This window comes from Strix uralensis, chromosome 38 (genome assembly GCF_047716275.1).
Source record: "Strix uralensis isolate ZFMK-TIS-50842 chromosome 38, bStrUra1, whole genome shotgun sequence".
Lineage (NCBI taxonomy): Eukaryota > Metazoa > Chordata > Aves > Strigiformes > Strigidae > Strix > Strix uralensis.
This window is the reverse complement of record NC_134009.1, coordinates 939211-1067985: the sequence shown is the minus strand read 5'-3', so window position 1 is coordinate 1067985 and position 128775 is coordinate 939211. Positions and strand designations below refer to the sequence as shown.

General features: G+C 63.0%; 16 protein-coding genes across 42 annotated transcripts in view; 7 read left to right on the top strand and 9 right to left on the bottom strand.

Moving 5' to 3' along the window:
- The window catches only part of SMARCA4 (SWI/SNF related BAF chromatin remodeling complex subunit ATPase 4), a 28804-nt gene extending 23059 nt beyond the window's left edge, over nucleotides 1-5745 (bottom strand). For all 8 annotated transcript variants that reach the window (XM_074854609.1, XM_074854610.1, XM_074854611.1 and 5 more), the window contains exons 1-2: nucleotides 5586-5745; nucleotides 2201-2276 (exon numbers count right to left, since the gene is read on the bottom strand). The gene's annotated coding sequence lies outside the window, so the exon portion shown is untranslated. The remainder of the gene's footprint in view (nucleotides 1-2200; nucleotides 2277-5585) is intronic.
- A 1615-nt stretch (nucleotides 5746-7360) lies between these two features.
- Nucleotides 7361-9113, bottom strand: TIMM29 (translocase of inner mitochondrial membrane 29). The gene is given in 4 exon segments (XM_074854781.1): nucleotides 7361-7696; nucleotides 7698-7943; nucleotides 7946-8205; nucleotides 8998-9113. Coding segments are annotated over 4 exon segments (729 nt in total). The 5' UTR covers nucleotides 9062-9113; the 3' UTR covers nucleotides 7361-7537.
- Nucleotides 9114-9141: 28 nt separating this feature from the next.
- Nucleotides 9142-11848, top strand: YIPF2 (Yip1 domain family member 2). Of its 2 annotated transcripts, XM_074854771.1 has the most exons (9): nucleotides 9142-9229; nucleotides 9316-9360; nucleotides 9594-9724; nucleotides 9848-9928; nucleotides 10040-10127; nucleotides 10216-10332; nucleotides 10995-11155; nucleotides 11281-11463; nucleotides 11560-11848. In XM_074854771.1, the coding sequence occupies exons 2-9, from the start codon at nucleotides 9330-9332 to the stop codon at nucleotides 11701-11703; spliced, it is 936 nt and encodes a 311-aa protein (XP_074710872.1). In that variant the 5' UTR covers nucleotides 9142-9229; nucleotides 9316-9329; the 3' UTR covers nucleotides 11704-11848. The 2 variants fall into 2 exon arrangements, with proteins under 2 accessions (XP_074710872.1, XP_074710871.1); XM_074854770.1 differs by having other exon boundaries at nucleotides 9223-9360.
- A 539-nt stretch (nucleotides 11849-12387) lies between these two features.
- On the bottom strand, nucleotides 12388-20017 carry CARM1 (coactivator associated arginine methyltransferase 1). Of its 2 annotated transcripts, XM_074854699.1 has the most exons (16): nucleotides 19849-20017; nucleotides 16988-17113; nucleotides 16790-16896; nucleotides 16584-16688; nucleotides 15765-15875; nucleotides 15472-15649; nucleotides 15127-15217; nucleotides 14919-15000; nucleotides 14727-14812; nucleotides 14517-14606; nucleotides 14286-14423; nucleotides 13777-13866; nucleotides 13580-13692; nucleotides 13381-13458; nucleotides 12835-12903; nucleotides 12388-12753 (listed from the first exon to the last, which is right to left on the bottom strand). In XM_074854699.1, the coding sequence occupies exons 1-16, from the start codon at nucleotides 19991-19993 to the stop codon at nucleotides 12617-12619; spliced, it is 1746 nt and encodes a 581-aa protein (XP_074710800.1). In that variant the 5' UTR covers nucleotides 19994-20017; the 3' UTR covers nucleotides 12388-12616. The 2 variants fall into 2 exon arrangements, with proteins under 2 accessions (XP_074710800.1, XP_074710801.1); XM_074854700.1 differs by lacking the exon at nucleotides 15765-15875.
- Nucleotides 20018-21178: 1161 nt separating this feature from the next.
- Nucleotides 21179-23374, bottom strand: C38H19orf38 (chromosome 38 C19orf38 homolog). Of its 2 annotated transcripts, XM_074854783.1 has the most exons (8): nucleotides 23037-23374; nucleotides 22625-22924; nucleotides 22416-22496; nucleotides 22230-22316; nucleotides 21995-22022; nucleotides 21826-21869; nucleotides 21675-21712; nucleotides 21179-21580 (listed from the first exon to the last, which is right to left on the bottom strand). In XM_074854783.1, exons 1-8 carry the CDS (start codon nucleotides 23065-23067, stop codon nucleotides 21464-21466), a joined length of 726 nt encoding a protein of 241 aa, XP_074710884.1. In that variant the 5' UTR covers nucleotides 23068-23374; the 3' UTR covers nucleotides 21179-21463. The 2 variants fall into 2 exon arrangements, with proteins under 2 accessions (XP_074710884.1, XP_074710885.1); XM_074854784.1 differs by lacking the exon at nucleotides 21995-22022.
- A 1182-nt stretch (nucleotides 23375-24556) lies between these two features.
- Nucleotides 24557-27080, top strand: TMED1 (transmembrane p24 trafficking protein 1). Its single transcript, XM_074854789.1, has 4 exons — nucleotides 24557-24953; nucleotides 25307-25404; nucleotides 25825-26026; nucleotides 26753-27080. The coding sequence occupies exons 1-4, from the start codon at nucleotides 24795-24797 to the stop codon at nucleotides 26969-26971; spliced, it is 678 nt and encodes a 225-aa protein (XP_074710890.1). The 5' UTR covers nucleotides 24557-24794; the 3' UTR covers nucleotides 26972-27080.
- A 1767-nt stretch (nucleotides 27081-28847) lies between these two features.
- On the bottom strand, nucleotides 28848-60214 carry DNM2 (dynamin 2). Of its 7 annotated transcripts, none has more exons than XM_074854647.1 (22): nucleotides 59903-60214; nucleotides 52705-52778; nucleotides 49983-50132; nucleotides 49473-49676; nucleotides 49000-49098; nucleotides 48597-48757; nucleotides 48342-48484; nucleotides 47816-47951; nucleotides 47533-47600; nucleotides 45007-45145; nucleotides 44277-44363; nucleotides 44025-44095; nucleotides 43020-43049; nucleotides 41915-41966; nucleotides 41063-41074; nucleotides 36276-36389; nucleotides 33149-33258; nucleotides 32720-32831; nucleotides 32193-32357; nucleotides 31215-31447; nucleotides 30839-31093; nucleotides 28848-30580 (listed from the first exon to the last, which is right to left on the bottom strand). In XM_074854647.1, the coding sequence occupies exons 1-22, from the start codon at nucleotides 60061-60063 to the stop codon at nucleotides 30511-30513; spliced, it is 2646 nt and encodes an 881-aa protein (XP_074710748.1). In that variant the 5' UTR covers nucleotides 60064-60214; the 3' UTR covers nucleotides 28848-30510. The 7 variants fall into 7 exon arrangements, with proteins under 7 accessions (XP_074710748.1, XP_074710747.1, XP_074710749.1 ...); XM_074854646.1 differs by lacking the exon at nucleotides 45007-45145 and adding an exon at nucleotides 46437-46575 and having other exon boundaries at nucleotides 59903-60213; XM_074854648.1 differs by lacking the exons at nucleotides 41063-41074; nucleotides 45007-45145 and adding an exon at nucleotides 46437-46575 and having other exon boundaries at nucleotides 59903-60213.
- Nucleotides 60215-60903: 689 nt separating this feature from the next.
- LOC141937229 (uncharacterized) lies at nucleotides 60904-63077 on the bottom strand. The gene is made up of 5 exons (XM_074854785.1): nucleotides 62518-63077; nucleotides 62288-62400; nucleotides 61632-61810; nucleotides 61217-61349; nucleotides 60904-61139 (listed from the first exon to the last, which is right to left on the bottom strand). The coding sequence occupies exons 1-5, from the start codon at nucleotides 62653-62655 to the stop codon at nucleotides 60998-61000; spliced, it is 705 nt and encodes a 234-aa protein (XP_074710886.1). The 5' UTR covers nucleotides 62656-63077; the 3' UTR covers nucleotides 60904-60997.
- An 831-nt stretch (nucleotides 63078-63908) lies between these two features.
- Nucleotides 63909-67716, top strand: QTRT1 (queuine tRNA-ribosyltransferase catalytic subunit 1). The gene is made up of 10 exons (XM_074854734.1): nucleotides 63909-64276; nucleotides 64778-64846; nucleotides 65077-65215; nucleotides 65318-65396; nucleotides 65479-65594; nucleotides 66557-66695; nucleotides 66810-66885; nucleotides 66982-67091; nucleotides 67200-67284; nucleotides 67367-67716. The coding sequence occupies exons 1-10, from the start codon at nucleotides 63953-63955 to the stop codon at nucleotides 67511-67513; spliced, it is 1284 nt and encodes a 427-aa protein (XP_074710835.1). The 5' UTR covers nucleotides 63909-63952; the 3' UTR covers nucleotides 67514-67716.
- A 5726-nt stretch (nucleotides 67717-73442) lies between these two features.
- LOC141937132 (uncharacterized) lies at nucleotides 73443-75998 on the top strand. Its single transcript, XM_074854567.1, has 3 exons — nucleotides 73443-74470; nucleotides 74902-75246; nucleotides 75458-75998. Exons 1-3 carry the CDS (start codon nucleotides 73443-73445, stop codon nucleotides 75996-75998), a joined length of 1914 nt encoding a protein of 637 aa, XP_074710668.1.
- Nucleotides 75999-76111: 113 nt separating this feature from the next.
- Nucleotides 76112-92706, bottom strand: ILF3 (interleukin enhancer binding factor 3). 5 transcript variants are annotated; one of them, XM_074854641.1, is made up of 22 exons: nucleotides 92574-92674; nucleotides 91091-91256; nucleotides 90047-90166; nucleotides 88683-88778; nucleotides 88373-88599; nucleotides 87872-88052; nucleotides 87461-87608; nucleotides 86026-86117; nucleotides 85544-85639; nucleotides 85139-85250; nucleotides 84565-84662; nucleotides 84066-84177; nucleotides 83829-83957; nucleotides 83333-83532; nucleotides 82825-82995; nucleotides 82413-82550; nucleotides 81945-82121; nucleotides 81403-81556; nucleotides 81198-81251; nucleotides 77517-77873; nucleotides 76977-77108; nucleotides 76112-76807 (listed from the first exon to the last, which is right to left on the bottom strand). In XM_074854641.1, exons 4-22 carry the CDS (start codon nucleotides 88683-88685, stop codon nucleotides 76674-76676), a joined length of 2715 nt encoding a protein of 904 aa, XP_074710742.1. In that variant the 5' UTR covers nucleotides 88686-88778; nucleotides 90047-90166; nucleotides 91091-91256; nucleotides 92574-92674; the 3' UTR covers nucleotides 76112-76673. The 5 variants fall into 5 exon arrangements, with proteins under 5 accessions (XP_074710742.1, XP_074710743.1, XP_074710744.1 ...); XM_074854642.1 differs by lacking the exon at nucleotides 90047-90166; XM_074854643.1 differs by lacking the exons at nucleotides 90047-90166; nucleotides 91091-91256 and having other exon boundaries at nucleotides 83847-83957; nucleotides 92574-92706.
- Nucleotides 92707-95215: 2509 nt separating this feature from the next.
- Nucleotides 95216-113440, bottom strand: SLC44A2 (solute carrier family 44 member 2 (CTL2 blood group)). 4 transcript variants are annotated; one of them, XM_074854677.1, is made up of 22 exons: nucleotides 113318-113440; nucleotides 109812-109860; nucleotides 109654-109727; nucleotides 109374-109458; nucleotides 108997-109081; nucleotides 108742-108864; nucleotides 108598-108658; nucleotides 108258-108381; nucleotides 107636-107719; nucleotides 107166-107278; nucleotides 106825-106956; nucleotides 106261-106360; nucleotides 105535-105627; nucleotides 105193-105277; nucleotides 104608-104870; nucleotides 104441-104535; nucleotides 103838-103941; nucleotides 103389-103462; nucleotides 103108-103178; nucleotides 102078-102166; nucleotides 101611-101695; nucleotides 95216-98780 (listed from the first exon to the last, which is right to left on the bottom strand). In XM_074854677.1, the coding sequence occupies exons 1-22, from the start codon at nucleotides 113361-113363 to the stop codon at nucleotides 98674-98676; spliced, it is 2142 nt and encodes a 713-aa protein (XP_074710778.1). In that variant the 5' UTR covers nucleotides 113364-113440; the 3' UTR covers nucleotides 95216-98673. The 4 variants fall into 4 exon arrangements, with proteins under 4 accessions (XP_074710778.1, XP_074710779.1, XP_074710776.1 ...); XM_074854678.1 differs by lacking the exon at nucleotides 113318-113440 and adding an exon at nucleotides 111795-112261; XM_074854675.1 differs by lacking the exon at nucleotides 95216-98780 and adding an exon at nucleotides 100794-101144.
- Nucleotides 113441-114772: 1332 nt separating this feature from the next.
- Nucleotides 114773-118550, top strand: AP1M2 (adaptor related protein complex 1 subunit mu 2). Of its 3 annotated transcripts, none has more exons than XM_074854737.1 (12): nucleotides 114773-114855; nucleotides 115075-115231; nucleotides 115324-115391; nucleotides 115492-115622; nucleotides 115707-115854; nucleotides 116622-116748; nucleotides 116848-116990; nucleotides 117070-117141; nucleotides 117220-117378; nucleotides 117485-117610; nucleotides 118267-118342; nucleotides 118454-118550. In XM_074854737.1, exons 1-12 carry the CDS (start codon nucleotides 114814-114816, stop codon nucleotides 118474-118476), a joined length of 1272 nt encoding a protein of 423 aa, XP_074710838.1. In that variant the 5' UTR covers nucleotides 114773-114813; the 3' UTR covers nucleotides 118477-118550. The 3 variants fall into 3 exon arrangements, with proteins under 3 accessions (XP_074710838.1, XP_074710837.1, XP_074710839.1); XM_074854736.1 differs by having other exon boundaries at nucleotides 115707-115859; nucleotides 116627-116748; XM_074854738.1 differs by lacking the exon at nucleotides 114773-114855 and adding an exon at nucleotides 114946-114963 and having other exon boundaries at nucleotides 115707-115859; nucleotides 116627-116748.
- A 268-nt stretch (nucleotides 118551-118818) lies between these two features.
- Nucleotides 118819-123840, top strand: KRI1 (KRI1 homolog). 2 transcript variants are annotated; one of them, XM_074854666.1, is made up of 19 exons: nucleotides 118819-119003; nucleotides 119138-119205; nucleotides 119313-119418; nucleotides 119508-119625; nucleotides 119733-119790; nucleotides 119891-119940; nucleotides 120038-120131; nucleotides 120234-120308; nucleotides 120417-120535; nucleotides 120615-120729; nucleotides 121023-121118; nucleotides 121235-121405; nucleotides 121493-121568; nucleotides 121646-121728; nucleotides 121862-121988; nucleotides 122488-122618; nucleotides 122716-122780; nucleotides 122870-122965; nucleotides 123072-123840. In XM_074854666.1, exons 1-19 carry the CDS (start codon nucleotides 118922-118924, stop codon nucleotides 123565-123567), a joined length of 2226 nt encoding a protein of 741 aa, XP_074710767.1. In that variant the 5' UTR covers nucleotides 118819-118921; the 3' UTR covers nucleotides 123568-123840. The 2 variants fall into 2 exon arrangements, with proteins under 2 accessions (XP_074710767.1, XP_074710768.1); XM_074854667.1 differs by having other exon boundaries at nucleotides 118910-118965.
- Nucleotides 123796-126921, bottom strand: ATG4D (autophagy related 4D cysteine peptidase). Its single transcript, XM_074854713.1, is given in 12 exon segments — nucleotides 123796-124007; nucleotides 124009-124122; nucleotides 124227-124346; nucleotides 124448-124524; nucleotides 124617-124695; nucleotides 124796-124926; nucleotides 125026-125090; nucleotides 125183-125441; nucleotides 125850-126041; nucleotides 126153-126326; nucleotides 126431-126514; nucleotides 126695-126921. Coding segments are annotated over 12 exon segments (1479 nt in total). The 5' UTR covers nucleotides 126816-126921; the 3' UTR covers nucleotides 123796-123944.
- Nucleotides 126922-128733: 1812 nt separating this feature from the next.
- The window catches only part of S1PR5 (sphingosine-1-phosphate receptor 5), a 6171-nt gene continuing 6129 nt past the window's right edge, over nucleotides 128734-128775 (top strand). Inside the window, exon 1 of the mRNA XM_074854566.1 lies at nucleotides 128734-128775. This exon is cut by the window's right edge and continues 28 nt beyond it. The gene's annotated coding sequence lies outside the window, so the exon portion shown is untranslated.

Genomic DNA, 128775 nt, shown 5'->3' with positions numbered 1-128775 from the left:
CCGGGCACAGGGATAAATGGGGAGAGGAGCCGCCTTCGGGCGATGCCCTCGGTGATTTAAAGGTCAGCCCGGGGCGGTGGGGCACGGGACGGGATCATCTCGCCACGAGGGTTTGCAAATCGCAGGAAGGGAATTATTCTGACTTCAAAATACGGTGAAAAGTAGAAGCGTGGGGCGGTTGGGTGGGTTTTTTCAGACCACAGAGGGTCAGAACGAACACAACACCCGGTTAACGGAGACCAGCGACTGTCCCGGCTCCTCTGCGCGGAGCCCACCGGGACGGGAACCTGCCGCATCCCCCCGCGTTCACTTAAAACCGCGACCGCGGGGCAGAAAACCCCCGTCGGCCGCCCGAGCCAGACGAAAAGATTCGCTCGCCGGCGACAGGAGTTAAACTCGACGTCAAACAAGGACGCGGCGTTGCCACGGCCAAAGCTGGCGGCTTTCGGGGCGGCGAGGCCGGGGAGAAAGGGGCGGGGGGGCCGCCGGCGCCGCGGGGAGAAACTGGGGAGGCCTGAGCTCGTCGTGTCCGTCAGCACGCGACGGGAGGGCAAAACGCTCCTTTTCTGAGGCCCGGCGGCGTTACCGCTGCTCCAGAACCCGCCTTCAGCATCTCCTCCTTTGTTACATCTTCCCTGGAAACACCACGGCACGAATTGGGGACATTCCTCAAGAATTAAGCGGATTTTAAGAGGTGACTGGAGATACTTCCCAGAACATCAGCAATTAACGTGCTCCTCTGCGCTGGGGACGAAGCCTCACGAGTGCGGGGTGGCCGATCCCTCGCTGAGCTGCTCTCCCGAAGCCTCTCCCGGGGCCGCCGTGGTGTTTTATCCCAATTTGTTCTGGCAATTTGTGGTCGCGGGTGTTTATTTTTCATCTTCCTCCCGCGCTGTTGGCGAAGGGGAGGGAGCCAAGCGCTTCCCACGGACAGAAGGGAACGCTCACGCCTCAGGCCACGGGGGCTCCTGGATTCACGCTCATCCGAGCCGGGGGAACGCAGGCGCTCGTTTTCACCCACAAAGGTGCAAAGTCGCCTTTCCAGAGCAGAACACGCCTCAAAACTTCCCTTTCTCCTCGTCCTGAGGCTCCGCAGCAGCGCCAAACCCACCGATTTATCTTCAGGATCCAGGAAAAGGGCAGGCGGCCTCCAAAGTTCCCGCTTGTTTCCTGCTGGAAAATCCAGACTTGAGCGAAGCAGCGGCAATTCCCAGGACACGGAGCAGCCCTCGGGGAGGGAAACTTCCCAAATCATCGACGCGGGGCGTCCCACACTCAGGGGGAGGCAGGAACCAGCAGCGGAGGCCGAGGGAAGCACCTTCACCTCCCCAAAGGTCTTGTGGGCGCTGGCGAAAAGCCGACGGCTCCGGGGAGCCTTTTTCTCGGGCGGTCCCGCGGCGGCTCTCAAAGGACGCAGGCGCGTCTCTTGTCTTCCAAAAAAACCCGTTACAGCTCTTCAGGCTTTAAATTTCCCGATTTAAACGACAAGAATACTCGATACTCACGTCACTCACCGGATCGTTTGGCCGCCGCCTCGTTTAGTCGCAGAAGGGGGAGGGCGACGGGCCCCTGGCGCCGCGGTCGCGCGCGGGTTTGGGCGTTCGCCGGCGCCGGAGGGAAGAGAAACGCGAGGGCCCGGCGGCCGTTTTCAGGCGCTTTGGGCAGTTTTGAGCGCGTCGGCCCGCCGTGGAAACGCAGCTTTGAGAGCCCGCAGCAGAAGTTGGGGGTTCGTCCCCGGGTTAAGCCCTTCCAGCCCTCGGGAATCTCTCTCTTCCACGCCCCCGCCCCAACCCTGAGTTAAAAAAAGGCTGCAGGAGCCCTTTCCCCGCTCCGCCCGCCACAGCTAACGAGGCAGCGAGGACTAACGAAGCGTTTTTGAGAGGAATGGAGGGATGCTGCCCACCGACTGACTCGGCCCTGCTGGAGGAGCCGCACTCCTGGCGTTGGTTTTTCCAGGAGAAAAGCAAAACAAAGAGCGTACTTCAAGGAACGTTACGGAAGCATGAAGTACTTTTTCATTCAAAAGCCTAAATCTGCTCTTCTCCAGCGCTGCCGGAGACCCAGACCAGCACCAGCACCGCCTCTCCGCTGCGGCAATTTTATTCTTATTTCTAAGAAAAGCCCCAAAACGTCCCCCACGGGGATGTCTCCGACCAGCGCTGGGTGCTCCTGAGGAGAAACCCAAAATGCAGGCACCTACCTACGGGCATGGAGGTCTCCGACACCTGGGAGCGCGGCGAGGGGCCGTCTCGGAGCGACGAGCTTTTACCGCAAGGCTGCGGGGAGGGAAAAACGATAATTAGTCGGCACCCGTCGTTATGGTTGCTGCACGGCGCGAGGAGAAGGGCGCTCCCCCCCCCCCCGCCCCGTTTCACCCGGTAACGAGGCGGGCGGCTCGTCAGCCTCTTGGAGGTGGAAAGTTAAAGATGAAGCAACCAATTCGATAGGTTTTTTTGGAAATTTCCTTACTTACGGGTAACTTAAAGCCTGGAGGAAGGTGCGGGAGGGGGGAACACCGCACCGCCGCCGGGATTACAAACCCGCCGAGGGAGAAGCCGTCCGTCCGTCCGTCCTGCGAGCGGCAGCTGCCGGCACGCGCCAGCGAGCCCACCGGCACGTAGAGGCCACCGCGCCACGCGGCGGCACCCGCCCCCTCCCCGCGGTGAGCCCTGCGCCTCCCCGGGGGGGGGATTTTTGGGATGGAACGGGGTGAGGACACGGTGACGTTGGCGACGGCCGCGCCACAGTCAATTAAAGAATGAAAATTAATCACCTGGGCGTTCGCTACGGCAACAGAGATTTCACGTGCCTCTGCGCAAAAATACATCTCACTCCTTTCCGTGACTGTAATTTAATTTTTTTTTTTTTTAAAAAAAAAAAACCCAGATCATAAGCTCGGAATTGTTATTAAATCCTTGATTGCAGGAGGAAAAAAGCCTTCCTTAATTAATTCGAGTCATTTGTCAGCAGTGGCTTGTTTTGTCTATTCACGAGGCTTTTCAGCGTGTTTTCATAACGCGGAGAGCCAGCAGAGATGGCTGGCTGAAAAATAAGTCGCTTCCCTGAAAATCTGGTTTATTTTGTTCACAAGCCCAGCGCTGGCCGGTTAAAATCCCCCCCCAGAGCTCGGGGTAGGCTCAGCCCCGAGTTTCCTTGTCTCCGGAGAAAAGGTTACAGGATATTTTTTTTTTTTTTTTTTTTTTGCTTTTCTAAAGTTTTAGTGTCGAAACAAGCCCAGAAGCTCGACCTGTGCAGGGGGTAAACCAAACCCACCGCTTGGTTCTTCGTTATCTCGGTGCAGCTCATGAATTTTAAGCAGCAGCTGCACAAATCCCTTAATTACACACCCCACACCCCCCCCCTCGCCTCCTTCAGACTCTGATCTTCGAAGGAGGAAAATAGAAATTATTCTAACAGGGGAAATTAGCAGCAAAGTCCCCGGGCTCCAACCCCAACAGCGGGTGGGTTGGCAGAGAAGGAGAAAAAAGGAAAAAAAAAAAAAAGGAAAAAAAAGCAGGGAAAAACCCTCCTAACCTGTATAAAACCTCTGTCACCCCCACACCTCGCCGGAGAAAGCTAAAAATCACGCTCCGCTGGCGCAAGAAAACGCTGCATTTCACCTCAAAATATCTGAATGCCGTGCAAGAATAACTGAGGATTATTTTTGCCCAAAATCAGGAGCTTACTTATAAAAATAATCGCCAGGGGCTCGGTATCTCTCAGCAGCCCAGCGCTGCAGGGATCTCCCCGCAGGATGATGCTCGTGCCCGGCTGGAACGCAGCGGGGACCCGCAGTGTTGGAAAAAGGGACGGCTTGGTGGCTGCACCCCCAAAATCCACCCCCCCCCCCCCGCGCTGGCTGGGACCCCCAAGGGCAGCCCCGAGGGACCCCCCGAGTGCGCCTCAAAACAAAAGACCGTGGCGCTGAGGGCTGCGCCGCAACAAAGGGGAGGCAGATTCGCCCCCCGAAATGGGAGATGATGGTTGAGGTTCCCCCCCCCCCCCAAATCCGACCAAGGGGGGACCCAGCGCGCACGAACGGGCTTTGTGCGGCCGCCGGGGATTTCTGCGGGGATTTTCACTAATGAGTGTTGTGTTAAAAAAAACAACTACAACACCCCCCACTCTGCGACATCGACCCCCCAGGATGGGGCCTTGGCTGCGCCCCGGCCAGGTCCCCCCCGCCCCGAGCCCCCCACGCCAGGGGCAGCCTTTGTGCTGGGAAGGGGACGGATTCTGGGGGGACGGAGGCTGGGGCAGCTCTGGGTACTGCGACTCCCCACCCCACGGCACCCCCAAAAAATTGGAAAAAAAAAAAATTAATTTTAGGGGTGGAGAGATGAGAAGGGAGGATGAGATGGGAGAGGTGGGATGGGGGGGGCTGAACCTGTCGCCTCAGAAATGAGGTGAGGCCCCCGCAGCCTGAGGAAGGGGAGGCTGAGACCCAGAGAGCACCCCAAAATCAGCTGGGGGGTGGTGGTGGGGGTGACAGTGACAGCAGGTGGGGAGGGTCCTGGCTCACGGGAGGAGGGGGGCGGTTTGTCCTCCAGAAGGACAAACAAAGCCCTGATGGAGGATGAGGAGGATGGGGCTGGGGGGAGATACCCCCGCGGAGGGGGGGGGACAGGGATGGGACTGCCCCACAGAGAGGGGGAGGGTGTAAAAGAGGGGGTGACACAGACCCCGCACGCGGGGGGCACCCAACACCCGGCAGGGTGGGGGGAAACGGCTGGATTTGGGGGGAGGGTGCCCCCCCCCTTTTTTAAAGGGGGGCACGGAGGGAGGCTGGGGAGCGGCACTGCGGTGCCCCTGACCCCCTGCAGCAAAGGTGGGGCGGGGGGAAATGGGGGACAGAGCCCAGCCTTGTCACCCCCGCAATGGGGAGATGGGGGGGTGTGGAGGAAGGAGGCTGGAAAGGGGGTGTCGATGGGGGGGGGGCACTGAGGGATTGCTGCAGGGGGAGACTGAGGGGGTGAAAATGAGGAGGATGCTGGGGGGGCTGAGAAGGAGGAATATTGGGGGGGCTGAAAAAGGGGGCTTGAAAGGGGATGGGTGCTGCGGGGGCTGAAAGGGGCAGTGGATACTGGGGAGGCTGAAAAGCGGGGGAAGATGCTGGGGGAGATGTTGAGGGGTTGAAAAATGGGGGATGCTGGGGGGGTGAAAAGAGGGAGCGAAAGAGGAGGAAGATGGTGGGGGGGGGGGGAGGTGGCTGGGGGGGAGGGAATGCTGCGGCGGGCAAAAACGGGGCGGGGGGGAACCCCCTGAGGGTGAGGGCACCGCCGGGGGGACAAGGTCGGGCTGATGATGATGATGATGATGGCCGATGGGGAAGGGGGGGGGAGGAAAAGGCGCGGAGCTTCCCCCCCTCCCCCCTCTCAGCCCCTAACAATGGGCAGCGCGGCCGGCGGCAGCAGCGCTCCGCCGAGCTCCCGTGACCCTCCCGGGCCGCCGTACCCCCCTCCCCGGCCCCCCCCCCGCCGCCGCCGCCGCCGCCTCCTCCTCTTCCTCCTCCTCCTCCTCTCCCCTCCCAGCCCCATTCAGCCGGGCTCCGGCCCGCCGCCCTAACAGGCCCCACCGGCCCTTACCGCGCTGGCGGCCGGAGGAACCACTCGCAGGGTCCATCCCCACCGGGCGGCCCCGTCTCGCCGGGCGCGGGGGGGAACAAAGGAGCCGCCGCCGCCGCCGCCGCCTGAGGGGAGCGACGGAGACACGCGCGCGCGCCCGAGCAGAGGCCGCCAGTGCGCGTGCGCGACACCTCGCGCTCCCCCCCCACCAATCACCGCCCCTCCGCGCGCGCGCGCGCGCGCCACCTGGCCGACCAATAGCGCGGCGCCTCCCGCCAGCGCGGCCAATGAGGGGAAGGGAAGGGGAGCGCGCGCTCCCCCCGCCCTTTCTCCTCGTCGCAGCCAATGCGACCGTGGCGAGCCCGCCCCCTCCCCGCCCATTGGCGGAGGAGGAAGCGGAGGGTGGGGACAGCGGGAGCGCGCTTCGGCCAATAGGAAGAGGTGGGGCGCAGCCGGTGGCGGGGAGGCAGCCAATGGGAGGCGCCCTCGGCTTCTCCCTCCCCCGTCCCTTCCGCCCCTCCGCTTGTCTATCACCCGCGCTTGTAGCCAATCAGCGCGGCGCGACGGGCCTGGCGCAGGCTCTGTCCCCGCCGCAGCCAATGGGGGAGCGGGAAAGGGAGTGGGGGCGGGAACAACGCGGCGAGGGGCGGGGCGGGGCGAAGCGGCGTGCGCGCGCCAGCGGCGCGTCCTCCCGTCCCCTGGCGCATGCGCAGTGCGCGCGCCACTGCGGCGAAGGGGCGGGGCGGGGGGTGCGGGCCGGGGGGGCCCTTCACAGCCCCGGGGGTGCGGAAAGAACGGGGTGATTTCATTCAGTTTTGGGTTCCCGCTCCCTCAAACCCCCGTTTTACAGCTCAGGCCGGCGGGGGGGCACCGTGCAGCCCCCCCCACCCCCCCCCCTTCACCGTTTGGGGGCCCGGCGGGGCCGCTGAGGCGGGAAGGGGCCGCGCTGCGGTTAAACCCCCTCGTGAGGAGACCAAAAATTGCGCCAAATTTGCAAAAAACGGAGGGAAAACTAAAACCAGGGTTTGCGGAGCGCCCAGCGCAACACCCCTCGGGGAAATCGGGGCCAAAAAAAGGGCTTTTGGGGGGCAAAACCGTCACTTTTCTGAAGAATTCCAACCCGTGAGGGGAAGCGGGAGCAAAAATCATCAATGTGGGGGGCAAAAAAGAGGAATAATTAATCCCGAGTTGGCACCAACCCCCGCGCCGGCTGTAATTAGCATCTCCCGGCGGTGTTATTAATTATGTCGCAGGCGCGTGTCCCCCCCAGCGTCCCTTAATTGCCGAAGGAAATTACGGTGTAACGAGGCGGCCCCGCTCGTCCATCGCCGCCGTCTCCACGGCAACGTCAGACCCCGCTAAAATCCCCGGCGCTCGCCAAATCCCCGCGAATCCCCCCAAAACGTGCCAGTTGTTGGGGGGGGAGGTTGAGTGGTTTTAGCCCAATTTCTACGGAAATTCAATATTTGCCATGTGGCGGAACCGTTTGTGCTGGTTTTGGGGTCGGGGGGGGGCGCAGCTTGGGGGGGGGGGGGGGGGGGCTGGAAATATGTCAGTGATAGAGGAGGGAGCCCCTCCCATTAAAAAATATAAGTAAATTTAAAACATAAGATATAAAATTAGATAAATTATATTAATTAAACATCGTGGTGGTGAGCTGCCGCCTCGCCGCAGCGATAAATAATTCAAGGCGGGGGGGGGGGGGGTGGGGTGGACGCGTCGGTGTCTTAACGAGCGGCTGATCGATAACGAAATTATCGATCCTAACGAACGGTCGATAATTAAGGAGGCGCGTGGAAAATTAAGAGATGTCTTCATGCTTAAAATTAATAACAAGGCGCTTTAACGAGCGGCTGGGAGGTCACCGGGGCGCGGTGCGGTCGTGCGGTCACCCCCCCCCCCCCAGCCGCCGGTGTGTTGTTTGGGGTGAATCCATGAGAATTTGGCTGCGTTAATGAGTTAATCAATGAGAATTAAGGTGTTCGATGGTTGAGCGGGGTCAGGGGTCCCCGGCGCGTCCCGGGGCCGCCGCCCTCGCTCTCGGCGCGCCGGATCTCCTCCTCGGTGAGGACGACGGGGCGGAATTTCTCCAGGAATTGGCTCTCGTTGCGCTCGGAGCGGAGCTGGTGGGGGGTCCAGGCGGCGCAGCCGGGCCGGCAGCCCCCCGAAATCCTCCTCGTTGATGTCACAATCCCGCAGCCGGGCCCCCAACACCCACCAACGTCCCCAAAACCCCACGTCCAAGAGGCGAGCGGGGAAGTCGCGCCAGCGCGGCTGTAAGTGGCGGCACCGCGCGGGGTAGAGCGCGGCCTCGGCGCCGTGGGGGGCTTCGTAGACCACGGCCAGCACGAGGAGGTGGCGGTAGCGCAGCCCGGGTCGGCGTCGCGGCGGCGCAGCAGGCGCTGGACGTGCCGGTCGGCGGCGGGGCTGCGGGTGCCGGGGGACAGGAGCAGCAGCGCCCCGGCCGCCTCCACCGCGGCCGCCTCGAAGGATTCGGCGCTGGGGACGGCGGCGACGCAGGCGGCCGCTCCCGCCACCCCCGCCAGGGCCGCGGCCGCCGCGCCGGGACGGTGACGGGCCCCCTGCGCCGTGTCCCGCACCGCGGCCGCGTAGTCCTGCAGCAGCGCCCGCCACCAGCGCCCTGGCGGGGCCGTCAGCGGGGGCGGGCGGACGCGAACCCCCCCCCTTTGCTCGGGGCTGCCCCCCAAATCCCTCCACAACTGAACCCAGGGGGCTCAGCTGCCCCCCGAGTCCCCCCCCCAGCAGTGCCAGCTGCCCCCCAGTGAACCCAGGGGGGCGTTGGGTCACCCCCCAATTCCCCCCCCCCAGACCCAAGGGTGTCCTCACCTGCCCCCCAAGTCCCCCCACACCAGAACTCAGGGACCAGCTGCCCCCCTAAACCCCCCCCAGTGAGCCCAGGGGTGTCCCAGCTGCCCCCCAACCCCCCCCCAGTGAGCCCAGGGGTGTCCCAGCTGCCCCCCAACCCCCCCCAGTGAGCCCAGGGGTGTCCCAGCTGCCCCCCAAGTCCCCCCCCCCAGAACTAGGGGTCCTGGCTGCTCCCCCCAACCCCCCCCCCAGTGAACCCAGGGACGTTTGTTTCACCCCCCAAGTCCCTCCCCAGACCCAGGGGTTTCCCACCTGCCCCCCAAGTCCCCCCCCAATAGACCCAGCGATCCCAGCTGCCCCCCCAACCCCCCTCATCAGACCAGGGGTGGGAGCTGCCCCCCCAAGACCCCCCCTCATTGAGCTGCCCCCCTCCCCGAACCCCCCCCAGACCCCGAGAGGGGCGGGGTGCCCCCTCCAGCCCCCCCCATTGGTCTGGGCCGCCCCCCCCGGGTCCACCCCCAGTCCCGCCCCCCCCCCCCCCCCCCCCCCCCCCCCCCCCCCCCAAATTTCCCCCGGGGGTCCCCGTGGGCCCGGGCCCCCCCCTCACCGATGCGACTCTCCACGAGGCGCCCCCAGAGGCCGCGGCCCCCCCCGGCCGCCGCCGCCGCCATGACCGGAAGCGGCTCCCGCCGGGGACGGACCCGGCGACGGACCCGGCGGAACCATCGGGGGGGGGGCGCGGGGCGGGGGGGGGCACTAGAGAGGGACGGACCGGGCGGAACCATCGCTGCCGCGGAAGGGGGGGCAGGAGGGAAGAACCACGTCGGCGGGCCCGGGCGGTGAGCGGGGCCGGGGGGGGCGGCAGCACCGGGCCGGGGGGGGCGGGGGGTGTCCGTGCAACCGCGGCGCGTTTCTGTCCCGGCAGCGAGAGGCTCCGCCATGGCCGCCCCCGAGGAGCCCCGGTTCCAGGGTGAGTCTCGCGGGGGGGTCGCTCCGTGACCCCCCGCCATCCCCGGGTGCCCCCCTTGCCCCCCGATCCCCGGTGCGGGGACCCCGCGGGGGGGGGACGGGACACCCCGGCGGGGACACGGGCCCGGGCACCCCCCACCCCTGCGCTGGGCTCGGGGCAGGTTTCACCTTCCCCGGGGTTAGGGAGGATGGGGGGGGGTCGGTTCCTAGACCCCCCCTGACCCCCCCCCCCAGAATTCGAGGCGGCGGTGGAGCTGCTGTCGGACACCGCGACCCCCCCCCGCGGCGAGGAGCGGCCGAGCCAGGTCACGGTGACCGTGAGCCCCGAGGAGGGCGAACCGGGGGACGACACCGACACGACGGAGGTGAGGAGGGGAACGGGTGGGAGGGGGGGGGATCCCCCAAACCCGGAGCCCCACTGCGATGGCGGGGGACGGACGGACACACGGACACGACACACACGGGCTGTGTCCCCGCTCCCCCCGTAGCTGCTGGGGGGGCAGCGGGAGCCACGCGGCTTCTGGACGTTCGAGTACTACCGGGCCTTCTTCGACGTGGACACACACCAGGTAACGGCGGCAACCGGCACCCACCGGCACCCACCGGCACCCACCGGCACCCACCGGCACCCACCGGCACCCACCGGCGCGACTGACGCTCTGTCCCCCCCCCCCTGGCAGGTCCTGGAGAGGATCAAGGGTTCGGTGACGCCGCTACCGGGGAAAAACTTTGTGCGTCACCGTCTGCGCAACAACCCCGACCTCTACGGTGAGACCAGCGGCGGGGCCGGTCCCGGGGCTGCCGGGGGGGCTCCTGGCTGATGCGTGTGTCCCCCCCGCACCCCCCCCTTTCCCAGGGCCGTTCTGGGTCTGTGCCACGCTGGTGCTGGCGCTGGCCGGCAGCGGGAACCTCGCGCACCTCGCCGAGAAGCGGGTGGCCCCCGGCTACCGCTACAGCCCCCAGTTCCACAAGGGTGAGGGGCTGGAGGGCGTGGGGGGGGGGGGGGGGGGGGCTGCACCCCAGAATGGGGACTGGGGTGCACTGGGACTGGCCTCGGGGCTCAGGGAGGGGGGGGGGGCTGCACCTCAAAACGGGGACTGTGCCACCCTGGGACCAGCTTGGGGAGGGGGGGGCTGCACCCCAAAATGGGGACTGGGCTGTGCTAGGAGCTGCCCCACAGCTCGGGGGGGGGGGGGCTGCACCCCAATATGGTGCCTGGTCCAGACTGGGAGCTGCCCTGCGGCTCGGGGTGGAGGGTGGACCCCAAAATAGCACCTGTGCCCCAAAACGGTGCCTGCACCATGGCTTGGGGAGGGGGGGCACGGGGGGGGACGACTGCACCCCAAAATGGTGCCAGCCCCACAGCTCAGGGAGGGGGGGGGGGCTGCACCCCAGAGTGGTGCCTGCCCCATGCTGGGAGCTGCCATGTGGCTGGGGGGGGCTGCACCCCAAAATGGTGCCTTGTCTGCACTAGGAGCTGCCCCATGGCTCAGGGAGGAGGGGGGCTGCGCCCCAGAATGGTGCCTGCACCCCAAAACGGTGCCTGCCCCATGCTGGGAGCTACCCCACGGCTCCAGGAGGGGAGTCGGGACCCCCAGCCGTGCCCTGACCCCCCCCTTCCCTCCTCCCCCCCAGTCACCGTCGCGGCCACGCTGGTGTACGGCTACGCGGGGCTGGTGCCGCTGGCGCTCTGGGGGTTCCTGCGGTGGCGGCAGAGCCGCGGCGCCGGCGCCTACAGCTTCCTCGAGACCGTCTGCGTCTACGGCTACTCCCTCTCCGCCTACATCCCCACCGCGGTGAGGCCGGGGGGGCCCTGATTTTGGGGTGGGGGGCCCCGATTTTGGGGTGGGGGGCCTCCCCACCCACAAAAATGGCCACGGAGAGGGGGGGTGACAGGCCACTGTTCCCCCCCCAACCCCAGGTCCTGTGGCTGATCCCGGCGGGCTGGCTACAGTGGCTACTGCTGGCCGCGGCGGCCGCGCTCTCGGCCGCGGTGCTGGCCCTCACCTTCTGGCCGCTGCTCCGCGCCGACAGCCGGGCCACCGCGCTGGCCGTGGTGGCCACCGTCATCTCCCTGCACGCCCTCCTCGCCGTCGGCTGCAAGGTACCCGCTGCCACAAGGTGGGAGGGGCCCTGGGGGGGCTCCACGTCCCCCCCATAACCCCCCACTGTGGGTTTTTTTCTCTCCCCCCCCCCCCAGCTCTACTTTTTCCAGCGGCCGCCGAGCGCCGGCCCGGCCCCTTCGGCGCTTCACACCACGGTGGGGGCCGAGGGGCTGCGCAGCCGCGCGCCGCAGCCCCCCGGCACCAACGTCTCCCTGCCAGGCACCCACCCTGCGCGGTGAGGGGTGGGGGTGAGGGTGGGGGGGGTCCCCCAAGCCCGAGGAGCCCCCACCCTGCAGCACCGAGCCCCTGGGAAGGTGGTGGCACCGCAGCCGCCCGCTCGTCTCTAATAAACGTGGGGATGTCCCCAGCCTACACCCCCCCCCACCCCGCTGCTGTCTCCTGCTTGGGGGGAGCCCCGAAATCAAACCGGGGGGGGCACCGGGGAGGGGTCTGTGCCGGTGGAAGCCAGCGGGGCACCGTCCTTGGAAACCCTCCCGTTTATTCAGTACTACAGCCGAAAAAACAGCAGATCCACTAGTCCTATGCCACAGCCCGGCAGGGGGCCACACCCCCACCCCCCCCCCCCCCCCAAAATCCCCCGACCCCCCCCCGGCACAGGGGGGGCCCCGCCGCCCCCCTCGAGGGGAAAACAGGAGAGAGGAGTTCAGGCGCCAAGCGCGGGGCCACGAACCGCCCCCACCCGCGCCAGGGAGCCTCCCGGAACGGGGGCACAGCCCTGCCTGCTCCGGCGGGCAGGAACGGGGTCAAAAGAGGAGCTTTTGGTACATTCAGCCTTGCCCCCCCACCGTGGGGTTGCCCCCCCCGCCCCCCCCCCCTCGCAGGGACCGAGCGCCCTGGCTGCTATGGAAGACCCGAGCGGCTGGGGGAGGAGGGGGGGCAGCTCTGGCCTTTCGTTTAAAAAAAAAAAAAAAAAAAAAACCAAACAAACGCAAAAGAAAAAAAAAACAAAACAAGAAAACAACAAAAAAACCCTCATCCGGGTCCGGCGTCGACGCGCGGAGCGCGGGCTGGGCGGCTTCGGCGGGCGTAGGAGGGTCAAAAGCCCTCGCGGCAGCCCCCGGCCCGGGGGGGTGGGCGGGGGGGGGCTCTGGTTTTGGTTTTCCTGGCGCTGGCAGTCCCGGGGGGGCCCCCTTAGCTCCCGTAGTGCATCGTGTTGGTGGTGATGGACATGGGGGAGGCCATGGAGATGGCGGGGCCCCCCATGGTGAACTGGCTGTTGAGGGGGTAGTGGGTGCTGGAGCCGCCGCCGCTCTGGGCGCTGGAGGAGCCTGGGGGGGTGGGGGGAGAAAGGGGGGGTCAGGGGAGGCGCTGGGGGGGGGGGTGGGGGGTTGGGGAGGGCGGGGGGTTACCTTGGACGATGCCCGTGCTCATGATGGAGCCCATCCTGGAGTGAGTGTGGTTGACGATGCCCGTGTTGGCTGCAGAGGGGGGAGGTAGCGTGAGGTTGGGGGGCTGCAAACCCCCCCCCCCCCAGAACCTGGACAATCCCTGCTCAGAACCCAGACAAACCCCCCAGAACCTGGACAAACTCCCCCCCCACCAAGAACCTGGACAAACCCCCCCACCTGCCCCCAAAGAATCCAGAAACCCCCCCCAAAACCCGGACAAAGTCCCCCTCCCAAGAACCCAGACAAACCACACCCCCCCCCCTCAAAGAACCCAGAAACCCCCCCCAGAACCTGGACAAACTTCCCCCCCCACACACCTGGGCAAATGGGGGACCCCAAGAACCCGGACAAACCCCTCAGAACCTGGAAAAACACCCCCAACCCCCCAGAACCTGGACAAACACCCACGCCCCCCCCAAGAACCCAGACAACCCCCTCCCAGAACCTGGACAAACTGCAGGACCCCAAGAACCCAGACAACCCCCCCCAGAGCCCCCCCACACTCACCTAAAGGAATCAGGTTATTGTGGCCGACGTTGGAGCCGCCGGCGATCACGCTGCTGAGGTCGTACGCCGCGGGCATGCCTGCACCGGGAAAGGAGCAGGGGGTCAGGTGTCCCCCCCCACCCCAAAAATAGGGTTTAACCCCCTCTCTGTCATCCCGTAGCCCCCTCCCGGGCCCCCCCCCAGCCGCGCTGGTACCCACCGGCCACGGCCATCCCCGTGCTCATGTTGTAGCTGCTGCCCGTGTTCCACATGTTCTCCGAGGGGGAGGTGTAGTGGGAGCCGGGGGGGGGCGAGGGGGTCGTCCCCGTGTACCTGGGGGGGTGTGGGGGGGTGCGAGTGAGGCCTGGGGGGGCTCTTGGGGCCCCCCCCGGCCCCGCTGCCCCCCCCTGCCGCTACCTGAAGAAGGGGTTTTTCAGGTCGAGGAGGTTGCTGGACTTGGAGCCGGTCTGGTCCACCTGAGCCACGATGCTGATGTCGTAGCTCTGTCTGGGGGGGGGGGCGGGGGGGGGACAGGCTGTGAGACCCCAAAATTGCACCTGGGTGGGGGACACGGAGCGACACGACCCCCCCTGGCCCAGCCCCAGGGAGCAGCAGGAACGGTGGCAGCATCTGGGTCGCAACCGTCCCCACTGCAAGCTAAAAATAGGCCACCAAAACTGGGACAGGGGCCCCCCCCAGACCCAAACTGGGACAGGGGGGCCCCCCCCTCTCTGAGCTGCGCCCCCCCCACAAGCTATTCTGGGTGTCGAGGCGCTGAGGGAGCACGGCAAAACCAGATCGTGTAACCCACACCAGGACGGCAGCAGCTCCAGCAAGGGCCTGGGGGGGTGGTGTGGGGGTCCAGCGGGGGTGTGGGGGTCCAGCTGGGGAGTGGGGGCCCCCCCATGCCCCCCCCCGGTTCCCACCTCTTGTTGGCGATGAGGAGACACGTCCCTGAGAGCGTGTCGCCGGCTTTGGCGAAAAGCGGCGACTGGAACAGGCACCGGACCTGGTACCAGTGGGTCAGCGGCTCGGTGGGGGCCGTCGAGAGCCACACCGTCATTCTGGGGGGGGCCACAAATACAGAGGAGGAGGGGGGGCGGGTTAGACACAGCCTCGGCCCCCCCCAGGGCTCCCCCTGCGGCCCCCTCACCTACATGGAGCCGATGAAGGCGACGTCGAACCAGAAGGCCAAGCCATGGACCAGCCCCGAGTGCAGCATATGGAACTTGAAGGGGATTTCTATCCTGGAAGGCGACGCTGAGCTATCAGCGAGGTGGGGGGGGGGCTTGGGGGGCCCCCCCCAGCACCCCGGGGCACCGCAAGGCTTTGTGGGGGCTCAGCAGGAGCCTCCCGGTGCCACCCACCTGTGCAAGTCGCCTTCCTTGGCTTCTAAAAAGTTGACGGTGTATTTCACTGATTTGGCCATTAAAATCCTGATATCGAAGGTGTCCTGGAGGGGAAGGGGCGGGGGGGTCAGCGGCTGGGACCCCCCCGAATCACCCACAGCTCCCCCAAGAGTTCCCTGTCCCCACCCTGGCGACTTGGGGGCCACTCACCACCACGGGCTGCCTGAAATATTCATCCACGGCCGCCCCTCGGAGCGCGGAGAGGTCGACGCCGTGGAAGGACGGCTGGTACCTGCGGGAGGAGGAGGGGGGACACACACACACACGTGAGGGGGGGGGCAGCTCCAGCCACCCCCCCGCCATCCCAGGGCAGGGAAAGGGGTTGGGAACGTGTCCCCCCCCCCGGCGCTGAACTCACCAGAAATTGGCCTTGGTGAACTGCTCCATGTAGAGCTGCTCGTCTGTGAACGGGGCCAAGTGGACGTCGCCGATCGTGGGGAACATGTTCCCTGAGGGGGGGGGTTGGGGTGGAATATTTGGGTTGGGGGGGGCCGGTGAAGCGCCCACCCCCCCTCTCCATGCTCAGGGGGGTCCAGCAGAACGGGGAAGAGCCCCCCCAGGGCGCTGGGAACCCCTCATCCCTGCCCTGAAAGCGCCCGCTCCCCCCTCCCCAGGCTTGGAGGGGAGGGAAAGAGCCACCCCAGGGAGGGACAGACCCCCCCGGGGTGCTGGGGACCCCCCCCGCCCCCCCCTCGGCGCTCACCGCTGGGTTTCAGGTACTTTTTGGCGTGGAGGTAGCTCTCGAGCATGCGCTCGTTGAAGAGCATGTAGCCCATAGGCTCGGAGATGATGATGTCCACCTGCTCGGGCAGCGAGACCTCCTCCACCTTCCCCGGGATGACCACGATCCGCTCCGTCAGGTTGTTGCTTTTCACCAGCACCTTCCCCGCCAAAAAAAAAAATAAAATAAGGGGGGGGGACACACACATGTTCAGGGGCTCCCCAGGATGGGGTACGTGGCGCTGGGGACAGGGACGGTGCTGGCCAAGGGCGCACCTCGGCGTGCTGGGCCATGGTGCTGGCTTCCACCGCGTAGATCTTGCGCGCCCCGGCCTGCGCCGCGAAGAAGGAGAGGATGCCGGAGCCGCAGCCCACGTCCAGCACGATCTGGGAGCGATTCGGTGAGGGGACGGCAAAGCACCGGCACCGGGGGCTCCCCCCAGCCGGCGCCCGGCCTCCCCCACCTCCCGTCTGCGGCACGGAGCGATCCCGAGACTTGGATTCCCAAGAGGCAAAAAAACCAAAGCGGCGGCCCCGGCGCGGCCCCACCACGAAGCGGCCGCGGTGAAGGAAGCGACTCGGCGAGTCGTTCCCCCGCCGCGAAGCTCCGGCGAGGCCCCGCGGGCGCAGGGCCGGCGGCGTTATCCCACCGCGGCGCCACGCCGAAGCGCGACGGGACTCGGCCGCCTCCCGGCACCGCGGGGAAGAACGGGATTAGGGACGGCGCGGCCGAGCCAGCGAGCGGCACCCGGGCGCCCAAATCCTCTTTGATCCTATATATAACCCCCCCGATGAGGGGGGTCAGCGGGAAGCCGGCTGTGTCCCGGTGCCGGCGGCACACGGCTCCTGGCCACCGTCCCTCCTCCCACTGGCCGTATTTTTGGAGGGGTATTAAAAATAAACCCGCTAGGAATGAGGCGGGAAAGCACCGAACTGATTAAAACTGAGGAAAAAAAAGAGAGGAAAAACGTAACCAAGGCGCCTCTTCTAGCTCCGGTGAATAATTACGCTCCCAGAGCCGCAGCTGGACACCAAAATGAGGCGGATTTCACCAAAACGGGGGGGGTTAAGGGGCGGGGAGGGCGCCCCGCTGACCTTGTCCTTGAAGTCGCTGTGGTTCTGCAGGATGGCTCGCTGGTAGGTGCCCGTCCGGACGTAGTCCTGCATCATGTTCTGCTGCTGGGACAGGTACCCGTAGAACTGGGGGGGACACCGAGGGACAGGGATGTCACCGGGGACGTCACCGTGGTTAAAGCCTCCGGCAGCGGCCGCGCCCGGGGTGGGGGGGGGCAGCCCCTCACCTGGAAGTACTGCACCGCCGAGGACTCCTCCGTCCGCTCGCTGAAGACCGAGCGCTCCGTGTTGTGACCCCGGCAGTTCTTCAGGATGTTGTAAAAGGAACAGAAATCTGGGGAAAAAACAACCAAGGGGGACTTGAGGCGGGGTGGGGGGGGGACATAAAAGGGTCCCGGCAAAGCCAAAGCGGGGAGGGGACGCACCGGTGGGGGTGGCGAACTGGACGAGGACGCTGTTGCAGCCCAGCGTGATGATGAAGGACTGTTTGCCCACGCGGCTGCACTCGGTCTCGCGGGACACGGAGCACTTGAACACGCAGACGTCTTCATCTGGGGGGGGGGGAAGAGAGAACCGGGGGGGGTGAGACGGGGCAAAGCCCCCCCTGCGGGTCCTGCCACGCCGGCGGGGCGCAGCCCAAACCCCTCCCTCGCACGACACGGTGCTTTGGCACCGCCGGCGGGGGGGACACAAACCCCCTGCGTGTGGCCAAGGGGCTTTTTTGAGCCGCCAGCTCGGTGCTGTCGGAACGGGGAGGGTCACCGGCCCCACGGGGGCCCCCCCCCGGCTCCCGGTGAAGCCGGGCGATGCCGTGAGGAGCCGGACGGAGCCGGGAGCGGCACCAGCCACCCCCAGCTCCCCGTGACGGGCGCTGCCAGCACCCGCGTCGGCCTCCTCCCGCCGCCGGCGTCGCGGCGGTGCCTCGTTAGCCGCTTTGAAGCCGGGGAGCGGCGAGGGGGTAATTAGCACCTCCAGCCGGCGCTGCCTTTCTCACGCGGCGCCCCGCCGGAAAAACCAAACGAACCGCTGCGGCAAAACCTGTTTTTCCCCCAGAATCTCGCTGCCGGTCCCTCTCGCCCTGCCAGCACCGGGCAGCCCAGCAAGTCGCCGCGCAGCCGCTCAGGGCGTTAAGTCGCCCAATTAATTTGGGGTGAGGAGAGGGAAATGAGCTGGGGGGGGGGGAGCTTCCAGCTCGCCCCACAGCTTCCAGCCCCAAGGACGACCCCGGCAGAGCCGCAGCGGCACCTGCACCGGGCCCGGCGCTGCCCGTGGCGCCGCTCGGCGAAGCCATGAAATGCAAATTCCCGCCGGGCGCGTTAATCAGGCTGTCGGCCGGGCCTCCGCGCTCTTTGTGGCCGAGCAAAAAGGGCCGGCAGATGTGCCGGCGGCCGCCCCGGCGCTGAAAGGGCAGCGGCCCCGGCCACACAAAGGCTTTTCTGGCAAACGCCTGGGAAAAAAAAAAAAAAAAAAAAGGGGGGGGATGACGCCGGGGCGACGAGCCGGAGGCGGCAGCACGGCGAGGGACGGAGAAGCGGCAGCACCGGGGAAAACCGAAATAACCTTCGGGCTCCGCGCGAGGCTTCGCTCCCAGCGGCGGCCGCTCGCCCCCGGCCGAGCCGCGGCGACGAAACCCAGGCACAGCGGGCCAGCGCGAGCTGCGGGCTCGTGGCCCAACCAGCCCCACGGGCCTCAGTTTCCCCGTCCCACCCCGCAGCCGAGGCCTCTGCGGGACGGGGCCGCCGCGCTTTAATTAGTTGCGGCAATCAATTAATTTCAGCGGAGCGGGTCGGGGTGTTTTTACCCCTCACGACATCACACAAAAACCGGCCGGGCACGGAGGACCGGGAGCTCCGGCAGCACCGCGCCGGCACCGGCACCTTCCCGAGCTTCACCGAGCACAAAGCGCGAGGAGCTGCTGGATTTGGGAAAGGGGGATAAGGAAAAAAAAAAAACAACAAAAAAACAACAAAAAAAAAAAAAGGGAAAACTGCGGTTCTTGCGCGGAGACAAAGAAAACTCAGCCCCGACACCGCGCCCGCCGGCCGGGAAACGAACCCCCCGGTACTTCGTTACCGGCCGCTGGAGCGAACCCCCCCGGGACAGAAGGGCCGCGGCGGTGCTGGAAAGTCACCAAATTCAGGCTATTTCGGGCAAATTGGGGCGGGGGGGGCCTGGGAATCAACTTTGGGCAGCCTCTGGCTAACGGCTGGTGGGACGGGGGAGCCCCCGCCTCGGCCGAGCCCCCCCGGCTGCCGCTGCCCTTGCCATGGCGAGGGGGGGGACACACGACGGCGCTGGCACCCCCCGAACCACTCGGCCCCCCAAGTGCCCCCCGAGCCCCCACCCTCAGCACCCCAACAGCAGCCTCCTGCACCCACGGGCTCCACTGACCCCCCCAGCACCCCCTGCCCCCCATTTCCCCCCAGCATCCCCTCATCCACTCCAGAGGGCACCCAGCCAGGCCCCCCCCCATCTAAGCCGTACAGTCACAGCCCCCCCAAACACTCCCAGCCCCCCCCCTCCATTCTGGCCCTACAGACCCTGAACCCCCAAACTCACCCAGCACCCCCCAGCCCCCCATACCCCCCCCATCTCAACCCTACAGGCCCAGCCCCCCCAAACCCACCTGAGCCCCCCATGTCCCCACTCCCCCCAGCACCCTACAGCCCCCCAGCTCCTCCCAAGCCCCCCACTCCCCACACTCACCTCCACCCCCCAATCCTTTCTGCCCCCCCAGCCCCTCCACACCCACCCCCCCATAACCCTACACACCCCCCAGCACCCCGCAGCCCCCCCATCCCAGCCCCCCAATCCTTTCTGTCCCCCCAATTTTTTCTGCAGCCCCCCAATCCTTTCTGCCCCCCCCACCCCCCATGTCCCTGCACACCCCCCAGCCCCCCATCCCAGCCCCCCCACTCCCAGCCCCCCCCACAGCCCCCCCAATCCTTTCTGCAGCCCCCCAATCCTTCCTGCCCCCCCCACACCCACCCCCCATGTCCCTACACACCCCCCAGCCCCCCAGCTCCCCCCATCCCAGCCCCCCCCACTCCCAGCGCCCCCCACAGCCCCCCCAATCCTTTCTGCAGCCCCCCCACTCCTTTCTGTCCCCCCCACACCCACCCCCCATCCTCACACCCCCTCCCCGTCCCTATATACCCCCCCCACCCCCCAGATCACTCCCCCATCCCCAGCCTTGCCCTCAGTGCCGCCCCCCCCCATCCCCACACCCCCCACACCGCCGGGGCCCCGGGCCGGGCCCCCCCGGCCGTGCCCCCCCCGCACTCACGGCCGTAGAGCGCCAGGCCGGCGCTGTCGGGGCCGGTGCGGACCTCGAGGCGCAGCGGCTGCTGCTCCTGGTGCCGCTGGATCTCGCCGTTGGCGTCCCCGATGGTGAGGAGCCGCACGCCGGGGAACACCGACACCGCGGCCATCTTGGAGCCGCCGCCGCCCCCCCGCCCCCGCCCCGCGCCCGCCCGGGCACGCCCCGCCCCGCCCGGCCACGCCCCCCGCCGGGACACGCCCACCGGGGCAGCGCACAGCGCCCCCTGGCGGCCGGCGGCCGCGGCAACCGGGAACGGGGATCCGGATTAGGGAACGGGAGCGGGGATCCGGATTAGAGAACGGGGATCCGGATCAGGGAACGGGAGAGGGGATCCGGATCAGGGAACGGGAGCAGGGATCCGGATTAGAGAACGGGGATCCGGATCAGGGAACGGGAGAGGGGATCCGGATCAGGGAACGGGAGCGGGGATCCGGATTAGAGAACGGGGATCCGGATCAGGGAACGGGAGAGGGGATCCGGATTAGAGAATGGGGATCCGGATTAGGGAATGGGAGCGGGGATCCGGATTAGGGAACGGGATAGGGAAACAGGAACATGGATACAGATTGGGGAGCAGGAGCAGAAAACAAGAGTGGGGATCCGGATCGGGGATTCGAATTGGGGAATGGGAGTGGGGATTCAGATTGGGGATTCGGATTAGGGAATGGGACTGGAATCGGGAAATGGGATCAGTATAGAGAACGGGGATTCGGATTGGGAAATGGGATCAGGATCAGGAATTTGGATTGGGAACTGGAATTGGGATCAGGGAACGGGGATTGGGGAAGAGGAATCAGAATCAAGGATTTGGATTGAGGAATGGGAATTGGGATCAGGGACTGGGATCAGGACCAGGACTGAGATCAGGGAATGAGATCAGGGATTCAGATTAGGGATCGGGATTGGGACCAGGAATTGGGAGAATCAGATCAGGGACCAGGATCAGGGATCAGGAAATGGGGATCGGGATGGGGGATTTGGATTGGGGATTGTTAATGGGAAAAAGGATCGGGATTGGGGAACAGGATTAGGGAACAGGATGGATCGGGATCAGGGAATGGGGCTGGGATCTGGGATCAGGGACTGGGACCAGGACCGGGATCAGGGATTGGGATCGGGGAATGGGGTCGGGATTGGGACCGGAATGGGGGATCAGGATTGGGAACTGGGATCAGCGACCAGGGACCAGTTACTGCCACTGGTACCAGGGACTGGCACTGGGGACTCCCACCAGCACCGGCAGCACCGGCACCAGGCACCACCGGGCCACACACAGGTGGACACGGCACCCACGTCCCGCACCGGCACCCGGCAACAAACACCTTTATTGTAACCGGAGCTGGCGGAGCCGCCCCGGCACAGCCCCCGCGATTGGGTGCGCCTGGGTGGCGAAGGTGTGAGGAGAAGGAGGAGTAGGAGGAGGAGTGGGGCGTCCTTTGCCGGCTCCGGCGCTGAACCGCCCCTCTCCCATACCGGGAAGCCCCCAGCACGTCCCCCGCACCCCGACTTCATGCAGCCCCTCCTCGTGCTCCCCGGCTCCCGGTGCCGCGGGATGCGCCGGCGGAGGCATGGCCGGGGCTCACGCCAAGGACCTGAAGGTGCTGAAGTGGGGTGCGGGGGGGGAAGACGCCCAGGGGTGTCTCTGCGGGGACGCCGGGGATGTGCCGGTGCCGCCAGCGGCTCCCGGCTGCGCGTTCTGGGGGGGTGAGAGAGTGGGGGTGAGCCGGGGCGTGCCGTGCCCGTGCCCAGCCCGTGCCGCTGCGGCAGCCCCCAAAACCGACCCCACTCACCAGGCCGTCAGCGTAGGCGCAGTTGTCATAGGAAAGCTCTGCAGAAAGAAGAAGAAAAAAAAGGGGGATGGGGACGTTTTTGGGGTGCTGGGAGCTGGGGGAAGCGGCGGCGCCGGCAGCACCGCCCTAGCACGGGGGGTGTGGGCCGTACCGGTGGTGGGGTACCGCGATTCCGTCCAGCAAGACGCCTGCTGCCTGCAAAAAAAAAGGTGGTGGCAGCGTGCGGGCGGGGAGGAGGCAGCGGGGAGCCCGACGCCGCGGCTCGGCCGGGGGTGCCGGGGCGGTTTGGCCGCGGAGGTGCCGGCGCCAGCCGCGCTCACCTCTTTGCCTGCCGTCTCCTGGCCTCGACTGGCGAGAGAAAACAGAGACGGGTGGGAGCGCAGCCGGGCTCAGCCGCGCCGCGGGGACCTTAAACCCGGTTCTCTCCCAAACCACGACCCCACCCCGGCACCGACCCGCTGGGGAGCTCCGAGGCGCCAATCGCCGTCGGCACAGCCGGTGCTCCCCGGTTACGGGCCCCCGCCGCGCCGGTGAGAGCACCCGCACCCCTCGCACCTCGCCAGGCCGCCACCGCCGCCGCCGCCAGCAGCAGCAGCACCAGGCCGGCCACACTGATGGCAACCGGGAGGAGCCAGGAGCGATCTGGAAGGGAAAAGAGGATGGGGGGGGTCACCACAGGGAAACCCCTGGCATGGCCGTGGAGTGTCACCACCACCCCCGGTGCTGGCGCCGCGCCAGTACCTTGCCGCAGCGTGGTGGAGGTGGGCAGGGGACGGCCGGTCGGGGCGGCGGTGGGGGGTTGGCAGCCGGCGTCACCCGAGGCTGGGGAGAAACACACCAGGTTTGGGTCAGCGGCGTTCCCAGCGCCACTGTGCCGCGGTGAGGCCCTGCACGGCTGCGGGGAGCAGGGGGGGGCCCCCACCCACCGCCCCCCCGGCGTCCCGCCGCACCGTTCACCACGATCTCCGTGCTGAATTCTGACATCTGCCAGGCGCTGCCGTTATAGCTCCGGTACCGGCACCGGTAGCACCGGGAGGCCGGGGCGGCCCCATCCAGGGTGAAATCAACCTTGTGCTGGTCTGGCTCAGCGGAGACGCTCAGCGTGGGGACGCCGGCGCTCGCCGCGAAGAGCTCGAAGGTGCTGCCGGCGTAGCTCCGTGGGGCGATGCAGCTGATTTTTGGGGAATCCCCGTCCGGTTGGAAAAGGAGCCCGAGGGGCGGTGGGGAGAGCTTCGGCGCTGCCACGGCTCCTGCGGGAGAGGGACGGGGAGCGGGGAGACGGATCCTGCCATCGAGCGACCGGTGCGGCGGCTGATTCCGGCTCGGCCAACCCAAACTCAGGCGGAGGTGAGGAAAACGTACCCGCCACGAGGAGGAGAAACTCCAGCCTCATCCTCCTCCTCCTCCTCCTTGGGGATGCAGATCAGGGATGGCCCCACTGCGGAGACCCCACAGCGCAGGAGCTCTGGGCTGAAAAGAAGAAGAAGGAGGATTTTACTCAAGATGAAGTTTCATCACCCAGGAAGGAAATGACAGGGTGTCCCTGAGTAGAGATCTGGGTTATTTTTTTTCCCCTGTTGCACAAAAAAGGCTTTATCCACCCAATAACCAGAGCAACACCAGTTTGGCTCTGCACAAAACCAGCTCCTCTGACACAGGACATGATTTCCTGGGGCTCACTCCTCAATTATCACAGCACAGAAAAGGTGTAAACGGGGTGTAATGAGGCGTAGTCACTCTGGACTGACAGCCAGCCAGGAACCCTCCCCCAGCCCCTTGACGGGGTCCAACAGCTTCAAACAGCTCCTCTGGTTTTTCTCCGGCACATCCAGCTCCCGACGGTGCTGCCGGCCTCGGCGGGAATCACTTCACCCGCTAATGAAAGGCAGCTGCCGGTGAGGGGGAAGAGCCGCGCGTGCGCAGCGCTTCAGCGCAGGAAGAGGCAGCGAGCTCATGATGGCGGGGAGACGCACCTCGACGGGGCTGGCGATGCGGGAGCAGAACCAGGGGCCGCTCCCGGAGTCGCCGATCTCGAGGGGTTGGGGCTGAGAGGTCGGCCTGGGGCTGGGCAGTGGCGGCGGGAGGGCGGATGCGGCCCTGCACCCCTGTTCCCCGGGAAGGTGAGGCCAAGCCCCAGGGCTGAGCCAGCACCCAGGCTGGGGAGCAGCCCCGCACCCCAACATTGCTCACAGAGCAGACCCCAGTCTGCCCTCCGGCCCCTCAAACTGCCCCAGGACATCCCAAATCTGCCCCTAACCTCCTAAATCTGCCCCAGGCCACCCTCAAATCTCCCCCAGGAGCCCTCAAACCTGTGCTTAACCACCTAAATCTGCCCCAGGAGCCCTCAAACCTTCCTCAGGGCGTTCCAGATCTGCACCTAACCACCCAAATTTGCCCCAGGGCCCCTCAAATCTGCACCAGCCCCCAACAAAAACTGCCCCAGGATCCCCCAGAACTGCCCCTAACCACCTAAATCTGCCCCAGGGTCCCCCCAATCTGCCCCTAATCACTGAGAACTGCTCCAGGATTCCCCAAAACTGCCCCTAAGCACCTAAATCTGCCCCAGGGCCCCCCCAATCTGCCCCTAATTACTTAAAACTGCCCCAGGATCCCCCAAAACTGCCCCTAACCACCTAAATCTGCCCCAGGGCCCCCCCAATCTGCCCCTAATCACTCAGAACTGCCCCAGAACACCCCAAAACCGCACCTAACCACCCAAAGATGTCCCAAGGGCCCCCCAGATCTGCCCTGGGCCCCCCCAAATCTGCCTCAGGACCCCTAATATGCCCCAGGCCCCACCGCGGTGCATTGTGGGAGTCGTGCTCCCCTCAGGCTGAGGCGAGACGCTCAGGGGGGCGGGCACTGGTCCAGGTCGGCCAATGAGAAGTTAGAACGCGAGGCGCCGGGAGGGAGCAGCCAATTAACGGAGAGGATTCTGGAGGGAGGCGGGGCAACGCGGCGGCCGCGAGGACCCCGGGCAACGGGGCGGCGGAGGCGCTGCCTTGAAGCTCCGCCTCGCCGCTCCCGCCTCAGGCGTCCGCCGCAGCCACCCCCGCCGCGGGGCCCTGTCGCCGCGCGGCGGAGGGGCGGAGCCTGTCTTAAAGGCGCCGCGCGGCGGAGATGGCGGCGCCGTGGCTGTGGCTGCTGGCGCTCTGGGCCGGGCCCGCTGCCGCCCCGCCGCCGCCCGACGCCGAGGTGACGTTCGTGCTGCCCGCCGGCCGCCGGGAGTGCTTCTACCAGGGCGCGCCCGGGAACGCCTCCCTGGAGGCCGAGTACCAGGTACCGGCGGGGGCGGGGCCTGGGATGAGCCGGTACCGGAGGGGCGGGGCCGGTACCGGACCGGTAACGGGAGGGCTGGGCCCGTAACAGCGGGGTTGGGGCGGGCCGGTAACGGGGATGCTGGTACCGGGGAGGGGATACCGTGAGGAGGAGGAGGAGGGACCGGCACCGGGAGGGAGACGGGGGGTACCGGGAGAAGGAGGGAGGCGGCGGGGAGCCGGTACCGGGCCCAGACCCAGGTGTTGGGGGACGTGGGGCGCGGGGATGAGCAGAGCCCCGGTGCCGCAGCGGGCGGGAGTGGGGGCGTCCCCGGTGCCGGTGGTCCCCGGTGCCGCCATCCCCGGTTCCGGCAGGTGATCGGCGGGGCCGGGCTGGACGTCGACTTCTCCCTGGAGAGTCCCTCGGGGCTGCTGCTGGTCAGCGAGTACCGGCGCTCCGACGGGGCGCACACGTGAGTCCTGCCCGTCCCTGTCCATCCCTGCCCGCGTCCCCCTGCCCACACCCCCCTGCCTGTCCCTGCCCACATCCCCGCGTCCCCCTGTCCGTCCCCCTGCCCATCCCTGCCCGCATCCCCCTGTCCATCCCTGCCTGTCCCTGCCCACATCCCTGCGTCCCCCTGCCCGCGTCCCCCTGCCCGCATCCCCCTGTCCATCCGTGCCCGTCCCTGCCCGCGTCCCCGCGTCCCCCTGCCCGCATTCCCCTGCCCACATCCCCCTGCCTGTCCCTGCCCACGTCCCCGCGTCCCCCTGCCCGCATCCCCCCGTCCATCCCTGCCCGTGTCCCCCTGCCTGCATCCCCCTACATGCATCCCCCTGCCCGCGTCCCCCTGCCTGTCCCTGCCCGTCCCGCTGACCCCTCTCTCCCCCCGCAGCGTGGAGCCCACCGAGGCCGGCGACTACAAGCTTTGCTTCGACAACTCCTTCAGCACCATCTCGGAGAAGCTGGTGTTCTTCGAGCTCATCTTCGACAGCGCCCAGGAGGACGAGGAGGAGGAGGAGGAGGAGGAAGGCGACGCCTGGGTGGAGGCAGCGGAGCCCGAGGACACGCTGGATGTCAAGATCGAGGACATCAAGGTGGGGATGAGGTTTGACAGGGTGGGGTGGGGGGGTCAGACCCGCCCCGTGAGGGAGGAGGAGCCGGACACGAGCCGGGACCACGCGCTGGAGCCCGGGAAACCAACCGGACCCCGGGCGGCAGCACCGGCAGCGCGGTGAGGGGGCGGATCCTGCCCCCCTGCTCCGGGGAGACCCCAGCGTCCTGCGTCTGGACTTGGCCGTGCTTACGGTTGGACTCGGAGATCTTAAAAAGGTCTTTTTCAGCTCAAATTATTCCCCAATTCTGCGTCCAGCTCGGGGGCCCTCGGCACAGGGGAGACAGGGCCGTGCTGGGGGGGCCCAACTCTGCCCCGGGGGCTGGAGCAGCCTCCTGGGAGGACGGGCTGAGAGCTGGGGGTGCTCAGCCTAGTGAGGAGGCGGCTCCGGGGAGTCCCGGTTGCACCTTCCCACCCTCCTGAGAGGGGCGGGGAAGAGACTTTTTCACTGGGCCTGGAGCCGCGGGACAAGGGGGATGGGTTTGAGCTAAAAACAGGGAGATTTAGACAAGATCTGAGGAGGAAATTCTCTGCGCTGAGGGCGGGAGCCCCTGGCACAGGCTGCCCAGAGCAGCGGGTGATGCCCCGGCCCCGGGGGGCTCTGAGCACCCTGGGCGGGGGGTGGGCTGGGTGAGCTTCGGGGTCCCCCCACCCCAACCCCTCCTGGGAGGTCGACGCATCCGACCGGCACCTCCCTTCCCGCCCCCAGGAATCCATCGAGACCATGAGGAGCCGCCTGGAACGGAGCATCCAGATGCAGACGCTGCTTCGAGCCTTCGAGGCCCGCGACCGTAACCTGCAGGAGAGCAACCTGGGCCGGGTGAACTTCTGGTCGGCCGTGAACTTGGGCGTGCTGGTGGTGGTGGCTTTCCTCCAGGTCTACATGCTGAAGAGCCTCTTCGAGGACAAGAGGACGGTGCGGACGTAGACGGGGCGGGGGGACACGGGACGCTGCTCCCTGCCGGGACAGGGAACGTGCTCCCCTCCGGCTGCTGCTTCTCCCTCCCGGCGGGGATTAAACCTGCCCCAGACTTGTACCCCGGTGTCTTGGAGCCGATGAGAACCCCGGGGGAGGGAGGTTTGGGGATAAAACCCCCGTATTTAATCACCGAAAGGCCTCGGCTACGCGTCCCCAAGCGTTTTAGGATGGAATCTGGGCCCTGCGGGAGCCGCGGGGACGAGTCCCCGGGACCCCGAGGTGGTTTCTGGGCTCAGCCGTAGCCGGGGGCTGGACAAACCCTTGGGAATCGCCTCCGCCGGGTGGGAAACGGCCCCGGGACAGACTTTGCTCGGGGAGAGGGTTCCCCCTTCCCACAGCGTTTGTCACCGGCACCGTCCGGGCGCCCGGGAAGGAGCCGCCGAGTCCCTCCGGCTTTGGGGGAAACCGGGACCCAGAGCCAGGATCCCCCCCCCACCCCCGGTTGGTCCTTCCTCCGCGGGAGGGGTTTGACCCGGGCCAGGAGCGGCGTAAGGAGCCTTAAAAATGCCCAGAAAAGGGATTTCAAGCAGCAAATATCGCTCCTGTTGGCTGTAAATGAGGGGCCGGAGGTGGGCTGGGGGAAAGGGGAAGAAACGCTCCAAAAATGGGGGTGAAACACTCAAAAAATGGGGGTTGAACATTCCAAAATGGGGGTGAAATGTTCCAAAAATGGGGGTTGAATGCTCCAAAATGGGGGTGAAACACTCAAAAAATGGGGGTTGAACGCTCCAAAATGGGGGTTAAACTCTCCAAAATGGGGGTGAAATGCTCCAAAAATGGGGGTTAAACGCTCCAACTGGGGGTGAAACACTCCAAGAATGGGGGTGAAACGCTTGAAAATGGGGGTGAAATACTCCAAAAATGAGGGTTGAACGCTCCAAAATGGGGGTGAAACGCTCCAAAATGGGAGAGCCAGCTCCCAGCCAGCCTCCGGGGGCTCCCTCGTTAGCGAGCCGCCTCATTAGGGGGTGGTTACACCCCATCGCCCCGGCGCTCGCCGAGGGGCAGAACCGCCCCCCCCCCCACGGCCCAGCCCCGGCGCAGGGTCCGGCCTCGGCTCTACGGTTTGATGCGAATAATAAAAGATTTGGGGTTTCAAACAGCCGTCGGTGAAATCTTGGCTAAAATGGAGCTGGGACAGAGACGTGCCCAGTGGGGAGGGGGGGGCTGGGGGAAACCCCCTGTTCCCCCCCGGTTTTATTTAAGCTCAGGAGGGGCTGAATCACCCAAGCGGCACCTTGAGAATGAGGGAACAGGGAGACCCCCCCAAAGCCCCATTTGAGGTGAGACCCCCCCCCAAAGCCCCATTTGATGTGAGACCCCCCCCAAAGCCCCATTTGAGGTGAGACCCCCCCCCCCAAAGCCCCATTTGAGGTGAGACCCCCCCCCAAAGCCCCATTTGATGTGAGACCCCCCCCAAAGCCCCATTTGAGGTGAGACCCCCCCCCCCAAAGCCCCATTTGAGGTGAGACCCCCCCCAAAGCCCCATTTCATTCAAAACCCCCCAAAAGCCCCGTTTGAGACCCCCCCCCCTCAAAAGTCCGGTTTGATTTGAGACCCCCAAAGCCCCGTTTCATTCAAAACCCCCCAAAATCCCCGTTTGAGACCCCCCCCAAAAGTCCAGTTTGAGACCCCCAAAGCCCCATTTGAGTCAACACCCCCCCAAAAGCCCCGTTTGATGTGAGACCCCCCCCCCCCAAATCTCCCCTTTATTTGACACCCCCCCCCCCAGCAATCACCCACTGGAGGAAAAGGCAGGAGGGCGACACAAAGGGTGAGACCACACCCCCCCCCCCCCCCCGCCAAAGCGCCGGAGACTCACCGCAACGTTTGTATTTTTATTTTTTTTTTGTTTGTTTCCCTTTATTTTTTAAATTTTTTTTTTAGTTCATTAATAGGATACAGACCGGAGGCACTTACACGTTGGCAAACGGGGGGAGCGGAGCGGCGGGCGCCGGGGTTTGGCCAGATGGGGCGGGGGGGGGGAGCGAGGAAGGGGGGTCCCCGAGCCACCGGCAACGGTGGCAACGGGCGAGCAGGAAGGGGCAAGCGCCGGCCGGGACCCCCCCCGGCCAGGAAGGGGGGCGAGGGCTGCGCAGAGCGGCCGTGCCGAGGCTGCCCCCGGCCCCCCAAAACCCGGCGGGGGGCGGGGGGGGGCCTGGCTGGAGCGGGGGCTGATGGCCACCGGCCAGCGCGGCCGCTCGGGCTCGTTAATGGATTAATTGGGCCCCCTCGCTGCGGAGGGGGCGGTTAAGGCAGCGCCGCAGCCCCGACCCCGCGGCCGGGCTGGCCTGGAGGCTTTTAAAAACCTACATTATCGTTGTTTTGTGTTTTTGTTTTTTTTTTTCCTTTTCCTTTTTTTTTATACAATTAATACAGTCTGTAAAAATATTTACAACTCTGCTCCCAGGCAGAGCCCGGCGGGGCGGCCGGGGACGACACCGGGGTCCAAGGCAGAGGCGGAGGGGGGGGGGGGGGGGAGCAAAGCTCCCCCCCAGCTCCAGGCACCCCCAGAGCCGAACCCCCCCCGGGCAGAGCCTGGCTGGGGGGGGGGGGCAGCGGGGTGAAACACTCCCTCCTCCTCCTCCTCCTCCTCCTCCCCGGGAGCCCCAAAAACCGCTGTCGGCGCGGGGTGGCGGTGACGACAAACCGGGAGGACGCGGAGGGGGCCGGGAGGGGCCGGTATCGCCCCCCCCCCGCGTTATTCCAGTCTCTTTTCGCGGCGGGCGCCGGGTGCGGAGCGGAGGAAATACCTGAGGTTCGGTGCTGAGCCGGCGCCTGGCGCGGGGACGACTACGGGGAGAGGCTGCTCCTGCTTTGCGGCGGATTAGATTTATTAGCAAATCGCAAGTCCCATCATTTTCCATATATAAATTTTCCTCAAAAGCTATAAAAACTGAAATATAGACTATGGTCAAGATTAGCAATCGACTTTCAGGTTTGGGAGAGAAAACCAAAAATCGCTAAGTTTTATATATAATATATTAATACAAAAATTCTGGGGGAGGGAAGAGGGGGGGGAAGAGGAGGAAAAGGAGGAAGAAGCGAACAGGCGGGGACCCGACCGGCCCCGATTCCAGGGGGCGACAGCTCGAGTCGACCCCCCCCGAGCGCTCCCGGCCCCGCCGCGTACATTCGAGCCACCCCCTGGCACCGCCGGTGCGTGCCGGAGGGCGGGGGAGAAGTAAGGGAGGGGGGATTTCTGACAAAAAGTGCAATATTCAACCCCCCCCAAAAAAATATATAATCCTCCGCGGTTTATCGTCGGGGGGGGGGCCAGAGCAGGGCTGGGCACGGCGGGGGCTTCTCCGGCCCGATGGCGGGTGGGATGGGTTTAAAAACAAGAGATTAGACGCGGGGTGTGTGGTTTGGGTTTGGTTTTTTTGTTTGTTTGTTTTTTCCCCTCCCCCCCCCCCCCCCCAAAAAAAAAAAAAAAACGGCAAAGGGAAGCGGCAGCCGCCCGGGAGTCGCTACCAGCCCCGCGGCGGTTAATCGAGCAGGGAGGGTTCGGCCGGTCGGATAATGGTGGGCCGGTTCGGCGCGGCCGGGGGTCTTCGGCTGCAGAGAGAAGGGGAACAGAGGCGTGAGCGTGGGGGGGCTCGAGGCCACGTCCTAGCGGGACCCCCCCCGTCCCTGCGGGACCCCCTGTCCCTGCCGGCTGGCGGCACGCGAGCCCCCCAACCTCCGGCGTGTGCCACGGTGGGACCAGCAACCGGCACCGATCCTTCCGCAGGGAAAAAGGGGACCCTGGGGGGCCACGGTGAGGGCCCCCCCACTCGGCGGCACCGGGGAGCTGCCGAAACGGGGGTCTCTTACCTGGGCACGCCAGGAGGAATGCCGGGGGGGATGCGTGCCGGCCGCGACGGGATCTGAGGGGGGGCCGAGAAGGGGTCGTTATTAGCAGCAAAGATGTTCTGGGGTCCCGGGCGTGAGGGGATGGGGGGAGCGGCGAAGGAGGAGGGTCCCCCCGCGGGGATGGGGATGAGGGGGGGCCCCGGCGTCGGGCCCCGCACGGCCGGCGGTCGGCCCGGCGGCAGGACGGCGGAGGGGGGTCTGCGCTGCGGCGGGGGGCTGCGGAGAGAGAAAGTACCTCAGGGAAGGGAGCGCTGCCGGCTCACAGCCCCCCCTTCCCCCAGGGATAAAAAAAACCCCAAATCCAGGAATTCCCATCGATTCCCGCCGCCAAACCCACCTGTGGCCGGTGCTGGTCTGCAGCCACGTGTCGTCCACGGGCGGCGGCACCGGCGTGGAGACGGTGCTGGTGCTGATGTCGCCGATGATGTTCAAGGCCTCTTTCAGCGCGTGGTACATGCGCAACATGTCGTCCCGGCGCTGCGCCTGGTCGGCCGACTCCTCCATCAGGCTGTTCTGGTCGGCGGAGGAGTACAGGTAGGCCAGCAGCTCCGAGTGGATGAAATCCTTGGTCTAACGAGAAACAGCGAGCGAGGGTCAGCCCCGAGGCTGCAAACCTGGCGCGGTGGCGGGCGCAGGAGGAGGGGCTGGAGGGCCCGAAGGCGCAGGGGGCCGGGGGGCTCCTCTCCCGGCTCCGGAAGGTGCGCGGAGCCCTGGAGGATGGTTCGGCGTCTGCGGTTTGCCAGAACTAGGGGGGAGCGAACGCCGAGACCCCAGGCGCCTTCTCAGCACAAAGATGTAAAAATTAAGAATCCCGAGATTACCAAATCTCACTGTTCTGGCTCGGTGACACCTGTGCCACAGCCCTAACGCCGAGCGCGGCCCGGGACTGCCCGGAGAACCCCAAAATCCCCGGCCCCAGAAGCTCCCACTGCTCCGGAGGGGCTGCGGCCCCCCCAAGTTCCACCCCCCTGCACCCCCCAACTCAGCATCGCAGAATCCTTCAGGCTGGAAAAGCCCCTCGGGGTCATCGAGTCCAACCCTCAGCCCGACTCTGCAAAGTTCTCCCCTACCCCACATCCCCCCACAGCTCATCCAAACGGCCCTTAAACCCCCCCAGGGGTGGGGACTCCACCCCCTCCCTGGGCAGCCTGTTCCACTCTCTGACCACTCTGCCGGGGAAACATTTTTCCCTCCTGTCCAGCCTGACCCTCCCCTGTTGCAGTTCAAAGCCGTTCCCTCTCGTTCTGTCACTAATTCCCTGGGAGCAGAGACCAGCCCCAACCTCTCCATTAATAATTATGAAATAATAACTCACATTATTGATCATGAGGTGCATTATGGTCTTTGGCATGAGGTCCCGGATGGACTTGTTGATGATGCCGACGTAGGAGTCGACAAGGTTGCGGATGGTTTCCACCTGGCGCTCCAGCTGCGGGTCCATGGAGAAGGTGTTCTCCTGGGCGCCGTCCTCGTTCTCAGTCTGCTCAGGGAAAGCAGGGCACAAATTACTGCCGGGATCTGAGAGCCCCGGAAAGAAACCCCTCTGCTCCACACTTATTCCCTGTCCCGTCCGCCTATTTCCATCCTACGCGGATGCTTTTTTTTTTTTGAAACGAGTTTATTTTGTAGCCCGGAACGACTTAGATCCATCGGTCGGGCGGCACAAACTAGCGCCGCGGTAGAAAACGTTTGTCCTCTTCTGTGATACCGCGGCATTTTCCAGGGTATCCGAGAACCTACTGGGCCCCAAGCCAGGAGCTCCCAAGCCCGACGGCTCCTCAGGCAGCACCCCCCGGCCAGCCCGCGCCAGGGGGGCTCGCACGAGGCAGAGCGAGTGTTTACTTGGTCTTTCTCGGGGTAAACTCCCGCCCGGAGGAAGGAGGCTTTCCAGCTGTCCACGTCTTCCTGGGAGTCGCAGGCCAGCTCGATCTGCCGCAGATCTTTGTACACGTTCCTAGGGAAGACGGAGCAGAGCCGGGGGTGAGGATGGCACCGGGGAGCCCGCGGAAGCCCGAAATCCCTCCCGAACGTGTCTATAAATATTGGCAAGCGGCGGCTTCCTCCGGAGAAATCCTCCCCCACCAGCTCACAGCCGCTCCCGCCTCAGAGCACGACGCCGGGGAAGGCGGACGCACGGACCGGCGGTGCCCGGGGGAAGGGCAGAACCCCGGAGCGTGGCCGGCAGCACCCGGAGCCCCCGGCGCAACACCCGGAGAGCCGAGGGATTTCGGGAGGTGCCCGGCCACGGCAGCTCCCGCTCCCAGCCCTCACCTCTGCTCCGTGTTGAAGATGGCAAAGACGTGTTTGTTGGACATAAATCCCTTCTCCACGTCCCTGATTTTCAAATTATCCAAAGGCAACATGTATTTCTTCTCCTTCTCCTGGAAGAGGGGACGAGAGGGAGGGATGAGAGCGAGCGCGCGCGGTTTCGCTGACGCTCATCAGCCACCCTGAGGGGAACAAAATCCCAACCCCCGAAGACACGGCGGGGACCAACCGGGGCTCCTGCGACTGAGCGGCGGCGATTCCCACCCGAGAAGGGCCACCAAGAGCCGCTTTTGGCTCAGTCCCCAGCACGCGGTCGCCCAGCTGAGGGTTTATCTGGGCCGGAGCAATCTGCCCCCCCCAGGAGCCTCCCCCCGAAGCAGCATCGCTCGGGATCGCGGCCCCGGCACAAGAACGGACCAGGGGTCCCCGGTGTCCCTCGGCCTTTCCGAGGACGCATCCGGCAGCGCCAAAAACCACCGGAGAAAGGGATTTGGTCCCTCCGGGCGTGCGGGCAGCCCTGCCTGCGCCACGGCTGCCCGCCCTTGGCTCGGGATGGGGTCGGCTCCACCGGAGCCCCGGGAAGGGCCCCCCCACCCCGGTGCCCGGCCCTGCCGGAGGGAGCCGGGGCCTCGCCGTCTGGCACGAAGGCGGCCGCGGGTTGAGGCCGCTCTCCAGCCCCGCCGAGGGGCCACCCCAGCCGAGTCGCTGCCGAAACGCCACATCTGGAATTGTTTAGAACAGCTCCAGCTCCACTTTGTCTCCAGATGCTGCGCACACGGTCCCAAAAAGTGACGTTCGCCTTTGTAGAGAGGCCACGAACCCAAAGCCTTCCCCCCCTCCGCCCCCCTTCCACCGCCGCCCCACACTCCTCCTCATGATTTCCTGAAAAACCCACAACTTTTTTCCAGACTGGATTCGGTTGCAAGGACTTTGCCACGTCAGAAGAGAGACAAAGCAGTTTCCTTTCGCCCATCGGGCTTCTCTCCTTATTAAAAAAAAAAAAAAAAAAAAAAAACAACCAAAAAAACGGGAGGGGGAGAAATTAAAAATAAAAGCCACCCCCGTGGATGCCGTGGGAAGCCGGAGACTCCAGCCCAGCCTGCCCAGTGTTCAGACTACCTGTTCAGGAGGGTTTAACGTTGTACAGTAGTCTGCACATTGGTTAGATCGGGTTTGGCCGAGCAGCGCCCCAGCAGCGCCCCAGCACCCCAAGGTAAGGCGGGGAGCGAGCCCGGACTCGGCCCTTTTTGGGGCAGATTAAACCGAGTTTCGCTCCGAGTGGCGGAGGCGGCGTGGTTTTGGGGTTGGTGTTTTCACCTCGGCGCGGGATGGGAGGGCAGAGCCGAGGGGGGAGCCCGGCCGGGCAGCGCTCCCCACTCTCCCCCCCCCCCCCCCTCCAACCTTGCAGCGGGGAGGCGAGAGGGTGGGCTGCACCCCCCCAGCACCCCCTCCCCAAACCCCCGGGGTGCTGGGTGCCGGCTTATAGCAGCTCCCGGCGGTTCATTTTGTAACGGCGGGGGTTTGGGGGGGGGTGGGTGGCAGGAGGGGGGCAGGGAGAGCTGGGCTTGCAGAAGACAGAGCCTCATTCATCCCCGGCCGGCTGGTTCTCATTACCCGCCGCGGAGGGGCCAGACGTGCCCCCCGAGAGGCCTCTGGGCAGGAAACCGGGGGAGCACCGGTGGGCTCTGAGGGGGGGGGGCGGAGCACGCCGGAGGGGGGTTTATCAGCTCAACACGTTTCCTTCTCTTTTAGGAGGCAGATTTAAAAAGGGGGCTTGGGGCGGGGGGAAGCGAGGTTAAAATCCGACTCCGCGGTCGGGGAGAGACGTTCACCTTCGCAGCTCGCTCGGAGGATAAAGGATGAACAAAGGAAGCCGGGGCTCTGCCCCCGCGCCCCACGTCCAGCTGCCGAGCGGCTCCCGGGAAATAAAAGTTGTGTTCACGTCTCTTTTTCTGACCCGCGTGCTGGGCCCTGGCGAGGCACCGAACCCCTTGTGTCCCCCCCAAAACTCCCTGTGAGGCGGCCACCCCCCCCCTGCCCCAACCCCGCCGCAGCCTCGGCCGGTGACGTAAGGGGAAGGGCGAGATCGCGGCCGATCCGCAGCCTGTGGGGGCGGAAATGGTGGAAAATCTGAAAATCTGAAAGCGGCCGAGAGCACGACGCCGCGGAGGAGATGCCGGCGCCCGCAGGGAAGGTGCCGGTCCTGCCGCCATCCCCTTCCCGGGAGGGTTGAGCCCGAAAGAAATCGCTTTGGGTTTGAGCGGTGAAACGCCCTTTCCAGCTCCCAGCGGGGAGGGGGCAGCAGATCCCCTCACAAATGGGTCTGGGGGCAGCAGCGGCCCCTCCCAGACACCCAGCAGGGAATAAGGGGGGGGATCTGCGGGGTCCCGGCGCACAGAAACCCCTGGAGCGGAGGGAATGGGGTCCCCTCGGCGTCCCCACGCTCAGGGGGTGGCTCTGGAGGGGGGTGGGTGGCCGGGTCCCTGCCCGGAGGGTGCCACGGGCCGTGGCCAGCTCCTGCCCACCCTGAGCCCGTTTCCCTCCAGCCTCAAAGACCTTTCCCCGCTCAGCAGCAGCAGCTCAACCCCGGCGTGGGGATCCAAACCCCGTCCTGCCCGAGCGCGGCTTTCGATGCAAAACCAGCGCGGCAACCCCACGGGGAACGGCCGAGGCGGGGGCTCGGGGCTCGGTGACAATCAACCGACTGAGTTTTGCTGTACCCGCAGCCAAGCGCTGGGGGTTTTCCTGGCCCCAGGGCCAGAGCGAGTGGGGTGAGGGGGCCGGGAGGGGGCCGGGAGGTCCCCGATCCCTCCTGGAGGTCTGGCCACCCCCCAGGCTGGGCCGGGTGCCTGGATCCCGCAGGACCTCCAGCGTCTCCCGGTTTATCTGTGTTTACCCAATCCCGAGTGTCTGGAGACGGGGAATTTGCTGGCGGGGACTGTGCGGTGTGGGCAGGGCACCCTCCAGAGGAGACCCACGCTCCTGCACGCCGCCGGACGGACGGACGGCGCTAATTAATCCCCGGGTGCTCATTCTGCCCCCACGCCAGCCCCGGGATCTCCTCAGGCGAGCCCCGCGAGCGGCAGAGCCTCCCCCCAAAACCCCCTCCCGCCCCCCTCCGCACACGTACCTCCTCATCCTTGTACCAGGACAACGACTCGGCCGTCAGCACGAACCAGTACTCCTTGGAGCCTCCCTTCATGATGCTGATGTTGTTGATGGTCAGCCAGCCCCTGCGGATCACCTGGAGGCAGAGGAGCGGTGGTGGGGGGCGGGGGGAGGAAGGAAGACGAGGTTACAGGCTACCGTGGGGTCCCCGGGGCAGATCCCCCGACGGAGAGCAAGGCCAAGTGCCCCTCAGCTCAGAAGCCCACCTCGACCCTTCACAGAAAGCCTCAGCAGACCCTCGCCCAGGCAGATTTCCAGAGTCCCTCTCTCAAAGGCAGCAGCAGGCGGGGGGACGCCCGGAGCTCTCCCAGCTCCCGCAGCCAGAAAAGCAGCGAGGCCCCGGCCAGGCCGGCGGCACGGTCAGATCCAAACCCGGCGCCACGGGAACTCCACGGGGGCAGCCAGCAGCAGCCCCGACAGGAGAGGGGGTGGAGAGCAGAAGCTCCAGTGCCCCGGCGGGATGAGGCAGGAATTCTCGGGTGTAAGAGAGGAGCGCAGCTGCCCCGAGGGCTGTTTTGGGGTGTCCCGCAGCGCGGCGGTGCCGGGAGCCCCACAAAAAGCAGATCTCCGCCTCCGTCCCGGCCGTTTCGAAGCCGCCGTCGTGCCGCCCACCGTCAAGGCACAGAAAAGTCTGGGGAGCCCAACCGAGCCCCCTCGGCTGGGGCACATCCCCAGGAGAAAGGAGCAACTTACCCAGCGCAGCGGCTACCAGAGCAGCTCTCCCCATCCCTGCTCCGCTCGGGGTCTCCGCGAGCACGCGCCCTCACCGAGCGCGGCCGAGGCAGCCCTCAGCCTCGTTATAACCAAGGAATCCCGTGTTTCTCACCCAAAACCTGCTCCCTGGCAGGACTAGCCGGCTCGTAGCCACCGGTGAAAGGCTCCCTGGCAGCCCGCGGACAGACCTGACACGCGACACGGAGCAGCAGCCGCCGGCAATCGGGGCAGCAGCGTGCTGAAGCGAGGTTGCCAAAGCCTGACGTTGCAAGCGGCGGTTTTTCACGACACGGTGCACGAGGGACCGCGCTGCCTGGTGCAGGCGGGAGCGTTCCCTGTCCTCAACCAGCCAGGGGAGCCAATGGCCGGTGGCGAGGACGCTCACGCGATGCAGCCACCACCCAGCCGAGCCTTCGTGACAGCAGCCCGCGCCTGCCTCGGCACCACCGGAGCTCGAGGGGAACCACCCGCCTGCTGCTAAGGAGCATCCCCCGCGCCCGTAACGGCTTTCCCGAGACAAAAATCCTCGTGGAACAACTTCCACCGTTGCAGGGAGCACCTCAGCGGCAGCACAGCCCCATCGGGAAACATCCTGAATCACCACCAACCGCTGGCGGCCGCGAGAGCCGGTGACAGAGACGTGCCAGGATCGCTCCGAGCCAGGAGTCCGGACTGTCCAGGGCTGGGCCGGGCCTAGCGAGCCGAGGAGAGGGCTAGACCCTGCCTGGCCTCCCCCCGAGACAGGCTGCCTTCCACCGGCCACACGGCCACCATCTCCAGGGCAAACTGGGAGATTCCGAAGTGTTTCAAAGGCAGGCGGGATCACGCTCTGCCCGGCGGGGCTCCTCCATTGTTCCGGGAGTTATTGTACCCAGAGGAAGGTCACGGCGGCCCAGCCCGGCCCAGCCCAGCCCCCAGAGGCCTTTAGGCTGAGCTCAGGGTCCCTCACCCTCCCGGGGCCGCAGGGCAGCGGCGTTTCTCACCATCCCCCCCGCGGTTTTGCTCCGTGAGCCGCGCAGCCGGACCACGGTTCCGGACACCGGTCTGCCTGCAAGCGACCCGCTCCCCGGTAACGAGGGGGGACGGAGGGTCCCCCAAGGCGGCTGCTTCTGCTGTGACACCCCACCCTGGGGCGCCGGCTGCTCCGGGTGGCAGCGAGGGGGTCAGACCTCCCCGGGGCAGGAGCTGCCTCGCAAACAGCAACACCGATGGCTGCCAGAGCCCGAAAAACTCCCCGGCGAGGACCCGACGGATTTAGGGAGAGTCTGGCTGAGCCGGGAGTAGCACAAATAACCCCCTCCCCGTTCAGCACCCCCACGCGTGTCCCCGCTGCGGGAGCCGCGTCCCACGTTACAGGACACTTGAGGGGCCCTGCGGTGCCCCAGCCCCGCGGCTTTTGCAGGCCAGCGTTTGCCAGGGGTTAGTACCACCACACGGGTTAGTTCATGGGCAGACGTGGGGAAAATGCACCGGGGGGGGGGGTTGATTGGGGTCAGTCCAAAGCATGGATGGGAGGGAGGACGAACAACCCTCACGGTTAAGCAGAGAAGAGTTAGACACGAGCGAGACGCGGAGTTTGTTACGGCTTGTACGGGAACCAGCCCTGAGCAGCTGCGCCCGAGACCAAGGCAGGGCTTTAATCTCAACACCGGGACTAAGGGCGTAGAGCCGGTGCCAGCCCTTCCGCGCCGAGGCTGCTGCTGGGGGAACCCGCTGCGGGACGGGGCTGAGGCCGTGCTCGTTTGCGGGCTGCTCAGGCGGCTGCCAGCGTAAAAACCACGACAAAATCCACCGTGTTAGGCACAGGCAAAGCTCGGTGCGCCGGCGGGCACAGGCAGCTAGAGCTAAAACTTAACTCATACAGATTTTTCTGGCGAGGGGAAGGAAGGAGCCCTGAAATTAAGACGGCAGAGGTTGTCAGATTAAAGATTTCACCTTCTGATTGGCTCTGGCATGTTTGAGCCCCCCAATTCCCATTTAGAAACCATCTCTGAATTTGAACCGAGCCTGGTTTTAAAGGAACAGAGGCAGGAGATGGAGCAGTTGAAGGGATCGGGGCAAGGAAAGGGCAGAGGGAAAAGGTCCAGCAGCAAAGCGAGTCCTGCGAGCAGGGTTGGAGGCTCTGGCAGGTGCTGGGACAGGTCTGGAGGGAATAAGGGACAGGGAACCTGCTTTTAGGGCAGATCCGAGCTCTCTCAGGAGAGATCCAAGGCTGGAGCTGGAGCGTCAGCGCAAAGCTTTGATTTCTGTTGTTAAAGGGTAGAGGAGGGGAGGGCACCTGCAGAGTCAGGCACCCCAGCTGCGCGCTGGCTCGAGGCAGGACCCAGGATGCCTCTTTCTCTGTCCCGAAATGCAGGAGGAGAAGGAGGAGGAGGAGAGAGGAAGGCTGAGCCACAGTGCCTGGCACCGAGCAGCACAGCGGAGAGCCCAGGAGAAAGTTCCTTTAAGACCGACTGAAACTGGGGAGGTTTTTGGGCTCGGGAGCCGGGCGAGCTCCCTGGTGGAGGGGCTCCGGCGCTCTCAGAGCTCGGCCTGGTCTGAATCGGAAGCCGCCCGGTCCCGGGCTGGGGCTTTAATCCTTAATTATCAGCTCTCCACCTTCCCCGTCACCCAGCACGATCACGTCCGCACAGCCAGTGATGGGAGAGCGGCCCTGCACAGAAATCAGAGGTGGGAGGCAAGACACGGGCCTGGGGGGGGCTCCCTTTGTTTTAGCAGCAACATCTGGATGGTGCTAAAAGAAAATGGAAGTGTCTGAACAGCTGGAAGAGACGGGAAACGCACACGGGGCTCTCCCAGGCTGCCGGCGCTGCGGCGGTGGTCGGTACGCCGCGGCCCGTCCCCGGGCAGGAGGCACAAACCTCCCTGGGACGAGCGGGACGGGCGCGGCCTCCTAAAACCCATTTTTGAGACAAAAAAGCACCCAGCGCCTGAGCCGCAGCCGCATTTCCATGGGACTGTGCGGCTGCCGACTCCAGGAACTCCCCCCACAGCCGGCTCCAACCTTCCAGCTTTACCCACCACCAGGAGCCAAATTATTTCCCTTCTCCAGGGAGACACTTGGGTGCTGAGGTCACCCCCAAAGGACCAAGGCAACACCCGAGCCGCTGTCCACGAGGCTGTAAAAGCCCCAACTGGGGGTTTGGAGATTAATTCCCTCTCAGACACTTCCATTTTCTCGGACCGCCAGCGTGATGCTCGGCTCCAAGCCTGGAGCAGCGGGGCCAGGACCCTCCCCCTCCACCCCTAGACAGGGAAATTCTCTTCCCTTCGGAGGAGACGCTGCCCTGCGCCTCCCCAGGAGTGAGTGCACGTGAGGAAAAGCTCTGCTGGCTGGATAACCAGGCTCCAAGAGGCCGACGGGCCCCCAAAGTTTGGCTCCCCCAGCTGCTAACACCTGGGAGCTGCAGCACCTCGAAGAGGGCTCCTTGCCCAGATTTCTACGTGCCAACGCCGCGGCCAGCATCGGTAAATCCACTGGCAGCGGCCCAAGGTCGGGACCCAACCCCAAAAAAAGGCAGCTCGGGGGAGAGAACGCGCCTCCAGCCCTGCTGCCTCCCCACAACGCAGGCGGAGGCACCGCCCTGCCCAAGGACCAGCTTCTCGCCACGTCCCACCGCAGCAGCTCCGCACTAAAACCCACAGATTTTGGGCTTCTTGCTTCCAGCAAAACCAGGGCTCACACCCTGAACCCCAGCACCCAGCTCTCCCCGTTCCCAGCGCGGACAGGCAGCACCGACAGCCCCGCAGTCGGGGCGCAGGCAGGGATCAGCCTCAAGCCCTTTCTTTTTTTTTTTTTGGCCGCGGAAGAGCCCAGGCGCGGGGACGAAGGGGTCAGACTGAATTTCTCTCTCTACACTAAACCCCCGGAGCCCCGTTGCTCCCCTCAGGGGATCCCGTCCTTCCTCTGCCCTCAGCACACTCAGTTCTGGGGAGCGAGTAGGTGGCGTCTGGGGGTTGGGAGGTTTTTCTGGCAGGGCCACGTCCATCACTGGGTGTCGTCCACCAGCACTATCACACTATGTGGGTACTTACCAGTATCTCACCCTTTAGGTGCGCAAAATTAAGGGGGGAAAAAAAAAAGCAGGACGAGGAGACAGAACAGTGGAGAAAAACAAAGTGATGGAAGGGAGAAGAGAGCAGGAAGCACAAAAATGGTAGGAAAAAGCAGAAAAACAGCAAAAGAAAAACAGTTACATGCTATTAATTATAATTTTACAGTGTTAATATTTCATTACATTCTTTCCAAACAAGAGGCAATGTCTGCGTTAGGTACTGCAAGACCTAACACCATGCAAAGGGGCACTTCAGGGCGGCTCTGCCACGCACGCCGGGCAGCAAACCCCCTGCGCAAGCGGGAGGCTGCAGGACGAGCCAGAACCGAGGCGGACGCGGCTGCCGGGCACGTCCCTGCGCCCCGCTGGGCCCCCGCTCCCTCCCCACCCACCCCAGGGCTGCGCTGGATCGACGGGGGCCGGAGCGGGCCAGTTAGGCCAGACCTTGCCCCGCGTCGGGGCTCCCCCAGCAGCGTCCCGGCTGCTTTTCAGACGAGCTCCCGCGGAGCAAACGCTCCCGCTGCGTGAGCCGGAGCTCCGTCCTCCCCAGCCCCAGCGGGAACTATCCCTCGCGGAAGGATTTGGTGGATCCACTCGAATCCTGTTTTCAGACGAGCTCCCGCGGAGCAAACGCTCCCGTCTTTCCCCGTCTCCAGCCCCAGTGTGAAACATCCCCCCCCCAAAGGAAGGAGTTTATGGATCGACTCGAATCCCGATTTCCGAGCTGCAAAACGCGGCTCTGGGTGGCTCCGCTCGCTGCCGGGGCGGGATATCCTGGAGAGCTCCCTCTGCCCCACGCGACGAGGGAGGGCCGGGGCGCCGGCGGCCGTACCTGATTCGGGATGGCTCTTTTCTTGTTGGTCTGGGTGTTCCTTTGCTGCGCGCTGGAAGAAGGGAAAGAGCAGCTTTAGGCAGGGAAAGGGAAGCGAAGCGATGAGCGCTCAGAGCCCCCGCGGCCACGACACGCTGCCCACCCGGAAGGCCGTAAGGAAGAGCTGAGTCCGAAGGGGAAGCCCGACACGGAGAATCCAGCCAAGACCCCCCAGGCTCCGTGCTGGCAGCACGCTGCGGCGCGGACAGCCCAGCCCCTGCCCACGTTTTGCCCGGGCCTGAACGTCCAAGGAGACGGCAGTGCCGAGGGAGGGGGACAGGGTTTCCGACCCAGAGGGCTTTTAATCTCCTTCCTTGCAGTCCGCGTCTCCAGGCGTTTACAAGCCTGCCCGCTCCAGAGGGGCCAGGAGAGGAAACACCAAGCGGATCAGCAGCGGTTGCCGATTCAAAAGGGATTTCTGTCCGTGACCCCAGCCGAGCCGATGCGCCCCTACCACCGCGAGGCCGAGAACCAGAAGGACTCGTCTCCAGAAAGACCTGCAGCCTCCTCGTTTTCCCCCCCCCCAGGTCGGAAAAGAGCATACCTGCACCAGAGGGAAAGCTACCTGTCTCTCCTGAGCAACCCAAGAGACGAGGGGCGAGGTGCGGGACGTAACCGTTAGTCAGGAGCAGGAACAAAATCCATGAAAACAGTTAGAATAATGCCGGGACACCCCCCTGGAGCAGCAGTTTACAAGCACAAACGGGGTCCTTTCCCTGGGGAAGGTGACTGCGGGACGGCATCCGACCCGGGGCATCCCTGGCCACCGTGCCCCTGGTCAGGGGAGCTGGGGGGATCCCTCTCTGCCTGCCCTGATCCTCACGGTTCTTCCCTAAAAACCCTCGGGGACACCAGGCGAGCGCAGCCCGAGCGTCACGGCATCCCGGAGGGGAGCGGGAAGCTCTCCCGTGGCTGAGCTCCACTGCAAGCGCAAATCCAAAAGCTCAGCTCGGAGAAAAAGCGTCTCCAGCTCCCATCAAACACCTCCTGGGGGCTGCGGGGAGGGGAGGGCGCAAGCGGGGCTGCCCCGGCCGCCCCAGGACATGCTGCTGGAGCGGGTACCCACCCTGTCGCGACGTGCTGCTCAGTGTAACAGCTGGGGAGTGGGAGAGTTTCAGAGTCCGGAGGAAAGAGGGAGATGATGGTTCAAAGGAAAAACAGGAGAGATTAGGAGAAGAGGAAGGAACTGTGAATGAAGGTGAAAAGCAGAGAGATAAAAAAAAATAGGGGGAGGAAAAAGAAAACAAGAGGAAGGTTTTGTGAATTTAAAGAGGAGGAGGTGGTGCGGGCGCGAGGACAGCGACGAGCTCCGGGCAGAGCCGCTTGCCTCCGCTCTTTCTGTGCGGGGACACCTGAGCTGGAGCTCCGGGTGCTTCCGAGAAGTTATCGCCCGGTTTGGGGCTGCGCCGATGGAAAACGCTGGCCAGCCTCTGGCTGAGAATGCTCGCCAGCCTCTGGCCGAAAGCCGAAGCTGAAGGGAGACAGAGTAAGGGGAGAGCCCTGCTCCGGTCCCGGCCTCGCCTGCCCGGGCAGAGGATCACTGGGGAGAAGCTCCAAGATGGGGAGATGTTTCTGCTCCCGTCCAACAGCTCCAGCGGGGCAGGACGAGCAGCTTCCCCCGCCCTCAGCACGCCCGGGGGACACGGGGAATTCCCAGGCTCTGCTGAAGGGCAGCAACGGCCTTAATGACCCGAATTCCTGCGAGTGGGCCCTGAGCAGCTCATCTGTCTGAGGCTGAACAGCCCCACTCCAGCTCTTCTCTGCCCTAACGAGTGGCATTAACGACCCCTGCTTCGGGCTAACGTGGGGCAGCTCGGATCTGCAGGCCCTCAGCGGCTGGGTGGCAAGCAGAGAAGCGGAGCTCCCGCGTGCCAGATCTGAGAGAACTGGGGCGCAAACGGTGCCGACACGGATTTATGGTGAATTACGTTGGGATGTGGGAGATTCCTCCACCAGATTTCCCGTCGCTGACCCTGGAAGGGCGACGTAACCCGCAGGCCTGCACGGGGACAGGACCACCAACCTCGTTTCTACAGAGTTTGAGGACCCAGCCCGCCCGTAAGTGACTCACTTGGCAAATCCAATGAAGTCTTCGTGGTTAGTGTTGATGTACGAGAGCTCGATGTCGATCAGCAGGAGGATCTGGGAGGAGGGGTACGTGTTAGAGGAGCCCCCACGTGTCCCGGCTCACCCGGGGCCCACGCAGGAGCTGCCGTGGTGAGAGGGAGCGTTGGGATGGTGCAGGGGGGGGTCTGAGCACGGCCAGGGCCTGAGCCGGGCGTTCCCCCCGCTCCCCGGCCGAGCCGGAACGGCGGGAGCTCACCTGGTCCTTCGTTTTGCCTTCCCGTTCCCTGATGTGAGTGGTAACGATCCTCTCCGTCTCCTCTCGTAACCTGGGGTAGGAACCAAGCTGAAACGAAAGGGAGAAGGCCGGGGAAAAAAAAAACGCTGCTGATGGGACCGTGGCAGCCTCCAGCAGCGTCCGGCGCGGAGAAGCAGCGACAGGAGACGCTCACGAGGAGGGGAGGGAGCGGGGCCGGGACTGAGCCCCAGTTCTGCCGGGACGACACAACCGGGGCTCAGGGCGGGGAAAAAAGCGACAGACTCGATTCTCTTCACTCGATCCGACAAGATGAGCAGAAAATCCCCTTCCCGGGGGCCTTCAAAGCAACGGCCAACACCTCAATCCAGATTTTGGTTTTTTTTCCCGCCCCCAGACCCCAGGGCTGAGCGGATCCGGCGCGAGGCGCGAGCTACGGCTAAGCCAGGCAAAGGAGGTGGGATCTCGGCCACGCGAGGAGCGTTCGCAGCCTTCGCTGTTACGGGGGCGAGCGAACACCTGGGCAATATGTCTCGGCAGGACCCGTGCCGCGAAGCCGAGCCAACGCTCCGCCTTGTATTTGCCGGCTTTTCTGATAATTGAGAATTTTCTCGTCCCCCAAAATCAGTGACAACCTCGTGGCTGAACTCACTTTGGTCGGCTGGGTCCTGGGAGCGAATATATTCCAGGTGTTTTCAGATTAGGCAAAAAGGGATGAATTAAGACCCGTTACCTTTTCGGCACACTTTTTAATGACCGTGGCCAGCTCTGAGACCACCAGATCAACACACTTCAAACTGGGCTCTTTAAGCTTTACAATCTGTTTTTTCACTATGGCTTCAAAGGCCATGTCGGGCGTGAAGAGCCCCGTCCTGCACCGTGCAGAGCGCGAGAGCCAAACACCGAGCGGCGTGCGGGGGGCGGGAAAATAGCGACAAAGACAGAAAAGAAAAGAGAAATGAGATTTTTTTTTTGTGTTCGAAAATTCAGGTTAGTAACGTGCAAAGGGAAAAGCGGCAGCGCCTGCCTGAGAAATTCCTTCGGGTCCCTGGGAGTTGTTGGGGCGCTCGGGCGCCTCACCCCAAATTCCCTGCAGCTCCGGGGGCTGTTTTACTGATTGGGGGGGGTCTCTGTGCGCTGCTGGGGCACAGGAAAAAACCCGAAGAGGCTCCTGGCTTCTCGATAACTGACCTCCAGCTCTAGGAAAACACTGAATTTCAGCTCAGCTTTACGATTCGAGCCTCCCCGGCTGTTTGAGACAGAAGGAATTTCGTCAGGAAGCGCCGGCTTCTCCGCGGCACCCACAGCACAGACAACGACGCCAGAAACGAGGGAGAGCGGAGAAATCCTGACCCAGCAGCGAACCCCCAGCGGTCCGACCGCCTACGAAACCAGGGCGGGGTTTAAACCGTCCTGCTCCGCACAAGCACTCTGGGTAGCAAACGCCGCGGACGCTTCCACGTTCTCGCCTGTGTGTAGCTCAATTTATTAATTTTTTTTTTTAAATAACGTAAGCGCTGGAAGGAGAGAGGAGCCGGTTTTCCCTCTGTTCAGTTTAAGGCATTTCTTTTGGTGCTGCCAGAACGAGGTTAAAAAATAAAGTGATGCTGAGAGGCTGGTTATTAAATATGGAAACGGCCCGTTTATCCAGCTTCAGGGTAATTAACACTTCCACGGAAAAAGCACAATTTGGGGGGGAGGGAAACGACCTTTCTGAAATGGAAAGACACTTGTTATCAAGCAGCTTATTAATGGCAGACATCGAGCTGCAGGATTCACAGGCTCGCCACCGGAGCGTTCGCTGGAACTGCTGTCCCTGGCTTTTGTTCGACGTTCCCGGGATTCCCAGAGTGCAGCGAAGCAGCAGTTTAAAACCGCAGCTCGAGAACACCCACGTGCTACGAGAGGTACCAGGATGCAGGAGCTGCCTCTGCCCGCCTGCCCAGCTCCGGCCGGGATCGAAGCCTCGGCAGCCCCCCACGACCCGCTGCCACGGCCCCACGGAGCCTCGTGCTTGTCCCCACATCTGGGGCTCCCAGATTTTATTATTTTTATTTTATTTTTGGAGAGGAAACCAGGCAAGGCAGGCAGGTTAGAGCATCGCTCCCGCTTCCCCGTCCCACTGGTAGGAAGGGGCTGGACGGGCTCCAGCCGGTTCAATACCTTACTGGTACACTGTCTAACTGTATTGATTAACTCCTGAATAACGAGGTCGACACACTTCAGACAAGGCTCTTTCAGCTTCACCACCTGCTTTTTCACAATGGCCTCGAATGCCAAATCTGGGGTGAAGAGCCCCGTCCTACAGGAATCCGCAGGCGGGGAGGGGGGGGCCGAGAGGGCAGAGACATGGCAGAGACAAAAACAAAATGGGTTGGTCAGGTCTGGAGGCGATCGGCTGCGTCCTGGAGAGCGACTCCCTCCCCAAGCACCGTGAGCTGGGGGGGGGCCCTGCTCCTGGATCCGCAGCATCGCTGAACCCTGCTTTTCCCCCCACCCTTGGGGCTGCCACAACCCCTCAGAGGGGACAGGGGTGCGCATGCCCCCCCCAACTCGTGGCAGCACCCTCCAACCCCTCGAATTAGGGTGCTGCTTCCCCGCCGTGAACAGGAGCGAGAGCCCGGGCGCACCAGCGCCGCGGGGAAACGGGAATTCACCCTTTTGGGGGGGTTTAGGGTAAACAGATACACCACGAGCGGGTCAAGCGCCTCCCAGGGGGAGCGTTACGCCCCACAATCCTCTTTTCCCATCGCAGCACCAGGAAAAGCCAGGGAGAGGACTCGCACTGAACGCCGCGCCGGGGTCCGCGATCCCCCCGTTCGGGGACTCAGAGGGAGCTGGATCCCCCGCTCAGCGCGGGAGTTTAACTCATGGCCCCTACCTCGCCCTCACGGTCATTTCTTCCCCTGCTTACCAGGATGTGAGAGGAAAGATAAAGGTTATTTTAGTGACCGAACTGAAGGCACAAGGGGGTATTTTTCAGCTCAGCATCTTTCGCAGCCTCCCCCAGGTTCCCTGGGGCGAACCCGACCCCGCTAACCGAGGCGGCGCGGGGGGGGCCGAGTTACCCCGCTGACACCTTCTAAAAAGCAGGGAACGTCCATTTTCAGGCAACACTGGTCTCCACAAGACACCGGCCGATGAGCTGACAGCGACAGGTATCGCCTCTCCCTCGCAGGGACCACCCCGCCCCCCGCAGAGCCGCCTTACTGATCTCTAAGGAGAGCGGGATCCGCGCCCGCGCCGCTCCCGTACTTGCCTGACGCCGTGGATGTTTTTAATCGCGTAGCTTATTTCTCGCCTCAAATCCTTCTCGTCAAACTCCATCTGAACAGGGAGGAAAGCCACGGTTAGATCTTTACGGCCCAGGAACTGTCAAGCTCCCGCCACAGCCCTTCTTTTGCACTCCCCGGCCCACGCAGGCTCAGAGCCGGCGCTCGGTCCCGCCCAGACTGGCTCGTTCTCTCACATTTATTGATCTCAAACCTTGAGATTTTGCTACACCCCTGCCACGGCACACGCGCTCCCCAGGCCAGCTTTACCTTCACTAGCTCAAATGGGAATCTCTCGTGGAAAATGCGGTTGATTCTGGCACCCCCGGAGAGTTCGAGCGTGTCCACCTGGTCTCCTGAACCTTCGATTCGCTTCTCAAAGTCCACACCGAACTGCTGGACCATTCTGCGGAGGAGCAACGGGATTAAAAGGGGTGTAACGGACAGACAGACACCCCCAGACCGCCTCCAACAGCCAGCGCTGCCCCACCAGCTCTGCTTCAGCTGCTCAGGGCTGGGGGAAATCCTCCCAGTTCCTTTTGCTGGAGTCACAGATGCAAAAACTCTCCCTTTTGCCATAAGGGGAGGTCGAGGTGGGACGCGAGTTGTCCTTTTGAACCCCAAGACCAAACCGTTTGCTCTAGGACAGGCAGGTCGAGCACGCGGGGTGCAGCAGGCCCGGGACGCCGCCGGGGGACGCAGCACCTCTCCGAGGCGACGGCTCAGCCCCGGTGGGGCTGGCAGGGCCACCCGCCAACGCCGCTCGTTCGCAGTGGGGCTCTTCCTGGAAACCTACTGTAACAAAGCTTTGGTTTTTCGCGTGGGGTCGTCGGGGCGGAAGTTCTTGTACTCCTCAACCTCCTTCTCCAGGGAGAGCAGCTGGCTCTGAAGTTTGCTGCGCAGCGAGGGCAGCGTCTCCCGAATGTGGTTGGTCAGTTGCTGCAAAAGAAGGGAGAGGACTGAGACACCCTCCTCTGCGCCCAGAACATCCTTCTTCCAGCAGAGATCAACACCGGCACCGCGCAGCGCCGGGGAAGGGAGCTGAGCCCACCTGGTTAAGGACCTTCTGCAGATGCGGGGTGCCCATGCGGTCGGCCATGTGCCGGTATGCTGGGTGGGAGAGGAAGAACTTCCGCTCGGCTGCCAGCGCTGCCCGGATGTCCTTCTTACCGTCGATGTCCTTCTGGCTCCGGTTCACCACACCGATGTAACCTGCAAGGGGACGTGTTGGCTCTTGCTACAGACAGACGCAGCCAAAAGGCGTCCGAGCGGCTCCACGTCGCCACCCACAGCCGCTTCTCCCGGAGGAAAGAGCAGCACGAAGGGCCTGGGCTCGCTGGGAGGCACTGCGGAGCGCAGGGGCTGCCCCTCGGCTCGTTTGGAAACGCCGTGAGAGATGAAGGCCGTGGGAAGGAGGATACAGGGCGAGGCAAAGCCTCCGTGGTTCATTATACCTCTTCGCAAAGGAAGCAGCTTGTTCTCCAGCACATCTCTGGCGTCTGTGCCTTCATCCATCAGGTCCAGCTTGGTGATGACTCCGATCGTCCGCAAGCCTGAAGTGGCCACACAAATAAGCGACCGATTAACCTCACAAACGAGCGACTGAGCGACCGATTAACCTCACAAACGAGCAACCGTTAACCTCACAAACGAACCGTCGATCAGTCGTGTGGCACAAAACGCCCCAAAAGGAGGCACGTGGGTGCGTAACTGGAACAAACATGGACTCGCCAGCTCTTCCTCAACTGCCAGAGGACCAAGAGTCCTCTGTGAGAGGAGGAGGGATGAGAAGCTCCTCCGGTAACAAAATTGGGCAACTGATCGCTGAGACTCTGCGGCAACGGCTGCCAAAGTCTTTACCACCCTAGAGCTAGGCCAGTCTCAGGGCTGGAGCAGCGGCACGGGCAGGAGGACGCATCTGTCTTACCTTGAGGATCAACTTCTTTTGCCATCTTGAGGGCGTCCGAGTTGGCCAGGTCCATGTTTGCGGGCGTGACAGCAAGGATCAAGCTGCTCTCCCTGCTGATGAACTGCAGGATCATGTCCTTGATCTGGTACTCGATGTCCTGCGGTTGGTCCCCCACCGGCACTTTGGTGATCCCCGGGAGGTCGATCAGAGTCAGGTTCAACACTGAAAGGACAGAGACCACCAGCGCTCGGGGTCAGGGGCCTGGATCTCTTCAGATCTCCTGACGGATCCACCCCTCTGAAGGAAAAACTGCTGCTGGATTTGCTCAAGGGGTGGCCCAGACGCCCCCTGTCGCCCCCCAGGCACCCCCCGTCACCCCCGACGCCGCTCTAAGATCAGCCAGACCCAGGTAGCAGCCAGCATTTGCTTTTCGGATGCTAAACCCCGCAGCCACGGCTCAGGTGAATGCCGGCTTTTCTTCTTTCGCAGTGTTTTAACCCACGGAGGGCAGAGAAGCAGCTCACTGACCGTGCGGCGAGTAGACACGGAGGTTGATGGGGACGGGCGAGATGCCTTTGTTCGTTCCCGTCACCCTGTCGGTTTCCGCTTCGATCTCCTGCCGCACCTCGTCAAAATCTGTGAACTTTTTGGATTTGCAGTGCAAAAACTCAGCATATTCTGGAAGAGGGAAAAAAAAGCCAAAAATGAAGAAGAAAGGCCATGCGGCCATCGCAAGCCCTGCACAGGACGCACACCGAGACTCAGCTGGTTTGGAGACGTTTCTCCGCGGCAGAGCAGAACCAGCCACGTGCTCCAGCGCGGCACCGAGCGGCCCGGCAGAATCGGTGCCGCAGGGAGGCCCCGAGGCCCTGCCCAGGGATTAACCTGGTTATCTCCAGCCTCCTGCCTGGCAGCAGCCCCAAATAAACTTGGCCTCGCCGCTTCCTCTGGCTGCGGAGGAAAGCCCGGGAGGATGGCAGCCAGCCGGCTCGGGCTGAGCACGCCGACACTCTGCCTGCTGCCTCTGCGCTGGCAGCAGCTGCTTTGATGTGGACTCCGAGTTACGCTTCCCTCTGCCAAAAAAGAAACTGCCCTTGGGTGAGATGCTGGCAGGCAGCCGACGCTGGCTCCGGCGAGCGAACCTCCACACCAGAATGGCCGTGTTTGTTTTCACCCGGGCCTGTTTGCCTTTCAGTCCCCGCTGATTGCTTTTAAATGGTTTATTGCCCAGACTCCTAACGCTAAAGAAAGCCGCCAAGATGCTCTGGTGCGCGGGGAGGCAGGGCAGCCAACCCCCCCCCGGCGCCAGCAGCACCCTCGTGCCGGCCAAAGGGCCGCCATCGGCAGCGGGGAGGCACGCGGCCGCTCCAGACCCGGGGTATCGCCCTCGACCGTCGGCGCTCGCCGGCTCCGGCAGCCCCTTGCCAAGAAGGAACCGCGGTTTCCCCTCCACCTGCGCCGCGAGCTCGGCTTTACTCCCCGGATTTATCGCTCCGCTTCCCTCTGCCCCCGCAGCTGAGGGCGAGGGGCCCGGCTCTCACCCCGGCAGCTCTGTCGCTCCCCTCCGAGCCCAAACCGTGTCAGGAGACAAACATTAACCCAGCCCCGGCTCCTCCGCGGGGAGGACGCCTGGGAACGGAAAAGCAGCGGCTTTTCCTGGGCCTCTGCGCAGTCTGAGGTTTTCTGAAAGGGTTTTGCAAGTTGTTAGGGCAGGAGAAGCTTCGAGGGGAGCGGGGAAGCGGAGCAGGGAGGAGAGGGGGAAGAGAGACGGCGTCTCCCTACGGGCACCGGGATAACAACTCCTTGGCTCCTCGCAGCAGCTGCCCCAGGAAAAGGGATTTTAAGAGATTTGGGGCCACGGCTTTGCCCCAGGAAGGGAGATGGTGCAACTTCCTCCCTCCAACAGCCCACGGGTGGGGTGGGGGGGGAAATACCAGCCCTACCCCAGCCCTTCCGCTCCGGCAGGTTCCAGATGACACCTTGTCACCTGAAGGCGGTGGCTGCCATTTCGCAATCCCCCTTCCCTGTTCTGGGGACCAGAAGTGATTAATTACTTGATAAACAGGTCACCTGAACAGAGGCAAAGGGAGGCTACAGAGCACGGCTCCACGGACTGCTCCAGCTCTGCCAGGATCGACACAAACCCACGATTTTTTAGAAGAGGACCGAGTTTCTCTCCGCAGGCGGTTTTATCCTTCCCATATGTATATTTTTGTACTTTTTTTGTGGTTTTTTTACTACTTCGGTCTTTTTTTAAAGCGGGGGCGGCAGCCACAGGCAAATAAAGTGTCTTGGTGGGAAGAGCGGCTTGTGTGGCTCTGAATGGGTCGGGGGCGGGCTCGGTGGGTCTGGGGGTGCTTCAAATGGGTCTGGGGGGGACTCAAATGGGACTGGGGGGACCCCAAATGGGAATGGAGGGGCCCAAATGGGTCGGGGGGGACCCCAAATGGGTCTGGAGGGGCCCAGAGAAATCTCCCCGGAGATCGGGCCGGCCGACGCTTTCACAGCGTGGCTGGTTGGGCAAACGAGCCGCCTCCCACCCTGCGTTCAGCTCCCCGGGGCTCCCGGGCAGGTGAAGGGGGGCAGAGGCCAATTTCACAACCCCTCCGTGCTGGGGTGCGAAGCGGAACCGAGTCACAGGGCGACGGGGAAGCAGCCGGGTGCGCTTTTATTAGCGACTGGCAGCGTTTTAAATGCTTGTGTGCAGACAAAGTCCCCCTTATCGTCGGGCTAAGGACAGCTGAAGGCAGACAGGAATTTTCTGCTGGAGGGGAGCAGAAGGACGGACCTAAATGGATGTAAATGTGTCACGACTCCAAGCCGGGCCCTGCTCCCCTCTCCCCTGCAGCCTCACCCCCCCCAGCCCCGCACCACGCAGCCGGAGAGGGCTGACTCACTATTTTCGACCCGTGCTGCTGTCTGACCGGGCATTTAACATATTCCAGGGAAAAAAGGATCATCACAACCTTCTACAGAGGCCTCCTATAGAACAGACCCCGACTTTCCCACGTCAAGGGCCGCGTGTGTTCGAAACGGGCCTGAACACGACTCCAGGAGCAGGCGTGCTCCCCGGCAGCCAAAACCCTCTTCGAGGAACACTCGAACGAACCAGAACCGCTACTCAAATATTCACACGCACGTTAAACGACAAATCTGCGAGGCCGGAGCCACGTTTGCCAGCCCGGGGTTTCGACCACCCTCTCCCTCTTCTGACGGGGGAGCCGGGCAGCTTCTCCTGCCCCGACCATACCTGTCTTGGAGAAGATGAGCTGCAGGATGAGAGGCCGCCGGGTGACGATTCCAGAGCCTCGGGGAAGGAAGTCCCTGCAAGGAATTACAAGACAGACATTTACTGACGTGGTTTAAATAAGGAAATTAATGCCCTACCGAGCTGATCACCCCGATACCTAAACGGTGTGCAGCGGCTCGAACACACCCGGTCCTACACAGAATCAGTCCCTGCGCTGCCGTGGGAGCTGGAAGGGGGTAAAAGATGCTCCCGGGAGCACAGAGAGGGTGGAACGGGCCATCGCCCACCCCCTGCCCGTCCCCGAAAGCAGGCGGGAGGAGAACGGGCACCGACGGGGAGGAGAGCGGCTCCCACGGCCTCACAGCTGCCTTCACCGTGAACCACTTCTGAGCGGCTGCGCTGGAGGCTGCGGGCGCAGGAATTGGGAAAGGAGCTTTCCCAGCTGCCAGCCGTTAAGAAATTCGTCTACCGGATTTTAATACCCAGCTAATTCAGAGGAAAAAAAAGAAAAAGACACCTGACATGAAGGACAAACCCATCACCTTCTCTTTACTCTCCAATCCCACCCATCCCTTATGGTTTCACCCCATAGAGTGAAATGAGGCGCAGAACCGGAGATGTTTCTCCTGTCCCCTGCTTGGGGCATCAGCGTGGAGCCTGGGGGGGCGGTCCTGTCTGGAAATAAACGGAGCTGCTCCATTTTGGGCTCGTTATCACCCAGCGAACAGCTGCAGCTCCCCTCGCCCAAGCTGAGGGTGATGGGAATTGGATGGGAAAGCGGGTTTGCTGAGCAGCTCTGGGCTGGTGGTTGTGTTTGCTTGGAAACGGGAGCGATAAGAGCTCCGGGGAGCGGCCGGGGCAGCGCTGAGGGGATTTTTCGTTTCCATTAACGAGCGAGCACATCCAGCTTATCAGCCGAGCACGAGGAAACGAGAGCGGCGGCGCGGGCAGGCGGTGCCTGTCACTGGCACCAGCACCCGCAGGCAGCCCGGTCGCGGCGGGGGGAGAGGCTCCACCAGGAATTCACCCACCTCCTCGGCTGTACCCAGCCCCACACGTCAGCGGGTTGTGAGTTCCAGCCGGAATCTCAGCGCCAAGAACGTCACCCAGGAGGTTTCCAAGCAAACCGCGATGCCTGAGCCCCCACGCGCAGCCACGCCGGGGTTGGGGGGGGGGGGGGGGCGCAGCCCCAAGAATGAGGCTTCTCTAAATAGAAACGTGCTTTTATCACCCTGGCAAAGAGCTTCCTGCCCAACCGGGAGGACGGGTCCTGTGGCACCCGCCACGGGGAAGCATTTGATGGCAAAGGGAAGCGTTTGACGGCAGCAGGAACACCCGGATTTCGGCACCGCTCGCTCCCCGCCGCGGCAGTTTCGCTATGACGGGCCCTGTTACACTTTTTGGAAAGCGGCAACAGCTTCCTCCTGTAAAAATAAACACCGTGAGGGGCAGAAACCCTCCCCACAGCCCTGTCGCCTTCCCCGGGGGGTGAGCACGGAGCATCTCCCGCGACCCAGAGGGGGTCAAACGCGCCTGGCAGACCACACTGCTCCCTTCACCCACACGCACCACGTTAACGATCTCGGGGGGGTTAACGACATAAACCCCCAGTTCCCGACCCCGCCAAGGCGTGGTGACGGTCAGGCACCCTTTTGCCGCGTAGCGAAGCCAAACAGAGCTTCATGGGGGAGGACGGCGTGACTCCTGCCCGGCAGCGGACATGGGCCGGCCCTCGTGCGGCCACAGAGCCGGGTCACCCCGTCTGGCACCCGCGGACGGCAGCGAGGGGGTGTTGTTACAATCAAGGGGTGTCACCGCGCTCAGATCTCGTTGTCACACACATATTTTGTGGCCAGGGTTGACAGGAACGATCTCCTTCACGAGCAAACACCAACTGCAAACACCGAGGGGGAAACCGGAGCCTGCCAGAAGGTCCCCTCAGCGTTTTTTAAACATTAAAGTGACTCAGAGCCGTGGGGCAGGCGGCGCGAAGCATGACCTCGCGGGGCTGACGCACCCCGGAGACGTAACAGCCGAGGAGTGAGGTCAAAGCTGTTTGAAATGACAACATTAAACCCGGATTTTCCCATTCACCTGGTTGTTCAGGGCAATCCTCTGCCTCCGCTTCGCGTGCGGTGCCAGGAAACGCCGCCTCACAGAGAGCACAGAGACAAAGGTCACTGCTGGAGGAAGAACATTTAATACCTCCTGGCCCCTGTAAAACCCCCTGTGGCAAAGGGCACCTGAGAGTTGGCTCCTGGGTGGCGAGCGCTGCCTGTCCCTGCCATCCCCTCATGATTTTCAGGCTCCAATTTATCTTGACGGATTCTTCACCAGCGACCCTGTGGCGGCTCTTCCCCAAAATCCAAGGAAAAGACACCCCGACCTCCCCGGGATGAGACCGACCGGGCGGCAGTGCCACATCCCAATGTCCCTCTGAGATGTGTTTTCACTAACACGCACCCCCCTCGCTCCCAAATTCCCTTCTTTTCGCTCCATTTTCAGCCAGCTCTCCCTGCTGAGAACACAAGTTTCCCCCCTCCCGTGTCTGAAGCGACACCTCGCGATGAAACTGCCGTTCCTCTGACGATTGCTGCCATAAAATCCTCCACGGTCGCTTCAGCCGTGATTTACACCCGCAGCGCCGCCGTCCCGCCTCGGCGTGGCCGGTTTCACGCAGGCACCCGAGTTACACCAGACCCGGGGAATATCTGTGGAAAAGCCCTAAGAACAGGCCGCTCTCATCTCCATCCTCCCCTGTGGATAAATTCTCCCTCGAAGAGGCTTAGACGCGGCGTTAGCGCCGGCTTAAAAATCGCAGCGAGCCTTCTTGGGCCTGCTTGGGGTAAATGAGGAGTTTTAGCTGCATTTTGGGGTTTCCGAAGCGCTTTATGGTGCCGATTTCAGCATCTCGCCGGGAGAAGGGACGTGCCCGATGCAGGCGGTGGATCTCTCAGTGAGGGCTGGCCATCTCCAGCCCTGCCCTCGCCCGCCTTAGCCCCGGCTTTATTTACAGCTGCCGGGAGCCCCGACGAGGCCGCGCGCAGGACTCATAATGCCCCATTGAGGGCTGGTTCCTCGACGGCGCTGCCGAGGGGAGGGCCTCCCCGCCGCCCCCGCCACAACGGCTCCATTGTCAGCCCCGGGCCGAGCGGCCGCCGCGTTCAATGCCCGGGTTTGATACGGCTCTGAAAATGTCATTTACGGCGGCGGCGTTGGTCGGAGCGGCGCAGCGAGAGCCGGAGCGGGGCCGGGGGAGGCTCAGCGCCTTCAGCACGCTCGTACTGCGGTGACAAGGGCTCCAAAGAGGGGCCGGTCAATGCCCGTTTCATCGCGACGTCAATGGGATGGCTTTTCATACAGCTCCTAATGTCATTTTAATGCAGTATTTTAGACTTCCTTTTGTGTCCTTCCCCGCTAAACAAGAGAACCGAGTCGCTTCAGACCCCTCACGCAGCAAGGCCAAGCTACTTCGACGCCGCTGAAACAGATCCGGCAGCGGGACAGGTTCCTTCCCCACAAATAAACTCCAGTTCAGCATCTAATCCAGAGATTTAGAGAGCTCCAGGCAGCCGAGCCCAACTCCAGGCTCCTCCGCAGGCTTTTTGCGCAGCCGACGGCATCTCAGCTCGTCTCAACGGGGCTCGTAACCCTCTTCTCGTATTTTAAGGCCACGGGAAGGGACCACCGTGACACGTGGCTGCCCTCTCCCCACACCAGGCTGCATTAACACGTGTCTTTAGGCTCCTTCAAACCACTAAAAAAACACCGACGCAGGGCGATTGCAGAGCACGGATCCAGACTCCCCGCTGACTCCGTCACCGCTCGTTTGCGTTCACCCCTAACGCAATCAACCGAAATTACTTATTCTGAAGAGAGAACGACGTCTTTCCCTGCGGCTCCTCGAAACGGGGAGACAAGATAAGGGAGATGAGCTGAAACCGCCTCGTCCGCCTCCGCCGCGCCAGCCGAGGCTCGGCGGCACGCAGGGCACCGGGATACAGCACCAAAGAAGCCGGCGCGGCTCGTTACGGGAGACGGGATGCCGGGCTCAAAGTCAGGCTTCCTACAGAGGCATCCAGCCTTCCCAACGGGTCCGAAAAGCCAAGATTAAAGGTCAAACAGCTGCAAAAGCGAGGAGAGATCAGCAAAAATAACCCCACCGCCCGTTTCTAAGCAGCTGTTTCCAGAAGGAAACGCGGTTAGCTGGCGTGGCAGGCCCCGCGCATCCCCGCGGGGAGCCTTCGTTAGCGCGCGGGAACGGCGGGACCCGTCGCTGGGGGAAATCAGAGCGGCCGGAGTGAGCTCCAAAGTGCCGTCCGGTTTCCTCCACGTTGTTTATTCATCTCCATCTCGAATAAACCAGAGGCCAAACGCTTCACCGGGGGGTCTCCAGCCGCTGACACCCCACCAGGCAGCTACACCTCACAGACAGCTCCCGCAAGGAAAACCACCCACACGGAAACTTCCCCGTTTCCACTCCGTTTTGCAGACTAAACCCACCAGACGCTCCTCCAAGAGCAACGTCTGGCTCCTCAGCTGGATATCGCCTCCGTTTTCAAGCCCAGCTCCCTTCCCAACGTGCGCACACACCGACACAGCCGCACGCTCGGAAGCGGCCCCTCAGGGATAAAAGCTCTCAGGGATAAAAGCTCTCAGGGACAAAACGTGGCTCGCACGCTCAGAGCGCCAAAGCTCGATGCGTTCGGCTTGAAATCTAGAGCGAGCTTCATGCGGCGCGGCTGGTTTATTGTCGGAACAGCCCGGAGGCCTCGGCGCTCGTCCCCATCCCGTTATCCCTCCTGGAGAAACGCTCGAGAAAACCTGACGGGATTCGTACCCCAACGGCGTCGAGCGCTGCGCCGAGACAAGCAGGTGGTCCCTGCCCAACCTTGGCACAAGCGAGCCATTTTGGGGCTATTCATCCCCAAATTATCATGCATAACTGTAATGATAATCTATATCCCTCGTTATTCCCAAGTATTTCAACAGGCGGGTAGGGAAAGCAGCACTAAAGAGCAGGAGATGCCGAAACTCGGGAACGACAGCAACCACCGAGCCGACGGCTGGAGACTGCTGACATCAGGGCAGGGCAGAGTCCACCCCACGCATAATTAGCGGTTATTAACAGGAGCTGCAGAACGAAGTTAGTGCCACAGGACGGGAGCGCGACGTTCCCGGTTACGGCGGTGCAGCTCCAGCCTCGCAGAACACGCTCCCGCGCAGAGCCCGGCTGTCTGCGGCGCCTTAACCCCTTATTAAAGTCCTTGGGACGAAGACTTCAACGCTCCGAAACAAAGATTTTTAATTACCGGGGCCGGTTTTCCAGCAGCACCATAATTAGAGGCTGTCAAAATTTCCCCTGGCAGCCATTTAGGAGGGGGGATAACTCGACTATTTCAACCCCAACAGCAGCGAGGCTTAGCAAAGCCCAGATGTGAGTTTAGTCTGGGGGGGGGGGGGGGTTCAAGCTCCACCAGTCCCGCCGACTCCTCCTCTCCCTCCCACGCCAACGGGCTGTAAAAGCATCCCCGGCCGCGAATCCACGCTACGAACCCGCCCTGCACGAGGGTAAAAGAAAAGGCAAACGGCGTCAGGTGATGGGTCGCACAGCAGGCCCTGGATCCCGCCTCGCCGCTCGGGAAAACGTTACACAAGCGAAAAAACAAAGAAAGAAAGAGCAGAAAGCACAACGGCGTGGAAAACTCTGGCGGCGCTTTCAAATGATGTTTTTCTACGGAGAAAGGGAACGGCCGGCAGGACCCCGCAGCAACCATGACACCAAAACCAGCCCGAAATGGCGGAAAAAACGCCCGGCCTGCTTTTTTTGGGAACATTAAGGTTCACGTAGGTGTCGTGGAAGAGCGGGACGGAGCCGCCGCTGTTTTGTCGGTGACCAGACCCGCGCCGGCCCGTGTCAGGATGGAATGACGTCACAGGAAAGCTGCTATTGTTCACATTACAGCATCCGCCCCCGCCGGGATGGGAACCCCGTCGCGTGATGTAGACGGAGGAAGAGGCAGCCCGAGATGAAGGGGCAGGCGAGGACGGGAACAAAACAGCAGGAGTCTGGTGATGGCGACAGCTCCTTACCCCACGCCCGGAGCAAGTGCCCGACGAAACGAAGAGCAAGCCCAGAGCCGAGCCACGAATCGCCCGCGCCGTCCCCATAAAGGCAGCGGGGGAGAGAGAAAAGGTGGAGAAGGCCGAAGAGGCGACTCCGCTCGCGGCGCTTTGGGGCAGAAGCAGAAGTTATTAGTGATTACGGTAGATTTTGAAAGCATCCGGCAAGATTTTTAAACCCCAGAGCGGTAGCGCGGGGTGAAATCAGCTCTGCTCCCCGCTGTTATCGGGGCGGACGTGGTCGCCCTCCACAGCTGGGCGTCAAGCCCACAGCCTTGCCTTATCCCGTCCACACCGAGCGGCCCCGCCACGAGGCCCCGACGCCTCGGCCCTATCTCGAGGGCACACGGCCCCGACACGGCGGCAGGCCCGGTGCTATCAGCCTGGTGACAGAAGCGTCTTCACGCGGCGTTAAGGCTTTGACGGCGAGGGGTGAAAGGTCACGCTCCCGCTTTGCCGACGCTCCCGTTGAGCATCCCGGGGACTCGCCGTCGGCCGCTCGCGACGCCCCAGTTCCTCCTCACACCAGGCAGCATCCCAGGAGGATCCGGCGACGCCGGGATGAGCCTCCCCGGTGGGCGGGTGGCCTGTGGGAGGTTCATGGGCCTGGCAGCGTCCTCCACGGCCGGGCAGCGCCGCCGTCTCGCTGCTCGGGGGCTCGGTGCAGCGGGCCAGCACTTGCCATGGCCCGGGGGAGCGCCCCCCGCTCCCCGCAGCGGGAGCCCCCTCCCGTATTCACGGAGCCGCCCTACGCCAGCGCCGTGCGCGGCAGCCACGGCCCAGGCCCCCGCCTGCGCCGTTGGCGTAAGGGGCCGCCGGTGACCCGCTCCCCGGGGCCGCGCCTTACGCCAAGTGCGTAAGGCACGGCCGGGCGAGGGGAGAGGGCCGCCGGGGCGCTCCGCAGTTTGCGTAGCGGCGGCCGAACGCGCCGCGGGGGGGGGTCCCACAGGCCGCGGCCGCGCCCTACGCAGGCGGGATTCGCGAAGCGCGCTTACGCCAGTGGCGCAGCGGCGGGCGGGCAGCGGCGGCGGCGCCGTCATCGCCGCCCGCCCCTCCCCGCCGCCCCGCGACTCACCGGCCCACGAAGTTCTCGAGCACCGAGCTCTTGCCCGCGCTCTGCCCGCCCACCACGGCGATCTGCGGCAGGTCGAGGTGGCAGCTCTGCCCGATGGAGCTGAACGCGTCCTGCAGCTTGTTCACCAGCGGGATCAGCTCCTCCATGCCCCGGTTCCCCATGGCGGCGCGGGGGGTGGGGGTGGGGGACCACGCTCCCGCTCTCCCGGCGGCGGCTCCTCCTCACAGGGCCCGCGGCGGCGGCGACCAAACTTCCCCTCCGAGTCTCCTCATCCGGCACTGGCGACACCCCCGGGGCGCCGCTCCGCCGGGCCCGCCCCGCTCCCCTCAGGCCGAGCTGCCATTGGTCGTCTCGACCGTCGATCAAAAGGACCAGGCGAGCGGAGAGGAGGAGCGGACTGTCAATCAACGAGGAGGACGGGACCGAGAAGCTGCGCCCCTTCTCTACCGTTCCATTGGCCTTCCACCGCGTCGCTCATCCCTACCAGCCAACGGGAGGTGGAGCTGGCCTGTCAGCTGAGGCGGTGCCGCTGCAGCTCCCGCCCCGCGACATCGGTCTTGCCGCTTCATTGGCAGAGACGACTGCCGCTCCGGAAAGCGATCAAATCAATACCCGAAAGAGGCGGACGAGTTCACCCGCCTCTCCCCACCCACCTTCCCTCTCATTGGACAGCGCGCCTGCCACTCCACCAGATTGACCAACCCAGCCAGCGAGGGAAATCGGAGGGAAGCTGGGCGGGTAGAAAACCCTTTCGCGATTCGCCAGCCAGCTGTCAATCAACCACCTCTGCCAGCCGATTGGCTACTTTTGTCCTTTCTTCTCCCCCCCAGCCTCCTTTCCCGGGCACAGCCCAGTGACCGTAGACCCCCGTGTAGCCGCGCACCCCGAGGGCACCCCCGGAGGCGAGGCCCCGGGGCCGGCCCGACCCCCCCGCTTCCCCCCCCCACCCCGGCCCCTCTCCCCCCGGGGAACCCCCAGCACCAACAGCCCAGCCACGACGGTTCCCTTGGGGGGATCTTTATTTCACACCTTCACCCCGCGGCGTCAACCAGTGGGGAGACCCCTCCCATGCCGGTGCCGGGGGGGGGGCTCCCCTCACCGCCCCGCGCCCCCCCGGCTGGTCCCCGGTGCCGGAGGGCTGCCCCGGCGTCGTGGCGAGACTGGGGTCTGCATCCCGGTCACCAGCCGGCTGAGTCCCGCCGGGAACCGGCCAGCACAGAGGACATCCGAGCTGCCCCTGGAAGAGACGGGGGGGGTTGTGGGGCGGCCGTTACCGGCACCTCATCACTGGGAGATGCCGGCGGCGTCACCTACCTGAGCTCGGCGGGGGTCTGGGGGCCGGGGGGCAGGGGGAAGGTGGGCAGGGAACGGCGCTGGCGGCAGAGGTAGCCGGCGGGCAGGTCCTGGGGCAGGTCAGCGTCCGGGCGCTCCAGCGGCAGGGCCATCTCTGGGGTGGGGAGGGGGGAAAAGGCACCGTCACCCCCCAAAAGGGCCCCACCGGGGGCTGGGCTCGCTGTGCCGGGAGCGAAAAATCACCTGGCACCCGAAAAAAACCACCCCGGGGCAGCACCATGGTAGTGGTGCCTGGATTTGGGGGTGACGGCGACCTCCTAAATCCAGGTGGGGTGGGGAAAGGCCCCAGAGCTTCCCAGCACGGACCAGAGTGTGAAGTGGGGGGGCCGGTCCCCCCGCTTTTCCCAGGGGAAACTCTCCCTCCCGGTGTCCCTACCGCTCCGGATCCGGCTCAGCTCCGGCCCCAGCAGCTTCCCGTCCATGCTCAGCAGGATGTATTTCTCCATCCGGAGCTCCGGGCTGAGCCGATCCACCACCCGGCGGGTCGGTCGCTCCTGCGGCTCCGGCGGGGCCGGGGGCTCAGCCCGGCTGGGATGCACCGCATCCATCTTCCAGCTGGGAACAGGAAGGAAAAGACAGGGATTGTCCCAGCTCTGGTCACCGCAGCACCGGCGTGGCCAGCGCTGACCCTCCCGTCCAGCCCCAGAACGTCCCGGTGGAGGCGGGGGGGACACAGCCCCGCTCCTGGGGTCCCCACGGGTGACCGAGCTCCGAAACCCGGGTGCAGCCGCTTCCTGGGCAGGTCGGCGTTTCCCAAACCCGTCCCTGCTCCCGGTTCAGGCCGGCTGGGAAGAGACACGGCCGGTTTCAGACACGGCTGAGCTGTGACCGGGACACCCCAGAGAAACGGCGGCCCCCAGCCCCGCTTCCCAGCGAGGGGGGAGCTGAGTGCCAGCAGCAGCTTGTCCCCAAAATGGGGGGGTTCTGTCCTCGCTGCCCCCCTGCAGGGGGGGGTCTGGGGGAAGATTCGTGTCCCCATCACCCAAGGGAACCCGCTGGGGGCTCCCGGTTACTCGTACCCGCCGGCATTACCATAATCTGGGCTCAACTGTTTGGCTCCGAAAGGGCGGCGGGAGCTGCCGGTGTGGAGGGGGGTGGCAGGGGACGGAGGGAGCCAGGGTCCCGCGGAGGCTCCACCAGCGCGGCTGCGGAGGGAGGAGAGGGGAGGGGGGGGGCTGCAGACAGGCTGGCAGCTGTTTCCCTTCCTCTCCTCTCTGGGAAAGAGTAATTAAATCCCTTGTTGCGCTCAGCGAGTCGATTACCAGGTTCCCAGCGAGATTTCTGAGATAAAAACCCGGCGTTTGAGGTGGGAGAGCAGAGGAGGAGGGCTGGGATCCGCTGCCCGCAGGCCGGGCTGCTCCTGCCTCTGCTGACCCGGCTCCGGGGGGGATTCGCTCCATCGGAGCCCAGGCTGCCGTGTGTCTCCGCTTCCCTGAGCATCCGTCCCTCGTCCGGCTCGTTAACGCTCTAACGAGTTCATCGCTCACAGGCTGCCGGGGGCCCAGGACACGGCACGCAGCGGCCGTGGGGACAGCAGGGCAGCGGTACAGGCAGGGCTGCCCACAGCAGCGCCAGGGGGGGTCATGGCCGAGCACCCCGCTTTGCAGGGGGCTGTTTCTGCACCCAGCCCTCACCTGAGCCCTCCTCGCCACGGGGGACAGAGCTGGAGCTTTCTGGATCGGCTCCTGACGGCCGTTTTAATTTTGGTTTAGGGAATTTCAAACAGGTCCCTTGTCCCTTCCCCTCCACTGCTCCCCCTCACCCATTAGGGTCCCCCATCCCCGCAAATGGTCTGACTGGGAAGGCAGAGCCCCCCCCAGGCAGCACCGTCGTAAACTTTCCCCCAAGCCCCCGTTCCAGAGAACCGTGTCGCCGTTTCGGGAACGGGCGGCTCTTCCCAGGGGAGGTTACCTCCTTTAGACGGGCGGGTTCCCACGCACCGCGCCGGCACGCTCGCCTCCCTCGCGCCGGGAGCTGATTACAGCAGAGTCTGGAAAAACAGAAACAACCATTTCTATCAAAACAAGGAATATTTCCCCAGCTCGGGCTTCCCACATATGAGGGGCCGAGCTGCTGCTCCTACCTCTGCCAGACCCCCCACTGACCTGACGTGGGGTGCCTGGACCCCGCCGGGCCTTAACACCCCCCAGGACCTGCCTGAGGGGGAGATGGGGGGCTAACAGGTAAAAGGAGGGAGGAGGGGGTGTCTCTCAGACCTGCTCAGGGCTTTCACGGTCCTGACGATGAGGCTGAAATCCCGGGTGCAGCTGGCACGGGGGATCCCGAGGGGATGGATGGAGCTGTTGTGTGAGGGGAAACTGAGGCAGGGAGGCGGAGGGGGGCTTCCCCTGGAGGGTTTAGGGACCAGGGGAGGGGGCTCTGCCTGAGGACAAGGGAAGAGAGGAGGGGGCTCTCCCTGGGGAGCTTAGGGGCCAGGGGAGGGGACTCTCCCCAGGACGAAGGAGGAAGAGGAGGGGGCTCTCCCTGGGGGACATAGGGAGCAGGGGAGGGGGGTCTCCCAAGGGCCAGGAGAGCAGGGGAGGAGGGTCTCCCGGGGGTCACGGGGAGGGGGAAAGGAGGAGGCTCTCCCCCGGGGTCATGGGGGAGTGGGGAAGGCTCTCCCGAAGGACACGGGGTCCGGAGGAGGGTCGTCCCCCCCCCCGCACCGAGGCCCAGCGCGGAGGCCGAAGCCCCAACATGGCGCCCGCGTTGCCCCTGGTTACGGCCACTTCCGGCGGAACGCGGCGGCGGCCGGAAGCTCGAGTCACGTGGGGGAGCGGGAAGATGGCGGCGCCCAGGGCAATGGGGCCGGGCCCCGCGCCGCTGCTGCGGGTGGCGGCGGAGTGCGGACGGAGCCGGGCGCGGGCCGGCGAGCTGCGGCTGCCGCACGGCCCCGTCCCCTGCCCCGTCTTCATGCCCGTGGGTACCCGCGGTACCGCCAAAGGCGTCACGGCGGCCCAGCTCGCCGCGCTCGGCTGCCGCATCTGCCTCGGCAACACCTACCACCTGGGCACGCGGCCGGTGAGCGCCGCCGCGGCGGGGAGGGGCGGGAGGGGGGGGGGGAACGGACCGGGAGGAGCCGCCGGGGCCAGACCCGCCCGCAGCTACCGGGGAGCATCGGGCACGGGAGAGCCGCGGTCCCGGGAAGGCCACGCCCCCATGGCAGGATGGCCACGCCCCCCGCGAGCTCACGCTACTCGGCTTCAGGGTGGCCACGTCCCCAATCCCGGAATGGCCACGGCCCCGGGATGACCCCGCCCCTTTGCCCATAAAAGTATCTTTGAGGGTGGCCACGCCCCCGTTGCCACGCCTCTTTTGCGACGGCCCCGCCCCCGGGGGGGCTTCCAGCACCTGTGCCCATGGAAGAAAGGGCCCGGGGTGGCCCCGCCCCCTGTGTAGCCCCGCCCCCAGGTGCTCTAGCCCCGCCCCCAGGGGGGTCGCCATGCCCCTGGGGTGGGCGGGAATGGCCCCCCCAGGGCCCCCCCCCGGGCCACCCCCTGATGTGACCCCGTCCCGCCGCAGGGCCCGGAGCTGGTGCAGCGCGCGGGTGGCCTCCACGGCTTCATGGATTGGCCCCACAACCTGCTGACGGTGAGGGGGGGCCCGGGACCCCCACCCTGGGGGGGGGACACACCCCCGGATTTCCACCTGGGTGATGGCAACCCCCAGGACCCCCCTCCAGGGCCCCCCCTGCTCCCCCCAGCCCCATTATGGGGATCCCAATCCCCCACCCCAGGGGTGTGGGGTATCACCCCCCCCCCAGCCCCATTATGGGGGTCCCCCCCGCCCCCCCAACGCCTCTTCCCCCCCCACCCCCCCAGGACAGCGGGGGCTTCCAGATGGTCTCGCTGGTGGAGCTGTCGGAGGTGACGGAGGAGGGGGTCCGCTTCCGCTCCCCCTACGGCGGGAAGGAGATCCTGCTCAGCCCTGAGAAGTCCATCGAGATCCAGAACGCCCTGGGTGAGTCCGGGGGGGGCACAACTGAACCCCCAAAATCAGGGGGAGGTGGTGGGAGGGGATGTCCTGGGACAGCCCCCCCCCCCCCCTCCCCTCACCCCGCAGGTGCCGACATCATGATGCAGCTGGACGACGTGGTGAGCAGCACCACGACGGGGCCGCGCGTGGAGGAGGCCATGCACAGGTCCGGGACCCCCCCAGACCCCCCCTCTGCCCCCTCAGACCTCCCCCCTGAGCCCTGACACCCCCCCCGGCCCCCTCCCCAGGTCCGTGCGCTGGCTCGACCGCTGCATCGCCGCCAACCGGCGCCCCGAGACGCAGCGGCTCTTCGCCATCATCCAGGGGGGGCTGGATCCGGCCCTGCGCACCCAGTGCCTGGAAGGTACCGTGTCCGCAGGCCCCTCCTGGTCTTCCTCCCATCCTCATCCTCCTCCCGCTCCTCATCCTCCTCCTCCTCCCCTCCCGGCCTTCCTCTTGCTCCTCATCCTTTTTCCATTCTCCACCTGCTCCTCATCCTCCTCTGGCTTCCCACCTTCTTCCCGCTCCCCATCTGCCCCCCATTCCTCATCCTCCTCCTCCCGCTCCCTGCCTTCCTCCTGCTCCTCATCCTCCTCCTCCTCCCGCTCCCTGCCTTCCTCCCGCTCCTCATCCTCCTCCTCCTCCCGCTCCCTGCCTTCCTCCCGCTCCTCATCTTCCTCCTCCTCCCGCTCCCTGCCTTCCTCCTGCTCCTCATCCTCCTCCTCCTCCCACTCCCTGCCTTCCTCCCGCTCCTCATCCTCCTCCTCCTCCCACTCCCTGCCTTCCTCCTGCTCCTCATTCTCTTCCCACTCCCCATCTTCCTCTTGCTCCTCATCCTCCTCTGGCTTCCCACCTTCTTCCCACTCCTCATCCTCTCCCCGCTCCCTGTCTGCCCCCCACTCCCCATCTTCCTCCCGCTCCCCACATTCCTCCCCCTCCCTGCCTTCCTCCCACTCCTCTTCCCATTCCCCAGCACCCTCCTGCTCCCCCCTTCTCCCCACTCCCCGTCTGCCCCCCATTCCCCATCCTCCTCCCACTCCTCATCCTCTTCCCATTTGCCATCTTACACCCCTCCCTGCCTTCCTCCCGCTCCCCATCATCCTCCCGCTCCCTGTCTGCCTCCCATTCCTCACCTTCCTCCCACTCCTCATCATCCTCCTGCTCCCCATCTTCCCTCCATTTCCCATCTCCTCACTCCCCATCTCCTCCCATACCCCCCACCCGCCTCCTGCGGGGATGGGGGGCGGATCCTGGGCAGGTCAGGGGGCCCCTGGCGGGGGGGTCAGAGGGCCGTGGGGTGCTCACAGCCCTTTGTGCCCCCCCAAGAAATGACCCGTCGGGACGTCCCCGGCTTTGCCATCGGGGGCCTGAGCGGGGGCGAGGACAAGGACAGTTTCTGGAGGATGGTGAAGCTCAGCACCGACCTCCTGCCCCGGGACAAGCCCCGGTACCTGATGGGCGTGGGGTAAGTCCTGGGGGGCTGGGGGGGGGGTGTCACCGCTGCCCCCCGTGGAGTGTGGAGGTGCAGGGGGGTGTTTGGGGGGGGGTGTGGAACTCAGCCCCCCCCTCCCCTCCGCAGTTACGCCACCGACCTGGTCGTCTGCGTCGCTTTGGGCTGCGACATGTTCGACTGCGTCTTCCCCACCCGGACGGCGGTAAGAGGCTGCTGGGGGGGCGCACACAACCCCCCACCCCCCACCCTTGCCACCCCAGGGTGGGGGGACCCCCACCGCTCACCCCCCTCCCCGCAGCGTTTCGGCTCGGCCCTGGTCCCCTGGGGTTCGCTGCAGCTGAAGAACAAACAATTCGCCAAAGATTTCCGCCCCATCGACGAGAACTGCGGCTGCCCCACGTGCCAGCGGTGGGTGCAGGGTTAGGGGAGCCCCAGGCAGGATTTGGGGCGGGGGGGCAGGATGGTATCTGAGCCCCCCCCCCCGCAGTTTTCATCCTTTCCCCCCTCCTTCTCCAGGCACAGCCGCGCGTACCTGCACGCGCTGCTCCGCAGCGAGACGGCCGCCCTGCACCACCTCACCATCCACAACATCGCCTACCAGGTGGGGCTGGGGGCTACCAGACTCGGTGGGGGGGTGGTCCCCAACTTCCCTTTAACCCCCCCCTGCCCCCCTTTTCCCGCAGCTGAACCTGATGGGCTCCATCCGGGAGAGCATCTTGGCCCAGCGCTTCCCCGAATTCGTCCGGGAGTTCCTGCGCACCATGTACGGGCCGCGGGTCCCCGCCTGGGTCACGGAGGCTTTGGCCGCTGTCGGCATCACCCTGGACTGACCGGGACCCCCCCGCGCCCCCCCCAGCATCCCTGGGGGTTGGCGGAGAGGCCCAGCACCCTGGCATCCCCCGTTTCTCCCCGCAGGCGGTTTTATCCTTCCCATATGTATATTTTTGTACTTTTTTTGTGGTTTTTTTACTACTTCGGTCTTTTTTTAAAGCGGGGGCGGCAGCCGCAGGCAAATAAAGTGTCTTGGTGGGAAGAGCGGCTTGTGTGGCTCTGAATGGGTCTGGGGGGGGGGCTCGGTGGGTCTGGGGGTGCTTCAAGTGGGTCTGGAGGTGCCTCAGATGGGCCTGGGGGGTGCAAATGGGTCTGGGGGGGACCCCAAATGGATCTGGAGGAGCCCAAATGGGTCTGGGGGTGCCTCAGATGGGCCTGGGGGGATGCAAATGGGACTGGGGGGACCTCAAATGGGTCAGGAGGGGCCCAAATGGGTCTGGGGGCTCGCAAATGGGTCGGGGGGGACCCCGAATGGGTCTGGAGGGGGCCAAATGGGTCTGGGGGTGCTTCAAATGGGTCTGGAGGTGCCTCAGATGGGCCTGGGGGGTGCAAATGGGTCTGGGGGGTTGCAAATGGGTCTGGGGGACCCCAAATGGCTCTGGGGGGACCCCAAATGGGGACTCAGTGCTGCCCGGGGGGCTCAGCTGCCATCACAGGGTCCGGCAGAGGCCACGGCCAGAGAAGCGACGATTTGGGGGGTGCTCGGGAGTCTCGGGGGGGCTCGGGGACGCTCTTGGGGCCCCTGAGACCCAAGAGGGGACCAAGGGAGAGGAGTGGGGGTGATGGGGGTCTGGGGCTGCAGAGGAGGGGACATTTTGGGGGTGCCAGGGGACATTCTGGGGGGTGCAGGAATGAAGAAGGGGCTCAGGGGTTGCTTGGGGGTCCCAGAGGGGATCGAGGACACTCTGGGGTCCCGGGGGGGGGACCAAGGGAGAGGAGTGGGGGCGATGGGGGTCTGGGGGTGCAGGGGGGACATTTTGGGGGCCCAGGAATGTGGAAGGGGACTGGGGAACCCTCTGGGGTCCTGGGGATGCTCTGGGGATGGGGGGGGGGTCTGGGGGTGCAGAGGAGGGGACCTGGGGATACGTGGGGGGGCAGCTGGGGACATTTTTGGGACTCAGAAATGCAGAAGGAGACTGGGGGATGCTCGGGGGTGCCGGGGGGGGAAATGGGGGGGGGGGGGGACACGGGGACATGGCGGGGGGGGGGCCATGGGGATGCAGGACTCCTCCGACTCCGCTCCCCCATCAGCCCCTTCTCCACTGTCACCGTCACTGACATGACACCCTGGATCTGTCCCAGCATCGTCACCGTGACCCATGTGCCCCCCCCCCCCAACTCTGGGGCCCCTCAAACCCCCCCCACGGGGGTCCCCAGGGCTCATTGTCCCCACTCGAGGACGTGGCGGGACAGGGCCGGGGGCCACCCTGGGGTCCACCAGGGATGAAGCCAGCTGGGGGGGGGGGGTGGGGGGGAGGGATAGGGCTGGTCTGGGCTTAAATAGGGGATTTGAGGGGGGCTCGGGGGGGGCTCAGGGCAATCCGGGTGTCCTGGGGGGCTGGAGAGCGCAGCCCCCTGCACCCAGATCCTGGGGACAGGGATGGGGACAAGGGCCAGGACGGGGACACCAGGGCCCCCCCCTCCTTGCAGGTGACACGGTGGTGGCCTTTGTCCCCATCAACCCGGCGCCCGACACGTGGCTGGGGGTGGTGAGGCAGCGTGAGCTCCTGGGGACCCCCCCCAGCCCCCCCCCAGGCGGCCGGGTGCCCCCCAACAGGCTGTGACCCCCCCCCCAGGGTGTCATCTGCCCCCATTGACTGGTCAGGGCGGGGCGCGCGGCTGGGGGGGTCCTTTGGGGGGGTGGGACATGTGGGTCCATTTTGGGGGTCTCAATCCTCAGCCATGGGGGGGGCCATGTTGGGGGGGGGGGGGGCGGGAGCTTGGACACGAGGGTCTTTTGGGGTTCAGGGAGCTGGACCCCCTGCACCCACCAACACCTTTTTCAGTTGAAAAAGCCCCAAATTTGGGCTGTTCCCCTTCCCCTCGCCCCCGCCACAGCTTGAGGTTTTTTGGGGGGGGGGCGGCACCCCCATCTGCTGCCCCACGGTGAGGGGGGGACATGGGGGGGCGTCGCGGCGGGGCCGTGCGTCAGCCGGGGCGCGTGGCCGGGGCGGCCGCGGGGAGGAAGTTTGTGGACGGGGTGGGGTGACCGGGGCTGCGTCACCAACCTCTGCCACTGCCCGACACCCCGGGCCCACGGACAGCGGCTGCACCGGCGCTGGCGGGCAGGTGAGCGGGAACTGGGGGAACTGGGAGCAACTGGGAGCTACTGGGAATGGCTGGGAGCGGCACCTGGGGGAACTGGGAGCAACTGGGAGCCACTGGGAATGGCTGAGAGCGGCAGCTGGGGGAACTGGGAGCAACTGGGAGCCACTGGGAATGGCTGGGAGAGGCACCTGGGGGAACGGGGAGCAACTGGGAGCCACTGGGAATGGCTGGGAGCGGCACCTGGGGGAACTGGGAGCAACTGGGAGCCACTGGGAATAGCTGGGAGCGGCACCTGGGGGAACTGGGAGCAACTGGGAGCCACTGGGAATGGCTGGGAGCGGCAGCTGGAGGAACTGGGAGCAACTGGGAGCCACTGGGAATGGCTGGGAGCGGCACCTGGGGGAACTGGGAGCAACTGGGAGCCACTGGGAATAGCTGGGAGCGGCACCTGGGGGAACTGGGAGCAACTGGGAGCCACTGGGAATGGCTGGGAGAGGCACCTGGGGGAACGGGGAGCAACTGGGAGCCACTGGGAATGGCTGGGAGCGGCACCTGGGGGAACTGGGAGCCACTGGAAAAGACTGGGAGCGGCACCTGGCATGAACTGGGAACCACTGGGAAAGGCTGGGAGCAGCACCTGGTGTGAACTGGGAGCCACTGGGAGCCACTAGAAAGGGCTGGGAGCAACTGGGAGCTACTGGGAGCCACAGGAAGGGCTGGGAGCCGCACCTGGCGTGAACTGGGAGCCACTGGAAGCCACTGGAAGCCACTGGGAAGGGCTGGGACCTGCAGCAAGGGACTGACGGGGAGAACTGGGCAGGGAGGGGAGCTGCAGCCTGGGGAAACTGGGATGAACTGGGGAAGGCTGAGTGCTGCAGCCTGGGGGAACTGGGATGAACTGGGGAAGGCTGAGTGCTGCAGCCTGGGGGAACTGGGATGAACTGGGGAAGGCTGAGTGCTGCAGCCTGGGGGAACTGGGATGAACTGGGAAAGGCTGAGTGCTGCAGCCTGGGGGAACTGGGGAGCCCCAGGCAGGGAAGGGAGCTGCACCCGAAGGTGAAACTGGGGTGAACTGGGCAGGGCTGAGCGCTGCACCCTGGGTGAACTGGGGAAGGTTGAGTGTTGTAATCCCAGAGGTGAACTGGGACGAACTGGGTAGGGCTGAGCGCTGCCCACTGGGTGAACTGGGGAGCCCCAGGCAGGACTGGGAGCTGCATCCTGGGGTGAACTGGGAGAACTGGGCAGAGCTGGGAACGGCACCCGACGGGAATTGGGAGCACTGGACCGAGCCGGGAGCTGCCTGCTGGGGTGAACTGGGAGCACTGGGCAGAGCCGGGAGCGGCAACCGCGGGGAACTGGGAGCACTGGGCAGAGCCGGGAGCTGCATGCTGGGGTGAACTGGGAGCACTGGGCAGAGCCGGGAGCGGCAGCCGGGGGTGAACTGGGAGCACTGGGCAGAGCCGGGAGCTGCATGCTGGGGTGAACTGGGAGCACTGGGCAGAGCCGGGAGCTGCATGCTGGGGTGAACTGGGAGCACTGGGCAGAGCCGGGAGCTGCATGCTGGGGTGAACTGGGAGCACTGGGCAGAGCCGGGAGCTGCATGCTGGGGTGAACTGGGAGCACTGGGCAGAGCCGGGCTCTTGGCCCCGGGATCCCCGCGGCTCCCGCCGGGCCGGGAACAGGCAGCGGGACCCCCGACTGGTTTTACTGGTTTAACTGGCCGGGGTGTCCGGAGAGGGTCCGGCGTGGGGGGGGGGGCGGCTGGGCTGGGACCCCCGGGGACGGCGGGCGGCTCCGCACCGGCCTCCCCCGGCCCCGGGACCCCCCGAGACCCCCCGGGGCCCCTGTGCACCCCCAGACTCCTTTTTGCCCCCCCGGACCCCTCTGCCCCCCCCGGGGCTCCCATCCCAGCTCCTCTTTGCATCCAGAGACCCCCCCGGACCCCCCCTCTGCACCCCAAATCTCCCCCGACCCCCTCTTTGTCCCCTCCGACCCCTCTCTGCACCCCTGGGGAGCCCCCACCCCCCCCCGGATCCCTGCGCCCCCCCCGGGGCTCCCCCGGACACCTCGAACCCCTCCCCGTACCCCAAATCTCCCCCCGAGCCCCCTCTGACCCCCCCCGGGTCCCTCTCTGCACCCCCAGACCCCCCCATTTCTCTCTGCCCCCCTTGGCCCCCTCCCCGCCACACCTGGGCCCCCCCCGTCCCGTCCCCCCGGCATCGCGCCCACCCAAGGTGGGGACCGGCACCGGGCCGGGGGCGGCGCCTTTTGGGGTCCCCTCAGCGTCGTGGTGTTTGCGCCGGCCCCGGGGGGGGGACGGGGGGACGGGGGAGGGGGGGGGACACCCACGGCTTCGCCCCCCGCCCCGCCGGCGTGTCCCCTCCCTTATCGCACCCAGCGCCTCTTATCAGCACCCGGCCCCGCTGCGGGGGCCCCGGCCGCGCCGCCGTGGGTGAGGGGGTGTCGATGGGGCTGGGGGTGCCCCGGGGCGGCCCCCACCGGCGGCACCGTGAGACCCCGAAACGCGGCGGCTGGGGGGGCCCCGGGGGGCAGAGAGAGCCAGGGGTGGGTGCCAAGCGAGCGGCTGGGTGGGCGCAGAGAGAGGTGGGGTTTGGGTGCCAGGTGGGTGTCAAGTGAGAGGTGTTTTGGGTGCTGAGCGAGCGTTGGGTGGGTGCCAAGTGGGTGCTGAGCGGGTTTTGGGTGCCAAGCGAGCGGCTGGGTGGGTGCTGAGACGGTGTTGGGTGGGTGCTGAGCGGGTGTTGGGTGCCGAGCGAGCGGCTGGGTGGGTGCTGAGACGGTGTTGGGTGGGTGCTGAGCGGGTGTTGGGTGCCGAGCGAGCGGCTGGGTGGGTGCTGAGCGAGTTGGTTTTTGGGTGCCAAGCGGGTGGTGGGTGGGCACAGAACAAGCGGTTGGGTGGGTGTCAAGTGAGCGGCTTTTTGGGTTCCAAGCGGGCGTTGGGTGGGTGCGGAGTGGCCTTTGGGTGCCGTGTGGGTGTCAGGTGGGTGTCGAGTGGGTTTTGGGTGGCAAGAGGGCGCTGGGTGGGTGCCGAGATGGTGTTGGGTGCCAAGTGAGTGGCTGGGTGGGTGCTGAGTGGGTTTTAGGTGCTGTGCAGGTGTCAGGTGGGTGCTGAGCGGGTTTTGGGTGCCGTGTGGGTGTCAGGTGGGTGCCGAGCGGGTTTTGGGTGCTGTGCGGGTGTCAGGTGGGTGCAGTGTGGGTGTCAGGTGGGTGCTGAGGGGGTTTTGGGTGCCACGTGGGTGTCAGGTGGGTGCTGAGGGGGTTTTGGGTGCCGTGTGGGTGTCAGGTGGGTGCTGAGCGGGTTTTGGGTGCCGTGCGGGTGTCAGGTGGGTGCCGTGTGGGTGTCAGGTGGGTGCTGAGGGGGTTTTGGGTGCCGTGTGGGTGTCAGGTGGGTGCTGAGGGGGTTTTGGGTGCCGTGTGGGTGTCAGGTGGGTGCTGAGCGGGTTTTGGGTGCCGTGTGGGTGTCAGGTGGGTGCTGAGCGGGTTTTGGGTGCCGTGCGGGTGTCAGGTGGGTGCCGAGCGGGTTTTGGGTGCCGTGTGGGTGTCAGGTGGGTGCCGAGCGGGTTTTGGGTGCCGTGCGGGCGCCGCGCGGGCCCGGCCGAGCTCTGAGGCGCCGTGTCCCCCCCGCAGGCGCTGCCGGGAGCCATGAAGTGCCAGCTGAGCCCCCGCCTGCTGCTGCTGCCCGTCCTGGCGTCGCTGGCGCTGCTGGGGCTGCGGGTGCAGCGCTTGGCCGAGGAGCCCATCACCGCCGCCCCCGCCCTGCCCGGCCCCGGCCGCGCCGCCCGGCAGCACCCACCCGCGCCGGGGTTCCAGTGGGGCGGCAACGCCACGGCCAAGCCGGCGCCCACCCGGCACCCGCTGCAGCCCCCCTACCCCTACCCCTACCGCTTCCTCCACAACCAGCCCCACAAGTGCCGCGACCGGACGCCCTTCCTGGTGCTGCTGGTGGTGACGGAGCCGGGCGACACGGCCAGCAGAAACGCCATCCGGCAAACCTGGGGCAACGAGAGCTTGGTGCCGGGCGTCTCCATCGTCCGGCTCTTCCTCATCGGCGTGCACCCCGTGTTCGCGCAGGAGCTGCGGCCGGTGCTGGAGGAGGAGACGCTTCTCTACCACGACATCCTCCAACAAGATTTTTTAGACACCTACAACAACCTGACGCTGAAGACGCTGATGGGGCTGGAGTGGGTGAGCAAACACTGCCCCAACGCCAGCTACGTGGTGAAGGCCGACCGCGACGTCTTCCTCAACCTGGCGTACCTGGTGCGGCAGTTCCTGGTGCCCCCCAAAACCAACTTCATGACGGGGCACCTCTACCAGAACACGGCGCCGCTACGCAACAAAGGCTCCAAGTGGTACGTGCCCCACGAGGTTTACCCCAACAAGACCTACCCGCCCTACTGCGGCGGACCCACCTACGTCCTCTCCGGGGATGTGGCCCAAAAAGTTTACAGCGTCGCCCAAACTCTGCCCGTCATGAACATGGAGGATGTTTTCATGGGCATCTGCCTGCACGCGCTGGGCCTCAGCCCCACCGCCGGCCCCTGGGGCGTCTACAACATGGTCCGGCTGCAGTTCGAGCGGTGCCGGTTCTCCCGGCTGGTGATGGTTCACCACTACCAGCCCCAGGAGGTGCTCAGGATCTGGCCCCGCTTCCAGGAGGCGCCGGCGATGTGTCACCATTAGCCACGGCCGGGGGCCTCTGAGCCGCGCTGGGGGCCACCGGCGCCTCCCGCAGCCCCTGGCGGGACGGGTGCCACCGGGCCACCACGCGCCGGCTTCGCCCCCTCCGCTGACTTTCTGGCCAGTCTTTGGCTCTCGAGCAGCCGCTCGGGGCCGTCTCCAAACCTCGGGTCTCTCGGGGACCCCCCTGTGCCGCCCGCGGCCCCACTGGGGACAGTTTTCCCCCCAAATTGAGCCACCAGCTGAGTTGCGCAGCCGGAGCTGTGGGCTCCGCTTGCCAGACCGGCTACTCCACTTTATTGATCTTTTTAATATTATTATTATTGTTTGTGTCCTGAGCCCGCCGGGCTGGGTGCTCGGGGCCCGCGCCAGCGGTAAAGCCGGGCCTGTGTTAAGTTATAGCCAATATTTGTAATAAAAGGGCTGGAGCCAGCCGGACCGAGCTCGCCACCCGCCTCGTCTCTCCCGGTGCCGGCACCGCGCCATCGGCACAACCCCCGCGCCGTCCCCTCCCCTCCCGCTGCGCCGGGGGGAAGCGTCCCCACCCCGAAACGCCGGCGGAGGATGAGGAGGGTGAGGGGCGAAGGTCGGACCTCGCCCGCAACGAGCTCACGGTGCTGGGAAGGGGCCGCCGAAACGCCGGCTCGTGTCCCTGCCGCTCGCTGTGGCCTCGCCCCCGGCGGCACAAGCGCTGTCGGGGCGTTAACAGGGCGCGTTTGGGCCCGGCTCGGCCGCCGGCACCGAACCAGAACCACCAGGGTACAAGGTGCAAAGTTTATTCAAAATAACTGCGCTGCGCCGGAGGCGGCACGTTTACACACATGCAAACCGCCCGCGGCCCCGGCGCGATAACCAATAAGGCTCCGGCTGTTTCTGGCGCTGCTTAGAGGAGCTAGGGGCAGCTCCGGTGTTATTTTGGTTGGAAAAGGGGCGATTTTGTAGCTCAAACCCCGCCTGGCCCGTGGCTTTGGTCTAAGAGATGGAGTCTGGCAGCTGCCCACGGCGGGGCGCCGGAATATTTGGGAGCGGGAGCTGCTCCGCCTCATCGATCCCCCGGGACGGCGCCTGCGCGGCGATCGCCGCGCTCCCCCTTTGCCCAGGAACGGGAATAAACCGGAGCCGCTCTCGGGGTTTTGGTTTTATTGCGGCTTTGAGGAGCGCCGCGGTTACAGGCAGCAGCTGGCAGGGCCGGGCAGGCGCCCGCGAGCCGCGCGGGTTATCTCCACCAGGAAGTCCCCACCGGCGCTTGCCGTAAGCCATCACCGAAAATCCCTGGCGTCGGGTTCAAGGGTCCCTTCTCCAACGCCCCACCCTGTGCCGGGAATCCGGCGCCTCCGCCCCATCCCCACCGCGGCGCAGGAGCGGGGCAGCTGCCGGCGGCTCCGCCGGCCACGGAGATCGTTTGGCCCTGGCCAAGGACGAGCCGGCCCTGCTTGCTCCTCCGGTCAGCGCCCGGGGAAGTCCGTCATCTCCCGGCCAAAGCCCCGGCGGGGTTCGGCCTCAAAACCAAGAGTTTGAGGTTATTAAAATTGCAGGATGTGGAGAATATTTTGCATTTAGGGGGTTTTTGAGAAGCAAGAGGCTGCGGCAGCGGCGCGCGCCGTAAAACGAGACGGCTGGAGCCCGAGACATCAAGAGTTTTGTGTTTATTTGTCTACATTCAGCTTACTCCAGATGTACTGCCTGAGGGATCCAGGCATACAAAACCCACTCTGTCCCACTGGTTTTTAAAATAAAATCTTCACTTATAAAACTGAAACACTAAAGCATTAAAATACAGAAAGCTCGTTTAACTCACTTCACAAAAGCATTAACAGATGACATATCCCTTATCTATTTAAAGCCATACTGTGTTCACACTTCCACGTCAATTTTTAAATAGAAAAAGGATACTGAAATTGTATTAACTCCCAAAAAAAAAAAAAAAAAAAATCATTTTCCTATTTAGACAAAGTTGTAATGGCAACTAACAAACCATTAAATACAGAGATGCCCAAAATACAGCTAAGTATGGAATTACAGGTACTCAACCATTAGTGACCGGTATCACAAAGAGCACTGCAACATGGAAACGGGGGGGCAGGGAGGGGGGGGGTGGTTTTTTTTTTTTTTTTACGTGTTTACCGTGAGGCGATAAAACTGAAGATTCCAGGGGAGGGAAGAAAGCGCCGCGCCCGCGGGGGGAGGGCGGCTTTATCTGTACTGGTAGTTCATGCTGTGGTCGTTTCTGCCGTAGCCGCCTTGGGACGCTTGGTAGGAGCTGGGGGGGCCGCTGTAATTTTGGCCTGAACCGGGGGAGTTGTAGTTGGACTGCGAGGAATATCCACCTGTGGAGTAGGGGGGGGGAGGAGAGAGGAGCCGTCACCATTGTGGCGCCGAGCAAGGAGCTGTTTGAACGCAGAATCGGGGGGTTTTAACTCCGATCCGGCAGCCACGGAGCGGGGGGGGGTGTAAAGACGCAGCGAAAAAATCTACCGGGAAATGGTGTATACTGACCTTGCTTACCTTGGTACGAGGACCCTCCGCCCCCCGATCCTCCCCCATAGCCACCGTGCGAGCCCGTGTTGTAGGAGGCACCTCCCGAGTAGTTATTTCCTCCGCCGCCGCGGCCGCTGTTGCCGCCGTAACCTGGGAGGGAGAGCGCAGTGAGCGTGGCCGGGTCTGCCTTCCTCCTCCAGAACGCCTCGTTGATCTCAACCAACTAAACCAACGCGCTTTAAACCCTCCCAAGTTCACAAAAACCCGGGAGGGGTTGGGGTGGGGGGACCCCAAAGCTCACCCAGCCCACCAGGTGCTCAGAGCCCCCCGGGGCCGGGGCATCGCCCACCGCTCTGGGCAGCCTGGGCCAGGGGCTCCCGCCCTCAGCGCGGAGAATTTCCTCCTCAGATCTTGTCTAAATCTCCCTTTCTTTAGCTCAAACCCGTCCCCCTTGTCCCACGGCTCCAGACCTGCCTAAAAGCGACTCCTTCGCGCGGGACCCAGCGTATTTCCCAACTATTCACTGTTTGTGTTTTACTCCCCAGAGAAGCAACTCACTGAATTTGCTCTCGTAGTTGTAATCGGAGCCCCCGCCGCCGGGCGAGTTGTAAGAGTTGGAGTAGGAGGAGTAGTTGCCTTGCCCGTGGTTGTAGCCTTTCTGCTTGCCCTGGGGCGGGCCGTAGTTACTGTACTGGTTCTGGTTGTAGGATTGCTGCTGCTGGCCCTGGTGGGACTGGTACCCCGAGCCGTAGGAGGGTTTTTGCTGTCCTCCGTGCTGCTGTTTCTTCCCGCCGTGTTTCGGAGGAACCGGTGAGTTGTAGTTATCACCACCTTGGTAGTAGGAGCCGTAGCCGGAGGAGCCTCCGCCGCCGCCGCTCCCCGAGTTGGAGTGGCCGCCGTTGCTGTAGAACTGGCCTAAACAGAGAGAAGAGCGTCAGCCCCGGCAGCAGGGGGGGGGGGGGCGCAGGTGGGTCAAAGGCTGGTGACGCGGTGAGACTCCCCCCGCGCCGCGGCGGGGGGTTTAGGAGCCGTTTGCTCTTACGCTGGCGGAGGGTTTAGGAGCTCCCCGCGAGGTCAAACATCAGTGGACGGGGAATTGTGAGACACGGCGTGAGGTCACCCCGAGATCCCCGCGAACGGCGCCCACCCGGTTTGCCCCCAGCTTTAATTCCAGCACGACCCCAGGGTTTAGGACTAAGCTCAGGGCTACGACGGTTTCTTTAACGCGCGTTACAATCGCTAACGGTTATCGCTCTAAAAAGATTTAAAATCGGGTGCTCAAACGAGACAAGTCGCCGTCAGCAGCGCCTGATGCTCTGTCTCCGCAGCCCCGAGACGCGGTAACGAGGAAGAACCTCGTTTCCTGTAACGAGGAATTAACCCGACATGCAGGCGGATGGCTCCGAGGCGCCCGTCCGGATTTACACGGCGAGCGAGCAGCGACAATCCAACGGAAATTAAGACGTGGGTGCAGAGCTCATCCTATTTACCTCAGAACCGAGGTGCTACCGCGGTCCCCGAAAGCCTCCAAGGGCTCGGCCCACCCCACCGAGGCCAGATGGGACAGCACCGCACAGAGGCCAGAGTTAGGCCGGGTTTAACTTTTATTTATCAAGAGGACTACAGTCAAGCTCTTCCAGCGATTCCTTCCCCCGCCCGATTCCTGCAAGCTGAGTGTCGGGGCAGTCGTGGTGCTGGGCTTAGTGGGAGAAGATTTGCTCTACAGGCAGGCTTGGCCTACGGGAAACTAACTTTCAAGGAATTAAAGACACTAGAATCCAACTAAAAACCTGCCCCAGTGTCCGTAACAGCGTGTACCTCTAAAAGAGGGGAAGACTGGCCAGCGCCTCCTCTGGAAGAGGAGACATGGGTGAGAATTTAATTAAAAAGGAGACAAAAAGAGTAAAATCTCACGCCCTTTGCTTGGGTGATCCCGTGTGAAACTACAGGGACGACGCAGGGGGAAGGCGAGTCCCAGCTCAGTTCCTACATTCGGTGTTTGCAGCTCTTCCAGGCACCTCACTTTTAACTTTTTGATCATTTAATCGCTTCTTGTCTGCGCCCCCCCTGCACTACAGTAACATTTCTACACAAGATTTTTGGTTTTTCCTCTTCCGCAGAAGATCTCACTTTAGCTGCGCAGAAACGAGGTTCTGTGATTGATTTATCTCCAGCCCCGAACGCCACGGCGGGAGCAAAACATCTCCTGGCTGCAGGAGACACTTGTACCAAACTCCCCGTCCTCGGTCGGGGCGCGGGGGGTTTCTCCAGAGCGAGGGGTTGCGACCGGCACCGCGTAAATTCAAGCTGCAGCTGCTGGCAGTTGGTCTCTCCCAAGTCAAGAGGCGTGGAATTTCCGCTTTACACCAACACTTCATATTTAACTATGAAGGTTTAATGCTGTTTGACATCGGATTGTGTTCGACTTTCCCCAAATCAAAGCTAATGAATACAAATATCCAGCACACGAGGTGTTACTAACATGTAGTCGCTTAAAAAAAAAAAGGGCAGTTTTGCCACCTCATTCGGGACAGGATCTGCTCCCTTGTATAAAAAGTCATTATCTCAAACAATAGCTCTCTACAAAAAAATAGGGCATGCATCCTTGTAATAATTCTTATTTTAAGTATCCACTAAACACCTTGGACTTTTTTTTTTTTTAAAAAAAAACCCTGGTGCTCCGTAGGCCAGCGGTTTTTGGTTTCCTTGAGCTGGTTTCATTACCGAGTTAACTCAAAGGTGGTGGAGCCTCCCCAGTTAAGCGAAGGCAGAGGTGCAGCTTTGCGGCTAAAACCAGCGACAAAACACGACACAGTTTGCAAAACAACCACCGCAGCAAGAATAAAGGACCAAACACTCGGAATTCAGCGACTCGGGTCTCGACTGGCCAACTGGGAAATTTCCCCCCGCTTCCGGTGAGATTTAATTCTCCAGGCGATTAAAGTACTTTTGGGGCGACGAGCGTTTTTCCAGCTTGGCCGTTAAGTGCTTTGGGCCCTTTACGCGTGGCTCAGGAGAAGGCGGATTTCGCGTTAACGAAGGAATCGGTGCGTTTCCGAGGTCACTAACGTGTCCACGCTAACCCCTAACGCCTGGGTATTTATTGCGGCAGGACGGGAAGCACGATTACAATACCTGTGAGTACACTAGCTACCGGCCACAAGTCACACCCCTCAGCGGGAATCCACCAGCGTGTTACAGAGGGGGGAGGATTCAAATTTTTAGCACACACGGTTTCCACGTACAAGTCAACATTTCACATGCTTAAAAAGCTGGGCTGCGCTACGTTCAAGAGATGTTGAAAAGTCTTCCCAATATCGAGAGGCGTGTACCCAATTGCTGGGATTTATTAAAAGGCTCAAATTTTGTACAAAACCTGCTGTAAATTAAGACAAAGGTCGATTAAAACACTTCAGTTTCTTAAAAATAAAGTAATGCTTTCCATAAAAAGCAAAGATGGGCTTTTTGCCTTTACGCTGAACGGAGCTGGCTTGGAAATTTGTGCGAGGTGCACAAAAACATTCTCGGATAATTGGTTCCCCCTGTTGTGTACATCGATACAACCAAGTTCAAAGGCAAATCACAATAAAAACTGCCACTGTCTTAGTTCTGCAGGCTAAGAGAGTTTCAGACAAGCTGCGGTGAAAAGCCACTGTTGAGAAACCCAGTGAAGCACGGGGACACGGCACGAACACTTTGGGTTTTGGAGTTCGAGAAAATTGGAGTAAAAAGCTGTTTTTTGTGCAATACTTTTAGATGATCTAGGAAGACCCAAAATCATGATAGCCGTAGCAGTCTGTGAAAAAGTCACCTACAAAAGGGGGAGACAGAGCAGAGAAAAAAAATTAGAATTCTTTTGAAGATGGCAAAATGCGCCACATTTGAAAAGTCATGTTTTAGATTTCTCTGCTCCTGTCACCCCCCAATGAAGGCTTCTTCTCAAGACCAATGGCTGGGTATTTTCAGGGAAATCACATTCAAAAGTGTGGCCGATAGCTTCACATGGCTTAAAGCAGAGAAATTTAAAATATTCACAGTTTTAGAGGAAACGTGAAGTCACCTGGATTCGCGTTTTTAAACTTTTTAACGAGCACACAAGCCACCTTTCACGACTTCGCGTTCAAAAAAAAAAGAGAACCCCCTTACGAGGGCTCCTGCACGAGCGCGGCGCAACCCGCGCCGAGTCTCACACCCCCAGCGGCTCGATGCGTTTCCAAATTTAAGATGAAAACCACTTACTATAGCCTGCTGTCGCGGAATTGCCTCCGTAACCATAGCTTCCGTAGCCGGCACCTAGATTTGAAGAGGAAAAAAAAAAAAATAAAAATGTTGAAAGAAAAGGAAATGGAAGTGACAAAAGGCCTCGTGTGTCCCGTCACGCTCCGAGACACAAAACGCTGGCGGGGTTTGGGTGGGTTTAGGGCCGGCGCAGGCAGCACCTCACCTGCATTCATGTAGCCGCCGTGGTTGCCGCCGAATCCCCCTCGGCCTCTGCCGCGGCCTCGGATGTTGCCGCCTCTGCCACGGCCGCGCATGTTGGGGGGAGGAGGCACCTCGTTGTGCATGGGGCCTCCCATCCCGAAACCCGGGTTGTGCTGCTGAGGGGGGAAGAGAGAAAAAAAAGAACACGTGTCACCCGGCTCTGGAACGCGCCGCCCGGCCCCTGAGGTGACCAAAAAAACCACCTTTCCAGAGGACGGCGGGAGCTCCAGAACGCGCCGGGTACCCGTCTGCCTCGGAAAGGAGGGGGGCTAAGCAAAACGCAGCGGGGGCGGGCACCGAGTAAGGGTCATCTCCAGAAAACAGGCTGTTTTCTGTAAAACTCGACGAATTTCTGCTTTCGAGCCCAACGGTGGCAGATCCTGGTTTCCCTCCACACCTTATTTCCCCTCCCCAAAAAGGGATTAAAACCACAGAGCAGGAGACAACGGTGCTACGAAACCGTTAAGTTACACCAGGAAGTCGTTGAATTGTGAATTTACTTACTTTTACTGCAAACTTGGGGCCCCCCCTCGCGGGCACGGGGGCTCTCTTCTTCTTGTTCTGCTCGATGGCAACGGGAGCATCCGGGAAGAGCTTCTCCAGCGCGGCCAGAGCCGCGTAGGCTTTCGCCACCTTTTTATTGGAACCGGCTCCTTGGAATTTCTGCCCGTCAACCTCCACCTTTGGAAGGGATTAAATCAGCGCACGTAAGCGGAAAGAGCAGGAACAGAAGCTGCCACTTGGGAAAATTAACCATTTTTTGTGGTGCCTGCAGATAATTCCAGGAGTTTGAAGTGCTCAAGGCGAGGCTGGACGAGGCCTGATCCTGTGAAAACGTCCCCACCTGCTCAATGAGCTTTAACAGGCCCCTTCCAGCCCAAACCATCCCGTGATTTTATGATTTTTAACTCTGACTTGAGAGCCTTAGTAAGAGATACCCGAGCTGGGATGAGGGACTGGGCATCACCTCACCTCCATGACGAAGCGCTTGTCGTGGCTGCCGCCCGTTTCCGATATCAGCTCGTACTTCAGCCCGCGCCTCTTCTCGTTCAGCTCCATGACGGGATTCTTGCCGTGCTTCGTCAGAATTGGTCCTTGTTGTTTCACATTCTGGAAGTAGAGAAGCGGTGATGAAACTCCCACAAAAACCCCCCCCGAGGGACCCTCAAGCTGCTTCCAAACGGCGTATTTTGGAAAAGATCTGAAGGAGGGAAGCTCGGAATGAGCTCGCCTGAATTTTTGACCTCATCAGTTGTACCGCGACGGTACCGGAACGGTTCAAGACACCGTTAGAGCGACCCGCCGCCGACGGGCGCTTCCAACGACGTCCTACGTCACCCCACAGACCCGGCGGGGCCCGTCTCGCCCCCTCGGCCGTGCTCACCTCTGGGGTCTGATCTGAAGGAGGGGAGGCAGCAGTGGGCGTCGAGACAGTTTCTACTACGGGAGGAGGAGCGACGACGACTGGTTTCTGTTCCGTTTCCTCTGCTGATTCATCTCCTTTCCCAGATTCTTTGCCTTCCACTCCTGTGGGCAACCCCATATCTTGCAACACCTAGAGCAAGGAGAGCAGGTTACTGAGCGCCGCTCACCTTCCAGGGGAAACACTCAACGTGGCTGCTCGGGAATCCTTTTATGAGTTCAGTCCAGGTGCCAGGCATCCCCCAAACGCCAAGATTTGGGAAGTCCTCTGCCCCGAGACTCCACGCACAACAGACAACTCTGGTGTCTGGCTTTCCCCGTCCCTGCCCTGAAGGGTTTGAGACGCTCCTCACCCCCCGGCTGTCGTCACCATCAATTTAGTTGCCTCTTCGCAATTTAACGAGGTCAGCAATCAAACCGCCTCCTAACGAGAGGCCTCTGGCAGGAGCTGGCACACCCACGGCTCTTACCTTCACTGCCACGTGCAATTTGGCCGTCTTTTTGGAAGGTCCCGATGCCTCAAACGTGCTGCCATCAATTTCCACAGACATCGTAAAGATCGGAGCGTGAACGGGACCAGTCTGAGAGACAAGTTTGTACTGGAGCCCAGGTTTGAGCTGGTTTAGTTTCATCAGTGCATTCATGGCCTGGGGAGGTTCGAGTTTTTCCTCTGAACAAAGCAAAAAAACCCAAAGTTTGTGGCTGTTTGTCATCTCTTTCAAAGAAGCATAACCAATTTCAGACAAGTTCTTTATTTTCCTCCTTGCAAGAATTTAAGTTATACCAAGTAAAAATCTTAGCGTTAAGGTGTTGGTTGTTTTTTTTTTTTTTTTTTTTTTTAAAATTCACGTGCCCTGTAACCCCTATTTACAGCATCACCCAAGACCAAACCCTTTCAAGAGCTCTTTCACAACCTGCCCCCCGCCTCGGCCTGCGAACAGCTCTCGGGTAGCCATTTGTACCTACCTCTCGTTAACTCAATACCTTTTTTCTGAATCTTCTTTTTCTTTTTGCTGGGAGATTTCTCCTCTCCATCCTCCTCCATCGGACGCTTCATTGGGGTGACAGCGTACGTTGTACTGGGAGGAATCTGGACTGTAACAGCGGTAACAAAAAACCCCTCAGTCTTCCAGTTTCCAGCAACAACAGCAGCAAAAGCCTTGGAAAGGTGATTTGGGTTTGGTTTTTCTGCCGAGTACCTACCAGTATAGTCAATGGGGTTTTCGTTCTTTGGTTTCTTGGGCATTTTGGAGGGTAGGGGATCCATCCCCAAGACTTTGTGAAGCTGGCCAAAAGCAGCAAGTCTCAGAGCATGCTAGAAAGATTAAACGTGTGTTACTGGGACGCGCAAGCGGCTCCACCACTCTCTGTTCCCTGCACAGTTTCAGACAGGAACATTCTACCCACCCCTACACAGAAATCCTCATCAGTTTAAATAGGACTCTCTGAATTTTTGCAGTTCGACCCAAAATACGGGTCGTGGTAGCAAGTCACTATTTAAAACCTGATACTTTGCTTCTGGTTGGCCAAGCTACAAATTCCTTATTGGTGTGGGACCCATTTGTATTTCTTTTACTTGACTAGATATTAAAAAAGTTAACACCGACCTCCGTGAGGTTACTATACTACCATTAACCAATATGGAAGTTCAGAGTCAGTTGAACTGATTAAGTTTTTGTAACATCTGTAGTCAAAACTATACCTGAGCACTCTGTGTGATATCTTCCCTTTGTTGTCTGTCTAGATGCCCAATAGCATCAGTGGCTTCTTTTTCACAAGGATCATAAATACCAGAACCATCTGAAGGCAGGAAACAAGGAAGATATGCAGAGAATTATCCTGGTGTTTCTAAAGAAACTAAACTAAGTATTCCCTTGGCATCAATCAACACTCATCTCTCGGAGAACACGGACTGACATGATCCATCCAATGTCCAACATTGTGAAACTCGCCTGGGCTATTTCACACGTACAATTAGCAGTGAGGCTGGTCACGACCCCTCAGGGAAGCAAATTTTACGCTCGTGGAAGCTGGAACCTCTCTCTACGGGGGGTTTAACGTCATGGGTCCGTAGCTCTGAACACACGTGCCCTAGGTAACGGCAAGGTACGGTAGTACCCGTCTACGCCGGGGGCTTTCTGAGCTCCGAGTCTAGGCTGCCCGCACACACAACGAGGGACTTCTCGAACGCTAAGGCAAGGTGACCGCGCCTGGAAGCTCCGCCCGCGTTGCATTTCGGCTTCGCTTTGCAATGTAAATGCAGAGAACCACCTAACCTGGCATCACGATCCCCGAGGCGAGGCACTCGAGAACTCTCCTCAGAGCCTCGCCAGCGCCCATGGGTCTGTTGGCAGTTCCGATAGATTTCTCACACAGCAGCTCGAGAGGCTGAAAGACAGGTTGGAAGAGTGAGACAAGCCCGGCAGGCGCTCGCGCTGCGATCGGGGCTGGAGGCTGCTGCCAGTTCCCAAACGATGAGATTTTTACGCTGCAGAAACGAACCGCTCAAACGATTTACGGCGCGGACGGCCGAGACGCATCTTCTAAGGGCAGAAGCTTGGCTCGCACCGTTTAAATCTCTGACTTAGGGACGCGCGCAGACCGAAGAGCCCAACGCCGCTTTGGGGAAAGCGGCACCGACCCCCCCAGAATGAACAAAAAAAAAAAAAAAGGAGCATTACCCATCCTCTCAGAGGCGCCCAAGTAGGAACCCGAGTACACAGGTCTCGCAGCACTCGTATCACTATGACGCACGACTTCAGCCCGTTAGCCCTGGCCTAGAATAAGAATCAAAAGCAGACACACAGTTGATAAAAACCCCCAAACTGCTCGTTCGCAGACATTCATTTTTGCGGTGCTACTTTGTCAAGGGTAAACAGTATTTCGCGTCACCATTTTAGCACTTAGAACAACAACCGTCGTGTACAAAGGCAACATTACTCTTAACACAAAGCAGCAGCTATGCATCTACTCTTTAAAAAAGGTTCCTGCCGACCGTTTAATTCGCTTAAGTGCTTCTTTAGCAACTGTACCGTTGACAGACGCTAAGTTCAGCACGTCTAACTATCATCCGACGTTAACGTATTTTAAATAAAAAACAAAAATAGTCAAAAGACTTTACAAATTTTCTACTTAAAGACAAATATAAGAACAAAATGCAAACCTGGAACCACTTGGCGTGTCGCAGTGACGCCAAGGCAGCAAGGCATTTCTGCCTGTCCAGAACGTCCGGGGAGTCGGTGACTGATAGCGTTTCTATTCGTGGATGGAATAAGAAGACAAGGCACAGTTTGACCAAGGGGGATCTGTCAGGCGGAGAGGGGATGAGGCAGCTTCCTAACGGGCAGCTGAGGCTCCCAAAAGATCCTGATCTAGCTCCTGTACCGGGAAGGAGGGGTCTGCAGTGCGCTCGCCTAGCGGCCTCGCTTCGAAATGCAAACTGCAGCGAGGGGGGAGGTTCAATTAACTGGGAGGGGCTGAAGTCTATTCTGCGAGGAGACGGGGCGTGAAGCTCGGTGGGAGAGGACAGAAATCCTTTACGACTCGAATGAAGTGGCGGCGTACGAGGCCGGTAATAGGTAACAAAGGGAAATTTAAAATAAAAGAACCCCCCACTCCGCGTTTCGCTGTAGCGGAGGAGTGGGGGGAGAAGCTTTGCGAGGATCAAGGGAACCCCCTCCGCCCATAAGGCTTGACTGCCCTGGCCCCAACCCGTGACAGAGAGCGTCCTGTTGGTCAAAGGTCCAGCGTCCCTAAAATTGACAAACTAGAAGGCTTGGTAGACGAGGTCAGATATCAAAACCAAAGACAGTCAATAGAGCACAAAGATATTTCCCAGTCTGTGCTGCAGCAAAACTGAAGATAAGGTTTGAAAAAAGCGCAAAGTTTCTCAAGACCAGGGTTTTAGATAAGGCTAGTGCACGGAGCGAGCGGTTGACAGCCACCAATTCGACGGCGCGGCGCCTACGTGACAGAAGCCATCGTAATTCACGCGCCAAAAACCGTCTGCGAATTCCAAAGGGAATTTGAGAGCCAATGGAGAAGCTAACTTTATCCAAAACTCTGCATCACTGTCTGGAATTCTGAACTTCAGCTGATGAAACAGCCAATCGAGGAGACCCAGAGCACTTATCATTCTTGCTGCAACACAAACTGCGTGGAACATCCAATTTCATGTACATGCAAAGTCATTTAACAAGAAGCCTTCGAGATTTTTTTTTTTTTTCTTAAACGTATCTGGTTTATATTTTTATGTCACTGTGCAGGCCACTTACATGGCTAGGTACGAAACAAGATTAATACAACAAGATGACGTATTAGTGAACTAAAGGCCCAAGTATAAAAAAAAAAAAAAGAAAAAAGGATAAAAAAAAAAAAAGGAGCAAAATCCCATCTGAAAGGTGCTACTCAGTTTCGGAAGCTTGGTCCAAATAAACCGTAACCGTGATCTCATGAGGTTGGTCTTACGGAATTTTGAATTTGCACAAAAATAATTGTTGCTGCTTCGGCTGAAACTGAAGAGCACGCTTTAACAGCGAATTAGCAACGGAAATGTACGGGTTGCCAACCGACTGTCGGCCGTTTGCAGTCTTCCATACCTCCAGCTAACTGTTTCTCCATTTCTTCTCTGACTACGGGCGACGTCAAGTGGATGGTCAGCGTCAACGGCGGCTCTTTTGTGTTCTTAATTACAATGGCAGCGTCACCGACCGACTGGATTATTTCGTATTTGTCTTCAGTAATAGCCTGCAAGATAATTTCCCCCTTAGCCATCGTCTAACTCGCTTCTGAGCGATTTGCAACAGCCTCTTCCAACAAAAACCAAGGTCTATAAACAAAACTTCAGCTAACCGAGAAGTTCATTTCACAAGACAACTCAAGGCCTGTGAAAATGACTTTTCCAAGAGGAAGGTATCAACACAAACGTCCTGGGCGTCTTTTTAACCATTTAAAAGCTCTTCCACTCGCTCCATCACAAGCACACGCAAGCGTGGGGAGGTTTTACTCACAGCAAGCTGTACTCCGAGATTGTCAGCTACTTTCTCCAGGAGCTCCGTGGTGGGTTTATCTTTGCACAGAAGAACCAGCTCGAGATCCAAGTCCCCCTTCAGCAAGAGGCCTTTGGCGACAAGCCCCACGCGCATCACGCCCCGCAGGGTCCTGGTCAGCTGCTCCGAGGCCTTCTGGTCCCTGCAAACACACCGGCTCCAGTCACGGGGGCTCCAAAACGCCCAGAATTAATGGCAGCCGGGGACGTGCCGATGGCCAGCCCGAGCCGAGGGACAGATCTGCAACGCTTAAACACGACACACGACCCCCCGCCGCAGGATTTACCACACCCGCATGGGAAAAGGCGCTTCAACCCCGCGGTAGTTAATTCCTCTTAATCCCACAGCCAGGGAAAACAACTTTTCCACCTTCAGCGAGCAGATTTTTCCTACTCTAAGTCAGAAGGTGCTGTCACTCCCGACAGCGCCCTTCACAAGCCCACACACCGTGACGTTCCTTACCCTCCTTCCTTGTTTTCCTCTTCGGCCGCCGTCTCCATGGACTCTGTTTCTGGCTGCTCCCCACTGACTTTTTCTTGCTCGTCGATCCAGTCGGACACAGCCTTGAGCGCTCGCTCCGTGTGCGACACCATATTCTGAACCGCCTCCAGCTCCTCCTGCGTCGGGTAAACGGCCGAATGTTTGGCCATCACGTGGCGGTCGTCGTTCACAAAGATACGCATTGGTCGCTGAAAAGGGATTTTAAAACCATTTTAGCCAGGACGGAAAGGTGGATATACACCTCGTGAGCCTGAAACCTCCCGATCCTTACCATTTTTGCTTTCAAATCTCTGCCCAAGCGTTTGAAATGTGCTGATTTAGATTCTCCCACCAAAAAGACTGTCCCAGTACCACACTCTTCCGCAGTCTGAAAGCAACAGAAAGCCAGTCAGCGACGCTGGCAGGCTGGTCCGTCCCACAGCCTGCTGGCTGAGCGCACGCAGGAACGGAAATAACTGCCATCCATCACTGGAAGCAAGAAATTAAGTTAGAAGTATGCAAACTCGTTAGCGAAAGCCCAGTTTTCTGCTCCCGATGACTTACGCTCTTAAGCCCAGCGCCCACAGTAACAGCCACGGCCAGGCGTGACACAGCTCTGCCCCCCGATGCGCACGGGCTCCCTCAGAGAAGGTTCTGCGTTACCTGCCCGGCAGTTTAACGAGCACCACACGCTCATTTACCATCCACCAGCTCAGGCGCGGAGCAAACGCTGTGAGCCCTTCCCTCCTACGATCCCCCCCAGGAGCAACGACACCCCGCTGCTCGGTTTTCCCCTCCCTGCTTCTCGTTCGCCGTCATAAGCATACGATTTTGGGTCCTTATTCCCAAGAGGCTTTTCCCTATTAAAACTGGGTTTTTCCAAAGCTCCTGCTCGTATTTCTAAACCAAAGCACACCGAAGGGAACGCGCTCCCCACCAGCGCAGCCTGCGCTGGGAAAATTAAGTCTCTAAGCAGAGAGAACTCCGTGAGGTGAAGGGGGCTGCCTTCGCCTGGCTGCCAAGAGAGGTGACAGCTTTCCTGCAGGCCACTCAGAAGCAACTCTTTGCCATACACTGCTTTTTACCCCAAATTCATCTTACAGCCCCAAAGTAAACAAGCCTGCTTTTAATTAGGATTGATACGAGGCAAATTCAGTAGCTGCACCGAATCTCTTCACTTACTTTATCAGGAAGAAATAGGATAAACTTACACCTGCAAGTCTGGTTTTGAAGTGAGCACTTGCAACTCCTAAAATTCAACCGATTGAGCCAAAAAATCCCAACAGCTTGTTCCCAATCCAGAAGCCACTTTCGAAGGGAACTACCCCCCTCCGACAGCCCAGCTGAGGCAGCGAAGTCCTTTTGTTAAAATTCCCAGACTTTGTTCCTCTGTTTCAGCCAAGGGGCCTTCGAGCAGAGAAACATTCGTGTCCCGCAGGACCGATTTCTGCTGTGGGGAAGACGACAGCTTCCCAAGATCGCCTTCGGATGCGAGCAGGCTTCTGGCAAGAACTTCAAAAAGCTGTCTCGCACCCACTGGGATCGGCTCGTCGGCGTCCGTAACGTCGCTTCCCACGCGACCAGCGTTAAGAATCAGCAGTTGCTTGATTCAGTCATTAATTTGACCAAACATCTTTAATAGAACTCTTGACGTACCTCTAACTGCACAGGGGCAATCCCAGGCCTGCAAACACCCTGATGTTCCGTGGTAACCCCAACAGTTGTTAAGTACCATTTACAAGGCGTTAGCAGGAGAGGGGCAAAGAGCCTCAGCACCTGAAGGTGATGGAGATGAAGGTCATCGTCATCTGCACCCACCCACCAGCTGTTTCACTTCATTTCACCACCAAGTACCCGTCAAAACCAGCACTTTCCAAAACACCACTGGGGAATATCACTCACGCCTCGATTATTCCAGAGCTCACCACCAAACCCCACTGCTCTGGGAGTTCTTCCACTCACAACGGGTTTCACTTGGGATGAAACCAGACTGATGCTCACTTTTGCTTTTTTCTACCAAAATTTACCACAAGTCGGCCGCTTCCAGCCTCACCGGTCATCGCTGTGTACAGCTCACAAACCCAGGTTTATCTTTCATGCTTTACAGGTGGCACAGACTGCAAATGAGCCTGGCCAATCTTACGTATAAATTGTCCCAGATACTGGTATAATAATAAAAAATAAAAATAATTAACAGCCCAAATAGTGCTTTACTACAGCAACGCTGTTATAACTCTGTAAAGTAACACAAAGGGCCTGGGCAGAAATTGGGACCCTGCTGCGCTGCTTGTTTCACAAACAGAGCTGGGGCTCAGGACCTGAGGAATTTTCTAGGATAAAATCAAGAAAGCTCACTTCCTCGAGCCGCCGTCGCTGTACGGACTCAGCATTCTATGGCACAGAAATACCTCCAATTCCAATCCTGCAAATGTTTACGCACAGGACGACTTTGGTATTGTTACAAATCCGGATCTAATTGTAATTAGACCCAGATGTTAGCGCCCGCTGAGCGGGGAGAGTTTTCCCCAGCTACCTGCAGGAGCCCACAAGGCATCTTCCCAAGTTTGGGGGGGCCGGCTTCCCAACCCGCTCCTACTCTGGACTGGACCCCGATGAACTCATACACTCTGTGCATGGTAATTTTTCTTAAAACTCCCTTAATTTCCTCCAAGCAAGGTAAGAAATTAGTTGAAATCTGACCTAGCGAGGCAGCTGTTTCTACAGTCAGAACCACAACAGCCTGAGAAACTAGAGTCCCGCTTCCTGCGATTCCTAACGACGGACGTTAGTGCTCTTCTCGAAATCACTGAAGTTCATTGCTAGTGAGAACCCAGGAGCTGATGCTGCAGCACCACAGGATTCGCCTCTTGGGGAAAAGAACCACAGAACAAGTTAAAAACACGAACGCGCTCAGCAACCCACAATTCCTGACATCGCTCTTGAGGCTGATAGTCATTAAAATTTGAGAAAAAGGAGAAACTTTGAAATTCCACCCTTGTTTTTAGCCTCGCCCGCTCTGCTCTCCCCCTCCTACGATTTCCACTACCAGCTCGATTTCACCAACAAACTTTCCACTCGATTCGAGTCTTCCAATGGAAGGAGCAGCCTCTCCGAAACATTTGTTGGGGGGGTGGATGAGAAAATGATAAACAGAATGCAAAAAGGCTGAAACTTCTGCCCTAGATCAGGGGAAAGTTTAGCACGCACGTAGAAGCGCGTTTCGTTTTAGAAAGCTTCTACGTTTTAAGGCAGAATTTGTTGGTTTTCATCTGTGTTTTGAGCCTATCGTACCTGAACGGGATGACGGAAGGAGCGCGAAGCCTGAACGCCTCGCTCGTGTCTGCGGGGGACGGGAACCTCGCAGGCAAAGCTCTCCCCGGTCTGAGGACCCCGAGAGCATCTATTCCCCAGCACAGGGCTACCTGGCTGCCCCAGGGGATGGTAAACAGAACCCCTCGGCTCTTACAAGTGACACGTAGGGAGGTTTTTGTGGTTTGGTTTTTTTTTTCCTGAACCGTCCAGAAACTGAGCGGCTACAAATAACGGGATCGATGAGAAGAAGGGGAATTACAAGCAAGTGATGGCAGAGCCCAGATAAAACCCTGGAGAGTGAAGTTCAGGACAGCAGAGAGCGGTCCTGTCCCTGAGGGAAGGAGGTAGGATTTAAATCACACCAAAGGGGATGTTTCCACCTCACCTGTGCCCTCCCACCCACCCGTGAGAGCGGGGAAAAAGGCGAGAAGCCTGCGGGCCGCGGGGAGCTGCTGCTTTGTGGGCCTGGGGGGGTGGGTTGAGAGGTCGGGAAGGGGCCCAGACCCCCACCCCCCCTCCCAGGACCGACTTCTCCCTCCTCCCCACTCCCACACGGGCAGCACCGCCCGTCCCCACGCGTGAGCGCGGGGAACCGGCCGTCACGGGGTGTGTGTGGGGGGGTGAAGGGGCAGGCGGGCCGCTGCCGCCATTTGCAAACGCGGCGAGAACAAAGCGGCGGCGGCGGGAAATGGGGGGGGGGGGGGGAAGCACGGCGCGACCCCCCCCACGGCGCGCGGTCCCCCCCACGGCGCGATGGGCGGCTGCAAGGGGAGGGGAAGGCGTGCGGGATGCGAGGGGGGGACGGACGCGGCGCAGCTCCCCCCCCTCCTCAATTCCTAAGCTCCCCCCCCCCAGCCTTCCCCTCACTCACCCCCGGCCCAACGGCCGCCCGCCGCCATTTTGTCTCCACAGCACAATGGGCCGAGAGGGAGGGAGGGAAGGAGGGGAAGGGGGCCGGGTCACCGCCGGCGCGGCCCGCGGCCCGCCGCCACCCCCCCCTCCCTCCCCACCCCCCCAACCACCTCTACTCCCCCCCCCCTCCCCTCCCCACACCGGCCTACCCGCCCTCCTCCGCGGCCCGTCCGCCCGGCACCGCCCCCCGGCCCGCCTCGGCGCCGGGCTTCCCCCTCAGCCCCGGGGGTTCCTACCGGGGGGCCTGCCCGCGGCGGGAGGAGGAGGAGGATGATGAAGGAGGAAGAAGAAGGAGGGGGGGGGGGGCTGTTCGTTGCTGGTCCCTCAGCGGCGGCGGGGCCCGGGCCTGGGCCTGGCCGCGGTGCGGGGCGCGGTGCGCGGTGCGACGGGGCGCGAGACTGCAGCGCGGGGGGCGGAGCCGCCGCCGGCGGGGGGCGCGCGGCCGTGCGCGAGGAGGGGAGAGGAGGGGGGGGAGGATGGGGGGGGGCGTGGGGGGGGCGGCGGTGGAGGTTGGGGTTGAGCGGGAGGGAAAAAAAAAAAAAAAAAAGGGGGGGGGGGGAGTGGGCTGGGGAGTCACGTGGAGAGCGGCGGTGGGAGCCAATGGGCGCCGGGTGGGCGGGGGTGCGCAGGCGCGGGGCGGAGGGGGCGGGGCCTGAGGGGACACACCCACCGCGCCCCCCACCCCCCCCACCCGGGAGCGGGGCGGGGCGTGCCGGGGGCCACCGGAATGAGGGGACCGCTAGCCCAATGCGGGCGGGCATCGGAGGGGACCAGTGGCCTGTGGGGGGCGGTGGCCTGAGGGGACCAGTGGCCTGGAGGGACCAGTGGCCTGAGGAGACTGGTGGCCTAAGGGGACCACTGGCCTGTGGGTGGCACTGGCCTGAGGGGACCAATGGCCTGTGGGGGCTGGTGGCCTGAGGGGATCAGTGGCCCCTGGGGGACCAGTGGCCTTAGGGGGCCAGTGGCCTGAGGGGACCAATGGCCTGTGGGGGCTGGTGGCCTAAGGGGACCGGTGGCCTGTGGGTGCTGGTGGCCTGAGGGGATCAGTGGCCCCTGGGGGACCAGTGGCCTGAGGGGACCAATGGCCTGTGGGGGCTGGTGGCCTGAGGGGACCAGTGGCCTGTGGGGGCTGGTGGCCTGAGGGGATCAGTGGCCTGAGGGGGACCAGTGGCCTGAGGGGACCAGTGGCCTGTGGGGGCTGGTGGCCCAAGGGGACCAGTGGCCTGAGGGGGACCAGTGGCCTGTGGGGGCTGGTGGCCTGAGGAGGCTGATGGCCTGAGGAGAGCAGCCTAAAGGGACCAGTGGCCTGAGGGGGACCAGTGGCCCGTGGGGGCTGGTGGCCTCAGGGGGTCAAGAATCTGAGGGGACCAGCTTGAGGGGGCTGATGGCCTGAGGGGACCAGTGGCCTGTGGGGTCTGGTGGCCTCTGGGGACCTGTGGCCGAGGGAAATTGGGGATCTGAGGGGGCCAACGGGTCTGAAGGGACCAGCAGCCTGTGGGGGCTGGTGGCCTGAGGGGACCAGTGGCCCCTGGGGGTCAGGGATCTGAGGGAACCATGGGCCTGAGGGGACCAGTGGCCTGTGGGAGCTGGTGGCCTGAGGGGAGCCATCTAAAGGGACCAGTGGCCTGAGGGCACCAGTGGCCTGGGGGGAACAATGGGGCACAAAGGTTCCTGGGGGGCAGGGGAGGGCAGCCCCCGAGGGGCTGAGCTCAGGGTGCCCACCCTGGGGGCCCTGAGGCCTCGGAGGGGGCTGTGGGCCGGCTAACGCCCCGGCAGTAAGCCCTTGGGGCTGGGGGGGCTGCTGCCCTGGCCTGTCCCCCCAGAGAGGGGCTCCCCACCACGCTGGCCCACAGCCCTGGGGCCACCAAGAGCTGGGTTTGGCCACGAGCCACCGCCGGGCCCTGTCACCTTCCGCGGAGCTGGTGCCTGTGCTGTGGCGGTGCGGCGGCAGAGGGGGCACCCGCCCGCGGCTCAGCCGGAGCTCGTTAGAGCGCTAACGAGAACAAAACCTCGTCACGGCCTAACGAACCCGGCGTCGAGCTCCCCGAGCTTTGGGGTGCAGGACGAGCCCAGGGCCCGGCGGCGAGGTCCTGCTCCCGCGGTGAGCGGAACGATCTCAGAGAGGAAGTTTGCTTTTGTTGAACTTAAATGATTATAAGTGTCCAAACGGACCTTTACTCCTTAAAAAAAAACCCGCTGTTACAGCTCTGCTGGGGCTCGCTGCGGCCTGTGGGTCCAGGAGGGTTTGAGAAAACCTTGTGTTTTAAAAAACCCAAATCAGCCGAGTTCTGAAAATAGGAAGTGGAGCGTTAAGGTGGGTGTTGAAGCAAGCTGTCCCGGCCCGTTTTTGGGGTGAAAGCCAGCGGTATCGGTCACACGTGTCGTCACGCTCTGCTCTTTCCCCAGCAGTTCTGCGCCACGGGGCAGCAAAACGCCGCGGAGCCGAGCAGAACCCCCGACAGAGCGGAACTCACGAGCTCCCCCGCCGTCCCCTCCGCCCCCAAACCCTCTCCCACGGGCCGCCGAGAATTCGGTCAAGGCTTTGCCGTGACGTTACCGGAGCCCCGCGAGGTCGGAAGGAAGCGCGCGGCGGCAGCGAGGTCCAAACAGGCACTTTTATTTGTGGCGGCGACGCTGACAGCGACGGGACCGTCGTCGCACACGACGCGCGGACGCTCCGCCGGGGGAGCCCCGGTGCGTAGGAGGAGTCGTTAATGCCGCAGAAATACAGTGAAAAAGGAAATTTTTTTTGGTAGAACATCAGCCCTGCAGTTTTTAGCTTTTTTTTTTTTTTAGTTTTTACTTGCCTTGGCCTGATTCAGGGAACAATTCGGAGCCCGCGCGGTTTATAGGGACAAAAGTTGCATCTCAATACAGAAAAGTGCGGTTACTCCCGAAGACGGACAAATTAACGCCTCGAAACACCCAGCTCTACACGGGAGACGTGCCCCAAGCGCACGGATCAGTCCACGCTTGGCAGAAAGAAACAACCCAAGCCAGCTCCGGACACTAAAATCCCGCCGGACAGCTCTAATTTTTTTTCCCCAAACCCCTCAATTTACCAGATTTGCCTCTCTGCTTTCCGACGCGAAGCGCGGCGCGGGGAGTCTTCAGCTTTGGCCGCTGCTTCGGCTTATTGGATCCCTAATTCTGCTCCTCAAATAACCGCGTTCGCAGGAGGCACCAGAGCCGGCCCCGCGGCCCGGAGAACGCTTTTTTGCTAAATTTATCCTCTATTTCAACATTTTCACATCCAGACCTACAAATCTCGACTGTACGTTGGCTCTTTCTGCAAATAAACGGAGCCGCTGATGCTCCTCTGCTATTTCAGAGAGCGTTGCCACAACCCGAGTGTCTCGAGGTGAAAAGAGAACAGCTAAAGTCGAGAGCGCGAGTCAACTTCCCCTCCGCACGAACATTTCAAACGGGAAATAAAACAAACCGCCTCAAAACCTACACGAGGATGGGAGAGGAAAACATTAAAATCATTCAGAACCCCTATGAGAAAATATTTTTCTGCAGCCTCATGCTTCCCCCCTATCCCAAACCGAGAGGATTCTCTTCTTTTTCGCTTTATTTTACCTTCATTTTTAAGCTTTACCTTTTTATTTTGCCTCTCCCCACCCCACCCCGAGCGCTGGATCGGCTCCATCGAGTCGTGAGGAAAAAAGGTGCTTTAGTTTGATTCCAGCAAGCGGAGATCTGCACCCGCTGGCGGCTCAGGGAGGGGGCGGTTACGTCTCAGCGCGCTGCCAGGTGGATATTTCAAAAATCTGTCACAAAAATAGCGCTGGGAGAGATGGAAATAACGGCTACAGAACTGAAACAGCTCGTAAAAGCAAAATATACAAACCCCCCAAAGCATTTAATAACTCAGATAGAAAACGTTCCTCATATCGTACAAAAATACTGCAGGGATCGAAAGATTACTGATGTGTAGAAGATTACGAAGAAATACGTATAAAAGAAGCAAAATATATCCTTCAGCCCAAACGAAACGTGGGTAAGCAAACGTCTGCGATAAAAGAGGGTTTGCGTTTCGAAGGCCGGGAGGTGCGTGGGGACCCCCCGAGCCTCCGGCTGCCGCTGCCCCCCCCCCCCCCCCCCCCCCCCGAGCTGTTAAATCGTCCACCAAAGCCTCAGTGCGTTTAGTTTTAAACAAATTAAACCACAAAAAAAGTCCAATTTGTGGTGGTGACTATACCCGGGCGAGCCTCCTGGTGCTCAAAGGGCACTTCAGCAGCTGCGGCTGTCAGAGGAGGGGTTTGAGTTTTGTTAAATTTTAAATTTCATGAGGGGTTTGAATTTTGTTGAGTTTTGTTAAATTTTGTTTCATGAGGTGTTTGAGTTTTGTTAAATTTTAAGTTTCATGAGGTGTTTGAATTTTGCTAAATTTTGTCTCATGAGGTGTTTGAGTTTTGCTAAATTTTAAATTTCATTAAGTGAATTTTGTTAAATTTTAAGTCTCATGAGGTGTTTGAATTTTGTTAAATTAAGTCTCATGAGGTGTTTGAGTTTTGCTAAATTTTAAATTTCTTTAAGTGAATTTTGTTAAATTTTAAATTTCATGAGGTGTTTGAGTTTTGTTAAGTTTTGTTTCATGAGGTGTTTGAATTTTGTTAAATTAAGTCTCATGAGGTGTTTGAATTTTGTTAAATTTTAAGTTTCATGAGGTGTTTGAGTTTTGCTAAATTTTGAATTTCATGAGGTGTTTGAATTTTGCTAAATTTTGTCTCATGAGGTGTTTGGATTTTGTTAAATTTTAAGTCTCATGAGGTGTTTGAATTTTGCTAAATTTTAAATTTCATTAAGTGTTTGAACTTTGCTAAATTTTAAGTCTCATGAGGTGTTTGGATTTTGTTAAATTTTAAGTTTCATGTTGGTGTTTTAGTGATGTTTAACCCCCTTCCATCTATTTCTCAAAAACCTTTTTCTCCTGCCAGAGCTGCCAACTTCCCCTCAGGAGCCGCCAGCTCCAAGCCCAGGCGCCGCGGCGGCACCCAAAGGCCGTGAGACGCCCTGAGGTTTGTCATTTCCTTAAAATTCCCTAAAGGTAACCTAAAAAATAAAAGAATAGATACATTACTCCTTCACCGTGCCCGCGGGTGAGCTCTTCCTAAATTTGTCGCGCAGGCCAAGCATTTTGTTCGACAGTTAGGGAAGGCTTTGCTGGAAGTTTTTTTTTTTTTAAATAGTGCAGGATTTTTTGGGGAGGAATCGGGAGAAGCGGCCAGTCCTGGAAAGTTGCAACAACTGTACAGAGCGTCCGACCCGGGTTCAGCGTGATACCCCAAGGCCCAAGTCCTGCTCGTTAGCCCCCCGATTCCCTCCACCGTCACCCTTGGCGGGCAGCTACGAGAACACTAATTGGCACATTCCTACAAGAATTAATTGTCTAATTAATGCTCAGCACAACCCCAAAGCGGGGCCCTAAGGCGTCTCCAAAGGGCGGCAGGAGCAGCAAGGCGATTTCAGCGCTCTGGGTGGGAATCAACAACTGCAATAAAATATTGGGGGGGGGGGGCTGCAAATAAAAACCAAGTCGAGGAGCTGCTCAAACCCGCCCGCTCGGCCGCCGGTCGCCGCAGCGCCTGGAATTCCAAGCGCCAAGGCGCAGCTGACCTGAGGGCAGCGTCATCGTTTTTACCGGTATAAAATCAAATTGCTAAATCCAATTAAGCTCATTTTGGTGTCGGTCGACACCCTGGAAGACAGAACTTTGCCCTGCGTCAGAGACATTTCCCCGCTGCTTTTCTCAGCACCTTCTCAGCCGGGAAGTGCCAAATTTGAGGTGGCTGGGGGGGATGTTCGCCGCGAGCTCTGCGGACGCAGCGGAGCGGTCTTGGTTTAGCAGCCCCGAGGATTTCGGGTTGAATCATTAACAATAACACATTCCTCTCGTTAGCAAACCCCCTTTCTGCTGCTTGCCCGCTGCGGGGGTAAAGGAGACGGCGGTTCAAGGTTCGTTAACGAGATTCCCACTCGCTGGGTCTTATCCTGCAGCTCCGCTCCCGGAGCGGGACCGGGAAGAGGCAGCGCGGGAAGGACGAGGGCAGGTTCTAGGCGTCTGGCTGACCTTTGTTCGTCTTCTTCAGGAGCTTTTTCAGGTCGGGCGACATAAAATAAGGCTTTTCGGCCGAACCGTCGTTACGCTCCAGGTCTTCCACTGCAAAAAGAAACCCCCCCCCCGGCCCCGTGCAGCAGTGGGGGGGGGGGACAGACACACAAGTTGGCGTGGCAGGAGTCATGCAGCAAGAGGCCTGAAGGCAGAGAGGTGCCCGAGGAGCAGCCCCGCTCGCCTAATAATTATCTTTGAGAGAAAAAAAAAGTCTTTCAGGGGTTTTTTTGCCCTGTGTCCCAGCTAAACACCCTCAGCCGCACCTCTCCCATTTCACAGGGAGCCCCACGCTCCGGAACCAGGCTGCGATTATTTAGAAGAAAGCAGAGGTTTGGGTGTTTGGTTTTGTTCTGGTTTTTTTGTTGGTGGTTTTTTTTGCAGGGAAAGTTTAACAGCGCTGTAGGAGACGAGGTTTTCCCGGCACGCCGCTCCCCGCGGAGCTCCCCGCTCTTTGTGCGCCTGAAACGGCTCGTGACGCCGGCGCGGAGCGATCTCGCTCGGTATTCGCTTGGCAGCGCGACGCCCTCGTGGACACGCCGCGCATACATAATCACTGGGTGTATTCCCAGCCCCGAACACGCCGCTCGGCCTCGCTCGCGGTTCAAAGCAAAGCAGCTGCGCCAACGAGAAGTGGTAGGAAAAAAAAAAAAAAAAATCACAGCCACCAAAAAAAAAAAAACAAACCACCCCAAAACCAAACAAACCCCACAAAGCACCAGCTGGAGAGCAGAGTGAAAGCGCCCCGGGGTATTTTTAGAGGGATTTCAGGATTTCTGTGATGAAAACATGAGCGTTAACACTACGGCTTTGTCCTAAGAGGCCACGACTCAAAAGACGAGGCGCTCTGTCTGCAGGAGGATTTGTAATAGGAGATCTGGCCGCGACTACCCGGGCTGCGTGCCACCAGAATGGCATTTTTTTTTAATTTTGATCATTTCTGGACTATCAAGAGGAGAAAACAAGGCGAGGAGCCAGCCTGCGCTTGGCTGCCATTTCTTTCAGGGCTGTAACCCTCAGCAGCTGCCTCCCAGTGAAACTCAGCGTTTTTGGGTCTGATTTCTCTGGCCGCAGAGATGCCGCGATACGTCCCCGGTGTGACGCCCGCCCGCACAACGCGCCATTTCGCTGGAGCCTTCCGGCCCGTCGGGGACACTCACGCCGCTCCTCCGGCCATCGCCTTCCCTTGACGGACCCGCGGCAATTCCGAGTCGCCGGAGCCAGCTCAGGGATTTGCCTTCCACCCAGGCTCCGTCCTCCTGCCCGCAGCCAGCCCAGCCCGCAGGTCTGCTGGCCCTCGGCAAGCGTCTCCACCTACGCTCTGCGTTAGCGTGGGGAGTCGTTACAGCCCTCCAGCTCCTCCACCCCGTAGGAGCCTGGACCGGGCCAAAGCCAAACCATCAACTCAACCACCTTGGGGAGCGGGGAAAAGCAGAACCCAACAAGCAGCTCCCTGCAGCCATTAAACCTCTGTGCAACCAGCAAGAGAAACCATTTTAAACGCGGGATTCTGCGAGTAAAACCCCTCGGAGTTGTAACAGCTTCCAACTGGCGACGGCCCTTTGCGGCTTCCCTACACCGACGGCGTGAGGAAACGGGAGTTTTTGGCTACGAAAAGGCCGAGCTCTGTTTGGTGACAAAGGCCCTGCTGATGCAACAGACTTAAAAGCAAAAGATCTGCAATCTCACCAAGAAATCTGTTGAAGCGCGCCAGCCCGGTTTTGCATAGAGAGGGGGATGAGGAAAGTTGCTCTTTGCTGGGGGCAGAACAAAGAGGGAAGCGGGGAGAGACCAGTTTTCAGGCTGTCGAACCCACTCAGCCCGTCCCGCCGCGGCAGCCGCCTCCCGCCAGCAGAGGAGCGGCTCTCCCATCCTCCTCCTCCTCCTCCTCCTCGCAGCTGGCGGCTGGGAACAAAGAGCCCCGCTTCGACGCGAAAACACAACGACCTCGCGGCACCCGCGCGCGTCCAGGCGGTTCCCAGCCGCTCGCCGGAGCTGAGCGCTCCTCGCCGGGCGCTGCCGGGACACGTGGGACCCCAGATTAATTCTAGGTGACACGCTGGGTTCGTTCTCTCGATACAAGGATATTCATTATTGGGCGGGAAGGTAGATTGGATACAGCGTCGGGCACTGAGGAACGGGCACCCCCTCTACCCTTGAGGCTTTGGAGGACATCCAGGGGAAAGATTTGGCTGCCAGCCGCGGGCTTAGGAGAACGCTGCTTGGGTTGGGGGGCTGAGAGCGCCCTGCGGCCCCCCCGGGTGGGCACGCAGCCTTCCTCCCGGGGCCAGCCCTAGCCTTGGCTATCGGTGCTTTTGGAAGGCTCTAGGTTCCCCTTCAGCAGGATCTCACTCAGCTCGGGGGACATGTAGTAAGGCCTCTCGGGAGATCCATCGTTCCTCTCCAGATCTTCACCTTTTCGCAACCCCGGGAAGAAACGGCCGTGATGGGGAAGAGTGGAAAGTAGCGGAAGAGCCAGGAAGAGGCAGGGCAGAGGTGAAGGATGGAGAACATGTGAAGAGAGACACGAGAGAGGAACAAAACAAGAAAAAAAGAGGAAAAAAAAAAAAGGGAAAATTGCAGTTAGTTGCAGTTAGGCTCCACCAAGACCAAAGCACCAAAACCAGAGAGACCAGGAGAGACCACAGGAGGCCCACGGACAGGCTGTGGGGTTCTGTTGCTGGCAGGCAGGGGAAAGCAGGCGAGAACGCAGGTGGGAGTTGGTAAAGGAAAAAGTGGGAGAAAACTACCCAGAGAGGCTGCGGGAATTTGGAGTTGTCCAAATCTGGACAACTCTGGGGTTCAGCCCCAAAGGGAGGGAGACTTCGCTACCACAGACTCCTGCCCAGCGGGAGACGGACCGTCCGAGGCAGATACTTACAGAAGCAGAGGAAGAGGGTGTCCACGCACATGCTGTAGACACTGAAGAACCCGTGGGCGATGAGGTAGGAGCCCACGATCACCGTCTGGAAGAGAAACCGTGCGGTCACGCCGCCACCCGGCATCTCGCAAAGAGCGCCAAGCCCTCGGCCGAGAGGGGGAAACCTCCGGAATCCCAAATGCCCCAGGGGAAGAGGAGGAGAAGCGAACAGGGCAGGACTGTTCAGACCAGGACAAAAGGCCTCAGCGACGACGGTGGACGGAGGCCAATCTGGGCAGCACGGGAAGGGCGAGACGCCTCTTCGCGGCTGGCTGAAACAAAGGGCTTATTTCGATGGGATGGAGAAAACACCTTCAACAAAGAAGGTCCTTCAGAAGCAGCGAGCGGAGGGGCGGCTTTAAGGCATTCATGTTAAGAATCTCTTTCCACTGCTTCTAAATTCACCCAAAGACGTGAAAGCGGCTCACCAGAATAGGGACCCAGTAGTAATTCAGGGGTGGCGCGGTGTCTTGGACCAGCTTGATCCGCTGGGTGAAGAAAAAGAAGGCAAGGATTCCTGGAGAAGTGGATGAAGAATCACAGAATCAGAATCCCAGAATCCTTCAGGTTGGAAAAGCCCCTCGGGGTCATCGAGTCCAACCCTCAGCCCGACTCTGCAAAGTTCTCCCCTACCCCACATCCCCCCACAGCTCATCCAAACGGCCCTTAAACCCCCCCAGGGGTGGGGACTCCACCCCCTCCCTGGGCAGCCTGTTCCACTCTCTGACCACTCTGCCGGGGAAACATTTTTCCCTCCTGTCCAGCCTGACCCTCCCCTGTTGCAGTTTCAAGCCGTTCCCTCTCGTTCTGTCACTAATTCCCTGGGAGCAGAGACCAGCCCCAACCTCTCCACAACGTCCTTCCAGGGAGCTGCAGAGAGTGATGAGGTCTCCCCTCCCCTTCTCCTCCTCACACTGAACAGCCCCAGCTCCTTCCATCGCTCCTCACAGGATTTATTCTCCAGGCCCTTCCCCAGCTCGTTGCCCTCCTCTGCCCTCGCTCCAGCCCCTCGAGATCTCTCTGGGATTGAGGTGCCCAAACCTGGACACAACCCTCCAGGTGTGGCCTCACCAGTGCAGAGCACAGGGGGACTGTCACCTCCCTGCTTCTGCTGGCCACACTATTTCTGACACAAGCCAGGATGCCGTTGGCTTTCTTGGCCACCCGGGCACACTGCTGGCTCATGGTCAGCTGCTCATCAATTAGAACCCCCAGATCCTTTTCTTCCAGACAGCTCCAGCCACACCTCCCTGAACCTGTAGCCATGCAGGGGGTTGTTGTGGCCCACAGAAGAAAGGCAGCAAATGGGTGCGGGGAGAGGAGATGTAAAACGGGATGGAAAGGAACGGTTTCACGGGCAGGGGGAAGAGAGTGGAGGTTTTGGGAAGGTGTAACTGGCTGCAAGAGCTTAGAGCAGCCGTACGCCCCGAGGAGAAACTTCTAGTCCCCAGCACTTACCAACGCTCCCGACGATGAGGAGTTTACCGAGGAAGAAGAGGAAATCTGTGACTTTATCTAAAACAGCCACCCTGGAGATGAGAGAGAGAGAGAGAGATAGAGAGATAACCACCTGCATCCGCTCCTCACGCTGAATTCAGAAGGAAGCACGGGAGGAGGCGGCCAACGCGCCCACGCGGTGCAAACGCGGCATAAAACCCCGTGAAAGCCTGAAAAGGAGGACTTGGAAATAACCAAGTGTGCGGTGGAGAGCAGAGCCCTCGCGCCCGCCGGCGTCTCACCTGATGATGTTCCTCATCAGCAGGAAGAACGCGTTCCTGGCGGAGGTGCAGAAGTTGGTGCCGTAGATGGCGATCTAGAGGGGGTCCCGGAAAAAAAGGGGGCAGAGGAGAGAGAAACGGAGCCGCGCTGAATTCACCGCTAAGAGGACGGTGCAATTAATCCCATCATTGAGTAAAACTCAGATAATTCCACCCTGGAAGCACTTCTTCACCCACTGATGGGTCAGGCAGACACCAGGAGCTGAACCCCGCCCTGCGGAGGTCCCTCCTATAACTCAAGTGACACGGCTGAGGTCAAGGCCTTCCAGCGAAACGGCTGGGAAACGCTGAAAAGCTTCGTCTTCCCCGGACGCGGGGAGACACGGTTCTCACCCAAAGAAATCTCCAAGAGCGCTGAGCCCCCCCCCCACCGCCACCACCGTCGGGCGTTAGCGCTGGGAGACGCTCACCATGATGTACGCGTTTCTGTTGAGGAATTTGATGAATTTTTCCAGGCACCAGAAGCAGCACTTCAGGCAGCTCAGGAGGAACTTGGCAAACTTATTATCTGCAGCTGGAGGAAGGCCAGGGGAGAGGGTGAGCAGCCAAAGCGAGACACGCCTGCTCGTAGAGAAGCAAGTTCAAGGTCCCCGATGAGACATCCCGCTGCCCCGTCACTGCCTCCCCCGCCACGGGCCGTTTCCAGCCTCCCGGGAGGCCGATACGGCTGCCAGCGGCGGGATGAGCCTCGCGCGCTCTTCCCACACCTCGGCTCGCTGTTTACATCTCACGATCGATAGAGTCCTACGGGCAGAAGCAGACGGCCCCGGCGCCCACATGGACACCCGGCACTGGGTGACTGAGCCCGGCGGCCGCGACGCATCCCTCGGCCCCCACCCTGTGAAACCTCTCCTGGAGGAACAGACAACTACAGGATCCTAAAAGGAAAATCTCAATTCTCTACCGAAATGCTGAGATTATCCCCCTGGGCGTTAGCCAGGAGCGCTGGCGCCAAGGAACACAGAAGAAGCCAACCTCGCTCGTCTACTCATGTGCCATTCCAGCTTCGTTACCTTTTAACCTGTGGTCCAGGTACTCCAGAGTGACCCTGATGACTTGGACGATGGCGAGGATCAGAGAGCCGAAGGCGAGCGAGCCGGTGTGGTACCTGGGAAAAATCGCTCCGCTTAGAAGGGGACAACCTCAAGAAGCTCGCGAGTCCCCCTCGAGCGGGACGTACCGGAGCGCGCGGCCGAAGGCGGAGAAGAGGGGGAAGGCGGGCATGTCGTCGGGTTTCTTGAAGGCCCAGTAGTACGAAGCGAAGGCCCCCGCCAGCGTCACCTGGCCCAGCGCGATCACGAAGTTGGCGAGCCAGAAGAACATGAAGACGTTGAAGAACTGGAGGACGATGAGGTACTTGTGGTACGCCGTCTCGCCCCCGTAGAACGCGAAGAGGCACTGGGCGTCGGGGCACAGCTTGGTGACGTTGCTCGTGTTGAAGGTCTGGAGAGGACAGCAGACGCTCACGCGGCGGCCGGGGACGTGCCACAGGGTGGACCGACAGCGCCTTTCGGTCAACCCAAAGCAATCTCGATTTTCAGATGTTTTCCTGCTTAATTTTTTGGTAGCGTTTGCTCAGACCGAAAAGCGCACGCAACGGCTTGAAGAAAAATAACGACGTGACGTAAACGAGTTCGGAGAGGTGGAATTTCACAGGGAAGAGCTTGCAGGCTCCAATAGCCACCGGAATGTTTCTCATGTAATAAACAATCTTATCTCTGACAGATTAAGCACAGCTTTCGTACGAGTTTCCCAACACCCTCACCTCCGGTTTGCAGGTCTGCCCGGAAAACTGGCACGCGGTCTCGTTAAACACCTTGTAGATCGCCTCGTTGGAGGTGGAGAGGAAACTGCGGCGCAGCGTTAAGGAGATGCCGTTCTGCAACCCCCAAACCCAACTCCTAACACGGTTTTGCCCTCACCAGCCTCCTGGTTTTCATTTTTCAACATTAGGTTTTAAGTTAAACTTAAGAGACTCAAGCTGGCAGTTTTGCCAGTGGATGTGTCCCTAATCCTGTGAGGCATTCAGCGCCCCGAAAAACCTCTGATTTCTGAGCAGCTTCCTTCGCGGGGCGCAGGGAAGAGGAAGGGGAAGAGGAAAGGATACACGGCGGTGCTGGCCCAGTAGGCGATGCAGAGGCAGAGCAGGAAGAAGGTGCACAAGGGGAAGAGCAGCGACATCATGATGTGGCCAATAGCCCTGTCAAGAGGGTTAGAAGCCGGTTAAAATCCTGGCAGCGATGGGAGGACAGAATCACAGAATCATCTCGGTTGGAAAAGCCCTTGAAGCTCCTCCAGCCCCACCATGAACCTCACCCTGACCGCTCCCAACTCCACCAGATCCCTCAGCGCTGGGTCAGCCCGACTCTTCAACCCCTCCAGGGATGGGGACTCCCCCCCTGCCCTGGGCAGCCCATTCCAACGCCCAACAGCCCCTTCTGGACAGAAATCCTTCCTAAGAGCCAGTCTGACCCTGCCCTGGCGCAGCTTGAGGCCATTCCCTCTTGGCCTGCCGCTGGTCCCTTGGCTCAAGAGACTCCTCCCCCCTCTCTGCACCCTCCTTTCAGGGAGTTGCAGAGGGCCATGAGGTCTCCCCTCAGCCTCCTCTTCTCCAGACTAAACCCCCCCAGTTCCCTCAGCCGCTCCCCATCAGACCTGTGCTCCAGACCCTGCACCAGCTCCGTTGCCCTTCTCTGGACACGCTCGAGTCATTCAATGGCCTTTTTGGGGTGAGGGGCCCAAAACTGAACCCGAGTGGCCGGAGCCCGACCGGACCCGCATCCTCCCACCGTGACGGGTGACAACAGCCACCCCTGCCTGGGGCCACCCGGACCTGCTGGCCTCCTTGATGAGTGCGATGGCGATGAGGATCCTCTTGCGGAGGAAGATGAGCAGCAGGATGATCACCACCTCCACGATGCACAGGATGATCACTGCGAGGAGAAGGGGAGCCCCCGGGTAGCGGCAAAGTCACGGATGGCGCCCAGTGACCACTTTTGCCTTCCCAGGCAAATCCCTCCGGGCACCGAACGCTCCTCAGGACACGTCCAGCACCACGGTTCCCGTGGGGGAGCAGCACCCAGCACCCACCCCGTGGCTGGTCATCCCGGCCGTAAGCCCAGGCCCGTGGCAGAGGTGGCAACAAGCAAAGCAAAGGAGGGGGAGATTCAGCGTCGCCAACCGCAGCCGCTCTGGGGCAACGAGCCAAACCCCCTCCCCATGGTCACAAACCTACACCAGGATCCCCAGAAACCCCCAACAGGAGCCTCCCAGCTCTTTGCTGAGGCCACGAAGAGACCGAGAAGACCCCAAAGATCCGTGTTTTCCCCTCCAAGGGAGCGGGGCTGGGGCGCATCCACCGGTCCCGTCCCGCACCCAGAGGAGGACGGAGACTTACTGAACGCCAGCCACGTCTGCCGCAGGTGGAGGTAGACGCGTAGGTCGGTCTGGAATCCCAGGTCCTTCAGGGAGACGTCAGAACCCGCCTCCCCTTTTAGTTTTGCGTATTCCAGGTAGCAGTGGAAGATTCCTGGGGTGAAAAGCAGAAAACTGTCACATTTGCACTGAAAAATGGAGACTGAGACACCGGCAGGCTCTGCTCAACCCCACCGACGCTGATGTTTGGGTAGAAGACACCTGGAAGGACGTTGCATATGGATTTTCTTCATGCAAATCCCACTTAAAACAGGGAAAGGAAAATGGGGAAAGCCGAGGAGAAGCTCCTGACCACTCGCTCACCGTAGCCCAGCACCAGAATCACCATCACGATCATCACCCAGACCATGATCCCGGCCAGGAAGCGGAGCAGGACGATGAAGATGAGGCTGGCCACCATGGCGATAACGAGGCCTCTGCGGGAGGAAGGCAGCAACACGTCAAAACCCAGGCGCTGCCGCCCCCTCCCCAACACTTCCCGCCGTCGGTCGGCTCGTCCTCTCGCCTTTCTCAAGCTTTAACGATGGGGGGGCCTTAAAAATGGGAATTATTGATGGTGGTGGGGATGGAGCGGGAGCAGGATCGGAGTAAAGAGGCTCCAAAACACCCTCCACCATCTCTCGTTTTGAATGGAAAGGATGCAAAGGCCAGGGGGGGAAAAAAAAAAAAAACATAATAAAAAATTGGTAATTCCTGAGCTCTGCCTCACGTTTGAGCGTGGCACCAAGCCCAGGGCCGGCGCGGCCGTAATGCGGAGCTCAGCCCCTGCTCACATTATGATCCAGTACCAGGAAACCGTGTAATCTTCAAAGATCTTCATGGCCAGTTGCCTGGTTTCCAGGACCACGTTTGCTTTTCTGGAATACAAAAATAAAACCCAAATGAAGCGGAGGAGCATCAGGCCTGGGCTCAGCCCCAGCGAGGCTCTGCCCGCGCCCGCTGCCTGTCCCCGCGCTGCCTCAATGGCCCCTTGTCCTCCCCCGCCGCTCGGCCCCTCCGCCAGACTCCCGGAAAACAAGACAATCCCTCAAGACCGCGGCCGATTTCCTGGCACCCTTTTCCTTCAGGCTGACCCCGCTGCCGACCCCTTTCAACCACGGGATGCGGGTTTCGGCGCAGGATTTCTTGTGAACACAGGACCAGGGCTCTGCGCCGGGGCTTTGGAGGCTCTTCCGCGATATAAATCCGCACAGGAACGCGGTGCAGAAGTGCCGGCAGATCAAACCGTTCGTATCTCTTCTGGGTGAAGCCATAATGACGAAGCAGCTCGTTAAGAGGCTCCCCCGGGGACGGTCGCGTCGCTGCCACGCTGCCGTTATCACCGCGAGCGCTCGCTCTCGGCGCCGCCCCGGCAAAGACGAAGCTACCGGTGATCCGAAGGCGCCGGGGACTCACTTGGCCCCTTCCAGCAGCTCGGTGACGTTCCTCCGGCGCCCGCGGCCGTCGTCGTAGGTGGTCTCGTTGCCGACCATGATGACGCCCTTCTTGGCCCGGATGGCCGGGAAGCATCGCCGCGCCACTGCGCGAGAGGAGGGGGAGACTCAGCGCCGCCAACCGCCGCCGCCCCGGGGCAACGAGCCAAACCCCCTCCCCGTGGTCACAAACCTACACTGACATCCCCAGAAACCCCCAACAGGAGCCTCCGACCCCCCAAAACCCCCCGACAGGCAGCTTGCAAAGCGAGCGGGCTCGTTAATCAGCTCATCACAGCTCGTTAGTCCCCCCCAGGACCTACATGGGGTGCTGGGGATGATCATGGCCGGGCACTCCTTGTCCTTCAGCACCTCGATGGGAGCCTGGATGGGGACAGAGCTGGATGTGAACGCTTTGGGCAGGAATTAAGCACTGGGGAAACGCCGCCGCGCTCCCCGCGACCCACCTTCTGCGGGTTTTTGAACTCGGGGACGCAGAATTGCCGGTAATACTCCAGCTCGCTGGGCATGCGGGAGCTGTAAGCACCCAGGTACGTCAGGTACCGGTCCGGGCATTTGCTGACGCAGATCTGGGTGGGAGAAGAGGACACAGAGAGCGGGGGGGGAGTTTGTGTGTGAAGGCACGAGCCCCCTCCGCGGGGACGCCGCCAACCGGAGCTTCCCCGAGGTGAAGCCGAGCGTCGCGGAGCCGGGATCGGTACCTGCGTGGTCGGGCACTGGAACTCCAGCAGCACCAGCGGGCTGGCGCACTTCACGATGTCGAAGTAAAAAAGGAAAGGTTTCTTCCTGCAAAGCAAAGCAGGCAAAAAAATTTTTTAAAATATACAGTTTAGGGGAACCGCCCGCCCTGGGAGAGGCGATGGGAAGCACCCGCATCCCTGCACCTGCTCGGGAAGGCCCCCAAAAACCCCCAAGCCCCCCAAAACCAGGAGGTGCAAGGTGCTACGATGCTTTTCCGCGGCCAGCAGAGCGTGGGCAGGGCGAGCGGAGCCGTGGGGGCGCGGGGGCACCCCGAGGTTTACGATCTCCGCAGCAACACCGGGGCACGACGGCCGCGAGCACCAGGCCCGACACCTACTCGTTGGGGGTTCCCTGCTGCCCGCAGAACTGCCCGCGGCTGTCGGTCGGGTAGATCACCTTCCGGGGGTCCCCGTGGGTCCAGGCTGCGCGGGGGGAGGCAGAACAACGCGCTGTCGTTACCCCCGCAGCCCCTCACCCCTTTATTCCCCCCCCGTCCCCACCCAGGAGGACGCGACGCCCCTCGGCGCGGGGTTTGGGGGTTTTGCGGCCGCGAGCGGAGCTTTGCCGGTCGCCGAAAACTTACAAAGCAGCACAGACCCCCCCTCCCCGGTACGTACCCACGATGCCCACCACCACGTAGCCCACGATGGCGAGGACCAGCAGGACGCAGCAGATAATGTCCGTGCAGCCCCTGCCAGCGGGAAGAGCAGCGTCGGCGTCGCGGCACGGACCGCGGCACCGCCCAAACCGGCGCCTCCCGCCGCGCTCCTCTTACCTGTCGTAGATGGGACCTTTGAAAGTCGGGTCGTATTTCTGCGGCGTCCCTGCGGAGACGAAGAAGGAATGGGAAAAATCATGTGGGGGCTGGTTGGGGTGGGAGGAAGGGGCTCTTCATCCTCCTCGCCCCGCCGCACGCAAAAAGAGGAGCCGGGGGGGCGCAACGCTTCAACCAAAAGCCTCGTGCTGAGCAGAATCGGGAGGAAAATCATCTCCAGATGCCCTTTCCCTCAGCCCGTGGCTCCGCTTTCCCGGCGTGGAAACAATTATTCCCGTGGAAAACCCGTTTCCGCGCGGTTCTCTCCAAAAACGTGTCCCCACGTCTGCCCCGGATACATGAAACCCCTCGGAAGCGCCCGAGAGCCGCCGAGGCAGAGCGGGGCTGGGAGCAGCGGGGTGGGGGGGCCCCCAAGGGGTTTTGGGGTCCCGCAGAGCCCCGGCACCGCGGTTCGCTGGAGGGACCTCGCCGCGGCCCCACGGCGCCGCCGGGCGCCTGCCCAGCCCCTACGGCACGAACCCGCTTCCCTTCTTTATTTTTAGGGTGGGAATTCAGCCAGCGCAGCCGTGGGAACAGCCCGGGGTCACGGCTGCTTGGGGGGGGCCTTTTGGGGGGGCTCAGAACAGCCCCATGGACACGGCTGCTTTGGGCGGGGGGCTTTGGGGGGGGCTCAGAGCAGCCCCATGGGACATGGCTGCTTTGGGGGGGTTTGGGGGGGCTTAAGGCAGCCCCATGGGACATGGCTGCTTTGGGGGGGATTTGGGGGGGGGCTTAGAGCAGCCCCATGGGACATGGCTGCTTTGGGGGGCTTTGGGGGGGCTCAGCACAGCCCCATGGGACACAGCTGCTTTGGGGGGGGATTTGGGGGGGGGGCTCAGAGCAGCCCCATGGGACATGGCTGCTTTGGGGGGGGTTGGGGGGGGCTCAGAACACCCCATAGCAAGGACATGTGCTTCAGGATATTTGGGGGGGCCCCGGAAGCTCTTTCCCCGCAGCACGCACCCCGCTCCCCGCCCCCCCCCAATCTCCACGGAGCAGCCGAGCCCCACCCCAGCCCCTCCCAGCCCTTTCCAAAAACCTGCACCCCAAACCGCCGGCACAGGGGGGCTCATTGCTGCAGGGGGGGTGAAGGGAACACGACAGCGAGGAAGAAGCGAACCCCAGGGACCCAAGGGGCCCCCCCAGCCACGGCGGTGACCGCGGCGCCGGCCACGGTGACAAACTGCCACGGCGGGAACCTGTTTGGCCCCGTCGTTAAACATTAACCGCGGCGCCAGCGACGCCGTCGTGCTGGTTATGCCGGCGCGCGGCGAGGGCGGCCCCCCCGGCACCGTGACTCCGTGGCAACTGTGACCCCCTGGCACCGCAACCCCCCGGCACCGTGACCCCCCTGGCACCGTGACCCCCCAGCACCGTGACCCCCTGGCAACTGTGACCCCCAGCACCGAGACCCCCCGGCACTGCGACCCCCCCCAGCTCTGTGACCCCCCTGGCACCATGACCCCCCAGCACCGAGACCCCCCCACCGCTGTGACCCCCCGAGCACTGAGACCCCCAACACTGTGACACCACCCCCTGGCACCGTGACCCCCTGGCAACTGTGACCCCCAGCACCGAGACCCCCCGGCACTGCGACCCCCCCAGCTCTGTGACCCCCCCAGCACCAAGACCCCCCCCCCAGCACCACAATTCCCCTCTCAGCACCATGCCCCCCCCCGCCCTGGGAAAAGCAACACAGCGAAACTGCGGCTGCTTTTGGTTTTGCTTCAGTTTTGCCGTTTTTTTTTTTTTTCTCCCCCATTTTAGGTTTGTTTTTTCCTCCTTTATCCACATCCAGCAAACTTCCTCCGTGCCGCGGCGCGGTGAGCGGCTGCTGACGGCGGCCCCCGACCCGCAACCGTGCTGCCAAACCCCACGGAGTGTCACCTCCCCCCTGCAGCCCCCCGGAGGACCCCCGGCCGCCAGCGGGTGCCGAAGCCTTACCGTGCTTGCCGTAATAACTCTCCCCTTGGCCCCCCATGCTGGCGAGCGCTCGCGCCGCTGCCCGTGGCAACCCCTACACCGCGGCCCTGGCCATCCGCGCCGCCCTGGGCGTGCCGGCACCCGCCTCCGGTTAAACACACCAAAAAACCACCCTCCGGTGCGCAAACACGGCTTTAAAGGCGCAGCTGCTTCGCCGCGACCCCCTCGGCGCCCGCTCGCTCTTCCGGCCTCGCCAAACACCGGCTGCCGCGGCACCGGTTTCCTGCAAACCCACCACCCCCAGGCCCGGCGAGCGCCGCCGGGACACGGCGAGCACCGGCCCCGGGAGGTGTCTGGGCCTGGCAACCCCCGGCATGGCGCGAGGGTCGGGAGCGCGCAGGCGGGAAGGTGCCGCTTCCAACCGGTAACGGGCACGAGGTCGGCGACGCCGGTGCCAATGACCGTGCTCCCGGCGACGCCGAGCTCCCCGTCCCCGCCCCTCCGGGTTATATTTAGGTGATAAATAAATAACCGGGCGGTGGCGGGCGGCGGTCAGGAATAGCACCCAGCACCCCGCGGCGCGGGGGGTCGCGGCCGGGCGGCACCGTGGCGGCGTCGCCGCCGGCGCTCATAGGCTGCCGGTGATGTCAGGGCAGCCGGGATTTACACCCGCCAAAGCGGCTCGGGAACAAAAGCTGAGGCTGGGGGGAGGCTGGGCGGACCCCCCCCCCCGGTAAAACCGGAACAGACCCCCCCGCCCATATTTGGGGACCCCCTGGGATCTCCTGCACCCCCCGGCATGGAGACGGGAGGGTCCGGCACTGGCACCTGCCAACGGGAGTCGAAGCCGAGTGAGGCCCTGAGCCCCCCCCTGGTGCTGCCCCCCCCCAGCACAAGCAAAGCCCCCACCCCTGCGGGCAGCGGGGTGCTGGGACCCCCAGGCAGGGCACAGCGTCTCCTTAGGGTGGGGGGGGGTCCACAAAACCAGGGGTCCCCAAACATGGGGGTCCTCAAACTCCAGGGGTCCCCAAGGCTGACAGTGCCAAAACTGGGGAGGCCCCAAACCTGGGGGTCCCCAAATTCTGGGGGTCCCCAAACCTGGCAGTTCCCAAGCCCAGGGGCCCCCAAAACTCTGGGGGCACCCAAAATCTAGGAAACCCCAAATCCTGGGTTCCCAAACGCTGGGGGTCCCCAAACCTGGGGTCCCCAAACCCCGGGGGTCCCCCAACCCTGGGGGTTCCCAAACCCGGGGGATCCCCAAGCCTGGCAGCTCTCAAGTCCGGGGGTCCCCAAAACTATGGGTCCCCAAAACCCTGGGAGTGCCCAAAATCTGGGAGCCCCCAAACCCTGGGGGTCCCCAAAGCCGGGGGGTCCCAAGCCCGGGGGGTCCCCCAACACCCCTGGGACCCCCGGGAGACCCCGGGCAGGCTGAGGGGGGGGTGGGGTGGGGGGGTGCGGGGACCTCCAGAGGGTCCGGCCCCGGGGTTGGGGAGTCGGGGGGGAGCCCCGGGGAGGGGGGGGAGGTGGGTGCCCGGTGCCGGTACCGTAAGCGCCGTCCGGGTCCCTCCTGCCCGCGGCTCCGTCCTCCATGGCGGGGCGGAGGCTCCGGGATGCTCCGGGCCGCTCCGGTTGCCCCCCCCGGGGCGCGGCGCCTGCGGCTGCGGGAGGGGGCGGCTCCGCGGCCCCGGTCACCGGCCCGGCCCCGGGGGTGGGCCCCGCCGCTCCGCCCCGCCCCCCGCCCCGGCCCCCGGGCTCCGCGGGGCTGGGGGTGCACCGACCCCCTCAGTATTGGGGGATCCGGGGGGCTGGGGGGTTCAGGGACCCCCCCAGGATGCGATGAGGGATCTGGGGTGCTGCAGGGACCCCCCCAGGGTGAGGTGGAGGGTCTGGGGGTGCAGGGACGCCCCCGATATTGGGGGATCCAGGGGACTGGGGGTTCAGGGACCCCCCCCATGGTGCGATGAGAGATCTGGGGTGCTGTGGGGTCCCCCCCAGGGGTGGGGTGAAGGGTCTGGAGGCTCAGGGACCCCCCCAGGTTGGGATGAGGGATCTGGGTGCTGCAGGAGCCCCCCAGGGTGGGGTGGAGGGTCTGGAGGTGCAAGGACCCCCCCAGTACTGGGGAATCTGGGGGGCTGGGGGTGCACGGAGCTCCCCAGGGTGCAATGAGGGATCTGGGTGCTGCAGGGAGCCCCCCAGGGTGCAGGATCGGGGGGTCATGGTGCTTCAGGGACCCCCAGTGTTGGGGGGTTCAGGGGTCAGGGTGCTGCAGGGAACCCACAGGGTGGGATGAAGGGTCTGGGGGTGCAGGGAACCCCCAGGGAGGAGGATCCAGGGGGTCTGGGGGTGCAGGGACCCCCCCAGGGTGTGATGAAGGATCTGGGGTGCTGCAGGAACCCCCCAGGGTGGGGTGGAGGGTCTGGAGGTGCAAGGACCCCCCCAGAGTGGGGGATCCGGGGGTCATGGTGCTGCAGGGACCCCCAATATTGGGGGATTCGGGGGACCTGGGGATGCAGGGACCCTCCTGGGGGGGGATTGGGGGTCTGGGGGTGCAGGGACCCCCCCGGGGTAGGATGAGGGGTCTGGGGTGCTGCAGGGCCCCCCAGGGTTGGGGGATCCGGGGGTTGGGGTGCTGCAGGGACGCCCCAGGATGGGATGAGAGACCCCCAAGAGTGCACCAACCCCCCCCCCCAGGGTGGAATGGGGACCTCGGGCTGCTGCAGGGACCCCCCCAGGCTGAGTTGGGGGACCCAGGGTGCTGCACAGCCCCCCCCCCCCCCCGCCCCCCAGGCTGGGAGTCCCCTGGGGGGGGGGGAGGGGGGTGGTCCCAACCCACATCCCCCCACAAGACCACCCGGCTGGGCCAGAGGTGACCAGTGCCCCCCCATGGGGTGGCCGAACCTGGAGGAGTCCCCCCCCACCCCCCCGTGGGTGTCTGTGGGGCTGAGCCGTCCCCTTTAAGGGCCCCACACGCCCGTGGGCGCAGCCGCTCACCTGGAGCAGGTGACGGTGACGGTGACGCGGTGGCTGCCGGGGCCCCGCCATGGCCGCCTCCGCCCTCTTCATCCTGGACCTCAAGGGGAAGGTGAGGCCCCCCCCCAAAAAAAAAACCCTCTACACCCCCCAAAACCCCCCGGGGGGGGGCCCAGGTGTTGGGGGTGGGAAGCACCTCTGGCCTTGAAGGTCAGCCAAGGTCAGTGCCGGAGCCTGGCGGTGACCCCTGTGACCCCGGGGATGGGGTGAGCAGTTTGGAGGGGGGGGATCCCCCACTTCTGACACCCCCCCCCCCATCACCACCCCACAGCCGCTGATCAGCCGCAACTACAAGGGGGACGTGGGGCTGGGGGAGATCGAGCACTTCATGGGGCTGGTGCTGCAGCGGGAGGAGGAGGGGGCCCTCACCCCCCTCCTGACCCACGGCAAGGTCCACTTCCTCTGGATCAAACACGCCAACCTCTACCGTATCCTTCCGCCGACACCCCCCCCCCAACCCCCAGGGGCGTGGGGACCCCCCCCCAGTGCTCCCCCTTTCCTTAACCCCCCCCCCCGCCAGTGGTGGCCACCACCAAGAAGAACGGCAACGCTTCCTTGGTCTACTCCTTCCTCTACAAGGTGGTGGAGGTGAGCTGGGGGGGGCTGGGGGGAACAGGACCCCTATTTTGGGGAGCTCCTCTCCCCGGGGGGATGACGGACGTGCCCAGTGTCACACCCCCCCCCCCAGGTTTTCTGTGAGTATTTCAAGGAGCTGGAGGAGGAGAGCATCCGCGACAACTTCGTCATCGTCTACGAGCTCCTGGACGAGCTGATGGACTTTGGCTTCCCGCAGACCACGGACAGCAAGATCCTGCAGGAGTGAGCGGGGCTGGGGGGGCCGGGGGGGCACAGCAGGACCCCCTCACGCCCCCCTCAACCGCCCTCTGCACCCCCACACCGCAGGTACATCACACAGGAGGGCAACAAGCTGGAGACGGGCAAGTCCCGCGTCCCCACCACGGTGACCAACGCCGTGTCCTGGCGCTCCGAGGGCATCAAGTACAAGAAGAACGAGGTCTTCATCGACGTCATCGAGTCGGTGAACCTGCTGGTGAGGTGGGGAGGGGGGGCTGCAAATGGGGGGGGGGGCTGCAAACCATGGGGGGGCTGTGGGGGTCCTGCTGTGGCAGGGGCTGCTGCTGGGTGGGGGGTGGGGGAATGGGGATGGGGATGGTGGTGGGGATGAAGATGAGGATGGTGAGAGCAGGGCTGGGGCTGGGGCTGTCGATGGGGATGAGGATGAGGATGGTGCTGGTGGTGGGGATGAAGATGAGGTTGGTGACAGTGGGGCTGGGGATGGGGCTGTCGATGGGGATGAGGATGAAGCTGGTGATGGGGATGAAGATGAGTTTGGTGACAGCAGGGCTGGGGATGAGGCTGGGGATGGGGATGAGGATGGTGATGATGGTGCTGGGGATGGGGATGAAGATCAGGATGGTGATGATGGGGCTGGTGATGTGTATGGTGATGGGACTGGTGATGAGGATGAGGATGGTGACATTGATGGGGCTTGTCATGAGGATGAGGATGGTGATGGGGCTGGTGGTGAAGATGTGATGAGGATGGTGATGGGGCTGGTGATGAGGATGAGGATGGTGACATTGGTGGGGCTGGTGATGAGGATGAGGGTGGTGATGGGGCTGGTGATGAAGTCGCTGATGAGGATGGTGACATTGACTGCAACGAGGCTGGCGATGAGGATGTTGAGGTTGAGGGGGCTGGTGATGGGGACAGTGACGACGATGGTGATGATGGGGCTGGGGCTGGCGATGAGGATGAGGATGGTGCCGGTGATGAAGCCGGTGCCGGCGCCCGCAGGTGAGCGCCAACGGGAGCGTGCTGCTGAGCGAGGTGGTGGGCACCATCAAGCTGAAGGTTTTCCTCTCGGGGATGCCCGAGCTGCGCCTGGGCCTCAACGACCGCGTCCTCTTCGAGCTGACCGGGCGTGAGTGCGGCCGGGGGGGGGCTTGGGGACAGCCCTGACGCAGGGGGGTGACGCGTCCCCGTCCCCTCGCCCCCCCCAACACCCTCCCTCCCCGCCCAGGGGGCAAGAACAAGTCGGTGGAGCTGGAGGACGTGAAGTTCCACCAGTGCGTCCGTCTGTCCCGCTTCGACAACGACCGCACCATCTCCTTCATCCCCCCCGACGGGGACTTCGAGCTCATGTCCTACCGCCTCAACACCCAGGTGGGGGTCGGGGCCCCCCCTCCTCGGAGAGGGGACATGGGGGGGACACGGGGATGACCCCTTTTTGCCCCCACCCCAGGTGAAGCCGCTCATCTGGATCGAGTCGGTCATCGAGAAGTTCTCCCACAGCCGGGTGGAGATCATGGTCAAGGTGAGATGCCGAGGAGGTCACTGCCCCCACGGGGGACCCCCAGCTGCCTGTCACCCCACGCGTGTGTCCCCCCCCAAGGCCAAGGGCCAGTTCAAGAAGCAGTCGGTGGCCAATGGGGTGGAGATCGCGGTGCCGGTGCCCAGCGACGCCGACTCCCCCAAGTTCAAGACCAGCGCGGGCTCCGCCAGGTACCTCCCGGAGAGGAACCTCGTCATCTGGACCATCAAATCCTTCCCGGTGAGGTCACCCACCCCCCATCCCCGAGGCCGGGGTCCCCTCCCGGGGGGTTCCCTGAGCCGGTGGCCCCCCCGGCGCCGTCCCCAGCTGTGCGGGTGCCGCGCAGGGGGGGAAGGAGCACCTGATGCGCGCCCACTTCGGGCTGCCCAGCGTGGAGAAGGAGGAAGAGGAGGGACGGCCGCCCATCTCCGTCCGCTTCGAGATCCCCTACTTCACCGTCTCAGGCATCCAGGTGCCACCAAGGGAGGGGGACGTGGCCCCAGGGGGGTCCCCAGGGTGGGGGTCTCGTGTCTTTGGGGGACAGGGTGGAGGGGATGTGCCGGGGACAAGGCCCGTGGGGTCCCCAGGGAGGGGGGTGCCTTGTGTTTTGGGGACAGGGTGGTGGGGACACATCGGGGACGTGGCTCAGGGGGTCCCCAGGGAGGTGGCCCCATGTGGGGACAGGGTGGTGAAGATGTGGCCCGTGGGGACCCCAGGGAGGTGGCCCCGTGTCTATTGGGGACAGGGTGGAGGGGACATGCTGGGGACAAGGCCCATGAGGTCCCCAGGGTGGTGGCCCCTTGTGTTTCAGGGATGGGGTGGTGGGGACGTGGCCTGGGGGGGTCCCTGGGGGGGGGGGGGGTGTCCCGTGTGTTTTGGGGACAGGGTTGAGGGGACGTGGCCTGTGGGGGTCCCCGGGGTGTCCCCATGCATTTGGGGACAGGGTGGAGGGGATGGGGCAGGGGGGACAGATTGGGGATGTGGCCCCTGGTGTCCCCACGGGGGTGGCCTGGGGTGGGGGGGGGCAGCGTCCCCTCTGCAGCGGGGGGAGCTGGAGGGTGTCAGGGTACCCCGGGGGGGTGTCGGGGTGCGCCGGGGGGGGCTCCATCTGCACCCTCCCCCCCCCAGGTGCGGTACATGAAGATCATCGAGAAGAGCGGGTACCAGGCGCTGCCCTGGGTGCGCTACATCACCCAGAGTGGGGGTGAGTCCGGGACCCCCCCGGGACCCCCCAGGAACCCCCGGGACACCCCGGAACGCCCAGCTCGGGGACGCCACCCCCCCTCCTCACCCCCCCCCCATTTTCCTTTTGCAGACTACCAGCTCCGCACCAGCTAGGGGGGCTCCCCGCACCCCCCGGACCCCCTCCCTGCGCCCCCCCCTCCTCTGTCCCTATAAAGATGGAGCCGAGACCACCGCCCCTGTGGATCTGTTTTGGGGGCGAGGGGGGGCTGGGGGAGGCATGGGGACAGCGTGGGGCTCGGGGGTTCCGCCTGGAGGTGGAAGAATCTCGGGGCGGGGGAGGGATGAAGGCTCGGGGGGGAGGGGGCGCTCTGGGGATCTCGGAACGGGGGGGGAGGGGTTTGGGGATGCAGCGGGAGCGGGTGGGCCCCACCCGAGGAGCTGGGAGCGTTTCCCTTTTAAGAGCGGGAGAGGACGGGGCGTGACCATATGCCGAGGGGGGCGTGGTGATAGGCCAAGGGGGCGTGTCCGTCACACACACGCATCCCTACACGCCCCTCACGTGACGGCGGCGGCGGAAGTGCCGGTCACGTGGGCGGAGATGCCGGAGCCGGAGCTGCGAGTGAACGCGGCCTTCGCGGAGCGGTACCGGCGATACCGGCGGCGCGAGGAGCTGCAGCGGCGTGAGCGGGGCGGGGCGGGGCCGGCGGGGCTTAGGGGGAGGGGAACGGAGCTCGGGGACCCGGGGCGGGGCGGGGGGAGAGAAGGACGACACCGGGAACCCCCCGGTACCGGTGGCTGAGGGGTCCCCCCACAGTGCAGGACCGTTATGGGGACACCGGGGACGGCTCCAGCTCCGAGACCGACTCCAGCGGGGACGAGGTGGTGAGTTGAGGCTCCCCCCCACCAAGCCCCGGTGACCGGGGTTCCCCCCCCCGGGACTCCCGGGTCCCCCCCGCACCCCTGAGTCCACCCCCCGGGGTTCCCCCCAGGCCCTGGACCCCCGCCTGGAGCGGGATTTCTACCGCACCTTGGCGCTGCTGAAGACCCGGGACCCCCGGATCTACCAGGAAGGCGCCACCTTCTACAGCCAACGAGGTACCGCGGGGGTGTCCCCAAACCCCTGGGGGAGGGGGGTCCCCAAACCCGGGGGGTCCCCCAAAACCCCCCATCCCCTCCCGCCCCAGATTCCTCGTCGGGGAGTGATGCCGAGGAGGAGGAGGAGGAGGAGGAGGAGGAAGAGCGCCCGGCCAAGCCGATGTACCTGAAGGACTATGAGAGGAAGGTGGTGCTGGAGAAGGAGGGGTGAGAGGGGAGTTTCGGGGGGTGGGGGCTTTTTTTGGGGGGTGCACGTCTTTTTGGGGAGCGGGGGGGGGTAATCCTGGAATCTGACCCTCCCGCCTTCCCCGCAGCAAATACGTGGACGAGGCAGATGAGGAGGACGAAGAGGCAGTGGCTGAGCGGAAGAAGGTGGGGTTGGGGGGGGGGACAGGACTGTGTGTGACCCCCCCAAATCACTCTGTGCCCCCCCCCCCGCCTTGGTGCTGACCCCCCCTGTTTCTCCCTACAGCGAGCGGCCTCCAGGAGCTACGCAGAGGAGCAGCGGGAGCTGAAGGAGAGGTGGGGGGCTGCAACGTTTGGGGGGGCTCTGATGCTTTGGGGGGGTCCTCAGCATAACAGGGGGGGTAACTCTGTGTGTGTCCCCCCCCCCCGGCAGCTTCCGAGCCTTCATGGCTGACAGTGAGGAGGAGGAGGAGGAGGGGGGGGGCTCAGCCCTACTCCGACGGCGCAGCCGGACAGCGGAGGAGAAGGTGAGGCGGGCGGGGGGGGGGGGGGGGGGGCAGCCAGGGAGGTTTTGGGGGTTTGGGGGGGGGTCCCAGGCCTGATGCTGTGTGTGTGCCCCCCCCCCGCAGGAGCAGGAGGAGGAGGATTACATCCGCTGGCTGAAGGGGCAGGGGGAGGCCCCCCCGGAGCCGCTGCAGGACCTGGTGAGGGGGCTGAGGCTGGGCACAGCTCGTGACAGCGCTGGCCCTGCGATGCAGGGGGGGCTGCGTGTCCCCCCCCCGTGCCCTCAATTCCCCCCCCTCGCCCCACAGGTGCCCCTCCAGCAGTACTGGACCGACCCAGCGCTGGACCCCGGCGAGCGCTTCCTGCGCGATTACATCCTCAACCAGGGCTACCGCGAGGAGGAGGAGGAGGAGGACGATGCTGAAGGGTGAGCGGGACCCCCCCAGCACCCCCAAACCCCACTGCACCACCTTCACCCCCCCACTGTGTCCCACCCACCCCCCCAGGGCGTCCCCCCCCCGCCTGGCCGACTCCTCGGACGAGGGCGAGCTCTTCCTGGCCAAGCAGGAGGATTTCGAACGTCGCTATAATTTCCGCTTCGAGGAGCCCGACGCCGAGCAGGTGGGGGGGGGAATTTGGGGGGTAAAATTGAAGGTGTAGGGGGTGTAAAATTTAAGGGGGGGTGTGTAAAATTTAAGGGGTGGGGGTATAGAATTTAAGGAGTGTGGGGGGTGTGTAGAATTTAAGGGGTGAGGGGGTGTAAAATTTAAGGAGAGGGGTCTAAAATTTAAGGGGGGGGTCTAAAATTGAAGGGGTGAGGGGGTGTAAAATTTAAGGCGGGGATGTGTCAAATTTAAGGGGTGGGGGTGTCAAATTAAAGGGGTGGGGGGTGCTGACCCCAAGCCCCCCCCCAGGTGAAGACGTACCCCCGGAGCATCCCCACCTCGGTGCGGCGCCGGGACGAGCGGCGGAAGGAGAAGCGGGAGCAGATTCGGGAGAGGAAGAGGAAGGTGAGGGGGGGGGTTGGGGGCAGGACAGACACACAGAGGCACCGCCGCCTCCGTCCGTCCGTCCCCGGCACCGCGTCCGTCCGTCCCCGGCACCGCGTCCGTCCGTCCGCCCGCAGGAGAAGGCGCGGAAGCGGGAGGAGCTGAAGCAGCTGAAGAACCTGAAGCGGGAGGAGGTGGCGGCCCGGCTGGCGCGGCTGCGCGAGGCCACCGGCAACGCCGCCGTCGGCTTCACCCCCACCCTCCTCCAGGAGGACTTCGACCCGGCCCAGCACGACCGGCTGATGGCGGTGGGTGTCCCCGACCCCCGTCCCCAAACCTCTGTGTCCCCCCCAAATCCGTGTCCCTCTCCCTGACCCCCCCCTTTGCCCCCTCAGGAATGTTTTGGCGACGATTATTACGGCCAGGGGGAGGAGGAGAAGCCGCAGTTTGAGGAGGAGGAGGGGCTGGATGGTGAGTGGGGAGGGGGGGGGTGGGTCCTGTCACCCCCCCTGTCCCCTACGGGGTGTCACCGTGTGTCCCCCCCACAGACGACTGGAACTGGGACGCCTGGACGGGCCGGGAGGAGGGGGAGGGCGAGCACGAGCCCCACTGCGAAGACCCTGATTTTGTGGTACGTGTGTATCATCCCCCCCCCCCCAGCTGAGGCCGGGCAGAACTCATCACAGGGGTGGGCGGTGCAGGCAGGATGCAGGCAGCCCCCCCACCCCCTCCTTGCCCCCCCCCCCCCCCCCCCCCCGGTGCAGATGGACGCCGATTACAACCCAGAAGCGCCCCCCCCAAACCGGCGGCAGCCCCCGGCGCTGGGGAAGAAGCGGCGCAAGACGCGGTTCAGGGAAGCGGTGGAGCGGGAAAAGCCGACGTTCGACCCTGGTGAGTCCTGAGACCCCCCCCAAATCCCTGAAACACCCCCAGATCTGAGACCCCCCACATCCCTGAGACATCCCCCAAATCTGAGACCCCCTCAAATCCCTGAGACCTCCCCCCAAATCCCTGAAACACCCCCAGATCTGAGACCCCCCAAAATCCGTGAGACATCCCCCAAATCCCTGAGACATCCCCCAAATCCCCGAGAACCCCCCTTCACATCCCTGAAGCTCCCCCAAATCTGAGACCCCCCTCAAATCCCTGCAACTGCCCCAAATCCCTGAAACTCCCTCAGATCTGAGACCCCCCCCAAATCCCCGAAACTTACCCAAATCCCCGAAACTTACCCAAATCCCCGAAACTTACCCAAATCCCCGAAACTTACCCAAATCCTCGAAACTCCCTCAAATCTGAGACCCCCCCAAATCCCTGAGCCATCCCCCAAATCCAAGACCCCTCTCAAATCCCTGAGACCCCCCCAAATCGCTGCCCCCCACCCCCGCAGCCGCCAGCACCTTCGAGCAGTACCTGGAGGAGTTTTACCACCTGGACTACGAGGACCTGGTGGGGGACCTGCCCTGTCGCTTCAAGTACCGCAACGTCCTCCCCTGTGACTTCGGCCTCACCACTGACGAGGTAGAGCCCTTCCTGCCCCCCCCGGGGTTTCTGGACCCCCCCCCGTGGGGTCTGTGCCCCCCAACTCTGCCCCATACCCCACCCCCCCCCCCTTTAGATCCTGGCAGCTGACGACAAAGAGCTGAACCGCTGGTGCTCCCTGCGCAAGACCTGCATGTACCGGTGAGGACAGGGGGGAAGGGGGAGTGGGGGGGGGTCCTGTGTGTGTGTCCCCCCATTTTTGGGGGGCTCAGCACCCCCCTCGCCCCCAGCTCGGAGCAGGAGGAGCGGCAGGATCAGGCAAACTACAGCCGGCGGGCACAGAACGCTTGGAAAAAGCAACAAATCTTCAAATCCCTCATGGCTGAGTAAGTTGGGGGGGCCCTGGGGGGGGTTGGGGGGTCCTCAAGGGGGTTTGGGGGGGTCCCTGGGGGGGGGTACACAGTCCCCCCTCACCCCCATCCCACCCCCCAGGCCTGAGGAACCAGCACCAGCGGCCAAATCCAAGCTGGGGAAGAAAGGCCGGGACAAGCGGAAGCGACTGGAGGAGCCGGGAACCTCAGAGCCCCCCCCAGAGCCCAAGGGGGCCCCCCCCGCACCCCACAACGCGCCCCCCCCAGCCCGGGGGGGCCCGACGCCGGGGCTCAGCCCCCCTGGGCCTGGCGGTGCGGTTGGGGGGCCGGGATTTCAGCGGGAAGCGGTTGGAAGCCTTCGGCCTCAACCCCCGGCGACTGCGGTACCGGCAGCTGCTGCGGCAGCAGCGCAAAAAGGGGGGGGCAGCGGGGGGGGGCAAAGCCCCCCGGGCCTGATCCGGCACCGGGGCGGGGACGTGGTGACCGAGAAACACCATCATGGGCCGTACTCTGGTTCAAGTTCATTTTTAATTGGGGGGGGACACACACACGGACAGACAGACGGACGAGGGGGGGTCCTGAGTGGAGCAATAAATAATCCCCCCCCCTCGCCGTGAGCAGCGTGTGACAGCCAAAAAACCACCAATTGGGGGGGGGGTGGGGGGGTGGGAATGTGGCCCCCACGGTGCTGGGCGGGGGGTCCCTGTGCTGGGGGGGGGGGGGAGGGGGGGTATGGGGTGGGCTCAGCTTGGCCCCCCCCCCCCCCAGGCTGAGACACAGCAAACACCGGCCCTGAGCGCCGGTCCCGGGGCAGTAGTGAACCAAAACGGCCCCAAACCTGAGGGGGGGGTGGGTGGGGGGTGTCACCACGGCCCCCCCAAACCGCAGCGCCCCCCACACCCCACCCCCCCAAATTGCAGCAGCACCCCCAAACCGCAGGGGCAGCACCCCAGGGGTGTGATCCAGTGTATGGGGGGGGTCCGGGTGGGGGGGGTCAGAGGAAAACGAACTCGTCGGCGCCGGGTTTTTTGGGGCGCTTGCCAGCGCGGGGGGGCTGCGGCGGCGGGGGGGGGCGCGGGGCTGGGGGGGGGCTCCAGGCCGTGATCTGGCGCTTGCCCCTCTGCCAGCGTGAAGATGGGGTAACGCTCTGGCGCCGAGGGGGGGGTCAGGACCTGGAGAAGGGAGATGGGGGGGTACAGGGTGAGGAAGGAATTGGGAAAGGGCGGGGGGGGCACCCCAAAATCCACCCCCCCCCCCCTCCTCCCCGGGGCCTCACGCGGGCCAGGTCGGCGCAGAGCTCCTCCAGGTCCCGCTCGCCGCCGGCGTAGAAGCCGATGGTGCAGCTGGGATCCATCTTCCCAAAGGCCATTTTCCGCGGGGAGCCGCAGTGGAAGGACTGGGGGGGGGGGCAGGAGAATATTTTTGGGGGGGTTACACCATGCTGGGACCCCCCCCAGACCCTTTTATTGAGGGGTGTCCCCCCTCCCCAGCACCCACCTGCAAGGGGAAGTTCTCCCGGGAGGTGTCCACGAAGGGCTGGCAGTAGTGGGGGTCCAGGTAGAGCAAGAAATCATCTGGGGGGGGGGGAAGAAGTTGTTGGGGTGTCCCCCCCATCCCTGGGGTGCCCCCCCCGCCTCCCCAACCCGCGTGGTGCCGGCGCTGGTACCCTGGAAGCCGACGAAGTAGAGCGAGTGCCGGGGTTTGCCGCCGATGATGCCGACGCAGGATTTCAGTTTCAGCAGCTCCTGGGGGGGGGGGACACACACGTATGAAGTTGGGGGTCAGTGGTCCCAGCAGCCACCGCGGCAGCACCGGGACCCCGATTCCTGGCGGAACCGCCCCCACCTTGACACAATCCACGTAAACGGGGTTCAAGGTCTCACCCCCCAACCGCACCGGCACCAGCACCACGACGGCGCGACGCTGCCGGGGCTCCGGCGTAGCTGCCACCAGCCCGGCGACGTCCCCCTTGTAAACTGCCAAAAAAATGGGGGGCAGGGGGCTGCTTATCAGGGCGCTCAAAACCCCCCCAAAATGGGGGAGAGGGACCCCCTCTGCGCCGCCCCGGCGCGTACCGGTGCAATCCTGCGAGACGTAGACCGAGAGGCCGCGGGTCTCCGGGCAGGTCTCCACCGCCCTCCTGCCACGGGAGGGGGTGAGTCGTGCAAAGGGGGGGGGCTGCAACCCCCCAAAATAAAGGGGGGAGCCCCCCCCTGCCCCCTCCCTGCTCACCGAAGGATGTGGGCGACGATGGAGGGGCCGTACCAATCCCCGGCTTTTTTCCCGGCGTCCCGGCCCAATTCCACCAAGCGGTGGATGCCGAAGGGCGCCCGGGGGTGGTCGGCGAACCAGGCCACGATGGCGCGGTGCCGCCGCTCCGCCTCCCGCGGGGGGGCCCGGGGAGGGCCGGGGGGGTCCTGAGGGGATCCTGGAGGGTTCCATTGCCATCCTGGGGGGTCCTGGGGGGCTCCTGGGGGGTTCCGTGGCCATCCTGGGGGGATCCAGGGTGGTTCTGGGGGGTCCTGAGGGGTCCCGTGGCCATCCTGGGGGGTCCCAGGGGGGTCCTGGGGGGCTCCGTGTCCATCTGGGGGGTCTCGGGGGGGTCCTTGGGGGTCCTGTGTCCCTACTGAGGGGATCCTGGGGGCTTCCTTGGCCATCCTGGGGGGTCTCGGGGGGCCCTGTGGCCATCCTGGGGGATCCTATCACCATCCTGGGGGCCCGGGGGGGGGGGCCTGGGGTTCCTGGGGGATCCCACATCCATCCTGAGGGGTCCTGGAGGTGTCTGGGGGGGTCCTGTGGCCATCCTGGGGGGCCAGGGAGGGCCCTGGGGGTCCCATGTCTATCCTGAGGGGTCCTGGGGGGGATCCTGGGGGGGTCCCAGTGGGGTCCGGTGCCCAACCTGGGGTATCCCGTGTCCATCCTGGGGGTTCCCGGGCTGATCCTGAGGGGTCCCGTGTCCAACCTGCGGGATCCTGTCTCCATCCTGGGGGGCTCCTGGGGGGTCCCGGTCCATCCCGGGGGGGTCCTGGTGTGTCCCACCACCGCCGCGACCCGGCCTCCACCTCCAGCAGCGCCTCAGGCCACGTCCAGTCTGGGAGCAGCAGCGGCAGGGTGGGGGGGTGTCACGGGGGCAGCCCGGGGGGGGGCACCCCAGGAGTTTTGGGGGGTGTGGGGGTGGTTTTTCCCCCCCCCCCCTCCTTACCCCTGCCCAGCAGGTGCAGGACGAGGCCCTGGGCCAGCAGCATCTGGGCGCTGCGCAGCATGCACCCCCAGCCGCCGTCCGTGGTGCGGGGGGTCCCCTCCAGCGCCGGGAAGCCCCGCCGGTACGTCAGCCACAGCCGGGAGGTGAAATCCCGCTGGAAACGGGCCAGATCCTCTGCGGGGGGGGGGGGGGGGGGGGGTAGGAGACACCCCCCCGCTTCAGCTCCCCCCCCCCCCCGGCCAAAAACCATCGCGGGGTTCCCCCCCCTCAACACTCACCCTCGGCTCCCAACCGGTAGACGCGGCCCAGGAGGTGGAGGGGGGAGAGTTTGTTGAAATGGGGCCTCGTTCGCACCGTCCAGCCTGAGGGGGGGGGGAAGGGGGGGTCAGCGGGGACCCCGGTCCCGGTTTTCCAACCCCCGATCCCGGGACCGCCCCCCCCGGTCCGGTCACTCCCTCCCGCAGCCCCGGGAGCCCCCCCCGGTCCGGTTTCCCCCCCCTCGGGACCCCCCCGGTCCGGTTGCCCCCCCCCCAGGCCCGCACCGTATCGGACGCTGTTCCAGGCCGAGAGGAAGCGGCCCCGCACCCGCGCCCCCTCCTCAGCCCCGGGGGGGGTCCCGGGGCCGCCCTCCTCGCCCCCCCCCCGTTTGGGCCCCGCGCTCATGGCGGCGGCGCGCGGGGCGGGGCGGGGTCCCGGCGGGGGCGGGGCCGTTCCCGGGTGGTACCGGTACCGCCACCCGCTGCTGCCGCCGCCGCCGCCATCTTGGTTGTGGGCGCGACGCCGGAAGAGGCGCCGGCGCCGGGCGGAAGTGTCGTAAAGGGGGCGGGGCGAAGAAGGCGGGGAGGGGTCGCCATGGTGACGGGGCACGTGTGCCTGCGGGGGGGACACACAGGGACCCCATAGGGGGACACGGGGGGGCACAGGGACATTCTGGGGACACATTGGGGGGTCACAGGGACTCCGTGGAGGGGGGGGGACACAGGGAACCGCTGGGGTCACACTGGGGGGGACAGGGACCCCCCCAGAGGTCATGGGGGGGACACAGGGACCCCATGAGGGGACACTGGGGGGCACAGGGACATTCTGGGGACACATTGGGGGGTCACAGGGACCCTGTGGAGTGGGGGGGGACACAGGGACCCCCTGGAGTCACACTGGGGGGGACAAGGACACCTAAGGTCATGGGGGGGACACAGGGACCCCATGAGGGGTCATGGGGGGTCACAGGGACATTTTGGGGACACATTGGGGGGTCACAGGGACCCCGTGGAGTGGGGGGGGACTTGGGGAGGTGGGGACGCTCTGACACCCCCATGGGGGGGACCCCACACCCCCCCCACACCCCACACCCCCGCGGGGGCCGGTGTGGGGCAAGCGGCTGGGGCGGGGCTGGGGGGCAAAGGGCCCCCCCCCCCACCCCCGGAGAGAGCCCCCCGCCCCCCATAGAGGGGTCCCAGCCCCCCAGACGGCGCCGCTGGCCCCATAGCGGGGTGCCGGCCCCATAGAGAAGCGTCCCAGCCCCCCAGATTAGGGGTGTGTGTCCCCCCCCAGATCGACGTGCGACTGGTGCCGGTGCACGCACCGTGGGAGCGGGGACCCCCCCCCTTAAACCGCAGCCCCCCCGCCCCCCCGCAGCCGTGGGGCTGGGCCCCCCACCGTGCCGGTGTGGGGCTGGGTGCGCCGGGGCCGCGGGCGCCTTTGGCAGCGCCGAGCCCAGCACCTGCCCCCGCCCGGGGGGGTTCCCAGCACCCAAAATGGGGGGGGGGGGGACATGACAACACCCTGCCCGCCCCCCCCACACCCCATAGGACCCCTCCCATGCGTGGGACCGTCCGGGCCCTACCCCCCCCCCCCCCAAATCCCCCCGTGGAACATCCCCCCCCCCCCCCCCCCCCAATCTCGGTGGGATCCAGGCGTCTGGGCCCCCCGTGGGAGATTGGGGTTCCCCCATGTGGGATGGGGGGGGCCGCGGGGGGGGGGGGGGGGGGGGCAGGTTGGGGCCTGCCCGGACAGACGGCCGGACAGACAGACAGACAGCGGCGGCGGCGGGAGGCCCAACCGGTTCGTCGGGCGGGGGGGGGGCGGGGGGGGGGGGCTCCTCTGGAGCACATCTGGGGGGGATCTGGGCACATCGGGGGGGGTCAGGGTACATCTGGGGGTGTGGGGTGTATCTGGGGGGGCTGGGGGATATCTGGGGGGGTTGGGCACATCGGGGGGGGTCGGGCACATCTGGGGGGCTGGAGAACATCGGGGGGGGCTTGGGCGTGTTGGGGGGGGTTAGGCACATCGGGGGGAGGTTTAAGCATATCGGGGGGGGCTCAGGCTCATGCAGAGGGGGTTGGGGATCTCTTGGGGGGCTTGGGCACATCTGGGGGGGCTCGGGCACATCTGGGGGGGCTCCTGGAGGGGATCTGGGAGGGTTGGGGGGCTCTGGGTGGGGGTTTGGGGGGGGCTCAGGTCCGGGTGGGGACGGTGCCCCCCAGTGGGGTCCCGCAGTGGGGGCGAGGGGGGGGTCTCGGAAGGGGGGGTGGGGGGTGGGAGGAGCGGCCCCGCCCCCCTCCCGGCCCCCCCCGGCCCCGCCCGGCCCCGCCCGGCCCCGCCGCGCCTCACCGGAGCCAGCGCG

Coding starts and splice junctions, on each gene's coding strand:
- LOC141937229 (XM_074854785.1), bottom strand. CDS start 62,655: ATGGAGCGAATCCCCCCCGGAGCCGGGTCAGCAGAGGCAGGAGCAGCC. Junction 61,350..61,631: donor GCTGAGCCGGATCCGGAGCG/GTAGGGACACCG, acceptor TCCCCACCCCAG/AGATGGCCCTGCCGCTGGAG. Junction 61,140..61,216: donor CAGACCCCCGCCGAGCTCAG/GTAGGTGACGCC, acceptor CGTCTCTTCCAG/GGGCAGCTCGGATGTCCTCT.
- DNM2 (XM_074854647.1), bottom strand. CDS start 60,063: ATGGGGAACCGGGGCATGGAGGAGCTGATCCCGCTGGTGAACAAGCTG. Junction 49,099..49,472: donor AAAAGAAGTTGATCCTCAAG/GTAAGACAGATG, acceptor TGGCCACTTCAG/GCTTGCGGACGATCGGAGTC. Junction 44,364..45,006: donor TTAAAAAGTGTGCCGAAAAG/GTAACGGGTCTT, acceptor CTTTCGTTTCAG/CTTGGTTCCTACCCCAGGTT.
- QTRT1 (XM_074854734.1), top strand. CDS start 63,953: ATGGCGCCCGCGTTGCCCCTGGTTACGGCCACTTCCGGCGGAACGCGG. Junction 66,696..66,809: donor CGGTACCTGATGGGCGTGGG/GTAAGTCCTGGG, acceptor TCCCCTCCGCAG/TTACGCCACCGACCTGGTCG. Junction 67,285..67,366: donor TCCACAACATCGCCTACCAG/GTGGGGCTGGGG, acceptor CTTTTCCCGCAG/CTGAACCTGATGGGCTCCAT.
- TMED1 (XM_074854789.1), top strand. CDS start 24,795: ATGGCGGCGCCGTGGCTGTGGCTGCTGGCGCTCTGGGCCGGGCCCGCT. Junction 24,954..25,306: donor CCCTGGAGGCCGAGTACCAG/GTACCGGCGGGG, acceptor CGGTTCCGGCAG/GTGATCGGCGGGGCCGGGCT. Junction 25,405..25,824: donor CGCTCCGACGGGGCGCACAC/GTGAGTCCTGCC, acceptor CTCCCCCCGCAG/CGTGGAGCCCACCGAGGCCG.
- KRI1 (XM_074854666.1), top strand. CDS start 118,922: ATGCCGGAGCCGGAGCTGCGAGTGAACGCGGCCTTCGCGGAGCGGTAC. Junction 120,309..120,416: donor CGGAGCCGCTGCAGGACCTG/GTGAGGGGGCTG, acceptor CTCGCCCCACAG/GTGCCCCTCCAGCAGTACTG. Junction 121,569..121,645: donor GGAGGAGGAGGGGCTGGATG/GTGAGTGGGGAG, acceptor TCCCCCCCACAG/ACGACTGGAACTGGGACGCC.
- C38H19orf38 (XM_074854783.1), bottom strand. CDS start 23,067: ATGAGGCTGGAGTTTCTCCTCCTCGTGGCGG. Junction 22,317..22,415: donor CTCCACCACGCTGCGGCAAG/GTACTGGCGCGG, acceptor TTTCCCTTCCAG/ATCGCTCCTGGCTCCTCCCG. Junction 21,713..21,825: donor ATCGCGGTACCCCACCACCG/GTACGGCCCACA, acceptor TTCTTTCTGCAG/AGCTTTCCTATGACAACTGC.
- YIPF2 (XM_074854771.1), top strand. CDS start 9,330: ATGGCCGCCCCCGAGGAGCCCCGGTTCCAGG. Junction 9,929..10,039: donor TCGACGTGGACACACACCAG/GTAACGGCGGCA, acceptor CCCCCCTGGCAG/GTCCTGGAGAGGATCAAGGG. Junction 11,156..11,280: donor CCGCCTACATCCCCACCGCG/GTGAGGCCGGGG, acceptor CCCCAACCCCAG/GTCCTGTGGCTGATCCCGGC.
- LOC141937132 (XM_074854567.1), top strand. CDS start 73,443: ATGAAGTGCCAGCTGAGCCCCCGCCTGCTGCTGCTGCCCGTCCTGGCG. Junction 74,471..74,901: donor TTCCAGGAGGCGCCGGCGAT/GTGTCACCATTA, acceptor TTGTAATAAAAG/GGCTGGAGCCAGCCGGACCG. Junction 75,247..75,457: donor CAGAACCACCAGGGTACAAG/GTGCAAAGTTTA, acceptor CTTTGGTCTAAG/AGATGGAGTCTGGCAGCTGC.
- ILF3 (XM_074854641.1), bottom strand. Junction 84,178..84,564: donor ATATCACACAGAGTGCTCAG/GTATAGTTTTGA, acceptor TAATCTTTCTAG/CATGCTCTGAGACTTGCTGC. Junction 77,109..77,516: donor CAACTACGAGAGCAAATTCA/GTGAGTTGCTTC, acceptor TCTCCCTCCCAG/GTTACGGCGGCAACAGCGGC.
- CARM1 (XM_074854699.1), bottom strand. CDS start 19,993: ATGGCCGCGGTGTCGGTGTTCCCCGGCGTGCGGCTCCTCACCATCGGG. Junction 16,897..16,987: donor CCAGTTCGCCACCCCCACCG/GTGCGTCCCCTC, acceptor TTTTTTCCCCAG/ATTTCTGTTCCTTTTACAAC. Junction 15,650..15,764: donor CCATGGCCCAGCACGCCGAG/GTGCGCCCTTGG, acceptor TTGGCGGGGAAG/GTGCTGGTGAAAAGCAACAA.
- AP1M2 (XM_074854737.1), top strand. CDS start 114,814: ATGGCCGCCTCCGCCCTCTTCATCCTGGACCTCAAGGGGAAG. Junction 115,623..115,706: donor GACAGCAAGATCCTGCAGGA/GTGAGCGGGGCT, acceptor CCCACACCGCAG/GTACATCACACAGGAGGGCA. Junction 117,611..118,266: donor TCACCGTCTCAGGCATCCAG/GTGCCACCAAGG, acceptor TCCCCCCCCCAG/GTGCGGTACATGAAGATCAT.
- SLC44A2 (XM_074854675.1), bottom strand. CDS start 113,363: ATGGAGGACGGAGCCGCGGGCAGGAGGGACCCGGACGGCGCTTACG. Junction 109,082..109,373: donor CAGCAGGGAACCCCCAACGA/GTAGGTGTCGGG, acceptor TTTGCTTTGCAG/GAAGAAACCTTTCCTTTTTT. Junction 104,536..104,607: donor GCCTTCGGCCGCGCGCTCCG/GTACGTCCCGCT, acceptor GATTTTTCCCAG/GTACCACACCGGCTCGCTCG.